The 121,896-nt window shown below is 38.4% G+C and overlaps 9 protein-coding genes across 13 annotated transcripts; 6 read left to right on the top strand and 3 right to left on the bottom strand.

Annotated features, from left to right (window-relative positions):
* The first annotated feature begins 2,442 nt into the window (after nucleotides 1-2,442).
* LOC134823128 (uncharacterized) lies at nucleotides 2,443-5,467 on the top strand. 2 transcript variants are annotated; one of them, XM_063834474.1, is made up of 6 exons: nucleotides 2,667-2,873; nucleotides 3,068-3,183; nucleotides 3,339-3,496; nucleotides 4,269-4,445; nucleotides 4,659-4,820; nucleotides 5,072-5,467. In XM_063834474.1, the coding sequence occupies exons 3-5, from the start codon at nucleotides 3,355-3,357 to the stop codon at nucleotides 4,814-4,816; spliced, it is 477 nt and encodes a 158-aa protein (XP_063690544.1). In that variant the 5' UTR covers nucleotides 2,667-2,873; nucleotides 3,068-3,183; nucleotides 3,339-3,354; the 3' UTR covers nucleotides 4,817-4,820; nucleotides 5,072-5,467. The 2 variants fall into 2 exon arrangements, with proteins under 2 accessions (XP_063690545.1, XP_063690544.1); XM_063834475.1 differs by adding an exon at nucleotides 2,443-2,513 and having other exon boundaries at nucleotides 2,669-3,496.
* A 1,048-nt stretch (nucleotides 5,468-6,515) lies between these two features.
* On the top strand, nucleotides 6,516-10,996 carry LOC134823346 (uncharacterized). Its single transcript, XM_063834772.1, has 6 exons — nucleotides 6,516-6,668; nucleotides 6,776-6,858; nucleotides 7,134-7,211; nucleotides 8,639-8,696; nucleotides 9,800-9,925; nucleotides 10,573-10,996. Exons 1-6 carry the CDS (start codon nucleotides 6,549-6,551, stop codon nucleotides 10,642-10,644), a joined length of 537 nt encoding a protein of 178 aa, XP_063690842.1. The 5' UTR covers nucleotides 6,516-6,548; the 3' UTR covers nucleotides 10,645-10,996.
* On the bottom strand, nucleotides 7,234-8,598 carry LOC134823062 (GATA zinc finger domain-containing protein 14-like). Its single transcript, XM_063834412.1, has 3 exons — nucleotides 8,544-8,598; nucleotides 7,564-8,409; nucleotides 7,234-7,322 (listed from the first exon to the last, which is right to left on the bottom strand). Exons 1-3 carry the CDS (start codon nucleotides 8,596-8,598, stop codon nucleotides 7,234-7,236), a joined length of 990 nt encoding a protein of 329 aa, XP_063690482.1.
* Nucleotides 10,997-11,557: 561 nt separating the features above from the next.
* LOC134823345 (uncharacterized) lies at nucleotides 11,558-14,169 on the top strand. Its single transcript, XM_063834771.1, has 2 exons — nucleotides 11,558-11,940; nucleotides 12,147-14,169. Exons 1-2 carry the CDS (start codon nucleotides 11,748-11,750, stop codon nucleotides 13,715-13,717), a joined length of 1,764 nt encoding a protein of 587 aa, XP_063690841.1. The 5' UTR covers nucleotides 11,558-11,747; the 3' UTR covers nucleotides 13,718-14,169.
* Nucleotides 14,170-23,966: 9,797 nt separating this feature from the next.
* On the top strand, nucleotides 23,967-27,216 carry LOC134823770 (uncharacterized). The gene is made up of 6 exons (XM_063835325.1): nucleotides 23,967-24,048; nucleotides 24,244-24,384; nucleotides 24,555-24,764; nucleotides 24,925-25,071; nucleotides 25,256-25,515; nucleotides 27,129-27,216. The coding sequence occupies exons 1-6, from the start codon at nucleotides 23,967-23,969 to the stop codon at nucleotides 27,153-27,155; spliced, it is 867 nt and encodes a 288-aa protein (XP_063691395.1). The 3' UTR covers nucleotides 27,156-27,216.
* Nucleotides 27,217-28,627: 1,411 nt separating this feature from the next.
* LOC134823290 (uncharacterized) lies at nucleotides 28,628-55,901 on the bottom strand. The gene is made up of 9 exons (XM_063834702.1): nucleotides 54,871-55,901; nucleotides 54,010-54,170; nucleotides 42,952-43,031; nucleotides 30,963-31,049; nucleotides 30,466-30,600; nucleotides 30,121-30,215; nucleotides 29,830-29,985; nucleotides 29,319-29,413; nucleotides 28,628-29,113 (listed from the first exon to the last, which is right to left on the bottom strand). Exons 1-9 carry the CDS (start codon nucleotides 55,835-55,837, stop codon nucleotides 28,955-28,957), a joined length of 1,935 nt encoding a protein of 644 aa, XP_063690772.1. The 5' UTR covers nucleotides 55,838-55,901; the 3' UTR covers nucleotides 28,628-28,954.
* Nucleotides 55,902-62,119: 6,218 nt separating this feature from the next.
* LOC134822715 (cubilin-like) lies at nucleotides 62,120-65,764 on the top strand. Its single transcript, XM_063833915.1, has 2 exons — nucleotides 62,120-65,202; nucleotides 65,452-65,764. Exons 1-2 carry the CDS (start codon nucleotides 62,283-62,285, stop codon nucleotides 65,544-65,546), a joined length of 3,015 nt encoding a protein of 1,004 aa, XP_063689985.1. The 5' UTR covers nucleotides 62,120-62,282; the 3' UTR covers nucleotides 65,547-65,764.
* Nucleotides 65,765-68,002: 2,238 nt separating this feature from the next.
* Nucleotides 68,003-112,640, bottom strand: LOC134823284 (fibrillin-1-like). Of its 4 annotated transcripts, XM_063834694.1 has the most exons (22): nucleotides 112,489-112,638; nucleotides 111,495-111,536; nucleotides 110,961-111,128; nucleotides 110,599-110,722; nucleotides 110,293-110,449; nucleotides 107,586-107,757; nucleotides 104,115-104,267; nucleotides 97,191-97,280; nucleotides 96,543-96,645; nucleotides 96,279-96,308; nucleotides 93,258-93,422; nucleotides 93,026-93,082; nucleotides 84,302-84,422; nucleotides 83,321-83,405; nucleotides 72,506-72,590; nucleotides 70,809-70,992; nucleotides 70,476-70,671; nucleotides 70,209-70,359; nucleotides 69,989-70,109; nucleotides 69,740-69,862; nucleotides 69,212-69,326; nucleotides 68,117-68,325 (listed from the first exon to the last, which is right to left on the bottom strand). In XM_063834694.1, the coding sequence occupies exons 1-22, from the start codon at nucleotides 112,610-112,612 to the stop codon at nucleotides 68,213-68,215; spliced, it is 2,679 nt and encodes an 892-aa protein (XP_063690764.1). In that variant the 5' UTR covers nucleotides 112,613-112,638; the 3' UTR covers nucleotides 68,117-68,212. The 4 variants fall into 4 exon arrangements, with proteins under 4 accessions (XP_063690766.1, XP_063690765.1, XP_063690767.1 ...); XM_063834696.1 differs by lacking the exon at nucleotides 111,495-111,536 and having other exon boundaries at nucleotides 68,003-68,325; nucleotides 112,489-112,640; XM_063834695.1 differs by lacking the exon at nucleotides 96,279-96,308 and having other exon boundaries at nucleotides 68,003-68,325.
* A 2,173-nt stretch (nucleotides 112,641-114,813) lies between these two features.
* LOC134823752 (U1 small nuclear ribonucleoprotein C-like) lies at nucleotides 114,814-121,287 on the top strand. Its single transcript, XM_063835294.1, has 4 exons — nucleotides 114,814-114,823; nucleotides 119,905-120,027; nucleotides 120,384-120,604; nucleotides 120,731-121,287. The coding sequence occupies exons 2-4, from the start codon at nucleotides 119,936-119,938 to the stop codon at nucleotides 120,850-120,852; spliced, it is 435 nt and encodes a 144-aa protein (XP_063691364.1). The 5' UTR covers nucleotides 114,814-114,823; nucleotides 119,905-119,935; the 3' UTR covers nucleotides 120,853-121,287.
* The last annotated feature ends 609 nt before the right edge of the window (nucleotides 121,288-121,896 follow it).

The raw sequence follows: 121,896 nt of genomic DNA, 5'->3' as shown, positions 1-121,896 counted from the left end.
CAGAAAATAAGGGTATTTTTCATCATTTTTGTGACAGTAAGCAGTAAGGAAATTTCTGAAATTCGGTAAAATCAAACTTAGTCTGTATTAAGACTGTAAGACTTTCATGTTAGCACATACATGTGTTTTAATGCAAATTTAAACTGTATTGCTTGACATTCAATTCGTCATTGGTGTGGTGATAATTTGTCCCAAGATGCTAGAATTTATTTATTTATTTTACTTGATTTACTTTTTAGAAACAAAATAAAGCAGTGAAGGCACAGTCATTGAAATAAGCTAAAAGATAATGCGACGGATTCTATTACGACGACCGAAATTTTGGCGGTCCGAAAATATGGCGAAATTTTCGGAAAACCGCCACATTTCGTACGTTATAAATATGTCTTGTAAGGTAGCTACAGTGACATTTGGATTGTAGTGACTTTATTTCTTATTATTCAACTATACCAATATTTGTATCCTAAAAACATAATATTTTGTATCAAATTTCGTAGTAAGAAGATAATTGATAATGCGCCATGGAAATTTCACGTATAGTAGCTACAGTGAGTTAATTAATTCTAATACAAGAACGGTGAGACAAAGATGGGTAAGAAAATGTTATTCGCCAATTTACAAAAAATATACCAATTTTAGGTATTTGCTGTTTTACCAAGGTCCAATGTTAGCATCTACGCCAATACACGCAACATCTTGATCGTGAATGATGTATCGCCTGCATCGTTTCAAAAATCAAAATTTACATGAACAGTAAAATCGCTATTATTTACTTAGGTTCCAGACAGAAGGCATCCCAAACGAATGGATGAGCTCGAATAATTTCCGCTAAAACGATATTCCGCAACTTCGAAAATCGAATGGAATTATAAACTCTTAGTCATTACAAGCGCCAAGAGGCATTTTTTACTTTTTGTGCTTCACAGAGGAATTATTTTATTCGATTTTTTAGAAAATTTTTGATACCAAATTTATCAAAATTTGAGATAAAAATTCGGTGCAAACTCTTGCCTCTTGGTAAGGGACTGTTATATTTTTCAATCTAATGCTCGAAATATGCTATCTATTTACTTGAATCATAATATTTGAATTGCGGATGACTAAGTTTATGTTATATCAATGCAACTAAGAACTTCAATTTCCCTTTGTTTTTAGGTGTATTAACGGCCCCAACGTTAACACCCTACGCGCGTGGGGTGGACTCCTGGGGTGGACTTTTATTCAGCGCGTATTTTGTAGCCTGTTCAACTTGACGTTTTGATTCGTTACTATCTCAATGTCACAGATACACAGAATGTGAGGTGATCATCTTAAAGAGAAACGTCTCAGCTTTCACCTGGTGTAAAGTTTATCTTTGTACTCAAAATATAGCTCGCTCAGTGTGCAATAGAAGTTGACAATACAATAACCACGTCTGCGACCGGTCGTCAGATACCGGAGTGTTGCACAAAATTGGGTCCCTAAATTAAAATTCTATGACACAGTTACCATGCAGAAATGTCTAGGGAAACATTTGGTGAAAGTTTCAACTCTCTACTATAAAAATAGCGATAGTTATTGAAGATAAACCGTGAGAAACTCCCTCTTGTCGAGATCAACGCTCTAGGAACCTCTCTTCTGTACCACGTGACAACGATTTGAGCGTCACGTGGCCGTCACGTGACAAAAGTGCGCGCATCGGATGGAGCAGTCTCGTGGGAAATCCTGATTGCCTGATCGATCTCGTGGGAAATCCTGATTGCTACGGAAAGGGCTGACAACCACAGTTATTTCCCTTCCTCAATTTTCCAGTTCACTTGCTCAGTGCTGTCAGTTGTTTTTTGTTTGCCCTGCTATATAAACTTCACTCCGTCATAATCCCCTACTCTCCTATCCAATGAACTGTTTCTGTTACAGCTGCCATTCTGTTGACTGGACCCTAACTTAGTCTTATCATTTTCACTTGATAACTTTATCCGTGTGCACTTTCTCGAAACTCAACTTATCTTTGTCAAGACTCAGCTAATCTCAGAACTAAATGTTGCCTTAACAGACTTACTTGTCACTGCACTGGGCCCTCCTTTAAATGCAAATATCATATGAGCAGCTGATCGATTTATTGCTTGAACTGTGCATCCTTTTTAAAATAAATAAGGTCAATTTTACTATCGTGAAACTTAGTCACTGAAGACAACGCAATCTGGCTGTGCCGGTTCCCCTCTGCCTAGATCACTTAGAATATCCATAGTTAGCAATACTTTTATCGTTTAATGCAGCGATATAGCCAGTTATCAATGCTACATAGTAGATTTTAGCCTGTTCCAATCATCCTTATATCGCGTTAATGGAATTTATGAAATTGCCTACCGTTCAAATCGCTCTCTGTTGTTAGCACCACACTGATTAACTACGATGTTCCAATTTTTTAGAATTATGTCCGACATAATTCTAATTTTTGCTGTTACAGCAGATAGTTATGGTGTAATGGCACGCAGGAATAAGTCATCCCTGTCCTCCAAAAAGCCCATGAAAAGGTATTTGGTAAGCTATGTCTTTTCCAATATCAAATCCAATGTATCACAATCTGTGGACTTTCTACTCAAAAACTAGATTGATTAATTGATAATTCATTGCTGATTGTTCACGCGCCCTGTATGGAAGTATATAAATGGTAATCCGCATACTCCAGGAAGAATTGAAGCAATCTCAAAAGAAAAGAAGGGAATCTGGATCCTTCGTCGGATCGTCAAAGAGCTTAGAGGGGAGCTCTACGCTTCACTGGCCATGCAAAGCAGGGAGAGTGACGGAGGCGGAGGCACTGCTGGCTGCTGGAACGGACATTAACAAGCTGGACAGAACGCAGTTTAACCCTTTCATGGACGCGATCAACTCAGGTAAATCATTCGACCGCCTTAACAATATGGGTTTATTGGTAATAGTAGCAAGAGGTTTTAGTCATGCGTTTGATTACAGCACAGTGTGAAACCCTGAAGCATACGTCGAGCTCTAAACTCTGTTTTGTCTAATAATCAATTATTTGAATATTGAAGGATTAAATTTGGTAACTTGATGATCACACAATTAACAGGACAGGTCGACTGTGCTAGATGGCTGCTGAGGCAAGACGGTTTAAAGCTTCAGACCGAGATATGGTCGTTTTGTAGGGAGAGGGTGCTAGAGTCATTGCTAACAGCTTAACAGAAGGTAAAATCCTGAACTTTTGTTCATTGATTAAAAATCACCATTCAGACATACAATCGTTCAGATGTAAAAATTATTTATTCACTATTTTGGATTACATTTAGTTACAGGACTAACATGCGACATCCGTCGTTGACCTTTGTCTTTAATTCAACAAGGTAGGGAGAGCGATCCATGGCTGTCCCGATAGACCCACTCAGACTCCTGCCGGAAGATACTCCTCCGGTTGATCCAGATGAGACAGTTCTAGCAGATGATCAGTTACAGACTGAAGAACATATCCCACAGATCAATGCGTCAACATCTGCAAATGAAGGTACTTCAATCTGCTCTTCTTGTATATGTCTTTGTGCCTGCGTCTGTGATTGTACTGAAGTGTACTCTGTGTGTTTGTGTCTGTGTCTGTCTTTGTATCGTGTGTGTGTCTCTGATTGTACTGCGTGTGTCTGTAATTGTAATGTAGTGCACTGAAGTGAACTATGTGTGTTTATGTGTGTGTGTCTGTGTGTGTCTGTGTGTGTCTGTGTGTACTGTGTCTGTCTGTGTGTCCGTCTGTGTCTGTGTGTGTCTGTGTTTATGCCTGTGTCTGTGTGTCTATGTCTGTATGTGTTTGTGGGTGTGTGTCTGCGTGTCCTTGTCTGTGCGTTACTGTGTCTGTCTGTGTGTCTGTCTGTGTGTCCGTCTGTGTCTGTGTTTATGCCTGTATGCCTGTATGTCTGTGTCTCTGTGTGTGTGTGTCTATGTCTGTATGTGTTTGTGGGTGTGTGTATCTGTGTGTGTGTGTGTGTGTGTGTGTGTGTGTGTGTGTGTGTGTGTGTGTGTGTGTGTGTGTGTGTGTGTGTGTGTGTGTGTGTGTGTGTGTGTGTGTGTGTGTGTGTGTGTGTGTGTGTGTGTGTGTGTGTGTGTGTGTGTGTGTGTGTGTGTGTGTGTGTGTGTGTGTGTGTGTGTGTGTGTGTGTGTGTGTGTGTGTGTGTGTGTGTGTGTGTGTGTGTGTGTGTGTGTGTGTGTGTGTGTTCTTTCATAGAAGTTGTTATTTCCAAGATACGAAGTTCGAAAAGCTAGCATTTAGTAATAGACGAATTTTGCAGCTGATATCAGAATCGACATGATGATGGTACTACACGAGATGCTCATGGAAAAGGTCTCCGTTTGCTTTCCTCCTCCCACGAGCAGTACAAAGTGTGGGTTCAACTTTAATCTGATAGAAGATATCGTATGCGGAACCCAAGCCCGGCCATGTCTGTACATAATAACGAAAGAAACCGGTAAGTTTCTAATCATGTAAATGTTCGGCCGAACGTTTGCATTCATTTTAGACTAGTGACGAAAATCAACAATCGTTTGCCAGTTTGGTTTGCAAAATCGACAAAAAATAGTCCATTCCCCATGGCCATGATATTAGAATTCTGCCCGTTGAAATCGGCCACTCTGATTTTTATCATTGAACTTCACATTGATGACATGTTCATTCTCTACAGGTTATGCTGCGAGGGCGTTTACCTCGATAGATGTTGAAAATGCCCACAGCATTATAAATCATTTGGACCGCCGAGGGGTCCAAAACTCCTCAATCGAAGAGCTTAGTAGACATGCCAGCAACCTACAGAGACTTCAAATTCTCAGGAAACCTCTCTAGGACGGTAATACATTAACTTGTTTAGTTAATAAATTTAATAAGTAGATTTTGAGTGATGATTACTGAATACAGATATCGAGCCTCGAGGTACCATAAAAAGGGTATATAAACTTATCACTTATGCTTATATGCTTATACTATCAATGAATATCAAATCGCCTTCTCTAGTTATCAAACCCAACATAAGTTAAATCTCTGCCTACAAGGACTATTTGATATTTACAACAGACCGAGTGAATGTCTCAATCTTTTCAGGAAGCTTTATACTCCGACATCCACAATTTACCACGCCCCTGAGATCGACAAAGGTCTTTCTGATAGATTGACTTCCAGCCAATTCGATCTATCGAAGCCGAGTGGGAAGAACAAAGAACTGAAACCCCATGGTCGCAACGATGCTCCTCGCGGACAAGGGAGAGTTAGGGCCATCGGTGGTCACAAGACTGGATAATATTTATTTTTTAAGCGTTGAGGTTGTCACGAAAGCGTACTGTAACGGGACTATCAGATTTGAGTGATTTGATTTTGTGATTTGCAGTTCACGTGATTTTATTGTGATTTTAGACTGTAAAAACTATAAAGGTTCAAGTTGAACTATCGTCGCCATGATTATGTATTTTGGAACTGTTCACGTTGAAATTGCTTCGTTAATCAGCAGTCTTCCTTGGTTACTTTCTACTGTGTAATGCAGCTACGATCAACGATACTTAGCTAGTACATTCATAGTAACACTAACTGCACTGAGAAGAGTAAAAAATTTGAGCTTTGACGGAATAACATTTCCTTGTTTTTAGATACGGTTACTACTCTAGTGAGGGGTTCATAGCTGATCATTAAGGTCTTACTCACAATAATTTGTGCTCTGATATTGGCCGTACTGACGGCTGTTGAAAAAGCCACTCCGTCAGATGCGCGCCGCAAGAGTCCACCCCTGTAGACCCCACTACGTACAAAATTTGAAATTTTCCCAAAAACTTCTGATTAAGCTAGTTTGTTTTCAATAACTTTTGCAATATTTACAGTAGACCCTTCAAATTTTCACCAAATGTTACTCCAGACATTTCTGCATGGTAACTGTGTCATAGAATTTTAATTTAGGGACCCAATTTTGTGCAACACTCCGGTATCTGACGACCGGTCGCAGACGTGGTTATTGTATTGTCAACTTCTATTGCACACTGAGCGAGCTATATTTTGAGTACAAAGATAAACTTTACACCAGGTGAAAGCTGAGACGTTTCTCTTTAAGATGATCACCTCACATTCTGTGTATCTGTGACATTGAGATAGTAACGAATCAAAACGTCAAGTTGAACAGGCTACAAAATACGCGCTGAATAAAAGTCCACCCCAGGAGTCCACCCCACGCGCGTAGGGTGGTTAATGTGGCTCTTGCTATGTGTTGGTTCAGCCGAATTAATTATTATGTAATCAAGTTTATTTTTCTCTTTTAGTTAGTTGTCATCCGGCCAAACATTAAGCAACTTTTATTGCAGTACCTTTTATCAATTAGTTTATCAAAATATGTCATTGTAATTTTGCATGGCTGAAATGTAACGTTTGATTTATATTATATATAATAATTAATTGAATTTTCAAATTAAAAAAAATACACAATATACATATAAAAACATAAGTAGTTAAATCCATATTATATATAATTCGATTGTTTATAGGGCTAATTACCAAAACTCAATTACATAGGTTCTAAGACCAGGTCACCTTGCAAAGGATGGACCCTGGAAATATCGAAGATGAAAATGGGCACTGGTGTCCACAGCATCGCAGTAAAAAATACCGACCCTCTCAGCTTGCCAAACTCAATCCAATTGAAAAGAGCCGTTATCTTTACGTGAGTAAAATCATTCATTTAACTCTCAGAGGAAAATAAGACTGCTGATGGTTGGCGTTTTAATTGGTTTATTGAGCATAACATTATTACATAACATGATTCATCAGTACGAGAAACCATCAAAAGAGATGGTAATAGCTAAGGAGGCAGCGTTAAAAAGAGTTAGGCTTGAAGTTCGACAACGTGATGCGTATGTGTTATTTAAAATTTAAATATTTTGCTTATTTCTGATAATTGTTATTTCTGCATGAACATAACCACTTAGATATTTTAGGTGTCCAAATGTAGTCGTCGTACTTTGTACTTTAAAATGTTCTTCTATAATTAGTCATCTGCACAGTAAACATACATAATATGTAAGCATTTAACATATAGACACGTGACAGTGGTTCTAGGGTTTATATTGGTCAATAGTCGAAGCTGAGTGTTAAAATCACTGGACTGAACAATTCTTTGTTTCTGTAGCGAAGCAGAGAACACGCGGATGAAGGAGGTCGAAAAGCAGCAGCAAGAGAAGCACAATGAACTTATAGGACAGCTCAAGTAAGATTCGCGATATGAATATTTATGTGATTATCGGTATGATTATCGGTATGATTATCGGTATTATTATCGGTATTATTATCGGTATGATTATCGGTATGATTATCGGTACTATTATCGGTATTATTATTGGTATGATTATCGGTATGATTATCGGTATGATTATCGGTATTATTATCGGTATTATTATCGGTATTATTATCGGTATGATTATCGGTATGATTATCGGTATTATTATCGGTATGATTATCGGTATTATTATCGGTACTATTATCGGTATTATTATCGGTATTATTATCGGTATGATTATCGGTATTATTATCGGTATGATTATCGGTATGATTATCGGTACTATTATCGGTATTATTATTGGTATGATTATCGGTATGATTATCGGTATGATTATCGGTATTATTATCGGTACTATTATCGGTATTAATATCGGTATTATTTTCGGTATTAATATCGGTATTATTATCGGTATGATTATCGGTATGATTATCGGTATGATTATCGGTATGATTATCGGTATTATTATCGGTATTATTATCGGTATTATTATCGGTATGATTATCGGTATTATTATCGGTATGATTATCGGTATTATTATCGGTATTAATATCGGTATTATTATCGGTATGATTATCGGTATTAATATCGGTATTATTATCGGTATGATTATCGGTATGATTATCGGTATTATTATCGGTATTATTATCGGTATTATTATCGGTATTATTATCGGTATGATTATCGGTATGATTATCGGTATGATTATCGGTATTGTTATTGGTATTATTATCGGTATTAATATCGGTATTATTATCGGTATTATTATCGGTATTATTATCGGTATTATTATCGGTATGATTATCGGTATGATTATCGGTATGATTATCGGTATGATTATCGGTATGATTATCGGTATTATTATCGGTATTATTATCGGTATTATTATCGGTATTATTATCGGTATTAATATCGGTATGATTATCGGTATGATTATCGGTATGATTATCGGTATGATTATCGGTATGATTATCGGTATGATTATCGGTATTATTATCGGTATTATTATCGGTATGATTATCGGTATTATTATCGGTATTATTATCGGTATTATTATCGGTATTATTATCGGTATTATTATCGGTATGATTATCGGTATGATTATCGGTATGATTATCGGTATGATTGACTTGATTACAGTTGGGAAAAACGCGAATTTTAAAAGGGTAGTATTAATCATTTGCGAATTATATAGCAAAAGGTATTCTTATGAAGTATAACGGCAATTATTTTCATAAATATTCTAACAAGTATTTACGTCACCTCGCTCCCCACCAGTAGTCAATTCTATTGAATCAAAATAACTGTAGTGTACCATTCTGCATTAAATAAGTAAGTACGTGATATCTCACTTTTAGGGCAGCTGAGGCAAGAAACAGAATACGACTCCTACGAATCAGATACAACAATGTCAGGGTAATAAACTAACAAATGTTTTCATTCTAGATCTTCTAGAAGCATCTGGAACTGTGTCTGCAACTCTGTATTGTTATACTGTGCAATGTGCATGTTAGTATGGATAGGTACATTACAGTTCCAGTTTACATTCATTAGAAAATTGTCATCACTGAGTCTATTCAGGAAAAAATAATATATTTTCTTGAAAGAATAATTCTCATGTGATGGCACTACTCATCAAAACATTTAGTTGCCCAGGCTATCATTCTCAGGAACTGAGAATTGTAAAGTTTAATTAATTCTCATGAGATGGAACTACTCAACAAAAAAGTTAGACTTACAGTTCTGAAGTTCTGACTCTGCCGAGCAACGAAATGTACCCCGTAAAAGTAGTGAAGGACCAGGGAAACAAAGATCAATTTTTGTATTATCTGTTCAAGATCGATTTTGGTGCTTGTTAGCATGCCACAGTTAACAAAATTGAAGCAAAAATCTTGCAGTGTCACTGAGTGTTTTAATTTAAAAGAAAATTTGTGATTTGTCGTGGGAAGAAAGTATTGAATGCACTTCCTTAGCAGACTCTGGCCTAATTGTAATTGTACCTTCAGCTTATGTTATTGATCGGTTGCAATGTACAATCATATGGATGTTTGGATAAACCAAAGTAAGATAAGTATCTAGATTCGGAAAAATGCTAGTTATATAATTTGAGTAACTAAAAAATCCTGATCCCGATCTTAGTCTTGGTCTCGGCACTTTTAACCAGTCCCAGCCCCAGTCCCGGCCAAAAAACGGTCCCGATTGATCCGTGAGTGCAGGTGGCATGAGGATAGTGGATCGACAAGGACGGATATGAGCTGGTGAATAATGCACTGTTATTGTTTTGTTACTCACTCAGGGGTCGTTCACAATTCACATGTTACCTAATCAAATTTTGGCCAATTTTTAATAGTCTGGTTATAGTTCGAGATTACTACACAACAATAATTGTAAACTGAAATTGTAACAAATCATCTATGCCGTGAGTGCATACTATTGTATAGCATGATTTGACGACCAATTCAATATGAATATGTTGTCTTTTCTTTCCAATCACCATTATCACACGATCTCTCATTCAGAACGGAGAGTTGGAACAGATGATAGCTTACCAGCCTACCTCTATCCGAGCAGTGCGACTGCAGGCACTCGTGCCACAGAAAAATAACTTCCTACTCAGCAAAACCGATAATATGTTGAAAAACGACGTGAGTGCCACTTCAATTAATTGATTAATTGATTAATTCAAGTTCAATTAGTGACTATCCCTATTGTGGGTCAGCAATTAAATTTTCGAAACCACTTCTATCATTTCTATTGATTAAATTTAAAATTCTGTAGAATGTAAGTTTCTTGATATTTTATGAACTTACTTACTAATGAATGCATGACTTATTATGAGATTCATTTATTCAACTTTTAATGTAAAGCAAGCATAACTTACTTGCCTGTAAAATTTTATCAGTGAAAAGTACTTTTCTCTGCCATAACTTTTACAGAACAGTTCAACGTGTTCACTTTACAAATCAATGAGCGCTTCATTTCAAGTTAAGTAATTTGAGATGCAATGAGCAGCACATCTTTACTCATTTTAGTCATGGCATTCTGTTACAACACATTCAACCATGATCCATGGGTTGATTTTGAAATGTTGTCGATAAGTTAATTGTAGATATTTTGGTCCAATATCTCGTTGTACAAAGTGTATGTTTAGACTGAAAATCGCAGGCTGATAAAACCTTTAGCAACTTTTAAATAGAGCTAAAATACTACTGTGATCAGAAAATACACACTGATGAAAAAATGTGTTATTCAGAAACCTGGATCGTGTTATTATCTTTATTTTTATTTTCAGAGACACAGAATTGAAGAGATTATCGATGATGAGGAAATGGCGACTACTAAACGTGACCTCACTTGTATCTAAGATCGTCGTTTAAAGGGAAAATGAATGTTGAAACTGTTGAACGTTGATAAGTCATAAGACTGTAAAATTTATATCGGTTAGAGATTCAAAACCCATTTATCAAAATAACCGATTATTTGAATATCGTATGAGTTAAAATCTATTAAACAAAGCATTGAGATTAATCGCCTATATATCGCCTAAAAATCTATACGTTTAAATGTTTTATTGTTTAAAAATCTTTGTGGCTGAACTATCGGATTTCATACATAATGTATTTGTTACAGTGGACAAATTTAGTTTTTACATAAAGAAGGTTGATCTTTAATCTGTTCATTGTATTTAATTGTCTTAATTAATTATCAGCCAAATATTTGTGACTGTCTCAATTTTCCAATTATCGTTTAATGTCTGTTACTGCAGCCGAAGCAAACCACGAACTTAGTATCTGATCGAAGGATAATTAGGGTTGGTATCCATGGAAAGTATGTGCTAACACCGGTCACAGTCTAAGTCCTACAATAATGTACGCCGCAAAGTTTGAATTATGTGCAAATATTGTATTGCTCTTATCCAGTGTGACCGGCGCGGTCGATCAGATTTTGAGCCGCGCGCACATGTACTGATCGATCGAGCCTGGCCTGATTAGAACAACCGTGAATCGATCACTGGCGCATGGCCGTGTAGACTGTAGTGTATGGTTAGGTCAACAAAAACCCTAGTAGGCACTAGGCAGAATTATTTCAAAACTAAGTCAACTCCTAGTGTCAAAACTGTCCAAAGAGGCACCCGTTAGTCATGAGCCTGCGAATTGTGACGGTCATTGAAAATATGTGTTAGAATTTTGAATAGCTTGGAGACTTTTTCAATATGCTTGTCATCATCATTAAAGTACAAGAGGTATAAAAGCTGTACATTACGTTGATACCAACTTAAACATTCAATTGCTGTCAAGTGTAATAACTGTTAATGACACTTTCCATATTTTTTAGTCTTTGTTCCGGTCATAATCAGTTTGGCATATTTTATATGGCATGATTCTGCAGTCATATGTCTAAAACAACTCCGAATTGTTACCTTTTTTTCACCAACATGTAGCCAACTAACAACTTGCAGTGTTAATAATGGCCAAAGTTGGCGACATATTTGTGTCAGTTATGAATGTTTATTGTTTAAATAACTCAGTTGGGTTTTTCACCTATCAATCCATAAATCGTAGGGACAGTATAGTAAGAAGAATTGGAGGAAGTCGCTCTGATCTAGTCATGGCGTTTGGACGACTATGTCTCCTGACAGTGCTTACTTTCGCAGTCTTTGGTAAGTTTCATAAAATGTTCGTTCTCCCTTGTGTATTTTGCACATTTATTTCAAGAATTAGGGAAGTCGGAACAGCCAAAAGGCCTGTCTTAATAAATTTCGAAGACATATGGAAGTTTAACAACTTAACCCTGAACATCTAACAGGCCATCAACCCCATACTCTAATAGCACGACTGCCATATTAAAACTTTACCCATTTTACAGGGGCCACATCAAAACAAGATCACAAGAAAGTTATCGTCGTGTGCAGAGAAGGAAAATGCAAAAACGCTCGGGATATTTCATCAATTAATCTAAACTCGGATAACGTGTACACACGAAACCAAGAAGGACAGATGCAACGCGCCAACACACTGAAGATCGTCTCCAAGAACTTCATCAAGAACTGCAAGTACCAGGCTGGAAAATACCACTGCGACACAACCGCAATAAAGGGTTCCACCTCGTGCAAGAAAACAAAGAAGGGGGTGGTATGTGTTCAGGGATCTGAGGACCACAACACAGTTAAGGTGAAGTGCTGGAAGGTATCAGGTGAGCGCGTGACTTGTTTACAAGACCGAGTGTGTGCTTACTCTCAGAAACTCAACCGCGCTCTGTGCTTCAACAAGGACCAGGTACAAGGAGACACTTGCGTGGGTCAGGGAGATGAGAGAGTTTGTTATCAGCTAGACGATCTGTCGCAGATAAAACACTCAGTTGTCTGTCAGACGAAGGATGTTGCCACCTGCAAACTCATCATCAGGGAGTTTTGTCTTAGAAACGGGAAATGTTACTCCAACCGGTCTGGAAAAGCGGAGCTGAATAAGCGTCGTGATAAACTATGTGCTCGTTTGGTGTTGACTCAAGCGATTGCAGCGAGAGTTGTAGTCCACTGTACGAAGCACCATGATGATGCAAGATGCAGGGTAAAATCCCAAGCAAACCTACTGGGTCGACAGGCCGAACAAGCTATCGAGGCTAAATGTTCAGTCCCAAAGAACCTTCACCAATGCAAAGTAACAGCGATGGGTGTTTCAAAGTGCCGAGTGGAGGTAGACACGTGCAACTCTCTAAAAGATCCCGCTGAACAGAGAAAATGCTTCCGGGAAATCTACGGCGAGTGTATCACGAAACTTCACTTCACCAAACACTTCTGCCAGGGTAAGAGTATGAACCCAGTGATATCCCAGTCTTGTTTAGCTGTAGAACGGGGAGAAATCAAATGTTACGTCATGTTCCAGCACTGCAAACGTGCCCAGACCAAGGAAGAGAAAGCCACCTGTGAAAAGGAGGTGGAGTTGAAATGTGCCTATCTCAGTATGCAGTATGTGGAGTGTTTCTATCACAAACATGGAGGTAAGGTTGAGGGTGGTCAGTCTCAGAAACCTGCTGTAGTTGGAGATGTAGGTATGTGTGGAGTGCTGAGCTCTGCTCGGTCGTATTGTCACCAGAGTCTGATGTCTTGCAATGAACTGGAGGGTGATGCCCGGAGTCTCTGTTTTGAAGATATCAGGATGCCTTGTACCACGGTTGTCAAGCTGTACCAACAAGGTAAGTACAACTGTGCTCAGAGCAAGCCGGAGAAGACCGAGACACTGAGCAGATCTGGACGAAAAAGTGGAAATAATGCGGTCTGTAAAACACTTCTTATCGGTACTGTGAGTTGCCTGGATCAGATCGAAAAGTGCCGAAGGGTGAAGGACAAGAAGGGAAAGGAGTATTGCTCCAAAAGGTCAGAGAGCTGTAAGGGAATTGTTAACCGATACAAGCAGAACCAGAAAAAGTGTTTCAGCTGATAAATTTAGAAAATACGAGTAACGGGGGGAAAACTGTTATCACTCAAGAGTTCTCAGTGTTCTAGAAAACGGACATTCGCTTATCCGAACCAGATTTACCATTGATCCTACTACAGTGACTAATTAATTGACAAAGTCCACCACGACGTTGTATGAATGTACACTGCTTGGAGACTTTTATGCTTTCTAGTTTTATCAAGGACATGACAGCGGCTGCCTATACCATAATGTTTGTTTGCCAATGTACTAACTAATTGGTGATTTTCGTTTAACTTTGATTGATTTCTAAACTGTTTAGTAAGTTTCTGAATCATCAGGGGTTCATTGTCAAAGCTGCGTTTTACTCAAGTATCCACTCGTTTTATAAGAATTTCTAAAAGAGTATTGAATTTGACAGCTGGTAAAATGTAGTACAGCTCCTATACGATGCAGCTAACATGGTAGCATGGACAAAAGTCTACTCATTTTTATTTCTAATAATCCTCGGTTATGGTAAGATTATATTATTTACCTATTTATCAGCAGTTATGCTGTTATAACTTATATCCGACCAATTTCGAAACTTAATTTAAAAAGAAACTATCAAAGCCGTAAACCGATTTAATCTTGAATGTAGATTTAAGTTAAATTTTAAGTTGTTATTCAGTTGGCCTCTGACCTGCACCAGCCTATCGAAGGAGGAGTATAATACATTCCTTCTTCGAGAAACCGAGGCGACTCAGACTTCAGTGGCTGACAAAAAGACTAGTCACAAAAACATTTCAGATCAGGTGACAGGATTACACAGCAAGGCTGTTCTGGTTTGCCAACATGGTATCTGTCGTGGAGTTCTTGTCCATGACATCTCAACAATCAACCTCAACTCTCAAGATCTCAAGATCTACGCCAGAGACAGATCAGGGCGACTCAGACGTGTTCCAAGCTTCAGGATTGTATCCAGACACCATGTTCAGCGTTGTACATTTGTGAAGCTAAGAGGAAGATATTTCTGTCGGATTACTCCTAAATGGAAGAAAAGAGAATGTTACTCGACGAGAGTTATAAAGACTTCTTGTTACCACGGTATCCCGTGCAAGAAGTACGCGGTCGTGAAAAGGAGGTGCCCTCTGAAAAGGAGAGTCAGATTGAAATGTCCAAACTCCAGGACATTCAACCGGTTGAAATACTATCGTTCCAAATGTATGAGGTTGGTGAACAGATGCAGATTTTCCAAATCAAACACGTGTAAGCGAGTCCGTCGCTCTTGTCGGAAGGTCTCCAACATCCTGAAGCACTGTTCTCGTTCCACCAAAACGGATGTCAAACACTACAAACCATGTGCCGCGAAGTATCACATTTGCAGGGGTCGGGGGTACAGTATAACAACTTGTCTAGCGCGCTATTCTACGTGCAGAAAATTACTAAAATGTTCTCAACTCTACACTCGCTGCGATAGAACGAGAAGCAGACTTCATTGCAGAATCAAACACAGACACTGTAAAAAACAAGCAACTGTGACTTATTTATTACCCAATAAAAGTTTGATTAGAAGGCAGAAACTCTGCAGAAGGTTGCACCGGAGGTGCTGCAGGCACTATGATCTGAGAACCTGTAAGAGGGTTAGTTTGAGATGCTGGAGAAGGGTCAGATCTAATTCAAAAGCTTACACCAGAGAAAATACGAGACTCACTCCTGCTAAGTGTAACAGACTGGAGAGAAACACCCTTAAATGTAGATTTGTTGTCTCCGACTGCAGTATAGGAAGCAACTGCAAAAGGTCGCTCGTGGTTCTCTGCAAAAGAGTCCTCAGGATAGCCAGGCTCTGTCACATGATTCAGAGGAAAAGGAAATGTCAGCACTTAATGCTGTATCAGAGTCGCTGTCTACAAGTTCTGGTTCTTTGTAGGAAGCCTGGTTATACCTGTAGTACAAGATACGTGAGCGTCTGTCAGAAACTAGTCCGAGTTGTTGATCAGTGCCAGAAATCCTCCTCATCATCGACTCCTATAAATAACCACACCATTTCAAATAGTCGGTTTATCAAAGTCTGTAGAAGGATGATGGTTTACCGTCAAAAGTGTGTCAAACTGATTCGGTTCTGTAAGTCCGATTATCACTCAAGCCGGAAAGTGTGCAGTGTGAGATATTTTATGGTCTGCAAGAAAGCTCTCCAAGTTATGGAATCCTGTACTGAAGGCAAAACCAAAACAAACGACCAGAACCGTTTCCGGCATCGACGAACACAATTTAGGAAAGTACAATTTTGCCAAAAAATGTTTCGTTATCGTGCTAAATGCATACAATTGAATCAATATTGTAAGCGAGGACAATATGACTTAAGAAAATTACGACTTTGCTCTAAAAGCCATTTGGCAACTTGCCAAAAAGTACTACGCCTCACTCGCAGAAACTACCATTGTGGGTTTCATCGCAAGCCACATCAGACACATAAAAAGGTAACATACCCAAAATGTGGTAATACAACACTGCGCTGCTCCAGCACTAGAAAATACTCTGCTCAGTGCAACGGAAGAATAAGGAGCTGTCTTGGTAAAGGTACTACTGATATAAAGCAGTGTCTGGGGGTTTATACTGGGATATGTGTCAAACTGATCAGGCATCAAAGACACTGTTGTAAGCGTTCGAAACATTTTCATGATCAGGGTAGGTTCTCTCATCGTAAACAACTACACCACCATTTACTCGAGAAGCATAGACATAAAAAACATAATGCAAAACCTAGTGATAAACCCAATGCCAAAACCAAAGACAACCCTAGTGATAGACCCAAAGCCAAAGCCAAAACCAAAGCCAAAACCAAAGCCAAAGCCAAAGCCAAAACCAAAACCAAAGCAAAAACCAAACCCAAACCCAAACCCAAACCCAATCCCGAAGACAAAGACAAACCCAAACCCAAACCCAAATCCAAAACCAAAGCCAAAGCCAAACCCAAACCCGAAGCCAAAGCCAAAGCCAAAGACATAGCCAAACCCAAAACCAAAGCCAAAACTAAACCTAAACCAAAAGCCGAAGCCAAAGCCAAAGCCGAAACCAAAACCAAAACCAAAACCAAAACCAAAACCAAAACCAAAACCAAAACCAAAACCAAAGCCAAATCCAAAGCCAAAGCCAAAGCCAAAGCCAAAGCCGAAGCCAAACCCAAACTCAAACCCGAAGCCAAAGCCAAAGCCAAAGTCAAAGCCAAAGCCAAAGCCAAAGCCAAAGCCAAAGCCAAAGCCAAAGACAAAGCCAAAACCAAAGCCAAATCCAAAGCCAAATCCAAACTCAAGCCCAAACTTAGAATTAAAATAGAACCCAAAGCCAAACCTAAGCTCAAATTTGAGCCAAAACCCAAACCCAAACCCAAACTCAACCCTAAGTTAAAATCCATAGGCATAACCAAACTCAAAGTTAAGCCAAACGTTAAAGTCAAAACCGAACCCAAACCCGAACCCAAACCAAAACCCAAACCGAAACCCAAAGCAAAAGGAAAAGGAAAACCCAACACCATATCTCAACCGAAAGTTGAACCTAAGCCTGAAACTCAACTGCCAAAAACAGCTTCAACTTCCAGCTCGAAGATAAAAGCAAAAACTAAACTTGTACCATCCGGGAGACACAAAAACGAAAAACCGTCAATATCATTTGGCGAAAAGTTGAGCCCTGCAACTCATCACAAACCTTCAATAAGATTAACCAGGGTAAAAAATTCGACTGGAGTAGTGGTCAAAATCACCCCAACAAACAAGGAACTCTTCATCCAATACCAGAAATGTACCAAGAATATCAGAGTGTCGTGTGAGGACAAAAAATGTCGGGACAGACAGATGGTTTTACAAAGTATTTGCTTCTTTAGGTTTTACTCCGGAATCATGTGTGTAAGAATAAAAAAATCTATAAAAGAGTGTGGAGGCAGTTCATCCTCAACGTGTCAACAACTCATATCATCTGAAGCAAAGCACTGTGAGAAAAAGGTAAAGCAAGTGAACAAGTCACCTTGCGGAAAAGCGCAGAAGGTATTCTCTGTTTGTTACCAAGCCCACATCAGAAAATGTCATCTCAGAAAGAAGTACGAATGTCACATAAGAGCAGTGCGAAGATGTAAGATCGAGCACAAAGGTGATTTAGTTCAGTGCAGGAGTTGGGCACAGAATGAAAGGAGGAAACGGTGTGCAACTTTGGAGAGGAGTGTTAGGTTTTGCAGCCACATTAGCTGTCACAGACGCAACAACTCATATTGTCAGTTAAAGGAACTGAAATGCAAATATACTGTAAAACTCCACCAGTTTTCGTGCACTAAAAGAGTGTCAATTAAAGCTAAACAAAGGAAGAAGCGGAGATTGAGGATGGAAACCAATTGGGAAGTCTCAAAAGGAAAGCAGGAAAAGAGTCAGAAAAATGGAATTATGATAGTGCAGAAACGAAAACAAGAAAAAATATTAACGCTGAAAACTCGTCCACCAGTCTTAAACGAAAAAGAGGCACCGAAAAGAGAACATAAACAACATCGTAAAGAAAATCTAGCAAATACACAGAAAAATAATCATAAGAAAGAGGAAAGACAAGGACATACACTCAAGCTGGCCAACCCGAAAATCCAACCTGAGAAGAAGTATGAGAAACCACAAAAATTACAAAAAAAGGATGAGAGAAAACAGAAATCCAAGTTGCCAACTAATCTTACAGTCATTGCAGAAATTCCCGGGGGAAAACGTACACGAGAGCGGAAGAAGCAACAGAAAAAGAAACGGGAAAGGAAACAAAATAACGGACAGAAAATGAAAGGAACTTCAAAAGATCAAATGCTTTCAACTCGCTCCGATTCTTTGAAGGATGATAGGAATAATGAAATAATAAAACTAAATGAACATTCGAATTCGAAAACAAAGAAAAAGATGCAGGATGTTTATATGAAAGATAAACAGGAAGTCATAACAGAAATTGAAGGCAGTAAGAGACAGAAAAAGGAGCGGCAAATGCAGCTGCTGAAAAACATCAAAGTTACAAATGATGGGCAGATTGTGTCACCAGAGAAGCTGTCAAAGACAAAAGAAAAGACGAAAGAAAAGAGAAAAGGTCTTGACGAGGAGAAATACTTAAAACAGAATGGGGACAGCCACGGTAAAATAAAAGATCCCGAAGAAGATCAGATAAGCCTGCAGGCAGAAAAATCCAACAATTTAATTTCAGTTCATTCAGCCGCTGGACCAGTAACTAAACCTCGCACTAAAAGTGGAACTAAACGTAAACTAGAAATAGATGATGTAGGAAGAAACTTGACAATTTCTAAAGGTAACTCAGACTTTAACGAAGCTTCAGAGGATGAGATTATTGACGGAAGAGGCACTCAAAGGGGACAGAAAATTGTGAGGAGTAAAAAGCGGAAGAAAAAGAGACCAACTCCATTTACAGCATCGGGGTTTGTTTGATTAAAAATTAAAATTATTCAATAATCGTTTAAAACAGTAACATTGCCACTATTTGAAATTCCCAAATCAAAACTCCAAATAGAATACATTGAATTCGATGCAATTTGAGGATTGGTCATTCTTGTGTTTTGTCCGCTAGCAAGTTGTATATTTATTTTAATTCCCCTTGTCTCATTATGAGAAAGAAGACAATTACAGTCAATTTTATTTTATTAGATCTCTTTTTAAATATTTACAATTTATTATTTATGTCAAATATGATTTTTCAAAAGAGTTACAATACAAATTTATAATAATCTTTCAGATTCTTTAGTGGACTGTTTGCAAAGCTCATGGGGAAGAAAGGGAAGACATCCTGAAGAGGATATGTTTGGAATGTAATACTAATACTAATCGTTGAATAATGAATTGTATGTGTAGCATTTTTACATATTATAGTTATACAAAGTAATGCTCAAAAAAATTTTCCATTTGATTGAGTTGATGTTCGAAGTGAAGGCGAACTTTTGTTTTATTTTTATGCTTATATTTCTTGTTTCAACACGGATTATTGATAAACAGAGGTTACAATTACATTAGGGTGCGGAACCACATAATTTCTTGTCTACTTTTTAAATTTGAATGTGTTATTTAGAATTTAAAATCAGAAACCTCTGTTGATAAACAACCGAATTTATTATTGTTGAAATTTAAAAAGCAAGTAGCAATAGTTAATGGTTAAGATTTATTTCGCAATAGTATTACGACCAGCAGCTTGACCCCACCTTAAATCCAAACCATTGTCATGACCATTTAAATATATAAAAGATGGTAGCACGCGGAGAGTTTGATAACAATAACTGTATGCGCAGGTGTGGGTCTCCTATTGTCATCACTGATCGTTTGTTCATTAGTCATTACCACGGAGACGCTTCAATACTTCGAATTATCGGAGAGCCAAAGAAGATAATCATTGAAAAAAAATCTATTTCCATTGGAAAACGCTTTAAAAACATCGATTCTGCAACTTTTTTTCTTATCGATAATGTTCAGTACCGGACGTCTGGTCCTGCCATAACAAATGGCGCATGTTTACTATTTCTATTTTGGACGACAGATCACGTTTGGAACCTTTATATCCAGGACAGATAGTCCGTAAATGGACAATTACCGGTGTCACGTGGGATGAACTATGACATAAAGGGCTCGTTTTGAAGGCCGATAAAAGCACGGTTGAATAAATTACATCGATTATCATCCAACAGAACTTCACTTTTCGATCTTTGCACGTGCGACACACCCATTCTAGTTCTACTTATTTAGTCATTCATAACTCATTTATTTACTGTTCCGTTTTTAGAGGTCCGTGTGAATTATAGTTAAAGTTCTAACATTCCGAATCATTCATTTTCATCGTAAACTTTTTTAAGAGGCTGGACCACAAAAGGATAGCACGAACTCGAAGATGATTTGCCTACCTCTGGGGTGTGGCAACCCTCCAGGAGGAGGATGCCGGGGGAATCTTTATCTATGTGAAGATGATGGAGGTGAAGTGGCAAGTGGAATGAAGGGGAATTAGTGAATGCCCGAATGCCAAAAGGATGATAACCAGTCTGCCGCTTAACCAGTGATAATGAGATAAACAGCACGAGAATATACATTAGGTCACTCCGGGTTGGTCCAGTTCCTTGGGCACAACAACCGGTGCTTATTGCGAGTTGCGAAGTTGACAATAGTAGTAATTAAGTAATATGCTGGTTGTTAATGATGTCGTTGATGGAGAGGTAATAACTATCCTGAAAGTATTGCCCTCGCAGTTGTGCAATAGCTGGACATACCTTACTCGGGAATATTATAGCGGGTTAATTTATGACTGGGAAAATTAATGACCGGGAAAGATATGGCGGAATTTTCCAAAACCCACCAAGCATCAAAATGTATTACTATTAGTACATATAACCTTAATGAGGTCTGATCGTCATCTTCGTACAGCGGTCGATGTCTGTGTGAAGGTAAAATGGTGATCTCCTCTGGATCAGGCAGAGGTCGAGTGTTATCGGGATTATTTCTGTAGTAGTGGAACAGCAATACTAAGGTAATGGGACTACTGCGGACCCTCTACCGGCCAAACCTTGTTAACAAAGCCGCAGTCAAGGTTCGGTGAACGGTAGTTAAAAGCGCTTAAGGGACATAAGTCAAATTGGTAGAGCAACATCATGTAGTTGCTCTACCAATTTGACTTATGTCCCTTAAGCGCTTTTAACTACCGTTCACCGAACCTTGACTGCGGCTTTGTTAACAAGATTTGGCCGGTAGAGGGTCCGCAGTAGTCCCATTACCTTAGTATTGCTGTTCCACTACTACAGATTAGTTAACCTTACTCGGGAACATTATAGCGGGTTAATTTAAGGGATGATGATTAATCACTTTACACTCGACTGTCACGTGACTTTTTCAACCCGTTCTCTAGCTGGTTCTGAACGACTTTTCGAAACCCTAACCCTCTAATATGATCCCAACCCTAACCCTAACCCAATCCTTAACAAAAACATATGCTGAAACCCTAACCCTAACGATAAATTAGACTAACTTCCTTATACGGTCATATCACGTGATCGAGACAGTTTTTCGCCAATATCTCTTCAGGTGAGCATTTTAACCCTATGTCATGGGGGGTGATTCGGAATCAGCGTCCGAAAATACATCGTTTGAAGTTGGTTACAACCGTCGGGGGCCCTTTTAGAACAATCTCTGTAGAGTGATTTAGCACGCTCGTAATTTAAGACTGGGAAAATTAATGACCGGGAAAAATATGGCGGAATTTTCCAAAACCCACCACTTTATCCCAGTCATAATATTCCCGAGTAAGATAACTTAGATTTTGTTTCGATATACTTTGTCATAGCTGATCATCAAAAATGGCGTCTATATAATTTGTAATTCATTAGACATAGAAATGTAGGAAACTTTAGTTCGGAGTGATCGGACCGCAATGGACGTCTGCACTAGACAGTATGGCAGATGACAAACAATGCAGCTCAGGTGTTACTATCCATGTTCTGCCAATGTTCTGAATTAGTTAATGGTTTACAAAACAGAGCATAAACAATGGTGATAGTCCCATGTGGGATAGGTTAATGTAGATCTGACACGTTTTGTTGTTTATTTTCTTCTTTAATAAGTTTAATAAAAGTTGTGACTGTTTATCAAGGGTTCGTGTCGAATACCTTTCTTTAGCAGCTCTAAAATTTCAAAACCTTTAGCTTAAAGTATATGTGAGGCGAGAAATATCATAACAGTTTGAGTAAAATTCGGACAACTATCTGCTCACTCGGGTTAAAAACTGTGTTTATCAGCACACCCAGTTTCTACACTGAAAGTAATTATTTAAAGTAATTCTCATCATCACATTTAACGTGGACTGGTGATCACTGACGAGTGATTGCTAGGGGGTCTTGGCACATTAAACCGGTACAGGTGTTAAACCCCCGAAACCGGTGTGCCAAGTCATCTGCTGATGATGTTCACATAACATTATTTCCTCTCTCCTTTATTCCTTCCGTCTTTTCTTATACTTACAGTTCAGTTGCTTTATTTCACCAGGTCTACATAAGGATCAATTATTCTATGGTGGGGTTTCACTTCTGGTATTGGCTTCATTCCCGTTCCTTTTCCTTATTCTTTATACTTATTTTTTGTATAGTTTAATGAGATCTCAATGCGGTCAGATGGAGTTGAATAAAGAAGTAGGTCCCGGTGGCCGGTGCTTTTATCATGATCTGTGATCAATCACGTCATCAAAACACGTGTCTACAAATTCTCCGCTGGGAGAGCCGTATCTATAATTGTAGTGCAATAGAATTTATTGTGAAGGGCTAGGCTTACATCCTACTATCAGCCTTTCAGAGTTTAAAGTGATAATCAAACTTGTACTTCACTGATAATTCATATTCGTTGTTACTATTCTGTAAGGGAGTTTGTGTCGACGTTGGAATTTTTGCGATGTTAAACTTTCAGCCAAATTCTTTGTCTCGGTCTCAGTAGACCTGTCGTCATTGTCACCATCGCACCATTGGCGACAAGTGTCACGATAGCAACATTCCTGCTTCAACCATGAACCACCTATATTTTTTATAATACCGAATGGTCCGTACCCAACGAGTACATCTTCAATGGAGTCATACTCATATATATATAATAGTAAACCGCCAAAAGGGAGTATACTTATAGGACACTGCAACGCCACAGTGTCATCGTATTTCCATGCCTTAACGTCTCTGTATTCGCAACAAATAATAAAACAACCGAAGTTCATACTACTGACGTTCATTTTGAATGGCGTCAATGCCATAATTGATTGGCCAGAATGGCAATATCGTACGTATGATTGACCACCTGCTTAACAACTTAACGTCCACATGACACATGAAATTGTTGACTGCTGGGCTGCACTCCACTAATAATATGTAGTTAACCACTAGGCCACGAGCGCCAATGAGGGGCCATGTCCTAGGTTTAGACCCATATATAAATCCTCTAATTTAATTCAGTAACAAATTTAAGGGTTGGCTGTTGGCAGCTGCCACTCTGACGAAATTCACATTCTCATTAAATATTTTCCTGTCTTTCTTCGTCATTTTTTACTTCAAGTTAATGATCATGATCTTCTTTCCACTAGATTCGGTCGTTGATTTTTCAGTTCCACTGATAGTAATTAACAATATTTCTGTAATTGTAATGTTGTGTTCGCAGTTCGCATCTCTGCACTCTGGCTGTGTTTTTTCCCCTTCCAAATCCAATTCTATGATTCCTATATTACATTAAATAGACATTGACAATGTGACAACTATTTAAAAAGTACGATGTTGGGCCGAGCACTTGTCAGCTTGTTATTTCTGCAACTCTCACTCACATATGGATGGGACGAAGATAGAAAAGCGCCAGGTATTTTACAAATTAGTGTTAGGAATTAGGATCCAGTTTTCAAATATTAATAATGAAAAATAAATAAAAAACATTTTTGAATAAAATAATTCATTTTTATCCAGTTCAACTGAGTATAAAAACTTTAATTTAGAATTCCAATTTATAAGCGCATTTGCATTTAAAATGTAGTATTGACTGTGATCATATTTGCAGGACCAACAGACTGCACTGGCAATCAGAACCATACTTTTTGCGGAGTTACGTTTCACTGCAAGTGCATCTGGAAAATGCCTACTTTAATGGAGGCAAAGAAGGGCTGCGGAGTTGTTGTAAATGTTACTCAGCCGACTGATGGTAATGAAATAAGATAAGATTACTAATCATAACATACTAATATACATACTAATCCCATACTAATCCTAATATGTTATTGCCATGACCGGTTTTCTCGAACCGTTTTACGTATAACTATAATAATGTATAAACCTGCAAGAAAAATTAAATATCATTACTATTACTATTAGATGAACCTGATCACGAGGTTGAGGTGAAACCTGACGACGAATTGGATGAACTTGTTGAGGTGTATCCAATTTTGTTCCCGCCAAGAAGGAGTAACTCACTCAAGTTGATGAATTCGGTGGAAGATAACCGTGAGGATGATTTATGGGATGAAATTGGTGAGGACGAGAACGAAGGAGATGACATGGAGGATGATGAAGATGACAGACCCGGTAAGCTGCTTATTGAAAGTCAACTGCACTATATTAATATACTTGAGTATTAGTATTACATTTTTTTGGGATTTAAATAGTTTATCCGTCGGGGCCCTCAAAAAGATGCGTATCCATTTATTTACATTCAATAAAGTTACTTAACATTCCCGAAACCTAGATACCGAAGGGTGTGGGGTAGGTCGTCATATAACTCGAAATAACGAAACATTTAAAATGGAATCTCTGAGGCCAGCTACAATAAAGAACAAAAGATTTTACCTGCCAGGACAAATAAAGACCATCTTGGAGATCGTTCATCAGACAAGTAGGTTTAACGTTAATATTAATATGATGAAGCTATTTTAATGAAGAGAGTTGTCATAAAATAAAATATGAAATCATTTTTATCGACTCATCGAAGTTTATTCAAAATTTAGTTTAGAAATAGCCAAATTTAGAGCATCTCTTTTATCCACAATTTCCCACATTTAAGAAGCATCTTGTTTCAGCTGGAGGGAAGTGCCGCATCAAACAAAGATCAAGAAAGAACAAGCCGAAGAAATGCAAAAAAAAGAACCTAAAAGAATATGAAAACTTGAGCTTAAAAGAGTTTGAGGAGCAGGAACACATTCCCTATGTGTTTAGAGTAGGACTCGGTAAAAGCGGCATGAAGGAGGCGGCTAAACTTACTAAAGATGCTGTTAATCAGGTCTACCTTGATAAATACAATTGTCCGGAGGAGGATCTACCTTGCTTCCTCGCTCCACAGGTAAACTAATTGTGAGGTATCAGCCGGAATGTAAATAAATGATGCCAGATGATGAATATATCTGTTCGAAGTGTTTCTGTTTACTCAGCTCAGACAAATAACTGCCATATTTTTTTTATCTAAAACTTTTCAAACAATACATAATTATACAGAATTGAATGCATCTAAATAAACCCAGTTATAAAAGGAAAAAACCGATATAGCCCTAATTTTCACTATCCCAGAATATCGAAACCCAAATTATGTATTGAGAGAGGGGTAACCAAAACACGGTAGTGTGCAGTAAATACCACACCCGCAATAACATTGGGCCCTAGCAACAATTAATTAATTCAATGAATCAAAACATATAATATTGTACTTATAGAAAATATAAAACTCTCAAGGCTCCTTCTCCGAGCTAATGACTCTAAAGTTCCTGATTACGTGAACTTTGTCCGGCTCTGCTGTCCTTTTATTGAGTAGCTGGACGACAACTTTCTTGTAGGCTATTCTGTCTGCAGCTGATCTATCAGGAGTTATGTAAACAGAAGTAAACCCGTCTACATGTCTTAATAACTTAGTCTTGCTCAAGATGGTACGAGCTTGATCTGAGCTTGACAAAGTGAATTTAACTGGTCTGACTCGTACACTTGTGTCCTTTCCAACTCTATTACATCTCAAAATTTTTGGTTTTTCGTTGAGATGGTCCAACAAAATACCAGATACCTTAGCATCCAGGTTCTCCTCAGTCTCTGGAATCCCAAAGATAATCAGACTTTTACTTCGATCTTCTTCTAGGGCAACCCTTTTCACTGCAGCTTGGATTTTCTTCGGTGCAAAGGCGTTTTTGCACGTGTTTTTCAACAGAGACGAAAAGGTCTTAATCTCTTTCTGAGCTGCACTTTTCACAGTTCCAATCTCGTCATCCTTCTTCAAAGCTAACTTCTCCTGCAGATCACTGATTTTTGTCATATCTTCTTCTTGTTTAGAGAGTAACTTCTCTTGCAGTTCTATGATCTTATTCGCATCTTCTATTTTTTCTTTCCTGAACACCCTGTTGTCGGTAGCTGTTTCTGTGGCAGATTGTAACAATGGACCACAATAATCGTTCAGCAAACAGCACACTGTCTCTAGCCATTCTGATAACCTCTCTCTAGGCACACTTCTCTGGTTCAGTTTGTCAAATTGCACATCATCGTTGTGTTCGGCACCGATTTTACTTCTAATCTCCTTTAAAATACTGTTAGTTGCCATGTGTATCTGATTCACATACTCCGTAAGGAACTGGCCATTCATAACCATAGCATCATCTAGCATATCCAAGTGTTCATTCTGTAGCGGCAAAGGCATCGTACACGTTGTACAGAAAATGTACAAACAATGTATACAAATCTACAAAGCCAGAGAGATAATTCAACGCGCACACAAAACTGCTGATAAGAGAGCTACAATTTAGCAACGAATGTAAAAGTGTAATATCGGACCAATATAATCATTTATTATATTTATATACCATGTCTACGAAAAGCGTGCCTTTATTTTACTCTATAAATTAAAACCTATCATATTTATAAGAAATGAAACTTGTGCCAACGAAACATGTCTTAAAACATAACAAAGAGTCTTTTCAGGAGAAAGAAATTCTCTGCACCCTTTAGTGAATGACGAGTTAGTTGGAAATGTGACAAGGTTGGCAATGGACTGAGAGTGGACACTAACATCAAGTGAACAATTACGAGTAATGATTTTAGTAACTTGACTTAAGACCTTTTAAATTTAAGTTAAGACATTTTAAAATCTGTTATTCTATTACATGTATAATATTTTTGCATTCACCGTAAGATGTGGTTGTTTCGAATATTTATTCTAAGAAGACTTTAAAAGTTTAATAAAATGGTTCTTTTATCAACCGATCACAATTAACTCCTTACTGATTACTGAATATCTCTGGGGCCCCTTTGATTTTCTTACTTCCCATGCTAATTTTCCAGCAGAGATGTACACCAGAATGTGATATCTTACAATTTGGCCATCCTTTTTTAATGAGAATTTGGGGACTTCTGGACCTTTTGTTTTGCTGGCCCTACGTTTTTTGTTCAAGACCAAACTGGAAAACTCTGGGCCGATAACGGTCTAGTCACTACAGCAGTACTAAGGTCTAAGATTAATATCTTTACGAGACATCAGCTCATCGGCAGGTCGGCTGACAAAGCACTGATTAAATCTGATGTTGATAAGTTATCAGATCGGAAAGTCGATATGGTCATAATTTTATTTAACTCTTGTCAGTGTCACGCCACTTATTTTGCAAAGAGGTTATATGAGGCGCTGCTTTGCGATTATTAAAACAAAGAACAATTAAAACAAAATTTGTTAATTTAAAGTCTAGAACCAATTACAAGGAGGGATCATTGCAGTTAATGTTATAGTACAAGAATTCAGTCTCCGTATAAACTCGTATAAAACACACGCACATTCGAATTTTAATTACCAATTGAGTCATGGCTATTGTTCTTAAAACCTACATTCTTCGCTTTAACCAACTAAAAGAGTCACTATCAGTGTTGGCTGACCTGTTATAAGGTTTCACGTTGCTTACAAAAGTCAATTTAAATAACGTATCAAAGATGAAATTAGCTAGGGATCTGAGACGTATTCTAGTTGCTTTTTTTGTTAACACTCAGATGAGTGTTGAAAATATCAAATTGTCGGAAAAATATCGAAATTATCAATTTTTTGACAAAATATGGAATTTTTAAGATCTACGCCCGAATGGTTTGCTTTTGCACTTTTAAGTCGAAATTTTAACGATCAGGACATGATCAGGGTGTTTTTATTCTCGAGTATTTGTAGTTTTTTTGACCATCAAAACATGGCTCGGTAAAAATGCCAATTATGTACAAAATTATGAGTCAGGTCGAAAATTGTCTTTAAATGTAAAAAAGAATGTAAAATGTCTGCATGTAGAATGCCGAGGATCCCCTTAACTAATTAACTTATCCGTTAACTCCTATAACTATGAGCAAGTGGTGGAGCTCATTAAAAAGAGGTCAAGACAACGTTTTTCGGAACGACTTTCAGTGCTCTAAATTAATAGTATCCATGTCAAATAAAAGAATAAAATTATGCATTCAACACTGAACTTTCTCTTTTCAAATCGTCCTTTTCATCAAGGTTTCACAAACAATTAGATATTATTATTAGTTAGCAATATAAAAACGTCATGCAAGTAATACATTATACATCCCAATTCTTTGTCTCTTGTCAAAACACAAGCTTTCAAGTAAGAATGTTTTTTACAAAGTCAAGTCATCATATTATGCTATCTTCTTTAAACTGTTTCAAACATTTTCAAATCATCTTTAGTCTTTTGTCCTGTGCAGGTCTTGGCAACTTTCATAAAAACTTTAGCCAAATTTACCGATATAAATTTCCGATTGATACTCAGTTAACAGAGTCAGAGCAAGGTGTCAATGCTGCAACGTTTAGTTGCTGCGGAGTGTCTATTAGCTAGTTTCGGGAGGGAAGGGCGAGTGGCTGAGGATCGAGCTGGCTTCTTCGGACTTTCAAACGAGACGGTCAGGATATTCTGGAACAGGCTGTGTCCAGTGATACACTGAAATTGGTATGTTAGAAATATAAATTCAGACAGCTATGACGCTATGTAGATTGTACGGTCTTCAACTTACTGTATGATTATCTGTATTATCCTCTTCAAGCCGAATGAGTACTTCTAAGTTGTAACTCTATTTCTATTTTTCTAATAACTTCCGGTAATTATTAAGGGTAAAACGCCCAATAATTAGCTCGCAAAACTGTACCTGTATAGTAGCCCTATAGTTGCTCTCAAAGTTATTGTTGATGGTGAATGCTGCGGAGAAGTGTACCTGAACTTTCTTGAGCTGACGACACGTGCCTGGTAAAATTAGTTAGATAATTATTACTTATAATTATAGATCATTATTAATTCTGATTATATTTAATGTCTTGAATATATTTATTATCTTGATCATTCTTGGCAGAGCTTGTTTTCCAGACTTAGCTAATATTTTGCAGTGTGTAAAGCTAAACAAATTGATTTATTAAGTCTCTGACGTTGTCCAAATATCTGAATATTCATTGTCGGTCCTGCTCATCATGAGATCAAGCAGGAAACCTCACCAGTCGGCCAATAAAGAGCCAGCTCCCAGCAACACATGATAAATCAACAAATCTCTCAACATTTTGCCCAGAAATACATACAAAATAAGAACAGTAAACACTTAGAAATCAGGAGCGAAAACTTACAAATCAAGAAGGATAAAAACTTATAAAATAGGAGTAAATACTTACAAAGTAAGAACAGCAGTGCTCGAGGAGTTATGTAAGTATCGGTAAGTTTCAAGGTGAAAAGCTGGTCTGCACTGCAGAAAACGGTCTTGGCGTGAAGACTGTGGAGACTTGTTCCGTTTTTAATGTGAAGGTTCCTAAGGTTGGGGAACCACTCCACTGAAATGGTAAAATTAGCATGACATTTTTATTTCTTACCGGATCCTAACTTTGAATCCGACTTAATTTGTGAGGATTCAAAAAAGTACGTCTTCGCAAATTGGAATCCACAAAAAATTGCACTTATTTTATTACCTATACTGGCAATTTCGTCTACTCGCAGTGCAGCTGCGTTAAATGTGAGACACTTTACTGATTCAATCTCGTAGAACTGGGTGGGATTCAAGCCTCTGAAATGGATATTTATACATGAGATTTATATATGAGAGACTTAACACTTGTCGAGATGAAATGTATTTGTGCTGTACTTATAGGTATACCTTTTAAGTAAGCACAAGTCTTGTGAGCACTACACAAATAATTTAAAACTTTTGACAAAACCCGTGTAATGACGATAAGGGTAGGCTGCGTATCGATAGGAACCTGTTGAATAGCAAGGAACGTTCACATACCGTCATGGGGTATGAAACTAAAACTAACCTCGTGTTTCCCATGTTGAAGCAGGTCAGCTGAGTCTGGTTAGAGGAGATTGTGTCCAGTTGTGGATCCGTGATTTTGCCATCGAAATGTAATCTCGTAACACTCATGCAGCCGTTTATTGCTTCGTCCAGCAAACTGAAGAGGCCATGGTAGATTGGCTGTTGGAAATATTACCAAATTTTCAAAGACAAGGTAGCGTAAAATGATAAAAAGACAACTTGATACCAATATCTCTTTAAGCATAATTATGTTAAATATTATTTTATAACCCAGTTTTTCAACAGCTGCCCATCCATTCAAGAACTGACATTGTAATTTCATAAATTAACTAAAGCAAACCCTAACCATCAAAGTCTTACATCTCTTCGGCGGCTAACACAAAATTTGAACGATAGCATTTACCGACAAATTTGATCCGCTTTTCCCGAACTAAAGAACTAAACATGACATTGATTAACATGGCATGTATTTATCAAAGTAGTTAAGATGAAACTCACATATTTCCGTCCGAATTGTTAGTCAGGTACAACGCTTTCAGGGACACACTCATCGAGTTGAACAGGTTCTTTACCTCGTCTCTGTTACTGAAAAGTGGCACGTTAGACTCGGCTTCAAAATGCACATTATTGTAACATAAAGGTAACTTTACATTTACAAACTAGATGTCCAACCGCTAATAGTATGTAAAAACTTCAAACTTTACATGTATCACAACGTTTTAACTCCAGGAAGTGTGTTTTTTATCAGCTGGATGATATGAGCGCGCGACGCGCGCGTCTGTTATAGTGAGTGCTTTCTCGCTGTATTTTAACTTTTCGTGAATCACAAAAACTAGTTATGTTCTTTGCGCTTTTCATTCAAAATGCCAGTGTTCCTCTGGCCCCCGGGGCTCAACAATCATGATGAGTGAATGGCTAGATTTATGGCTATAATTCAAAAGTTTGCGGAACAATTCCATAAATGCACCAGTACGCCTTAACGAGTTTAACCATTGAGTTTGTTCAACGTAAATTTAAACTAATTCGTAGCATCTGGGCATTAATTTCACCATCTTCAGTTCGAATCAAACATTGGGCGTCTAATTAACATTAGAATTAGCCTTGGAATTAGCAAAATTACATGATGTCAAAGTGAACATGGTATTGAGAAGTGAGAAAGTGTTCTTTTCTACCGGATTTAATTCAAATAAGTTGGAATTTTTACAACTTCCGCGACTCGTGAGCGTATTTTAACAGTGAAATAAAGTTTAAATTATCACACCTCCCTTTCCGCAAAATTAAATGGTAATCTCGAACGAAGTTGCGTAATTTACCACTTTACTCGTTCCGTATTACAATTCAAGTTAACACGGTAACATCACACACACCCAAACACACTCTTCAATCGTAACTTGATACGACATTTTACACACTTTCAGCTCACGCACCCACACCGTACTTTGTAATCATATAAATTATGCAAAGACCAAAAATAGAAGCAGCAATCATGGTTGCTATAACGAACCAACGCACAATGGGCGCAACATTTTGTACTGGACATAATATCCAAAACATGGAATGGGGTTAATTAGTAGCAGGGATGATTTAAGTGCCCACATGTATGCTAAGGTATGAAAACCGATTAAAGTATTAGGTCACAACAACTCGTCAACACTCGACAGACTAACAAATTCTGGAGTATGGAATCTTTTTCGTAGCGATATGACATGCTGTTCGATGTTCATGATATGAGGGAGCTGCATGGGTGTGGCGCTCGGTGGAGACTCATTTCCTTTCGATTGTCGGCTCATACAAGACGTTGTCAAGTAGTATTGTACTGTCACAAGATATGAAAATATGCCGCGACATATTATCATGACACAATTGTGCTAAACTGTCATATGGGACTCAAGAATTCCTGGAATGTTACCGAGGAACTCCGGGCTTTTTGCTGGGAATGTCAGCGTTGTTTTCTACATCTGGTAACAGTTGTTAACAAATTGGCTTAATGGACAAGTGTCACCCACCGTCGCAGTTTTGGTATTTGCGTTGGAATGCAAAATTAAGGTGTCGGCGATATAGCTCTGTTATGTACTTATTAAAAAATGATGACTGAAAAGATCGCGGGGCTAAACTTAAGACGAGAGATGTTATATACTAAGTTTCAATCGGTAAATTTATTGTTAATACCGCAACTATTCAAGGAATTCGCGGATACCAGGCATCCTAATCTAATGAATAATTAATCCTCTCTAATCATTAGAATATTCTGAATCCAACAACACGCACCTATTACAGTCCTGCATTCCTTTACAACAGAACATTACCTACCATCTCATGAAAGGGCGGCAACACAACGAGATTTTACATTTCACTGCAACACACTTCAGCGTGATTTCACATTTCACTGCAACACACTTTCGCTGAATTTCACATTTCGAACAGTGACTAAAGACAAAGTGGCGGATGATAAATGGTGGTTCTACATGTTTAGACATTTGACCCGAAAATTTCACTTCAGACAAAGACCTAGAATAGATCATGTGATCACAAACCAAAATTTCACGGCCACACTCTTCCTGTCTTCCGCTATACTTCACATATTCTCGCTCTCCCAAATTACGGCCTAATTTGACTGCTAAGGGTGGGGCAGCATCCTAAACATTACCCTCTCAAAACACTGCATATCCCATTTCATCCCGGTTAAGTTATCGGCAGCCGAATGTAAGCATGCACAACGTAACCTCTCGCTAATTACATTATGTTTATCAGTATGGCATGTGGGAGTGGATGGGGTATTCGTGAAATTTAGCATGTTTTATGTTGTCACGTGACCGGTGACCCAGAGTTACAAACGTCAGGTATTTAAGGGGATGTGTAGCAGAAATGGAGGCTGGGATGTTGAGTAGGGTGAGTGCCAAATACCGACGTTGCTTACACTGCATGGCGGGCAGGCGAAACATTTTGTTTTGACACGTGAGATTCTGTAACTATGCGTGGTATGACAAGCTACGGTCACGTGGCAAAACAAATTGTTATTGCCTCTTCTCGAGAAGCGACATTTTCACACTCCTGTTCGAGAGGCGTGTTTCTGAGAATTCTCGTTATTTTTCCTTCTTCGAATGAAGTTACTGTATATGGAAGCAAGTCTCGCAACAAGTTTAGATAGCATGGAAACTAACATAATAATTCCACTAGTCTGAGCTAATACGAGAGAAGGGTTTAACATTAGATTAAGTCCGTGATAATAATATGATGACCCAGAAGTACCTTACATCTAACAATAATATCTCACAGCACATTATTAAATACTTGTCTTAATGATTAATATGGTTGGTAACCCAATCCCGCTTCCTCCACTGTAAGATCTCTCCTTCTCTCTATAGCTTACAACAACCCTTTAAATGTACTTGTGTGTGATTGATACTCACAGAATTTAAAAGGAACTTTTAAAAGCTGTACCAATTGCAAGACTTCATCGTTGCTCTATATTTAAAGATTTAAGGTCATTAAAGACAATATATTTGGGAGGTGAGCCACTCTAATAGGTTTTTAATGCAAGTAATTTTCCGATATCTACCGGTACACATATTATATGTGTTTGTCCAACTGGACATGGGTTAGCCTGGTCCTAGGAGTGATTTAGTCTCGCCGATACTTTCTATCACTTACCATCCTGTATCAGAAAGTTAATGCAAAATTGACCGTATGTGTTATTTGGGGTAATGACGTTTCCTGGGTGCGGACTGCAATAATTGTGCCGCATTTGTCGGCTGAAAATAGCTTCAATAGAGCGATAGGGTCTGTCCGATCCATGACAATGGTAGGTTATAGAGAGGCACATAATAAAGATTCCTGGCTCGGAAATTAATGTGATAGATAAACATTTGCTGTTACTGTAGATCGGGCAGTATTTCACTTTTATTTCACCGCATTTCACTATTCTAATCCGATCTTCATCAATATGCGCGACATAAATCTGATTTTAATGAAATTTGTGATTATCTAATGCGATCTGAAAGGTCATTGGTGAAAGTATGAATCAGGGTGGAAAGAGCATTACAGCTCGGTGAGTGAGTGAGTGTGTGTGTGTATAACACGAGTGTCAGGTATCACGTGACTTGTACAACTCGACCACACCACCCGACCCGGAGTCTCGAGAATAATAGTGTTACATTATTATTATAGAGAGTGAAGCCTTAACACTATAGCCTTACATTAGATTCAGTGAGCACTACATTATATATATGTGTGTGTGTGTGTCTACTCCGCGTGTACAAGTCACGTGATTGCCCTGACTCACACTCATTAGTGACCAAGGAGCGCGAATTCCGGGGAATTTTAACCGTCATATCCGGGTTAAAAATCTGAAATACAAGCCGTGGAATGTGTGGGGAACAGTCCCGGAATGTGGTGAGAACAGATCCGAGAGTTTACAATATAATATAAGATGACCACCGTGTGTTATAAATTCGCCTTATATTTTATATTTATAGCTTAGAATACACTGGGATGGGTAGCTCGCTACACAGCTACTCTATAATGAAATCATATAAGTGGAGGGGTAGCCGGGAATCTTGGCCAAAATAGCTAAATGTTGCCAAAGCATTCCTGGTCCGATATTATAGTAGAAGAGGAAATTTATACACCTTTCTCCAGAGAAGAGTATTTTGTCATGAGTTGAGAATTATAATTGGAAGGGTAGAGAAAAGACATGGGTAAAGGTAGTACTGGGGCCCGGTTCACGTCAATGCCTAACTCCACGGGGTCGCAGCAGGAAGCTTGTTCCAGGAAAACTCGTTTAGATAATGGCAATTTATAGGTTTATTAACCGCTAAATTGTCCTACGATTAGGGTATCGAATGTTTGAATCTGAGTTGTTGTCATGTCGTAAAATTCATTGATTAATTTATTTAAAGAAGTCCTAATTTAAGGTTAAAAATTATTCGGGTGTTAATTCGCGAATGTGCTTGTATTTCGGTAATAGAATGGACGATAAATTTCGTGAATTTTTTAAATTTTCAGATTAGGCGTTGTCACATATTTCATAGTTTTTATGACTTAAGTGTAACAGTAATCTTTACCCTTAGATGTGGGTAGTATTCGAACTATGCAGGCTTGAGACTCACATACCCGCATTTGAGTATTTAAAAACAGCGGCATAAGATAAAGAAACATTCTCACAATCAGACAATCTCACGTACCTGACGTTAACACAAAAAACAATACAGGTTTTGTCTCATAATCTTACATTATATTATATAATATATATCAACCAGATGTGATCGTATTAGTTCCCTTAGCGAAAACCTGATTACTGCCCTGAATAATTAGGAATGGAGAGATACGAGATATTGGAATTTAGACTCTAACATTATATTGACAGTACAGTGGAAAGATGAAGCCGCTGGAATGTGAGGACCCGAGCGCCTGAGCACGGAGGCCGTCAGGGCCAGGCTCATATATTGGTGGTGGTACCGCCTGCAGACCGCGCCGCGGTACTCTATCTGCCCTTCATTGGAACAATGTCTGCAGTAGAACGGAACGTGGGCTTTGTCTGCACTCTACAAAGACGATGTTAAACGGCAGGAAATGTGAGAAAATCTCGGTATTGTCGTAATCTCTTACCTGTCTTACTGTCAACCCAGTTCCTGTCTACTCTTTGTCGGAATTTGAAATATTCTGGACGGAAGGTTTTCGATGATCTTGGGATTTGAATGTTGAAGATTCTGAATCTTTAGTGGAGTAGCTGGAGGAAGCAGGCCAAATATTGATATCTCAAAAATACCATTCAAATCATAACTCCATGTCTAATTGATAGAGCTAGCACTGCCGACTGCCGCATGGCACGGCACTAATAGCTCCCTGGTACAGAAGGAAGAGGTACACATCTATAATCCACCCCTTGTACCATTCCTATGGTACTTACTAGCGATATTGTCCTGATTGACTGTACTAAAACTTGGCTTCAACACAATAACCATCTGCTCTCTGGCTGGAAAAGTTGTGATTTTGGCAAGTGGCCGGATGAGACGGTTGCATGGGCTGAACAGGAGGCTATGTCGCTAACAATCTCCATGACATGTTGTTCTCGGGATAGTTGTCATCGGTCAGGTTACTGAACACATTATATATCAGCTCACAACAAACATGTTATCACGAGTATACAAGTAGGAGGGGAGTAGTAGGTTGTGAGTAGGGACCAGGTCACGTGACAGTATACAAACTGTAGCATGGCAGTGAGTTTAATTTACGACTTCTCAACCCGATATATGGGCCTGACAGTTGAAATAAATTAATGAGTTGGGATGTTCTTGGGATGTTGTGGAGATCACATGATAACACCCCCCCCGGCCCCCCCCCCCCCCCCCCCCCGTCAACCCCCTCCAACCCATCACATATTGTCAGATTCTTGCCGGGCAAGTGTCGATGTTGTTCGGGATGGGCCACGCCTCTTTAGTTGCATTTTTGTGCGGTCTCGAATACCTTAACACTTTGCGTTATTCTCGCAATACAGACATTCCAAGCCCCGGTTTATTCCAGACAGATAGTTATAAGGAATGTTTGGTGAAGGAGCATTGAAGGAGCCATCACGTGATCGACAGTATCCCCGTCTCACCATCTTTCTAACTCTTCCGCGTGTCTCCCGACAACCCGGAATTAAACCCAAAATCCCATCATTTTTCATCAGATATTCTCACGTGATGATATATCTGTTCTGCTGAGCTGGTGTTATAGTATCATGATAATAATTTCAACATGACGCCGTGATGAAACAGTGGAGCGGAGCTCATGAGAGAAAGAGGAAGCCGTGACCGTACTAAACTGCACTGGCTACCCCAAAGGTGTGAATGTCATATGATGAAGGAGAACTGTAGTGTAGATAGCATGCTGGGGAGTTACTCCCGTAAAATAACTGTTAGTTAGTTTTTAGGAAATGTAGTAGTAGCGTTTGAAGGAGTGTAAGTTGTGGTAATTATTATTGGTAGTAGTATAGTTATTGGTAGTGGTAAAGTTGTTTATCTGACTGACGCTTGTTGTGGGGAGACACACACACGGAATACAAGTATTGAGAAGTATCATGTACTATGTACTGGAAATTTCCATTATCGGACTAATTCGGGTTGATATCTAACGGATTGATTGATCTATATTGAAACCTTATCTGTGAAGGAGAGGGAGGCAAGTGTCAAGGTTGGTTCAAATTTTACTTTCATAGATGAATTCAAATAAGTCGATTCATATACCCATTACCCAATACAAGGACAAGTCGAGGCTTGTACTAAAATATACTAACTCATAATTGTACATTTTCATCATCAGCGTAGATTATGAATATTGTTTAGCAATTTGTCACTCATGTCGATAACAAGCAGAATGGATCCTTATGTACCGCCTCCAAATTTCATATATTTACAGGAAGAACATTCTTCTTTGACGTAAATGATAAATGATTACATCCTATTGCCAAGCTGGGACAATATTTGGCCAGTTTTAGCCAATTTTATCTCAGATTCCATCTAGTGTCAAGTTTCTGCAGAAAGATATTATCATAATCTCCACGTAGATAATGATAATGGATAGACATTAGACAATATGCATAATGGATAGACAATATACATAACACCATATTTTGTGTTACACTTAAACCCCAATATAAGACCAGGAGCCATCTAATCTGACTTGAACCCAAGCGAGAGGACTGGTAAGAATACAAGTCAGTCCTTGTATTATTTAGACGAGTGCTTGGTACAGAAGCCCCTCACTCGTACAGAAAACTACTGATGATAAAATTCTAGTGTGTCTTGATGCTCAATCAGTACACTTATCAAGGTATATCTGGAGACAGGGCTGGAGATGATAACATGTTCTCTAAGTGTAAACAAGCAGGTCATATTATTATTACCTAGAAATGGACTACATAGTTAGCTGGTGTGTTTCGTATCAGGGCAGTTATTTGAGATTTTAGTTTACGTAATTTAGTGTCAGTAAAATCAAACCAGTTACATGATACACGACAAAGCGTTGTCATGATAATAATAACGTGTGCCAGTTGCCATGTTATAATAATCCGATATTTACTATTTAGTGTGAGTAGAGGTATTTCTTAGGTCTGACTCATCTGAGCAGTATCTAGCAGACGATTAAACTATGCCAAGAGAGAGAGAGAGAGAGAGAGAGAGAGAGAGAGAGAGAGAGAGAGAGAGAGAGAGAGAGAGAGAGAGAGAGAGAGAGAGAGAGAGAGAGAGAGAGAGAGAGAGAGAGAGAGAGAGAGAGAGAGAGAGAGAGAGAGAGAGAGAGAGAGAGAGAGAGAGAGAGAGAGAGAGAGAGAGAGAGAGAGAGAGAGAGAGAGAGAGAGAGAGAGAGAGAGAGAGAGAGAGAGAGAGAGAGAGAGAGAGAGAGAGAGAGAGAGAGAGAGAGAGAGGCGTCACTTGTCTGCACTGTAGATCATTGGAAACCAACCACTTCACAGTTACTTCCAGCGACCACATTAGCAGATCATATTTGGCGTGTTGTCCTCTATTTGTACAACAACAGTGTTGAACTATCATAAAGATTAGTTAGTCTGTGTGTACACGTGCAGGGGAGGTTAGTTAACGTATATTAACTAATATAGTCAACATAAATTAACTAATACAGTTAACGTAAATTAACTAATATAGTTAACGTATTATATTAACTAATATAGTTAACGTACATTATATTAACTAATATAGTTAACGTATATTAACTAATATAGTTAACGTATATTAACTATTATAGTTAACGTATATTAACTAATATAGTCAACATAAATTAACTAATACAGTTAACGTAAATTAACCAATATAGTTAACGTATTATATTAACTAATATAGTTAACGTACATTATATTAACTAATATAGTTAACGTATATTAACTAATATAGTTAACGTATATTAACTATTATAGTTAACGTATATGTTAACTAATAAAGTCAACTTACATTAACTAATATAGTTAACGTATATTAACTAATATAGTTAACGTATATTAACTATTATAGTTAACGTATATGTTAACTAATATAGTTAACGTATATTAACTATTATAGTTAACGTATATGTTAACTAATAAAGTCAACTTACATTAAATAATATAGTTAACGTATATTAACTAATATAGTTAACGTATATGTTAACTAATAAAGTCAACTTACATTAACTAATATAGTTAACGTATATTAACTAATATAGTTAACGTATATTAACTATTATAGTTAACGTATATGTTAACTAATAAAGTCAACTTACATTAACTAATATAGTTAACGTATATTAACCAATATAGTTAACGTATTATATTAACTAATATAGTTAACGTACATTATATTAACTAATATAGTTAACGTATATTAACTAATATAGTTAACGTATATTAACTATTATAGTTAACGTATATGTTAACTAATAAAGTCAACTTACATTAACTAATATAGTTAACGTATATTAACTATTATAGTTAACGTATATGTTAACTAATAAAGTCAACTTACATTAACTAATATAGTTAACGTATATTAACTAATATAGTTAACGTATATGTTAACTAATATAGTTAACGTATATTAACTAATATAGTTAACGTATATTAACTATTATAGTTAACGTATATGTTAACTAATAAAGTCAACTTACATTAACTAATATAGTTAACGTATATTAACTAATATAGTTAACGTACATTATATTAACTAATATAGTTAACGTACATTAACCAATATAGTTAACTTACATTAACTAATATAGTTAACGTATATTAACTAATATAGTTAACGTATATATTAACTAATACAGTTAACATATTATTATTATATTGATGATATTGCTCCTAGCGGGGCTCAGAGTAACGTGTCATCTGATACGGAGCCGGGTCTGGCGAAGGACACGGCTCATACCTACACGGCTGTTGTGACAACAACACACAGTTCATGTTACCATATACACAGTTCATGCAATGTTACTGTGTATAAAGACAGTCCATATTTAAACCATTCACACAGTTCATGATACTATCTACTCACAGTTCATGTTACCATTGCATCTCTACACGTGTATGTTTAATATTAACAATCCTTATAATGAGTGTTAAACCTTTAAACAGGGGACCACAGTGTTTGGTTAGATTGTTGCTACACCGTGTAGTAGTAACCAGAGGGTTCCTTGTGAGGGGCTGGAGGAGTTATTAACCAGCTGTTAAATAATCGCAGTAAAAGTGAACCCTTTGTGGAAACTTACTTTTACATACTTTTACATAATATTATATAATGAGGCGTGCTACATACACTAGATAATATTATAGTGGATCAAGTGTGTTTTCTCAATCTCTAAACAGTAAACTGAGACAGAAATATACAGTTTATTGATGTTTAGCAAGAGGCGACGAGCCTCCTCATTTCTGGCTGTTTCTCCGCTTGTTACGCCCGAAGATGTTGAAATCTCTGATTTGGCTCATGGCACTCGCGGCTGCAGGTGCCTAGATTTCTTTCTCTACAATAATTATGGCATTCTCTTAGTTCAGAAATATCGATTCAGTCATCCACTGTATGATTTGTTGCCATAGCTTTCGGACAAATGTTGCTATCATTAAATTACATTAACTGACTTTTAGATTTATCATATATTTTCATCTCATCTCATAAGGTTTATTCCAAGTTATGACAAAACCAAGTAAATGTATCTTCAGTTCAGCTTGAGAAAATACTCGAAAAGCAATCCGAAGATTCAAAAACTTTTGGAGTTGCACCAGAACAACCAAAAATTGTACTAGAAATCGGGGAAGCAATGAGTTTTATTGGCACAAAGTATAGCTGAGTCATCGGCTGGGGTTAAAGCACGTACCAGGCCTTTGTTGTGGAGCAAGTTTAATTTAAAATTATGTGATGCTGTCTGGTAAAATGACTTGTTGAACTATTTTCTTAAGTTTAACCAACTATCAGGGTGGCATTGGATTGAATTAACTAAATTTCATCACGTCTCGGCTGTTTATTACAGTAAATAGTTACTACAGTGCATTTAGTAGGGTAAATTAATCAGTTTCTCTACTCTCAACCTTTTGTAGTTTTAGGACCATCTTGAAGAAAGTCACATTGCTCCATTTCTAGATATTTATAGTTCAAGGCCACCCTGAAGAGTGGCTACTACTACTACCACTACTGAAGGAAGCCAGGTAAAATGTTATTCTTTATTCCGTAATTTCTAGATATCCATACTCTGTGCTGCTCATAAAGGGACGGAAGATCTCTTCTCTTATTGGGCTAAAGGATATGATATCAGATATGATAGATACAGGGGTGACAAATCTTTAGAACTTGGTAAATTGTTCCGCTGGTAAACTTACAAGGAGATATATACCATAGGGACCGAGACAGCTGGATAACAGTGGCAAGGAGGAAGTGAGGAGGAAGCTTGGGGACCAGGATGTAGGTGGAATGCACCGTGTACGTGGGTACTGGGATGATGCTTTAGTGCATCACTTCAGAGTTCAGAGTTCAGACCTTAAGTATGTAAATGTGGGAAATAAGGCGCAAATGGTCGGTGACCATTTCAGTTTTGTGTCTTGAAGTATTTATCTACGTGGACAGGAATGACGAAAGATTTGGTATTCTGCCAACAATTAAAGGGAACGAACCTTCTCATGGCATACTACATTTCTTAATAATTTAATAAACTATCTGCATAACGTATTATTAATAATATATCGTTCTCTTCAGATTCAATTGTTAAATATTTAATATTAAGTAGGATCGTGAGATGAACTACCAGTTGTAATCACATGCTTGCTTGTTAAATTATCACAGTGCACGATATTACAGACAATATTGTATTTATTGGAATTGAGATTTGGGCGTATTTAAGGAAAATTTGATTCGAGGACATGGAAATTCCTTTGGATATATTTTAAATACATTTTAACGTAAATTCTTTATTTATAATTTGATCGCGATTGAATGATCAATACCTACATAACTCATACTGTGTATAATAAGACACGACATTTTCGTCCATGAAAGAATTTGAGCCCGCATCGAAGAATGAGCAGCAAAATGAGTCTAGTGTAGCCTGTAGCGGTTAGCCGTTATAGGAAGAATACTAGAAGACACATACACATTATATTATCATTACAAGGATGGGACCTCGCGATTTTACATACATTCTTACACACATTCATAATCATAAACACATAAACAGTAAACACATAGACATAATATTATGCACATACACATTAAACATACATGTATACAAATAAACACACACAAACACACACACATAGACAAACTGTACTAAACTCACACAGAATAGAACACACCACACTAAATGTCATGTTCTTCTTGGGTGGAGAGATGACTCATCTCAGATGAGTGGTAATGTAAACAAATAACATGAGTACATGTTGAGCAATTGTTTGTGTACATCTAGAACAGAACAAGTAAACAATAACATATCACTTGATCTGCCCTATTACTTACACTCGTTGGTTAGTAAATACCTTTCAGTGTCCTCAATTGTACAGTTTTCAATCCTGAGTTGTTGGGTAGAGATACAGGATACCGCCAGATTGTGGAGAGCCTGAAATTAAAATAATGGTTAGCAACAGCTTGCGACAACTAGCGACAACTAGCGACAGCTTGCGACAATACACAACATATGTGAAAATTAGTGACAACCAACGACAGCAGAAGACATAGAGAATGGTGACAATTGGCACAGTCACATGACAACTAGTGAGCAGTGACCTAACTAATGGTAACTACCGTTATATAGGATGACTAATATCTAATAATAGCTGCATTATGCAGTATATAATGAAAAAGTAGTCAGGTTAAATTATCCAGCATAACTATGGAGCTCGAGATGATCAGATCATACGCTCGCATACCTAACACGTGACTAGTTTTTACTGTCCCAGCTGGTTCAGCTCTCGTAGCGTGGCTGTAAGATTTACTCTTTCTTATTTAATACATCCACTAAAAATGAAAACAACTTTTATTCGAACTATTTCTGCCGACTGACACGATGGTTTTTAATCCACCCAAGTTATTTTCACATTTAACACATGTTGAATGTGAAAATAGTCTAATAAGTTCAGATACTCATAATTTGACGCAATACTTCAGATACTAGACGTGGTTTTGACGGTCCTTAGTTTATCAGTAAATTACGTACGGTTGCCGCTCTGAATTTTCAAGATAGCGAACTCTACTGTTACAATACCCTTAAAAAATAACAGTGAAGTGGAAGTGAACCATGTTTGTTTTGACATGTGACAATTATCTACGGAAGCTGATAGGTCGCTTTTGGAATCTGATTGGTTAATCAATATCCCGTACTCGTCACTATTAACAAATCCCCTTCATCCCATTGTTGTGAGCAATACAACTAGCAAGTCGTGCCCAACACGACACATCCTACTAAGAAACATACATGAAATACGGTAGCACCGGGACAGCTGCATTGTCATTTTTCTCTTTATAAACAAGTAACCAAGGTAGGAGGAGGAGGAGGAGGAGGAGGAGGAGGAGGAGGAGGAGGAGGAGGAGGAGGAGGAGGAGGAGGAGGAGGAGGAGAAGGAGGAGGAGGAGGAGGAGGAGGAGGAGGAGGAGGAGGAGGAGGAGGAGGAGGAGGAGGAGGAGGAGGAGGAGGAGGAGGAGGAGGAGGAGGAGGAGGAGGAGGAGGAGGAGGAGGAGGAGGAGGAGGAGGAGGAGGAGGAGGAGGAGGAGGAGGAGGTTACACTCTTTCTCTCTTTGTGTATGCGAGGTATGCCGACACTGACTAAGGATAATTATTAATCCGCACGTCTGACTCATTAATAGTATACACTATACAGGGTGAGATGGTAGAAGAGAAGTTCAATTATTGGGAACCTTTTTTCTTGCTCAATACGGTGAGATTCCTTAAAGTTGTAACATTGAAAGTGTTATCTTCGTCAGCTTGTTTAAAGGCCGTCTAAAGGGGTGGTAACGGAAAATTCTTGATGTAGTGCACCTTATCTTTATCTAACTTGAAAATTCCAAAACATTCCTAATTACGGCTTCCAAGAATTTGGCTCATGTTTCAAGAATTTGGTATGTAGGTGACACACAAAAATAACACCGTTACCCCAAAATTTGAACTTAAGCCCGGTCATTGACGTAAAGTCGCTTTTATCAAGCTGGTTAGGTATGCTGTAAATCTTCCGACTGAAGAGAAAGGGGCAACATTGACCTTATAAGGTATCTTTAGATCACGGATCTCCGCATGCAATCGGCTGAAATTATTGTCAAAGTTTATACTACCTAGGAAAGTTAATTTCCTAGGAAAGTTAATTTTCTCACTTACTATTTTACCGACTAACCACATTCCCTGAATGCCATCATTTCATCGTGAGCAATGCATCACTAACCAATTATGTCAAGTTTTAAACTCGTTAATTTGGCACCTACTCAATAAAGCAACAAGCACGACACATGTATCTGTGGAGAAGGCCCCACCTCGGTCCACCACTGAAACACATATTTCCGCGTAGTTATAACCCGTAAATTGTGAACACATGGACCGTTTACTCTTTTAGACACCAAATATGAATGCAAGTCTATACGGCATAAACATTCCATTCCATGCTAATTGACAACGTGAAGGGGGTCTAGAAGGAATAGTTACAATTGCCTGACTAAAGGCCACAAGTAAAACCCATCAGCTATTAGCTAGGTCTTCTCGGGCAGCTTTAACTGAAAATTAGCACCAACTGTCATTTAATCAGCTCCAATTTTGATTCCACAAACTTTGTCTAAGAAATAATTATACTATTCCCCTTCCAAATGTTTATGGTATCGGTTTATAATCGGCATAGCTTTATTCTCATGCGACTGATGTAGTCGAAACAATCATCATGATTTGTGCATGTTTTACCGCACGCGTTTTACCGCACACGTACTCACTACATAGTTAGCACATAGTTAGCACATACTTGGAATTTGCTTTTTGTCGACAACAATCACGTGAAAACGACCAACGCCTCCAGGAACATTTATAAAATTCATTTTTATCACGATTCGAACACGACGTCTGATAAAATTTAAAGTCATGACCTAGTATTATTTGTTAACCACTAGATTTTCTTATATAATTAGTAACACCACGACAAGAAATTCGACGTCATCCAATTTCACTGTTGAAGCTGTAAATATCGTGCTTCAAGATTTTAATATTTATGAGTTAAATGCAAGAAAACATCATTGGCTCACTTACATTAATATCATGAGTAAAATCGTTTTAGAAAATAATTAAAAAGTGAGTTCATCTCATGAAAAATCAAGTTTTCACTGATTAGACCTCTACAATTTTCTGTTCCAGTTTGCTATCCCAAACCCTGTTGAACTCTCCTGACACGACCCAAGTACAGGATCCCCTCTGCCAGGTTTGAGTGAACGGAACTCTCACTTGCATCTTCACCATCTCAGCTGTACACTGCACCTTCTTACCTGCAGGAGCTCTACAGCCGAACCAGGAGCTCTGGATGTTATCTCTCTGGAGTGGGACGGAGTATTGGAACTGCAGAGAGGTAGCAGCATCAATCACAGCAGCCGAGTTAGCCACTTCAACCGGATTAGCTGCAAAGGATACACCAGAGGCCAAGACACCGCCGGTTTTGGAGAACGTGATAGAGTCGTGCGCGGTGGCAGAAGCAAAGTACTCCGTCTCAATATCCTGTGGACTGGTTGTAGCGTCCATAGTGTGAGTATCTACCACTGTGGGTGAGAGCGGGCTGATTGTAGCAGCACCCAGGTTGAAGTCTGTCCGGGCCAAGCTCCAGTACCCCTGCCTGATGGGCAGATCCAGGGCACAGTCATTCTCACACCATTTATCCTGGGTGACACCCTCGCTGGAGTCCCGAGATAACCACTGCCCTCTTTTGTTGTAGATGTAATGCCACCCACTGGAGGAACTGCCTATCTGTACCCTGTGGATCAGCAGCATGTCCTCACCGCCCGTGTGGAACTCAACACACATTATATCTCCGACATCCTCGTTCCTGTAGAACTGGTAGTAGTCCGTGTCTCCCCGGGTGAAGTCGTCCAGGGACAGGTCACACAGGTACCACGAGGTAGAGCCCCTCATTCCGTGGATTCTTACATAGATATCACTGTCCGTGCCGGCGTGTGTCGTGTCCCAGGTTGTAGCGTACATGTAGTAGTTGGCACCGGCTGAGCAGGTCGAGAAGAGAGCTGCTAGGAATACAGAGAATTTCATCATCTTTAAACTGAGCGTAGAAAGTTTGAAAGATTTATGGCTGACAGTGTGGCAGGTTAGACAAAGTTTCAAGTTTTATAGCTCTTGTTTCTTTACCATGTCAATCCGTTTAACTCCTCTTAGCACTTCTAACATACAAATGTTTGTCTATTTGATCTCTTAGTATAAAAGTTTGCGCCACTCCTGACATCAGCAGACAGACAATCAACCAGCTGCTGGTTGTTTTATTTTCTTACTTTGATGTTTTATTTTCAGAAAAAGATTAAAGTGGGCGGTGTTTTTTACCATCCAATGTTGAGAACTTTTATTTAATTCTCTACCTTTACCTTAAACATGTCAATTAATTTTGCAGTTAGTCATGGCTCATTCTACTTTATTAATCAACTCATTTCCTTAAACAATAGTAGAATTTACCGTTCTGACAGAAGCAGTCAGCGAGTTAAAGGCAGTCACATACGTGCACGTGTTGTTTATAAACATTTATTGCTCGATTTATTGTTGATCACTGATTCGTATCTATTATATTAATACGAGTTTATAATCAAAACACACTGCAAACTTTCTGATGCCCTGATCACATTATACTGGTTCAATCTTTGATCAAGAGATCGAGTAGCCAGCGGAGAAATTAATTCAGACAATACAATTCTATAGATTTCTAAAGTCTGAAGAATAACAGTAGTGATATGCACAGACCACTCCTCCAGCGGACATAGGGCGCTCCTTCTGAGGTCGGTAGTCCCCCTCTAACAGTCTGCTGTCGTGCACTTTCACCAGTTTTTACTATCTGTAGCCCCTCCAATATCAGGTCCTTGCAAACTCTCTCTCGCTCTTTTTGGGCCAATGACTGTTCTCTAAACCAAATATTACTTGACAACCTTCTTGACGACTTGCTGTGAGTCAGTGTGGTATGATATCCAGGAGACGTTCGCGTTGTACTGCAGGCATGTCCAGGCATGTTTTGTGGTAAGTGGTTACTGACGTTTAGAACCACAAATCAGTGACCAGTCTCCGTCGGATAAACGTGACTGATTCTGGAGAAACTGGTGGGAAATTAGAACTTTTTAATTTGGTACTAGTACAGTTTAAATATTTGGTATGTAAACGTGTGATATGTTATAAACCGATATAAAGATGTTCGCCCACATGTGATCGATATATTCATTCCTCAAACACTATCAAACTTGAGACACGATTGGAATTTGCTCGACTTTCAGACAGTCTGGTTAGCTCTTGGATAGCCTGAAAGTTCCTTGAAAAGTCTGGATATGTTTGCTGAAAAGTCTGGAAGTTGAGAGAAAAGTCGGGCTGATTACGGTAGGAGGGGCTTCCTGTCAGATGAGAACGAGACAGTTAGATCTGGTGAGCGTCTCTCACGGAGTGCAATAATAGGAAACATGGCACATTAATCCACATTAAGCATCTTCAAGTATGGGGATTATCTGGGGTTTAGTGAATACTTTTTGTGACATTTCTAATCTAGACTTTGAGAATCTTTCCTTTCGCTCGTGTCGCTGTTAGGCTTCCTTGGCTAAAAGGATTCAATGATGGACCTAATTTATGAATTTCTGATTGTTCATTATTCTATGTGATGGAAATTTGGTGGCAAGGTCACACACACAGCTGCAATTACATGAGGCATTAAGCGAAATATTTTTAGCTCTTGTCAAGAAATAAATACAGCGATTCTCAAGTTACAATGTAGGTATTACACGCTGTAAAGATAACTGATGTACGCAATACAGCTTTTACTCAAATTTCAACAAGACTTCCTCTTAAGATGTTTAAATGTATGGCGAGATCAGAGATGCGGAATAGGTAGTTTACTACCGTAGTCACTATAAATAAAATTTAATTTTACTCAATTCCACTTAGCACCATAAGCTTAAGTACTTTAAACTACCCACTGTGTAATTCAAGTTATACAGTTCACTAGCCGACTTGGCCACAAGATATTCTGGCAATCTTCCAATTCTCCTCTAGCACTGTGGCCGACACTCGGGCGCCGGGTCTTAAACCACGGCACATGTCATCACAAAGATGGTAATTAATGAGGTCTAATGGCCATGAAGGAGTAGTTATTCACATAACTCGCATAAATTAGCAGTGCAGAATCTTGCAGCGAGCTGCAGCACAGATCATGAAGCTCACATTAATCAGCAGAAGTGGCTTTACAATACAATTAGTGTATATTGTACAGTGGACAGCCTCAGATCGGGGACAAGACAAATCACAACACGACAACAGACCCTGTGAACTACTCACTTTATTTTACTACAATTATCCTTGTAAATCTAGTCTCGTGCAACTCACAAATACAAGTTTGAGGGACGAGAATAGAGCCCCATTGCCACAAAGCTAATGAAGCTTATGAACACTCTAATATCATGAAAGGTCCCCAAAGGGCCACTCCCCATCACTATAATTACTCAGGATATTGTGTAAATTGAGGGAGGTGACACATGGTATTTGGTAATAATAACGAATTTGAGATCTGTATAATTAATTATCAGTGATTCCCACAGTACAGCTGATTTTTGTGCACCATATATTATAACCCATGGCTTATATCCTCCTCCTCCGCATGCAACCCATCACAGACTATAACATAGTCTAACAATAGACTACAGCCTAACCAGCTGCCCAATGCCCATCAATGGACCTTACAAATACTAACACTATATTAGATGTGCTAAATGCTCTCACTCGTGCCGTATCTCCTGCCAGAGAGACATATCTAGCTGAGTATCAGATACTAAGATATATCAGATTGTAGACAAATTAACGGACAGTGATCACACTATCCTTACCTCTGGGTGCTTGTCACACCTGTGATCTTCACACCAAGTGTTGTAACACTATTGTAGTAGGTACTTAATGCTTGATTAACAGATAACGGAGTGTCACGTGACTCCTGTAATTGTCACGTGACTCCTGTAATTGTCACGCGACTTGTTAGAGACCGGGTTAGAGCTTTAGAGGGAACTGGCACCTTCATTCTTTCTCATAGTTACAGTTTATCGGAACAGTGATCTCGTGATAAACTATGATATTGTTATCAAGTTCCACAAACAAAAGTATCCACAATTAATTCCATAGCAACGAGAAGAGGCGGGGGCACATAATGTAACACCACGTACACGTGTCACGTTATAAGTCATTCTATCATATTATATCACATTGTCCTGACACTTAGTGATCTAGAGACAACAGCAACACTTTGTAACGACTACCCCAGGGCCTTCTGCAGAATAAATAAGGCCTGTAAAACTTTAAAACTGGGAGACGAGCGTTAAATCCTAACTTCTGCTTCTGTCACGTACATGGTGTAAAAATAATGTTATACATACACATAGCAGTATATTGAGAAGGTATTTGCACGTTGAAGAGCGATAAAGTGGTTTATATTAGCACGGGATAGCCACCAAGTGCAGAAATCAAGACAGAGAATACGCCAGAATATATTTACAGTAACTAGGATATATTTACAGTTAGTTATTCTGTAACAACCCCGCCACCTCTCTCACCTCTCTCTTCCCCGACTGACACTGCACCAACTACGCCTTAACTACGCCTTAACTACGCCTTAACTACGCCTTAACTACGCTTTGTAACACTGTTGGAACGATGAAAAATTATCTTATAGACTTTCAAATTAAAGATAATTGAGAGTTAGCCGAATTCCAGGTGACTTGACACTGGCAATGTGTGAAAGTACGTAGAAAGTACGTAGAAAGTTCGAGTTTTATAATCGCTGATAGCGACACATCGCCCCTATAACATACTTAGTTATACTGCATTTGTTGCTTCAAATTAAACCTTGGCTACGGACCTGTCACCTACTGATAAATTTACCCGCTTAATGGTACAATTTGAGGGTAAATTCCTTGAGTAAATTCAAGATTCATCGTCCATAAAAGGGAAAAGAGCGCAGTTAGGCTGAATTGCTGGTGACATCATTACCTAAATCATTTGTGTCTAATTATTAAACAACTTGTCCACACAGCACATTAGCTCTTCACAATCTTAACTCTCTAATCTCTGACAATTATTGTCGGCCATAAGATTCATTGTCAGCCATTATAAAATTCATTCAAGCCTGCATAAATGATAAGGAAAATAGTTATGAGAGAGGCATGTGGTACAGTACACGGTGCCTTTGTTTCCTCTAACAATGTAATCAGTGTAACTCGTTATCCAAACGGAGAAGCATTCTGTATTTGCAGTGTTTGTTTCCTCTTTTACTGAGACAATTTAGGTGAACAAGACAACATGGGGGGTACAGAATGCACGCTCATATCACGTGATACATTGTGTGTCACGTGATACATTGTGTGTCACGTGATACATTGTGTGTCACGTGATCCTTTATTGTTCTTTTCTACCTGAGCTACTACTTGAGCCGCGGCATGTTCACAATTGTGATGAAGTTAGCTGGTGCGTGAGACGTGTGAGCCAACTTTCTCAGAATTCAATGATACTTAGATGTGTATGTAATATCAACTTAATAACACCAGAATGTGTGTGTGTATGTGTGTCTGTCTGTCTGTCTGTCTGTGTGTAATTTCCGAACGGTTATACAAAAAAAACGGTAATAGTTACGGGACTGGTTTTTTCGGTATAGTGCCGACAAAACTCTGATGAAGCCCATAGGAAATTTTTTTTTAAATCGGCCGGTGGTAAGTGGTTTAATTGATGGTTTTGTACCACAAATGTTACATAAAATTGCTTGAGCAGAACGGCAAGAGTTACGGGGCTTGCTCTCTCTCTCATTACTGTGTAATGTGTTATAGCTGCATTTAAGTAGTGTCATAATTGGATTAGCCCGGAAGATTCGCTGTAATGTTATACCTTAAGCTTATTAGGGGAGGGGGGACTGTTAGTGTTTGGGGTCTGTTTGGACTACAGAGAGAGAGAGAGAGAGAGAGAGAGAGTTCATACGACAATGTTATGCGTGTTTTCAAATATAATATGCGGGTGTGGTGCGGAGTTAACAAGGGTTAATTTCTATAACGATTTAAATAAAAATAGAAAGCGGTTCAAGACGGGAGTGATGAGGTGTAATACTCGGTGTTCAGACCTTATGATCATGGAGTGTGGTGCCTCATGGCTAATAATGACTTAATTATCCACAAGAAATAACTGATTATGAGATTATTGTTTAAGAAACTATTGGGTCACCTAATGCGGGTTTTGACTCAGCGGGTAATTACTCCTACCCTTTTTAACTGCGGCAGTGAAATCCCGGCCGTAGGCCGGGTTACACTAGTAACGTAATAATGTGTAGTCTAAGTGATATCATATCAAGAGAGTATCACTTTCACATCAGGGGAGGTACTAGATTGTACCTCCTGAATGATTTTCATCACATTATATCAGGGAACTTGCTGATTGGAGGTTCCAATTATCACTGTCTTATTCTAAATTGCAACGAAGTGGTTACCGTCATTATCACTCAATCCTTCTGATCGATAAAAATGTGAGTACGTCAAAGAGATCCATGAGAACTTTTGCTTTGATCTTTCAGTTCGGATATTTTATTCTCAATCTTAGCCACCATTCAGAATATACGGGAACAGTGAAGCCGGACATGGTCAGAATTGAACGAAATCGTTTTTTGATAAGGATGTATTTAAAAACAAGTGCTATATAACGCCCCAGTGATCTGCAGAATATTTTCAGAAGTAAGGCTATTTTTAGGATTCTCACGTGAAAAGTATGACAGTTCCACCTTAACAAACTGAGGTGGGTCCCTCTCCTTCACCCTGACTACCACCCTGAAACACTGATTCAAACTGACGTCCACACTCCATACAATACATGTACAAGTGCACGTTACAAGTAACGAGATTTGAGCTTTTAAAATACTTTCTCAAAAGATTACGTTATATGTAAACGCTTTGAAGCTAGTGAGAGAGATATAAGTGATCTAACTATTGTGGAGAGGTGTGACGTGAAGACACACTTCTTCACCTCGTCATTATTAATATTGTACGTAGTTACGTAGTTACTGACTGAAACACACAGATCTAGAAAATATGATAAACATGTCAAGCATTCTATCTTTACGATATTATATAGGTTTATATATACAGTGTTTTTGACAGAACAGATTGAATGTGTTGGTGACAATGGGTCATTACAAGGTACGCTTCCTGATCGGTAACATAATGTTTCTCATAACATACTACAGAGCGGATAACCTCACTTCGGAACGGACAGACCGCACGTAATTAGGACCCTGTTTTCTGATATGAGGGAAATTCTCCGGAACAAATGGCGGGAGAAAATAAAGTTTCTTGGATTGGGATGGGTTGGACCTGGTATTATATTATCGTGCCCAACAATTGTTATTACATCGTACGATAAACTATCAACAGGTCTCAAATATCCAACCTGTAAGTTTAACAACAACAAAAGTTCAAAGCTGAAATAGGCACCAGATGTATTATACCTGTTCTATTATAACTATGGTCAAAATATAAGCTTCTCCTCTTAGCTTCTATCATAACTACTAGAAAAGTAGTTAAAACTCAAAGCTGAACTTATATTGCACCCTAACTACAGTTAGCCTGAAATCCTATAATAAATATTCCATTGCATACCGTTAACATTACGTACATATCTTCGTAACACACCCCTACCAATATGACAACCCCTCCTTCAGGGCCAATAAACGACAGTGAATTGACATTTATTAATCTATCAACGATCTAACAATGACTTCATGTATTTCAATTAGGGACCATCTACTTAGGACGTCCGGTAAATAGGGAGGGGGGGGGGTGGTTTTGGAATTTCGGACAAATCTGGACAGGGGGAAGGGGGGGGGGTGGTTTCTGAAAATCCGGACGTCCGGAAATCTTGGCAGAATTAACGAAAAAGTCCCATTTATTTCAACTCTTTGGCACTAATTACTCTGTAAGTTTAGATCCTTGTATTTTGAACGAGAAGTCCATTCCCAGAGCAGCTCATGAGAGCCGAGACACAACTCTCATATCCTCCTACTGCGTTAAAACTTATTCCATTGGATGGCTATAAGTACTTAATGTAACTGTAAACTGTGCTAAACTTGTTCGACACTAAATGTATTATTGTCTATTTTAAGTAACTACACATTATATTAACAATGAATTTGAGTTGGTTTTATTTGTACTCTTAAAAGTAGCTGAAAATCCAGACGTCCGGGGGAGGGGGGTTTTGAAAATTCGGACACACCCGGACATGGGGAGGGGGGGTCTGAAAATCTGAGATTTTGGCGGACGTCCTAAGTAGATGGCCCCTTAATCAATCAATTAATCAATCAATAGATATTGACCTGAGGTGAGAGTTTCTTGTTGTTGACGGTGATGTTTCTCCATACAGCAGGATGCTGAGAGGCACAGTGCCAGGTCCTGCAGACTTTACCTGCCTCGTATACACTGGTCAGGTCCAAATAGGAGAACACGGAGATCAGGATGTAAACCACGCTGCTGCCATCTGAAGTGAGGTTGCAGTGAGCTGGTGTTATCCCAGTGTTTATAAGTATCAGTTTTGAGGTTCACACTTCAGGTATTATGGGAGTGTGTACTGTGTATATACAGTTTGGTTTAACCTAATGATGGTAAAGTCCGTTTGTTTTTTCTACCTGGCATTTAACCCGATACTTAGCCGGCCTGTAAAATAATTTGATTCATTCCGCCGCAAATTTGATTTAAAGAAGGGAGTTGTGAGACCTGTGGTAATAGTTGCCACCAAAAATGTTATTCCAGAAATTTTATCCCTCGAAATTTAATGAACATGAACAGTGCAAACTTTGACTGCGGGAATTCAGCCTGTTTAAATAATTCTTACAGGAATTACTGTTTTTAAAACAGTTGTTATCATAATATTTCACAGCAATGGCCGGACCCTTTCTGAGATGAAAATATAATTGTACGACAATTTGCTTGCACTTGGAAATAGAGTGACCATAAGTTGAGTTGGATGATCTAATATGATGCACTAGTTATCACTCTCTCAATATCTAAATATGTAACTTTTAAATTCCATAGAACTGATTTGATCAGTCAGAGACAATTTTAATGGTCTATTTTGAGCATGAAAACTGTTGTGGATTTAGAGCAAACTTGCCATCTGCGACAAATGTATGCTGCATAATTAGTCGTTGTGCAATCAATTAGCAAAGTTATCAACAAACCTGTTTCAGACATTGAATCGCGAATAGTTGAGGGGATCCTGCGTCTATCAATCGATTTCTGATCACAGCAACCTTTATCAAGACTATCAGACCACATTTCTTTAACCTTGAATTCTCTGAGTTCCCCCTGAATGGTTTGGAGCTCCAAGATGGTGTCATTACTATCAGACCACATTTCGTTAACCTTGTTGGACTCTCTGAGCTCGCCCTGGATGGTTTGGAGCTCCAAGATGGTGTCATCAAGCATCTGAAAGTCAAAGTTGAATTCAGTCACATCGGTTATTTTTTCTGCTTTCGTGTTCTCTGCATATGTTTGAATTCGCTCATCAGTGGTTAAAGGGGTACTAGCTTTTATTTGGTTACAATCTTCCTCCAGAATTGATGAATTTAGGATGTCAAGGGGTGTCAGAGCGTTATCTCTTCCAGAGCAGAGATTCTCCTCTTGTTCACCAAGAATATTGCTATCATAGGACTGGTGTTCCTGTAACTTGTAAATGATCTCTTTTGCCTCGTCAAGGTATTGTTTACACTGGCAGGAGTACCTGTGCATGACAGCATTTTTGCTGATGTCAGAGGAATGGCGAACTTCAACTTTCTTTGTTGAGAGAGCAAAGCAATCTGAATTTATCAGCCTTGGATCACTTCTATCATTATAAGATTTATTCATCTTATCCCTGGCAGTAATAGTGCTTCGGCGCTTCATGTTAGTTTTATTCCATTTTCCCTTCCGTTGATTTACAGGAGAAAGAGGTATAGGACCTTTGTCAGCTTCAATAACTTTGTTTGCCATAGCCTGGGTATTTTCATTACCCAAATTGTTGTTAGGACTACCAGAGTATGTCTTAGTGCGACGTAACCTGGACCCTTTCCATGTTTTCGTTCTATCAGGAGACTTCAAATTGTCATACAGGTCTGGTAGGGGATCTTGGGAATCATCATGGATGTCTATACTGAGTTTATCAGTCATCACATACCATGTGTGCTAAGAATACATGCATGTTGGTTAGTTTTATATCTAAGATATCTCTTAATAGAGCTAGAAAATATTATATACAACTAGAAAACCCGTGGTCACAGGGAGAAACCTAATAGTATTGTTTGGAAGTCAGTTTTAATCGTGTATTCATCCCCACCGATGATACAGCCAAATAAAATGTTGCTCGTACTAAACACAGCGTAATATCAACAAAACCGATTAAAATGACGTTAAAACAATCATTGCACGTGCACGTGCGTGTAACAATCCTCGTTACTATGGTTACTACGCAACTTCCTATTTCTGGTCTGATTTGCACGTGGGCGGTCGTACAGACAAAAAAATTCTTAGTAGAATTATAATAATAATAAATAAATACAACATTTATAAACCGCCTTATAGCTAAATCATATAACTCGATATAATTTAATCCTGGAGATAAACTCCAGTGCTTTCTAAAGCGGCTCTTACATTAACTGAGCTTAGTTTAATTGAAAATTAGACATGACAAGTTCATTTTACCTATGTAAATGCAAAATCAATCAAATGCTAGAGAAAAGAAGTATGTTTTATGTTTGGTCTTGAAAGATGTAACTGACTCAGCTGATCTTATGTCGTATGGCAAGGAATTAAATACTTTAACTGCACAGTGACTAAAAGCTTTCTCTGTGTTTACATTTGTTAGGAGAGGGCGGAAAACTAAGGTAAAAATAATCATTATCAAGACGTACATTTTTAAAACTTTGCTGCCTAGGAGATATCAACTCTTTTAAGTAAGGAGGAGCTATATTATTTAAACACTTGTAGGCAAGTAGGGCAATCTTAAAATCTATTCTAAATCTAACTGGTAGAAAATGAACTTTCTTAAGTAGTGGAGTAGTGTGTGCCTTTCTTCCTCTCCCGAAAATAAATCTTACAGCAGAATTTTGCACCTTCTGTAAACGACTTAAATCATAAGAGCTCAGTCCAAAATATACGCTATTGCAATAATCAATTCTAGAGAGTACTAGAGCATGAACAAGCTGAATCTTAAGGTTAAAAGACAGTTTTGATGCAATAAACCACAAATTTCTGATCTGAATATTACATGCTTGAACCACTGACGTAATCTGATCACTCATTGAAAGATAACTGTCCAAATACAGCCCAAGACTCTTCACAGTTCCACTAACAACATGTGGCTCTTGATCCTTAACAATCTGTAGAGAGGCTGGAATATTTGTTGAGTCAAATTTAGAGGATATAACGATGACTTCAGTCTTAGAAGAATTCAGTTGAAGGAAATTGTTTGTCATCCATTTCTTGATATCAGACATACAGTGTTCCATATTGTGCTCTAGCTGTGATGGGTCATCAGAATCAAGAGTGAAATACAGCTGGGTGTCATCAGCATACAAATGAATACAGCACCCATGCATACTTGCAATGTTCTCAAGATCTTTGGTGTACAATATGAATAGCAGGGGGCCAAGGATTGAACCTTGTGGCACACCTATCTCAAGAACAGTTGCTGAGGAAGACGAATCCTTGACTTTGACACAAAATGAACGGTTAGCCAAGTAGGACCTGATCCATGTAAGAGCAATGCCTGTAATGCCATAAGCAGATCTTAGCTTCTTGATTAATCTTGGGTGATTGACAGTATCAAAGGCAGCACTCAAATCTAGAAGTAAAAGAACAACTTTAGTTTTCTTGTCAATAGTTATCAAGATGTCGTTATGGATTCTGGTTGTTGCAGTTTCACAGCTATGAAACTTCCTATAGCCGGACTGAACTTTAGAAAGCAAGTTGTTATCCTCAAGATAACTGGTGAGCTGTATAGATACACACTTCTCAATGATTTTTGACAAGAATGAGAGATTGCTAATAGGCCTATAGTTAGATAGAGATTCACCGTCAAGGCCACGTTTCTTCAAACTTGGACGAATGAGAGCCTCCTTAAGTTTTATAGGAAACTCACCTTTAACTAATGATTCATTGACTATAAATGAGATCAGAGGAAGGAGTTCTGGGAGACACTTGATGAGAATCTTTGTAGGTATGGGGTCAAGATCACAGAATTTGTTAGACATATTCTTTATGATGCTTACTAGTTCTTCATCAGACACATGACGGAATTGTACTATCTTTGGGCTATTAGAAAGAGGAACAAATTCATCTGAGTTAGGAGAATCTTGGGATTGTTGTTCTAAATAAATGTTGTTGTATATGTTGTCGACCTTTGATTTAAAGAACTGTGCAAAGTTGTTAGTAGAGATTAACAAGCCATAATTAATTCTGACCAAATTAGAAAAATTTAATTTGGAGTTGACATGTAGTTGATTATTTTGAAATTTAAAGCGCCAAGTAGAAAGTACAGAGCTAGAGTACAGGAATTTTATATCTACACTATACTACCTTAGGTCCCAAATATTAGTGCGCCAAAACTTTGGGCTTGATTTATCAAAATCTTGGATAGTATCAAAATTATAAAAGTATCATGCTGAAAACAAAGAAATAGACATAGACATAGATATATAGTGTCGAAGGCAGTCAAGCAACAGACATTGAAGGCAGTGGATGACCAGCTTATTAATTTTAGGCATATTGTGAATATATTTTACCCGTACAAATTATTATGAAAGCAGGGCTGGCTACTCGTTGATCCCATCTGGCTTCCAGTTAAGATTCCATATCAAACCCCGGCCCCATCCACACTATTGGTCCAATATGCTAATCAGCATGTACAGTTTGAGAAAATCCTTCTTCTCTGTACTATTTAGTCTGTTCGATAAACCCAGATGTATTTCAGCTCAACAAGCATCAATGGTCTTGCTTAAAAGTAAGCAAGACCATTGATGTTTAACCCCCACGGTTGTTTCACTATAGAGTTTCTACGATACAAGGGGAGCCGTGCACTCGTGCGCGGCGGGTCATACAACATATGACAATGAATATAGTTAAAAGTGTACCTAAATCACATTATTTGCACAAATTGGTCAATTACAGGCTAATTGAGTAAAATGAGGGGAAAGAGAAGGCTCAGTGTCGATTATGTTGAGGCACACAGTATTAGAGATGCATGGCATATAGAGAAGTATGAATTGGTTTTATATTATGTTGTATTTGATAATATTTAATAAAATTGTATTCGATAAATTGTTAATGTTGGTATGGATATATTATATCAATATTTTTTGAAAACTGGCCACGGGCCTAAACTGTCCAAAATATCTAAGAAAGTATTCTCTAGCCAAAGGCCTCAATATTTAAGTCTAAATCTTCAATATTGTCTAGTTTATATCGCAACTTGGGCCCTCTGTCCCCCCTTATCGAAATAACTGTTGTCTTTAATACCTCAAAGCGCAATTTCTTTTTATGATATTATATCTATATTGTATATATTTTTCAGTTTTCGCATACACTCCGTTTATTTTATAAAGACGCAATGATCTGAATAATAAAAATGCACCGTGTAGTGCAGCACGATTATTTTTTGATTCACGATGTCAATCCTTCGCATCTCGCCGATCTGCATGTGGTTGCGAGAAGATGCGCGGCGCGGCCTAGTAGTGCATCGCGCTACAAGATTATCAATTATGTCGAGCTGTATTTACTCATACTGGGCCGCGCTCAGCCTGTCATTCCGCCGAATCTCTATGTTTATGAACATAATAGCCTGAGGTCCCCAGGTAAGCGTAGACACATGGCTATGTGAAGCTACTAACTGCTACTAACTGCTACTAACTGCTACTAACTGCTACTAACTGCTACTAACTGCTACTAACTGCTACTAAAAGGGGGTGCACCATAAAAATAAACTTGCTCGGATTTTAAGAATTTTTGTACCATTGTCATGTTTTCTAGAGACTGTGAGAATTTTCACAATACCAAATTTGTCATATCTTTTTGGAAAGATCAGTGAGTTTCGCCTAGGTGCCATATTTGATGGTGCGCGGCTTTCGGAGCAAAATTAGCTGTAAAAGTTGACCATTGTTAATGATCTGGCCCGGCGCGCGCTACTTCATAGCACTTGCCATCGGGCCAACATTTCGAGAAGAAAGCGGCGCGCGCTACTTCGAAGAAATTTAGACGAGTAACATCCGTCAACTGTAAAAGTCGCGTAATTTGACCAAATTTGACCAAATTCGTTGATTTTTGTCGTATTATTTGGATATATCTTCGACTTCAGTTCCTTGAATGAGATCATTCTGAAAATTAGCGACGACCTTCCAATAGGGCTTTCACAACTGTCCGAAAAATTTGCTGGATATCGGAGTTGATATAGTGATAAAAATGGGGCGAAATACGCTGCTTTTAGCTGTAACATAATGTCTGATGGTTGGATATGCTTTAAACTTTTCGGACACTTTCCTTGTAAGTCTATGAGTAAGCTTACCAATTTTTGTTGCAATCAGTGGTCGGGTTGTCATACGTTGTATGACCCGCCGCGCACGAAGTGCGCGGCTCCCCCTGTATCGTCAGGAAACGACCGTGGGGGTCGCAACGTGATACGAAGGTCGGGAAGGATACTTAATATCTTCACCTAGCCATGTGCCTACGCGTACTGCGCGCTACTGCAAGCGAGAGGGCTCTGGTTAGAGCAACTTAATATCTATTTGTTTGAAGAAAATTGTGCTGGCCGAAATTAGCGCTAAAAAACCATCCTACAGTCGGCACGCGCGGCTCACTGTCGATGGCGCACTACCTACTACTAACTGCTACTAACTGCTACTAACTGCTACTCACTGCTGCATTCGCGTGCGCGCCGTTTGCCTTTGTGTGTTTGCAGCAGTTTGTAGCAGTAAGTTCTAGTTTGTAGCAGTTTGTACATTGTAGCAGTAAACCAACTGCCACATTAACTGTTACTGGGCCGCGCGATCAGCCTATCATTCCACCTATTCTCATGTTAATGAACATTGAACATGATCAATGATAGCCTGAGGTCCCCAGGTAATCCTCATCACCAGGGACAAAAGGAAATCGCGACATGTATGATGTACGGAATCGCGATTTTTCCCATTATTTGCAACAAATTTTATGTATAGTTTAATGTATAGTCTGTTAAAATTCGCGTTATCGCGATTTTTGGCCAAAATAATCGCAAAATCCTTTTGTCCCTGCTCATCACACACACATGCTCATTAACGTAGAATTTGTAGGTTTATATTAAGCTACCAGGACGCGCGCCGAGTTGGACTTGACACACGCTGTATAATAACCCCGGCGGCCGGCTTCGCGTGCACGAGAGGTATACAACGTGTAGCAAAGTTGGACTCGTCGACGGTCCTAATATATATATGGATCAGATATTTTACGAGTGTCACCCGTTATAACGTTGAATACTTGTTACAGAACACGTTTGGTAATAATATTTGTGTGTTTTGTAACGGTTGTCTTACGTCAAATCATAAAGTTATAATTCGAAAATGATTTTGAATAAAATAAGTCCATTTCTTCATTCTTGTTATTTTCACCAATTCACAACTAAACTGCCTATACTGCTTTATAGTGATGAAGTAATAAATATTACCGTCTTCTTAAATGTTTACAGGAAACAAGTAAGAGTCTGGCATGATCATGAGTGGCCGGTCACTCAAACTCAAAGTATAAGCTTATAGTTATAAGTAAAAGTTATACCCGTACCTTGAGGGTACACAGTCACACATACACTTACAGGTCGGGAACCAGTCCCAGTCTGTCGTCATTGTCCAGTTCCACTTCCAACTCTCAGTTCCAATTTCGTCAAAAATCTGAAATTAACATTACACATTACAGGAATATGATTTGGGTGCATTGCGGACTAACACTAACAGTAGTTTGAATTTTTAGTTGTATTCAGCATCTCACTTGTTTTACGGCCCATATCTTGCCCAACCTTACTGGCAATTTCCTTGCTTCTCTGCAGTCTGCATGTGAGTGCAGAAAATCTTAACATAGAAATGAGATTTCCAGACAGAACCGGTTAGGTAAGAAACACGCATAGTTATGATTTAGGTTTAACCCGCTACATACTATGCTGATCATTATATATAATATATATAATATTCGGAGAGGTCACTTTTGTTGATATTTACTCTAAATCTAATATTCGTCACTCTGATCTCACCCAACTATTCTATAATTAATAATCTTCATCATGCTCCTTAAAATAGGCAATTCGTAATATTCGTCAACATGATTTCAACTGCTCAAAGAGGACGTGATTTTGACTCAAATTAGAGTAAGGAAACTAGATGCCCTCCAAATAGTAATTCAATCGTGCCCTGGGTCAGGTTTCCTGTGATAAAATCTGCATTTCTAATTTCACCATTTGTTGCCGTTTGCAACTCGCATTATTGGCTAACGAGCAAAAGAAGACTGTCCCTTCCAACTAGCTGATAACAATTCAATTATTATCCGGGGTCGGGTTCCACCCGGTAAAATTCGTGCTTCATTTTTCTCTTCGCACTTTGGCATGTTTACGTTTGTTATAATATGTTGTTTGTTGGTGCAATTAAAGGCCCTAGAAGTAGATTTCAAGTCAGACTTCAGGACGAGGGCTGCTTTTCTTCAACAGTTCGGCTATCTGGGTACTTCTGATACTGTTCCAGTGGGCATAAATATTCTGCCCGAATTTGCTGCAGCTCGATCCATGTCTGGTGATGACGAACTTGCTGGCATGAATGAGATCCCGGTAGAAGTGGTAAAGAAACTACAGCTTTATGCAGGGGTAGAGCAGTCAGGGGTGTTTGACGATGACACTATCGGGATGATGATGACACCTCGCTGTCAAAACCCCGACATCATAGATACGAGCAGTAGTTTGACGAGATTCTTTCTTGGCCAAGAGGTTTCCAGACGGAAAAGAAACGCTGGTTGGTCAACACCGAAGTGGAATAAACACGATTTAACTTTTGCTCTTGAAAACACAACTCCCCAAAATGATCAAGCTAAGTTAGTGATCAGTGCCGCCTTTACAGCCTGGGCAGAGTGTTCAACACTATCCTTCAGACTGGTCGACATAGCGCAGTCTCCAGATATCGAAGTGAAGTTCGCTAGCTGGCGCCACGACCCCCCTAAAGATTGTTCCTTTGATGGCCCTGGTGGAGTCAAGGCCCATGCATTTTACCCTCCCCTTGGAAAAGCACATTTCGACGAGGATGAGGATTGGTCTAACAATTGTGAGCTCTATTCGGTAGCTCTGCACGAGATAGGCCATCTGCTGGGTCTCGGACATTCCTTCCACAAGACCTCTATCATGTTCGCATACTTCAACACAGATTTCGTCAAAGAACGCTGTGAAGGAGGAAATAGCCGACCACTTTCTTCCCATGATATCGACAACATCCGGTCCCTATACGGGTCGGAGAGTTGCGACAAAGCTGAGGATCCGAAAGTAGTGACAGCCTCGACTTCAGAGGGTCCCGGTGGTATCGACGAATTCACCACAACTCCAACATCTGCAACTACATCAGCTGCAGATGAAGAGGAAATAACAACCTCAGAAACACCTTCTCAAAAGCAAACAACTAACACTTTCTCAGGATCTGTTCTTGCAACCTTTGCCACGGACGGTCCCAACAATTGGCAGTTAAAATGCGGTGAGATAACGGAAAATATTCTGAGCAGCCCGTACTATCCAGAGATTTATCCGAATGGGATGAATTGCACCTGGACGATCAGTATTCCTCCAGGAATGAGAGCGGTCACTATGCACTTTATTAAGTTTGAACTGGAGGATGGGGGAGAAGAGTGCGCGTTTGATTACCTCCAAATTATAGAACAGGATGGCATTTTATTGTCACATAAACTGTGTGGGCCGCAAACTCAGTCCCTTACATTTGAGTCTAAAGTTCTGACTATCAATTTTATCTCTGATTCCTTAAAACAAGCAGCTGGATTCAAAATTCTGCTTATCTATGAAGCTGAGCAACCAAAGCCCCCATGCAGAACTGTTCTAGAAGACTCTGAGGGTTTGGTGACACAAGACCATCCAGTCCTAGATGATCATGAAGAATGCGTCTATGTAATAAACTCGACTGATCCTAACAAAGAAATCCTAATCATAGTTGACCACATAGGAGACCATTGTTCAAGGTATGAACTGCTTGAATCTGAGGAGGATGGCGAAGAAAGTTTGATCGGAAGCTGCTCTGAGGATGGAACAGGGGTCACCTACTTCACCTCTAGTACATTCTTCATCAAGTTCAAGCCCCAAGAGTCCGGAAGTTTCTCAGTGAAGTACTACACTATATCATCTGAGGGATATCAGGGCTGTTCTGTCTATGGGACACGTGACTACAACAGACAATTCCTGGAAAGTGGAATTTGGCAGCCATTCACCGACACCGCTAATCTGTACTTCCCAAACACGGACTGCATTCTTTACATTCCACGGAACGACCAGGGAAGGGAGCTGATTGTGAAAATCGATAGCATGAACATCGAGTATGACAAAAACTGCAAATATGACTTTGTAGAGGTGTACACGGCGGAGAATGGAACTGCTCAAAGATACTGTGGGCAAGGGGCGTTAGAGTTCCGCACCCTTGGAGACACCCTTGTTTACTTCCACAGTGACGGGTCAGTTGAGGAAAGTGGTCTGGTGTTGGAGTACGAGGTCTTTGAATGCGTACACCAACTGAATTCCTCACAGTATTTAACAATGAATGGTATCTCACTGGAAGGAGACTGTTCCTACAATTACGGGATGGAAACGAAGTCATTTGCTTGCTTCGATTTCAGTTCTCCTGTCGATGGTTACGGAAGGTGTGAGGGAAATGTTGAGGTTGTGGATGCCGGAAGCAGGGACGGAGCTGGAGTGAAATACTGTGACAACTTTTCCACCATTTTAGACGGAGGAGAAGTTATTAAAGCAAGTCAGAGTAAAGACGGAGCTGAGAATCACGGTCTGGGTTATGTTGAGATAGATGCTGGTAGCCATTGCTACAAGAAAATTAGTGTAACAAGCACAAGGGACAGGAGCTTCTCCTTCAGAACCGCGCCAAAGGGCAAACAGTGCATCGTCCACTTAGTCGCACAACCTGGATATCGCCTTGTTCTTTCTCCCTATTCAGTAAATTTGAAGCGAACGTGTCAGTCAAGGGAGCACATACGGATCTTCCAGTCGAACGAAGGCTGTGGCGGTGAGATTAAAGTATGCCAATCAATGAGAAATATCGTTATCAATAGCAATGAAGCATTTGTGATCTTTTCATTGATAGACAGGAAATCAAAGTTCAGTCTAAAGGTAAGACAGGAGTATGGAACAGTGAAATCAAGTGCTTGTCTTGGAACCTGTGATGTGAACTTCACAGAACGTCCCACAGTGAGTGCTAGCGTGTTCACGGCTACAACATCAAGTCCCGAGGACGTTGGAAATCATGACAATAATGGTTAGTTGGCGTTTTACTTTTTTGGCATACAAATTCACTGTACTTAAGGTATTATTCACATATCGTCGAAATAACAGGATTCTGATCCAGGCTCTTGTCAGGGCATAGATTATATGATTGAGGAGTGTAATTTGAACTGGGGCTGTACCGAGTACCGACGATTCTAGATTATGATAATTTTAGTTTCACTTCCCTTCCATATTCTCATATTCCAACTTAACAGATATAATATCAATTATAATTTTGCAGAATACATCCGAGACCGGGACGAAATAGAGGGGTCAAGATTTGGAGGGCTACCTGGTGGTGGTGGTGGAGGTAGAGCACCTGGAGGACGAGGCTAATCATTCGGCAGCGGAGATTGGGTATAGAGACTGAAGACTCATAGTCATTGAAGGGATTGTATTATAGCTAATAAATGCTATTAATTTGAATTAACTTTGAATTTATCAATATGGCAAGTATTTTTGTCGTGAAATCTTTGCCGTTGGACTGGAAGGGAATGTATATTGGATGTTTTCTTGGGTAATTTCTTTTATATAATGAATTTTAAAAGATTCTAGATATTTGTTCACTTGTTCAAAAAATTAAGTCATGATCGAAAAATTAAAGTCATCGAACAGTTATTATTTGTATAGTAAGCAGTGCTAGTAGTTATAGAAACTGAGAAACCGCGACTTTAAGATTAAAACTAAGTGAGCTTCTTTGAGACGGCTATATATTGGCAGGTGGTGAGGGATGAGGATGACTTTCCAGCGCTGTTCCCTCAAGACATGCTCAGCTGAGAGATCATTTTAGTGTGGTCAGACGAAGTTAAAAGGAAGTGATTTTGGTGGAGTTGACGGTGGGTGACGAGAGCAACTTCAGTGACCAAGTGGTTCGTAAGGAATCACGCTAAAGCAGAGAGTTTATATCTTGTACCTGGGGCGGAGTCCCTAACCCACCTGGGGTCATACCTCACCACCCACATAATATAATTCATCAACTGAGCAGAGCGTTGCGCTACATCCGAAGTTGCAAGTGTCGGGCACAGAGATGGAAGCTAGTCGGATGTGACTTTTGGTAGTAATTGTAGCATTTTCTCAGGGAACAATTTGAACTGTTCCTACAAAACTTTACCTGGGGACCCCAGGCTATTATGTTCATAAATAAAGATTCGGCGGAATGACAGGCTGAGCGCCGCCCAGTAAATAAAACTGAGAGTTGGGACTCGACTAAAACAAGGATATGAATGTGATCAATAAGATTTAGAACATATCGAACAGTGTCGGCTTGGTTATCACAATATTCGGTCACCAAGACGACAAACTTGTTATTAAAACATAACAAATTAGAATATCAATATATAAACAAGTCGTTGATAAGATCGAGACAAATCCACAATAAGCTCTTCAAATTCAAAACGCGTCGGGATTTAGCATCGTTTAAATGGCCATTACAAAAACTTAATCAGTATGGTTTGTAATGAAGGCCACCAAATTAGAGTATATTTCAAGTATGGCTCATTTCATGCACGGGTGATCTAAAACGATGCTGTGAACCCTCGAACATTATCTTTCACACTTACGTCAACAACAATCTAGGTCAACTCTGATTAAGTAAATTCTCATTATCAACAAATTATCAAACGTTATAGCATAGGACGTGATGAACATTTTAATAGTTCAAGTAATGCGGGTCAAGTGAGTCGGAATTCAAAATCTGTATGTTAAACCATCCAAACGGTTTGCATCGGACCAGAAAACATGGTCTAAAGGAAATCTAAAGGAAAAGTATGGTTGTCTCGTTTCTTTCATAATCAAAATTTCATAAAATAAATTTAATTCACATCATACTATACTCAATAAATAGAAATAAAAACTTAGTGAATTCAGCGAATTATCACTTCATAAAGGTAAGCTAGTCATGATTGATCATGACTACCTTGCTTACACTAAGTATAACTGATCTTCTGTTTTAAAGCACCAGTACACAGAAACTTTCTAAGAAGTTTCAACATTTCCTCTGTGCATTTTAAGGTATTAGGATAAAATGAACGCAGAGCTAGTGCATGATTAATGATGCACCTACTCAAGACTCACAGATGTAATTGCACGTGCAGCGGTGCTTTAATAGATGACCCGATCTCGATAAACAAAACAAACAAAACAAAACGGTAAACAGGATCAGGGGGATGTAATTATATGATTACAATTATATAAATATATAATTTTAACTATATGTGATTATAGTTATAATTATATATGCTCTGTCGAATATCTAACAAACAGTCCAAACCGTGAATCGGAAACATCGTGTGCACTGTGCAAAGAAAGTAGTAGAAAGTTTGATTTATGAAAATTTATACGAAACATAAATGTGAACATATCAAAATCTGCGTGAACAATTTAATTAAATCCTAGTGTGTATCTAAATAATAGGGTGTTCTAAATATAGGGCCCAGATTCAGGCCCAGTTTCTAAGACTAAAACAAGTGGAATGTGGTGGTACACGTGTGCTAGTCACGTGCCAAAATTTACAGAGAACACGTGCAAAACCACGTGGACCACCGCATTCCGCTTGTATGACACTTCTAAACTCTCTAATCCGAATAAGTCGACCATTCACCATACTGTATTATATCAATAGTTCCGGGAAATCTTTCTGATTATAGCGTAAAATATACTGTGTAAATGAAGTTTTAAGTAAAATTGTAATGAGATTAAATCGAACTCAATTTCATTTTTAACGAATAAACTTAAAGGAAACTCTCTTTCCCCTGATAGTCAATACATAGCTATAATGTTTTAAAGAATATAGAGTTTTTCATGGAGGATAAATTTAAGTCAATGGTAAACAATCATCATAACTGAGAAAATTTTCAAACATCAAGAAATGTACAATAAAAATAGCAGCGCGCTGGAGTCAAGCCAATTAATTTATTAGCTGATTGTCAGTATGGACTCGCAGTTCTTCATTTCAAGTGTCTGCGGTCAAACTATATGTACAGGGAACTTTCTTCTTTCGTGAGTTACGACACCTCTCTTTGCTGTCTAGGCGTTTCTATGGCTACCACACTGCATCGTGACGTTGTGAACCCCTGTTGGGAGGGCATACCAAGAGGATCACACGTACTCAGGCGTACTGAAAATGGAGCGCGGTTTTAGTGAGGCGTATTAAAAATAGAGGGGTCGTTTATTAGAAACGTATTGAACAGATTTTCATATACTGGACGCTGGTAACTGGTTAAATTTGTATAAGGTGGCCCAAACTTTACGCCAGGTCACAACAGTTGGTACCCTCTTTACTCTTTACTTAGTGTACTCATCTTGACCTGCCCAGAACTTCATGCCCTATATTTCTATTACCAGTGACGATGTGCCCCACAGCGTTCAGCCGCAAAACCTCACATCCCAATAACTTTCCTAGAACCGCTAGCTCTAACAACTTCCTGCGCTAAGTATCGGGCCAATGCAGCGGCAAATTCTTATTCAAAGGTACTTAAAGCTCTGCTTACAAGTACAGTGAACATAAAACCGGAGGTATCTTTATAACATACTGCCGCTCGAGTTGCTTCTTCAAAGGAATTTTAGACGAGTATCACTATCACATTAGACTATTACAGAGTTTGTGGCCTATTGACGTCACAACCAACGACCACTTACTGGGTACCTTGCATTGACGTTGTCGTTAGTGTTAAATCTATGGTCTTATAGATCAATGATCAAGGAGCGATGAATGATCAATGAGACATCAATGATCCACGATCCATTCAGAAAGTCGATGGGCCACAGCCCACAATCTTTGGGGCCAGAGGTCATGGGACATGAACTTAAGATAATCTCGATATTCTGTTCGGTTGTAACCTAGGCTCGAATTATCCGGGACCCACCGTAGATGGGGCACTAAATGCTGGGATAAGACGTCCTGGGTCTAGACAACGGTTACCGTAAAATTTAACAAACAGCCCACTCGTTACCATGAGAAATGTTCATAGTTTCGCTTAAGGAAGATGTGTGGATGTACTCACATGACAGGGGGAGGGACAGGGGGAGGAAGGATATGAGAGGGGGAGGAGGTCCTGGGGTTACCGCGTACGAATATGGCTCTCCGTCGTCATTGTACTCCAGTACATTGTTTATCCCCTGAAACACAGCAGAGGTTAAATAATGAAAGTTTTTTATTGTTGGGAGAGAAGAACAATAGCTTTGTACCGATTTCAGAGTTATTAAAGATAAATGTCTTGTAAAGATTGCAAAGTAGAGAAGTAATACGGTTGCTCATCTATACTGAAATTGCAGCAAAATAGTTTTGAAATCAAAACAAACCCAGGTCCAGGAGCAGCAGAACGAAAAAGAATTTCAGTAATCAGTAGCACAACTCGCAAGATTCAGCAAAATAAGTGCAAGGCTACAAACTTTTTGCAAACCCAAACACTCGCGCAAACTTAACCAAGCTACATGAACTCTAGATGCAAACTTGGCAAAGCTACGCAGCACTCCGGCGCAAACTTGCAAAGCTAAACGCAACAGCGAATTCTCTGCAAAGCTACGCGTACCTGATCGTAACTGTTGCTGGCAAACTTCTTGCGACGGTGGCCCAATTTGTCGAGCTCTTCGTACTCGTGCTCGCCAGATTCCCGTGCTGTGTATGAACTAGCATGGTATATCGGGTTATCCAGCTGAAAAGGAACATCAGTTAAATACTGGGGTAATTACTGAGATTTGGTGTTGGTGGTGCTCATTACGGTTCTTGGTTTCTGGAACATGAAATTGTTGATACTTAAACAAAAGAAAGAGTTATGTACCAGGCTGGATCGGTTCATTGGAAGATTGTTGGGGAGAGATGGGACGACTGGGTAACCAGCTATGTTCGTGTAACCATTAGGACGGGGCTTCTTTTTCTTGAATCTCCTCTTCCTGATTATCCTGGAAGATGAAATTATTAAGTTTTATTCATTGTTTCAGAAAAACCAATTTAAATTCGAAGAAAAAGTTTTAAAAACTTGAAGTAGATATTATACTTACAGTATTATGATGGTTATAATGATGAACCAAGCCACCACTACAGCAACAGTGATGATAATGATGTTCTTAACACTATCGTTACCCCCGCTCTGGTTCTTCGAAACTGGAGCTTCACCATCAATTGGGATACATATTCTGTCGTCTGGCCTCTCTGAAAAAACGTTAAGGATGAAATGACTGAGACAGCTCCTTCAAAGTCAAGACTAACAATTGTTCTGACTAGGTTGTTGATACGGGAAAATAACAAATTATTTTAAAGATTTTAACCTTCACAAGTGTGTCCAGCTGGACAAGGGTTCTCATCGCAGTGCTCTTTAACACATTCCATCTTTCCGTAATCATCGTTCCCCTGGTAAAAGCCAAGTTTACACTGACAGAAGGTTTCGTTTTTATCTCTTCGTATACAGTCAGCATTCTTCACGTCCAAACATTCGCCCGCCAAGCAAGGATCAAACTTAGACCACTGAAGTAGTAGATCGTTTATACATTTTTTGGACAGTGGAAGATGGAACTTCGATTTGAGTACTACGTTGAATAATTTCAACGTAGTTTTGAATTCACTCTTGTAAATATTCTAATAAATTTCAGCACTCAACCTACCGGAATGACACAAAGACTAGCATCTCGTCGGAGGGGTACGTAACCGCTTTTACAGCTGCAGTGAAAGCTGCCTTCAGTGTTAACACAAAGTTGCTCACAGCCCCCACATCCACTATCGTCGTCACATGCGCACTCATCGATATCGTTGCAGGTGTAGCTGTCCTTGTCCAACACATAACCGGGCCTGGGAGGGTCCGCAGTTAGTAATACATTGGTTACTGGAATAGTTTGGCAAATTGGAGATAAGGTTACTCGGCACTCAGCAGAAGAGACAGGTGCATGCAGTTGGCAGGATGCCCAATAATTGTTGACAGTTTTAATGCGCGCGCATCATTCTCTTTCCCGTCACGGTAGCTGCTTGTAATGCGCGCAATCAACTTTATCAGTTAAATATATGTCGCGTGCTTTCAATAATTCTAAACGGGACAAATACTGTCCCATAAACATAAACTTTTGTCATTGCTGCTTGCTGAGCAATGTTCGACATCTTCTGTGACATCAAATGTAGAAAGAATTGTTAACCTCTACCCGGCTTGAGCGCAATTATCAAGGAACTCTTCGGTGAAATGAAACAGATTGCGCAGAGATAAGTACACCATCTTACTTGATTTGTTAGTTATAAAGCTAAAGAGCTAAGCATTCGTTTCAACTTATAATGGCCTATAGGCACATTTTAAATCTTACTCGGAAGTACATACAGATAAAAGGTCTGACATTGGATGAGTAGGATTCGACAGCATCTATTACTTAAATTATGATCTACCTTACTTATCGAACAGACTCCGCGCTTCAAATGAGGATTTAATGGCCTTCACAAAATGATAATCTTTATGGAAGAGCAAACCCACGACTAATCTGGGATTCTAAAGGAACCAAAACGTGTTCACATTACATATATCTCGAGGTGACCACATCATTATTCTCAGGGCTTGTTGTTTTATATTATCACATTCAATAAATACCAATCCGTGCATGAGCTAACGTCATCTTCCCGCCAGTGAACATTACACAGGTGCACACAAATTCATGATTAGATTATGGAGCCCGAGAATGACCTCCCTCTCTCACACTGAATAGTGTGCCTGCAGCCCTCCAGCCAGCGATAAATCACATTACCTCAGCCCCTTTCCTGCGTGTGTGCAAATGATGAGAGAAACCTTACCGTATTTACCTTTATCGCTAAATCTAATCATGCTCACACTCCTCGCTTATCGAATGACAGATTTTAGAATTTCCGTTAAACCGAGGGCCGCTGAAATGACATCACCACGTACAAGACAGTGTGTGTAAGAGGCGCATAAACCAGGTTTAAACAGGCTACAAGATTGTAACCCAGGTAAAAAGGCCACAATTAGCTGGCACTGAGGGTGAAACAGAGGGTAGGATACAGCAACTGACGTAAATAGGTGCCGGTTTGATGATCCCTTGACGTAAGGACCCCAAATTGTAAGTTAAGATGCTAGCAATTATGAGTCTGAGTTGGTCTCCAAGTGGTTTTGTGTGGTCTAAATATATAACAGATGATACAGTTACAGTGGCTTATTGAAAACATGCAGGGCTGCAGGAAGGTTTGGGTTTCTGGAGCAAACTGGGATATCATATAAGATAAGCCTGTCCAATGTTAGACTTTTTGTATGAATCAGACAAAGTAAGATACAAATGCAAAGAAAAATTTCCGCAGAAACCATTAGACTTACTTGCAATGGCATTCATATCCTGCCTCTACATTGGTGCATTCCTGTTGGCATTTGTTCGTTTTGTCGCTTAGACACTCGTTGATATCTGAAAAGAAAGATTAGTGATATTCTACCATCAAAATCTAGATCCCTTAACTGAAAAGTAAAATACCATTAAAATTATCTTTCCACTAATGTTATGGAGTAGATGTTTCTTCGCTCGTAATTCCAGACTTCAACGAACTCTAGTTTAGGATATACTATTCCGAAGTGGTATTACTGGTACTTTATTCTAGTTTTACTACTCTACGTAATCCTAAAAAATACATCCTTAATCAAAAACTCTCGCTTATTATAGTTTATTAACAACGGTCCAGAGGGAAGTTACTGAAACTAGTCCGACATTATCAGATATATACTGCCTGTGGAGAATATAAGTGTGCGCGTGGGAGATGTCAGCTAAAGAGGAATGATTGACGGATATGGCCCTATTAGCAAGGTATCGCTACCCCACTATTAGCAAGGTATCGCTACCCCACTTGTAACAACACTAATTTGTCAAGCTTACCACCGGACACGCTACACCCCTTACATTCTATAGAATATCTATAAACAAACGCTGGTACACTGGTACACTGGTAGTTGGTACACTGCAGGGACAAAAGGATTTCGCGGCATGTACGAAATCGCGAAATTTCCCATTCTCCGCGACAAATTTTATGTATAGTTTAATGTATAGCCTGTTAAATTTCGCGGTACCGCGATTTTTGGCCAAAATAATCGCGAAATCCTTTTGTCCCTGGTACACTGGTACACTGGTACACTGGTACACTGGTACACTGGTACACTGGTACTGGTACTGGTACTGGTACTGGTACTGGTACTGGTACTGGTACTGGTACTGGTACTGGTACTGGTACTGTCCTGGAGCATTGTCATTTAAGTATGTGATATTTAGTAACGGGAGGCCGACAAAGGGGGGCCCTCCATTATTAGAGGTCAGATCATATGACGTATAATTAGTGGTGTGACGTATAATTAGTGATGTGATCCATCCATGTGATCCATCAGTAGACCCAGAAATGAGCTAGATATAGGGTAGAGTTCACATGTCAATTCTGTAAATCATAGCTGTACATTAAGAAGTAAACATGATCTGACTGCTCGACTCGTAGATCACACAAGGGACGGGAGCTCTTGCTTAAGGGGGGGTTCTCGTATCAAGGGATGTGAGACGTACGTGCCAAAGGCATGCAAGGAGAGTGAGCCGATCAAGTGTTCTTAGGTATATATACTGAAAGATGAAAGACAATAGTATCGCATTCTTACATTCTATCAACATGCCTACCTTCTCCAAATTCATCTCTGGTCGGACAGGATCTCAACAGCTACTTGACTCTGATGGATTCACTTACTGTCGGAAGAAGAACAAGGATTCAGCCCTCACATCTTCCTGGCGGTGCTGCAAGCACAAACTCCCTACGAAGTGTCCGTGTCTCTGCTATCTATCCCTCTCAGACGATTCTCTCAGATTGAGTACGAAAACCCACATCCACGAAGCAGACCTCGCAGCCCCAGAACGAAGAGAAGTCCTAGACAACAAATGTGTGCCTTTAGTTTATATTTTAAGTGGTGACAAGAAAGGGGACACTTATGAATTTGTTTTAGATGTTATTAAGCACTATTTTGACCAGCATTGTCCGGTGGACACTGGTACCATTTTAGTAGATTTCGAGAAAGCTGTTATGAATGATTTAAATCCCGAGTGCATCGCCCAAAGCCCTCTGTTCAAGAGTATGTGAGAGCAATCAAAGAGCAGCAAGTCATCACTGACTTTCGCATCGATAGGTTGAGTGTTGGCAAGACACCCGCTAAGAGGCGAAGGAATTGCCATACCCAACTCCACGATATCTGTTCATTTTACTCCACATACTCTAGCAAGATCGAGTATTTGTTTTCTGTAGCCTCAGTTTTTGGGCACGATATGTAGTAAATTATAATTAATGTGTTCAGTATTCAGTATTCAGTATTCAGTATTCAGTATTCAGTATTCAGTATTCAGTATTCAGTATTCAGTATTCAGTATTCAGTATTCAGTATTCAGTAAATTTGATTAATTATCCTACGAAAAAATATCTATTGACTTGTTAATTTAAATCAAAAGTACGGTTCTCAGCGCTGACCAGCCTAGAGCTAGTCGACAAGCTAGATGAAGATCAGATAATGAGGGAGAGCAACCTTATTTTGAATCCTGAATTTATCAAGAATCTGCCACGTAAAACTCGTAGTAAAAAGGACATTGACGAAGCTCGTGTGGCCCTAAGAGCGCATTTCCAACAATTTATTGGCGAAGAACAAGATTCTTTATTTAACTTGTTATCTAATTGCGTTGATAATTTAACTGAAATCATTACGAGGCACACGGAGGACGCTAGTAAGCAGTTGAAAGGACTTCAAAAAGACATTGGCCAAACTCTCAGTTCAACAACTACCACAGCTATTCAACCACCCTGCAGCCCTCAGCAGACGCCTATCCCCCCACCGCCCAGCCAACGACTACACAGCCCAGGACTACACGGTAACTCGACAAACTCAGGTACACTACCGTTTGAGACACTTGATGGTGCGCATTTTGACACATTTACGAGTTCTGCGCTGAACGATGACGTAACTTATGACCGTACTTTTCCTAATAGACGTGTTGCCTACTATGGTCAGTTCTCATATCGCTATTCCGGCGGTTCCCATCATGCTAGAGACATTTCAAAATCGTCATATTTGAGTGAAATTGCTAATGTTCTTAAGACCGAATATCCAGATCTTAATTTCAACTCAGCCATGGTCACCTCATACGATTCTCCCCGCTCCTGCATTCCACCCCACTCAGACAACGAACCCAGTATCAGTAGGGATAGTAACATCATCACTCTGTCACTCGGCTGTCCTAGAGAAGTGGTATTTCGGAGGAAGATCCCTGGTGAGTACAAGAAGGAGACATTCACAGCTACTCATGGTTCTCTCTATACCATGTCCAGACAAAGCCAGGATGAATGGGATCACTCCGTTCCAGGAATTCCTGAAGAGAAATTTGAGGGGCCCCGATTGAGCATTACCTTCAGACTGCTAGAGGACCCCGGTACAGTCAAGAAGAGCAGACGTCCCCAACGAGGCTCCTTGTCGTCAGGCCTATCATCACCACTCAAGGACCACCCAACACCGAAACGACTTCGGCGAGTTCTTATACTGTCTGACTCCAAGAACCGTACATTCGACTGCTCTCTCCTCAAAGAGCCGATCATTGCGTTCAGAGAAGATCTCTTCCATCTGAGAGACTTAGCACAACACCAAGCCTCAATTGAACAATCTGATCTAGTCCTCATCAGTGCTGGAGTGAACGACCTCAGATTCGGTCATGCTGATCCTATGACCCTGCATGACCACCTAAAACATTTCACAAGTCACTCTGGCACTCAATTCATCTTCGACGCCATATCACCAGTCAACTTGAATGCAGACCCTTACCATGAGCTGAACGACAGTATTAACAACCTGAACGAGCTGCTTGTTCATCTCTCACTACGCTCGCCCAACTTTCTTTTGTTTGACAATTTGAATTTCGGTTTGCCCCACCTTGCACGGGACGGCCTACATTTAAATAACACTGGCAAATCCGTTCTCACGACATGCTGGATAAATTTGATTTTACTGAGCTTAGGATTTCGTAAAGGATCACTACCTCTAAGACGTCCATTTTTAGATATATGCAACAACTATATGAATAGTTGCGGTTTCGGCTGAGAGTTAAACACATACAACTTCTATGATCAATTTGTAAAAGGACTGATCTGCAATCATATTTCAAATTAAGCCAACGTAGCATAACAATTTCAAAACACGTCGAATACTAATATTATCGCAACTCACTTAGACCTGTCACAACATTTCACCTTATCAGTAATCTCGGCTTTACACTTATCAGTCATTCTAATTACAGTCCCTTAATCGCATCGTTTAATACTCCATTTATAAAACAAAATACGAGGCCTACTGTATATTATTACATCTTATTACATTGTACACATGATACAGAAAACGACAAATCACATCGACAATCTACCCAACTACCGACTTCTGACAGACTATGACTGATCCACAGTCCGTGCGCCCCTCGCATTAGTCAATCTTTTCTGTTATTTATTATCAAATTCTTTAAGAGAACTAGTTGCAGAGCCTGTTGATTTTGAGCAGACAATAATCTGTAGTTTTTAAGTAGTAAATAGGCCCAACCGTCACGATCTTGTCTTGCACACAGAACTGAAAGTTCTTGCAAACGGATTTGACCAGCCTACTGTCTACACCCACCAGATTATATATTAATATCAATTTTTCTTTATTCAGTTTTTATTTCATTTATCTAATCTGTTTTCAACTCTTACTTTATTCTGTCACTGAAAGTGGAGGGAAGTAATCATAGGCAACACGGCTCACAGCCCAATTGCGACAAATGCTATGTTCGTATCCCTAAAAGTTCTCCTGACCTAATTTGTGACCTATGTGCTGAACGTAAACATTTAAAATGCCAGAAACTATCAAAAAACGATGCCCGGCACATTATAAATTCTGGGAACCCATGGTTCTGCTATGAATGCATAAGCTCAATTCTCCCAATCAATGCATCTGATGTCCCGACGAATAAAAAAAGTAGTGTTAACAAGACTAATTTTAAAACAAAGTGCATGGCCTGTAACGGGTTTTGTTATTCTAGATTAAACATTAGGTTTTGTCCATGGTGCGATGAGTACATTCATAAAAAGTGCTTTAGAGATAATTTAGGCTGCATAAAGTGCTGTGAGTCGTTAATCCCAGGTTATTATGTGACATCTTATGATCTTTTTATGGACTGTAGCAGCCGAATCACTGCTCTTTTCAATCCATACGACCGCTCACATGGTTTAGATTTGATTGGTAACGCTTTAGATCAGGATAACGATGAAAGTTACCAATACTGGAACGAAATCAGCGATATATTAACCAATTGTAAGTATCAGCAACCATCGAACATTAAAAGTTCCTCCCGTGATGAACTGAAAGTGTTTTCTCTTAATGTGCGATCATTAGTAAAGAACATCACATACTTCCGTGAAGAAATCGACAGTTATACTAAGTATGACGTTTTGTGTCTTAACGAAACCAATTTGAAGTTAGATAAATTACCAAATGGAATCTCCGACATTATAATTGAAGGGTTTTACGAGCCTATTGTTCAGGAACCATTACGCAAATCAGGAAAAGGTGGTGGCCTTGTAATTTACATTAATAAGAGGGTTTGTGATCCCGAAAATATAGAAAATCTTAAGGCAACCACAGATCCCGAAGACACGTGCGCTGAATTTCAATTAGTTAAGGTGCATAATTGCAAAGGCACAAACCAAACAAAAGTATTGATAAACTTTTACAGGTCCCCATCTAAAGGTACTCAGAACTTCTTAAATTCTTTGGAAAAGGTGCTACGAGGTCTAGACAGACATTCTCGCAAGCATATTATGTTTTTTGGGGACGCGAACATTGATCTTATAAAATTCAAAACTGATATTTCTGGACAGAACCTCATAGACCTCCTTGCCAAGTATGGATTTGTTCAGACGGTTTCAAGGCCGACACGAGTCACCGATCATAGTGCTACCTTAATTGATCATGTCTACACAAATAATATAAGTAACACAATAAGCAGTAACGTTGTAACGGTGGATTTATCGGATCATCTTGCTATCGTTACCACTTTTAAACTAAGTAACTCTTCGCAACAACATCTCAGGCTACCCACTAACACACAACCTAAACTTAGTTATGAAACACGTGTCATAAATGAGGCCAACAATGCTGCTTTTAGGGAACTCATCGATGGGGAAACGTGGGACGAGATATTAAGTACAGACGACGCTAGTCTGCAATACGGAAAACTTGCAGATATATACACCAAGCACTATAACACTGCCTATCCACTAAAAATCAATCATATTCGCCGTGAGCATGAGCGTTCTAATACTAAACCCTGGATACTACCCTGGCTTGAAGAAGCATGTGCGCGGAAACAAGAAAGTTATCATAGTAAAGTACTTGAACCTACAATGAATAACATAGAGGCCTATAAAAAGCTAAAACTTTTCTGTAAAAAACATGTCAACATTGCCAAACAACGATACTATAAAAAACAATTCGAAAAATACCAGGACTGCTCCAAAAAACAATGGCAAATAATCAACGGTTTACTTGGTAGAAGCAGGAAAACTGAGCAGTTAAGACTCAAAGGTTCGGACGGGTCGATTTTGAGTTCTGAAGATACCGTGGCTGAAAGGTTTAATGACTATTTCTCGAACATTGCTACGAACATCAAAACTCAGATAAGTGCCCGTCAGACCTTTGACCCTGGGGGGTTCCAAGAATATCTGCCCACATCCTGTTCTCAATCAATCTATCTACAGCCTGCCGAAACGATCGAAATTCAAAGAATTATTATTGGTTTGAAGAACAAAGCGACCCTTGACACAAAAATTGAACCACTAAAAGTAGCCAGTTCCAGCGATAGTTTCCTTGCTATATTAGCAAAAGTTATCAACGAATCCTTAAGTACAGGCATATTTCCACAGGCCCTTAAAATTGCCAAAGTAACTCCCATCCATAAAGGAGGCTCTAAACTTGACGTTGAAAATTATAGACCCATCTCTCTCTTAGGTTCCTTCTCAAAAATCTACGAAAAACTGATGCACCGACGTGTCTTAGAATTTCTTAACAAAAATAGTTCTTTATTCGAAAATCAGTATGGTTTCCGTCCAGGAAGGTCCTGTGAACATGCTCTTCTTAATGCACAAAGTACAATTTTACACTCTCTTAGCAAAAACCAAATTTCACTACTACTATTATTAGATTACAGTAAAGCGTTTGACGTCCTGGATCATGCTACACTGCTAAATAAATTACAGCACTACGGCATCCGGGGAATAGCTCTAAAGTGGTTTGAGTCGTACCTAAGTGATAGAAGCCAATATGTAGCAATAAACAATTCACATTCGTCCCACAAGCCTATTGTGCATGGTGTTCCACAAGGGAGCATACTAGGTCCCTTACTTTTCGTCATATACATCAACGATCTTCCCGGTATTTCTAACATGATGGTAAAATTCATACTTTATGCAGATGATGCAAATATCATTATTAACGGTTCCAATGTCCAAGAACTAATGCTAAGGGTCAACCAATTAACGGAAACATTATCACGGTGGGTTAATAGCAACGGATTAGCACTAAATCTAAAAAAGACGTGTTATATGATTTTCTCTAAAAAGCGCATAGAACCATCATTGATTAAAGTACAAATAGAAAATACAGTATTAGAACGTAAAACTGAAGCCCGGTTTCTTGGTGTAATTGTAGATGAAAAGCTTAACTGGAGTAACCACATAAAAGCACTGAGGAGCAAGATGTCAAGATTTATTGGGGTGATGTACAGGATAAAACATAAATTGCCAATGAAGGCCCGTTTACAGATTTTCCAAAGTTTTGTTCAGTCCCATTTAAACTTCTGCTCACTTGTATGGGGATTTGCTTCAAAATCTCTTATAGAATCTCTTTTTGCTAAACAAAAACAAGGCATGAGGGCAGTTATGGCCGGAAATGTGAACTACTACTACAAGGACGGAAAACTGCCAGAGCACACAAAACTAGCATTTAAAGAACACGAGGTCTTAACCGTTCAAGGGGTTATCGTTAAAAACGCACTTATTTTACTGCACAAAGTTCGAAATATGTCTAGTTTGTTACCTAAATCGATTTCAGAACTTTTCCCTCCTAACACACCCAAACAAGGAACGACACACGAACAAAACTTAGACTGGTTATCAATTTACTCACAGACTGACCTGAGATCTAGCATCTTTTATAAAGGCCCAATGCTCGCTATTTCAGAGCATAACACTCGCATTACATGCCCATCCAGTATATTTTCTATCAACATATATAAGAATTCGTCAAAAAAAGTACTACTAGACTTGCAAAGTGCTGGCTGCAACGACGAATGGCCACCATTTTTACTCCACAACCTACCCGGATTACGTAAATCACAAAGAACATAGTCAATAATCACTCAAAACCAAACTCATACAGCTCAAATTAAACAATCTGAATCAGGACAACATTTCAAACCACCTGCCATTCTAACAGCACATTCCTTATTTCACTGCCACATAGCGCATATCTACACTGATAACACACCTAATTGCGGTGAGGCAGCATCATAAAGTTACTATAAATATCAAATATGTTTGCAGATCAGGGCCAGTCGACTCGACCAATAAAAAAAAATTTTAATTGAATAGTTTTAATAGATAACATCACAATTATAATCTGCGTGCCCCTCGGGGATGAATATTTAACTTATTTCAATTATATATTACTTTTGAGTAAACATTGGCTGGTACTACGGACCAGTCCCCCAATCAATCAATCAAATGGGCTAGATATAGGGTAGAGTTCACATGTTCTGTAAATCATAGCTGGTGGATCACATCACTAATTATACGTCACATCACTAATTATACGTCATATGATCTGACCCCTAATAATGGAGGGCCCCCCTTTGTCGTGCAGCCTTTAGTAACACAGACACTTCCCTTGAGAATAACAGTATGGGGACACCAGTGCTTTAAAAGATAACATTATATTTAACTTTAAATGATAACTTATTTCAAGATTGACACAACATCAACAATAAAAAATATTTATGTGGTAGATGTTAATTTTATTCACTAAACATCAGTTCCTGCCTCCGATTTCTCTGTTGCATTACATAATATAACAGTTCACACCAGTAATCACTTACTTGCTTCTAAGTAAGGATATTAACATTTAAAATTCAGGTTCTATAAATAGGTTTATTGAGTATGTTTCTTTAAAGATCTCATTTTAACTTTTTAACTGTTGAACCCTCCTATTAAGTTAAAAGTGTATTTATAAATATTACAAGTAAGCGATTTAAATAAGATTGGTGTGTTCTTTTTTAATGTTTCATTAAATCATGCTGGCATACAGTATGTTGGAAAAAATATTTTTACCACATACAATTCTAGAATTAAAACATGTACTGATTACATTAAGTTTAGTACCATCATTCTGATTCCTGGGAATTCTTTTTAAAAATGTTCTGACCATGGTTATTAAATCTCCAATTATTACGATAATTGCAAGATAATCTTAAAACCCTAAGTTCTTCTTAATGACCTAGTTTAAAAACGTACCTTATCAAACAGTTACCACCAAGACGGAAGAAATGGTGATATGATACATAATCATGTCTATTGTCTATGATCTATTCTATCAGATCATGCAAGATAATGTTGGCCCCCGCGGGTACAACACAACCGTTACTGAAACCAGCCCCAGTTAGAAAACGGGTAACACGACATCTGTCCGAAAGCGACATCTGTCCGAATCAGAAAATATGTTATTTGGACAATAGTTTATGTCGGATCCTACCGTACGATTTTCTTAAAACTTTCCATAAAGTATGGTGGTTATAGGACGAATAATATGTGTAAGTTTGAAGAATTTTCAAGAAAATCGTATCGTTGGATCTCCAGATATATGCTTTGGAACCACTGAGTACCACCGAATTGGATATATTTTTTGCGGTTAAGGTAATATCTTAAACTTGGCTCATAGAAACTCGCTCAAACTTACACATATTATTCGTCATATAACCACCATACTTTATGGAAAGTTTTAAGAAAATCGTACGGTAGGATCCGACATAAACTATTGTCCAAATAACATATTTTCTGATTCGGACAGATGTCGCTTTCGGACAGATGTCGCCCAATCTAGAAAACGTGACCACGGTATCCATGGTTACCTCATATGTTAAGTTTGAGCAATCTTTCACAATCTAGGTGCTACGATGACAGCAATCTAAGACAATGGTTGAATTGGAATTGCAGCAACTAGCATTGGAATGGAATATTAGGGGAGATTGGTTATTAAATATGAACCATTAGTAATACTTCACATTTATCTGACTTATGGGTAGTGCCCAGAGATAGTTATTGGTTCTCAACCCTCTGCTAGACTGTAGGGATACAGGTGGGAGCGAGTGCCCTACCGAATCTGAATTGTCGTTAACTTGTCACTCACACGACACATGACTTCCGCCACCTAAACAATACAAATACAGGGCCCCCATTGGTTGTTGGGATTCCTCGCTGGTCTCTGATTGGCTGAGAGTTGTGTCACGTGACACCACGTGACCCGTTAGGGAGAATTCATTAAAATCGGTGGTATTGTGGGCCTGATGTAAGTATTGTGAGCGTGCGCTTGAGTACACAGAACTTGCAGCGGACCTCGCGGTAACAGCTACACTTCATATTTTATAGAGTCCTACAATTAATACAAGAAAATTAGATATATGTAGATTGTACACTGTACAGTAATGTGAGCTAAAATAGATCTAGTCTAGTTTATGAAAACATTATTTTTAACTTAAATTTCCACAAATTCTGATTTTAATTCCAACTCCACAATAAAAAATGTTTATGACGGCCTGTTTTTTTCTTCTTCAGCGAACTCAGAATTGTCAGATAAGACACAATATCATTGCACGAGAAAAGACGCACAACCACAGTCTAGACTACTTCTTCTAGATTATTCGATATATTCATTGTATTACGAGCCAATGTTTTTAATCCATCCTATCAAACCGACTTTTTCTGTTTTCTTATCCATTGTCTTGAGCCTATGTTTTCATTAAACTGTTTCAATTGCAAATTATCAATTAAAAATGAGACTGACCGACGCAAGTTCTTCTGTCTTCCAGGAGTTCGTACCCGTCTGTACAGCCACACTGGTAGTCTCTCTCTCCTACTCTCTGACAAAGCTGAGGAGGAGAGAAGGGTTAATACTTTTAACACAAATAGCTACAAGTAACTCTGCAAAATGATGTAATGATCGTGTTTTAGTGGAGCTCACTTTGTGGAGCTCACTTTGTGGAGCTCACTTTGTGGAGCTCACTTTGTGGAGCTCACTTTGTGGAGCTCACTTTGTGGAGTTCACTTTGTGGAGCTCACTTTGTGGAGCTCACTTTGTGGACCTCACTTTGTGGACCTCACTTTGTGGACCTCACTTTGTGGACCTCACTTTGTGGACCTCACTTTGTGGACCTCACTTTGTGGACCTCACTTTGTGGAGCAACGAGATAAAGCACCTAACATCTCAGACGTGATGGGGAGGCACACGACGTTTCATTTACAGAAGAATTTATTTAACTTAAAAGAAGCGTTGATAGTTGTGTTTTAAACACCATTTATTTAAATTAATTTGTATTATTACTATCATAAATGCAATGACTAATGATTCATCTCTCCCCAGTCCCCGAACAACAGCGTTTAGAAAATTCATTTTAAAAGATCTAATAAACAGTTTCCAATAAATTAAGTTCACAAATGAAATGAAATGAAATGAAATGAGGTATTTATATCCCGCTCATATGATTAACCAACAACACAAGGAAGGTGGTTAACCATGTCAGAGCGGCTGACTGTGAGTGATGTGAGCAAATGTGTAAAAGTGAACATAAGTATAACTCATCACAAGGCAAAGACAAAATTAAAACATCTTTTATTGTAAACCACACTAAACTTAATAGAGGCAGAAACCATACAATACATGTAGGTATAATAAAGGTAAGAACAGTTACACAATCAATCAAGAAAGAAACAGATCCTAGAGAGGTAGAAATCAAGACATCAATCTCATATTAAATAGTAAACTCGCCTGATCGCAGTTGTTGTGAGATTTCAGACAGGGATCAATGGGCACACAGGTGCTCCCATCCCCGTCAAGCTCAAACTTATCAATACAGCTACATCTATAGCTTCCCTCGCGGTTGTTGCACCTGGAATGGCATCTCGGTCAGTGGAATGTGGTGGAATGTGGGGTTATATATTTAATTGGAGTTACAGTTAAGTTGGGTCACAGTTGCGTTCAGGTATGTGTCGCACGAGTAGACTGGTATAAAACGGATAGATTGATGTAGTTGAATGATTTAATGCATAAATTATATGCCGTTAGTTTTTTATTATAATATTATAATTTATGGCAGTCAAAAGTTTTGTGAATTGAAGTTAAAAGCTTGATTATTTTATTTTGAATTCAATATCAACGCATCACATCCACAGGATTACACAGGACTCAACACCCATGTAAATATCTGCATAAGCACAGTATAATTTGAACATCCCCAATTCCCCTGATTTGACCACCTCCTCGCACTCCACATCGTGTTCTAAATCCTTCTAAACCTGATTTAACTTAAAAGACCGGAACTGAGTCAGATCAGATGATTACCCGGGCGTGATAAGGAGAATTAGGAGGTGTAATAAGAAGATGTTACGGATGATATTTAGTGAGGCCGCTATATTTAACACATCTGGAGCTCTTAGAAAGAGAGCCTGAATGTTGTGAATGTTGGGGGATATTTTGAGATTTTAGCGGACAGCAAGTGCTGTGACAGGAAACGTTTAGATTTTAGTTCAGCCAGCGTTTGGTTACATTAAACTTTCTGGGGAAATATTACGCTCTAGAAACTATGGTATAACTGTTCATATATGAATTATGAACGGAGGATAAAAACACAATCTTATCTATTTCAAGAACTCTGGGTTTTAGGCACAATAAAATCTCTATGCGCAATACAAGGCCCTTAGAGCCTTAGATAGTGTTCATTTGATAACAGTTTTAACGAATTCCATAATCTATTATTATTAACGACTATTAATATGATATTCGGTATTAAAGCTAGAGTCTAGACAAGACATATAAGTGATACGAAAAGTTTGTTTAGCAGGAGCTTTCAAAATACATGAGTCATGACGTGTAAAACAGACATGACAATATGGATAAGCAGTAATCTGTCAATTTTAAATATGCGGTTTAATTTAGCTAGAAGCGTCATTATATAAGTTTATCAGGTTTATCAAGTTTATTGAACCAATTTAACTTAAATTGTGTTGAAACTGTCGCGACGAGTATACAGGGAGATTCAGGTTACAGTCTGAGTTTTAGTTTTATTCTCTATTTATTTAATTATGAATTATATTATAGCAGGATATCAGTAAACAGTAAACCCTCTCCCTGTCTACTCGTCGCGACAGTTTCAACACATGGTATATTGTCATGCACACGTTTTAAATTTACTGGTTAACACCACGTGCACCAATTGGTCGTGCACCTCCGATAATACCATTGTTACTGGTTCTCCACCAATAAGGAGACAATGTAGGAACCAGGTATCCAATCAGGCGTTAGGATCAACGTCACGTGGTTTGCGTTTCAAGAGTTTTATTGCTATTATTATTATTTGCAGATATATAACAGAAGGCTCACGCCTGTCTATTGTCCAGCGGTTCAGTATCAATACAATTTGAGACAGTGTAGGTTTGGAAGGGCAAAATTATAAAAATAAAATTTGAGGCAATTTGAGATTAATGAAAATTTAAAATCTACAACTAACACATGGTCATGAACAGATTAATTTAACATTGAATTTTAACGTTTCTCCATCTCTAGAAAGTCCCCGTGGTTTCCTCAGTTTTACCTTTCATTGTCACGGTTACTTATTATAAATTAATATTTGCAGCACCACACTTTGAACCAGCTCATAACAAGACAAACATTACCGAACACACATATTTATGAGAATATGAGGTCCCGTATTTTGCTGAATAAGCATCTCCTGAAAGTTAATGAAACTCATAAAATGCTCGTAAACCGCTCACCAATCTACAGTTTATGAACCCGCCAAGTTCTAGGATTGGATTGCAAGTTAGTGGTTATATATAATATACACATATGTATTATATACTAGATATATATTATCTATAGCTATATATATATTATATAGATCGATATTACAAAGTGCTTATTTACAGTCCGAGAAAATGAAGTTGGTAGTACGAGCTCGTTAAACACACTTTTTTTTTTATTTTTTTTTTTAGAGAGGCTGGGCCTGGTTGGCCCACGAGAGGATAGCATATGAATGCTTTGCCTACCTCTGGGGTATGGCAGTCCTGTGGGAGGATGCCAGTGAATGTGTACACACTGTACACATTCACTGTACTAATATATAGAACACAGTCATTTGTGGAGTAGATCTGTGCTCAGGGTTCTCTTAACCAGTGTTAACAGTAGGAAATAGGATATTTAACTACTCGGGCTAGACACTCATTTTAGGTTAGGATCACAAGGATCGGTTCATGGATCATTGCTCTGAATGTGAACAAGGAAGATAAGGAAGCCAGGGTTGTCATAGAAACGATGGAATATTTTAGATCTCCCAGCAGAGGTCTGTTTGTGGTTATCAGGTTGACAGCTTCCCGTAACCATGACAACATATCTGACGTGTCACGTGATTTAACCCTGAGAACATTCCATAATTTTTACTCCACACAGGTTACCAACCAACTCTGGTACACTCTAATAATGTTTCGACGATCCTCATTTGAGCAGGGATTTTCTTCTCCCACTGAATAGTTAATCCCGGGTGGACTCTGACTCCCTAAACGGCCAGGCTAACTCCACCAGACCTCTCCTGCCACTGTTCACGTCACATGATTGGTTCTCTGTCTAACTCACCCGGAGAGCGTGTCTGACTCTCAGAATTACTACTCCGTCAATTACCACCGGGGTCCCACAAGGCCCTGAACTTGGCCCACCCTGGTTCATATCAGGAAATTGTTAGATTGAGTTGAAGAACCACGAGATCTAACCTGTGCAGTAAAACCGTCACTATTTATACAATATGTAATTATGTTGCGCGCACTATGATAGCTGGTGGTAGAGGTGAACTCTACAGCGCACACTATGATAGCTGGTGCCTCTCGGCCGTCCATTTAGAAGACACTTAACCACAAATAAAGCATCTTCCGGGAGCGATTATTCAATAATCGTAAGTAACAAGGCTAAACGAGCGGCCATTGTGGAGAAAGGAGGGATTGTTACTTATGTGGACTTAGCTACTTTGTGCTGAGCAGTGATTTGCAATCTGACAAAGGGAGAGTGCTCCAGTTAACATCTAACTACAGTGAAGCGTACCTGGTCCTTTCTGTTAAATTGGTCGGAAGTTTGCATAAAATTGCCGGGATGCACTGGGTAAGTTGATCTGTATCTTGGTAATTGTGGAGGGTTGAATGAAATGTGCTTAGCATGACAATAGCTGGAAATGTCGTTATGTGTCAGCAGCTCCCTGCAACACACTACAAGTACTATATATCTAGAATAGTCCTCTTGGGCTTTTCCAACTGGTGTTGGGGTAATTAGAATGAGGTAATTAGCTTTATTGTGTGCACGTGGAAAATGGGGCCAGGTTTAGGGCCAAGGTCAACTTCACATCCATGGTATGTATCTATCGGGACGTGTGCTCACAAGTCTTTAGTGAATAGTTAGAGAGAATGAAGTTGAGGATGAGGTTGACTTGCCATTGTGAAAATGAAAGGAATGAAGTTGATGATGGAGTTGACTACACTAAGGAGTAAAGTGTCTTACCTGGTAATATAAGAGGGGAAGCGACCGTGAACTACTTAGTTAAATGTAAATGAAAGTAAATCAATCAGCGGTTTACCCTGTCTGATGAAACACGCACAGAATGGCTGATGCGGCTGAATAGTTCTCGATACAGACATGACTGCAGATCATAGTAGATAAGTAGTCGGGAAGTCCCGTTGTAATCATATTTCCTCCCAAAATACCGTGCAGTCGGCGTATGCTTTAGTGTTCTGGGAAACGGCCTGGACCGCATACTATTTCCTTCGACCTAGACGATCCACTTGACTGCCCTGAGCCCTCCAAGTCCCCAAATCCCAATTTTCGGACTTTTCATCGCTGAGCTATTATGAGGATAAACTCCGATTTACTGTGCCCGATATCTATCCAATATCCAACAGGAGATCGAGATACAATCTAATTGCTTTGTTTAAAATGCCGGCTCAAGTAATCAGGTACCATCTTAATAAGTTAATAACCCAGTTTACCAATTAGCCTGAACAATGTACTTCCCGAGGGTCCCCCATTTTCCATTTAACTGCACAGAAATCGATTAAAGTCCGAAAATCAGGTGAACGTTAAACCATTGTGCACCACTCATTACATGGCCGTGTTGCCGGGGAAACGCAGGGTGACCCCACGTGACCACGTACTGGCAAGCAATCAAGTGGACGGGGTAAACAGGTATTAGCTTTTCCCAAGGACAGGATTAACACCACGTAATACCCAGATACTCACAGTTCAGATGAATTAACTTACTCTCTCTCTCTCTCGCTCGATGGTGTGTGCCCCCGGTACAAAGGTTGTTGCAGACCTACCTGGATCTAAATAGTAGACCGTCATCATCGGAGAGTTGGACTGGACCCAAACTTAATTCCACACAACCACATGTCAGTTCGTTAGAAGTCTGAGTTTTGTTGAGAGCAACATGAAACAACTGTGTCGGAGACAAAACGTCAAATGAAACACGACTATTACCAGCTATAAACACGACTAATGAAAAGAAGTTTAAGGCTCAAAAGTTGACATTTGAATAAATATGTTTCACGGAACAAGTTTTATAAATACTGAAGAGAGATCGAGTGTAGATGATCTGGGGAGGTACCACAATGGCAAACCATGATTCGATTAATTGAGAGGTATTCGTATATTAATTCAGATCGTTGTTTCATAGTTTATTAGATCGGACTTCCGCGATTGGACATGCCCGAGCATGCCCGAAAGACACCTTTCAAAAAAAATTTGCCCCGGGTACCTTTTGGTACCCAGGGCCAGGGGCCATAAGTCACTGTCAGATTTCTATTGACATGCAATTGCGCTCTCCAAATTATTAAATAAGTGTTCGGGTTCCCTTTATAAACTGAAGGAGCGAGCCGCACATTTGATGAATATGAATGTTCATGAAATTCCAGTGAGCCGCTTTTCCCACAAATCCGTGATCAACGCACTGGTTCTTGGCCATCAACAAGGACTGATAAAATGTTCATGGTATTTTTCACATCATGGGTTAGACTGCCTTCCTAGACGAATTCCTAGAATCTTAAGATAAGAGCCTTTATCATTAACAGATTCCCCGTTAATTGCAGATAAGACACGGCAACATTTTCCAGCAGAACACCTGTTTTAATAACGCCTAGACTTGCCAATTATTTAGAGAACACCATCTGTTTTAATTAAATCATGAACATAATACCCTATCAACGCCTCATACTTAAATGACAGACGAAACAAATGATGAAGTACATTTTGTTATCATTAAGAGTTCCTGCAGTAATTCTAACTGGCAGACAGCTGGAACAACAACAAATCATGTATAAGATCACTGCACTGGAGTGATTTTGCAGACTGCTCTAAACACGCATGTTTTCTTTCTTTTTTCTTTCAACCACACGGATCACGTCATGACAGCCGGAACACAATTTATTACTCTCTTTCTTTTGGGAACTCACCAACATAGCATGCTTCACAGCCAGAAAACAAGATCAGTGATCCTGGATCACCAAATTTTTGTGGGAGCCTGGAATTTGGCTGAAACCAACACTGATACTCTCAAACCAAATAAGTTACACGGTGTGCATGATATCTTATTAGCTGAGGTTGGAGCCCGCTAACATGCTTGGTCTCTCATACATCCAGGAAGTAAGCAGCAAGATATCCTGATGAGTGTGGGAGTGATTGGAGCGCGGCGTGGCAAAGGGGCGAATATTATCGGGGATTTAGTGTGTACGTGTGTGTGTGTGTGTGTGTGTGTGTGTGTGTATGTCGTTCACAACATTGAGCTTACCAGTGAGTTAGTCGACTGAGATCATTAGACTTCTAGGAGCATGCGTATATGTGTGTGTGAGAGTGGGTGTGAGTTCACCAAAGTAATCACCTCTTCGTTCTACACATGACATGTAACATGTAATACATACCTTTTACTGGGAGCCTTTTTACCCTAATTGTTTATATTACCAGATTAATGACGGTGTCCTGTATTGATTGTCTACATGTTTACATTATTAATGAGGCCCTGGCTGATATCCAATCTTTAATGATAATATGTCAGATGTCTACACCGTATTAATGGTTTTCTTACACACTCAGTAAATTATTTTTCTGTGTGTACTGGGTAAGAATGTACACACAACTTTGCTTGTAAAAACCACAACACCCCTGTCATTGTTTACTTTGATAACCATAATGAATCAAACACCCACCGCAGACGGTTGCCATGGGAACGACACTTGTTACTCCACGTGCAAAAAAATACATGATGAACAATTCATTTTGAGCAATGTTTGCTTTTTATACGGATCTTTGAGGTTATGACACAACGAGAAAACCTTTCAGCTATGTACACACGATGTACACACAAAAAGTTATGTATTTTTTTCCAGAGAACAATGACATATTTATTATGCAGCTCTTAACCATGAAGAATTTTAATAACATCTGAATATATTGCATAGAATTTCTGCTATGAATAATAAACACTTGCATGACAGTTTTCAGCATTCATTAGTAAGATATCCATTGAGCCGTGCCCATTAGTATTGATTGGAACTTGACACAGCGCTTCAAGAGCGCTTTTAAAGTCATTTTCGATAAATAGAAATGTGTCAATTCATGTAATGATTTCGTAACATTCACAACGTTTTCAAGCGCTTCTCTACAGGAAAACGCGGGGCGCTGTCAAGTTGTTTCCAATTTCAAGAGAAGGGTGGTGTCAAAGTTAAAAGTTGAGGTAACATCCAGACAGATGACAAGTGTTAAATTGTTCGTAATTAAGAGTGTTAATTGGCCAGCGAGTAGAGCCCCGCTTTGCTTGACTTGAACAGAGCAATGAGTATTAGATTAGGATACCTAAAAAGTTGGTAAATTATTTAAAATTACATAGTTAAATGCTTTAAATTCTTGCAAATATGCAGTAAACGGGCAGTCCCACACCACCGACGGTTTTGCTGCAATTTATCTCAGAAGCGCATTTACAAATATGGGTTCATAATTCACGAATCATTGAACAAGTCCATATAATGCCCCAGAATCATTTAGTAAGTCAGAAGAAAAGTCAGACATGAAGTTGAGAGACATGATCTGAACACATGTTATATAGTCAGATTATTACGAGGCCTACTGGTTACAACTCATATTATCATTACGAGCTATTAAGTAGTTCGGTTAGAAGTTTAATATGAAAACCCAAGACTAGACCCGTATCTAATGATATTAGCAATCAGCTTTAAATAGAACACCAACCTTATAACTAGACTTTGTTAGAAGACTAAAGGTCCTGATAATCTACTTACAGCTGATACAGTCTAGAATTTGGTTTAAGTTAATTACTAATATTACGAGACATAAATCATGTGCACTCCCCCATTACAATCCAGTCTGTTCTGTTATTATAACTACAGAACGGTCACTGTACGATTTTAGAAAATATCCCCAGTGAAATTGACATTTCTATGTAACCAACCAATAGAGGATTATATGAATATTCCTGACACCAATCAAATTTGGAAATGTACCTACATGGTGTTTCAAGACTCGTGTCCAAATTTTGACTTTAAAATCTAAAAAATAGGTCAAACAGTATGTGCCGGGTGCCCCCCCCCCCCCCCCTTGTGCCCTCCTATGTGTGCCCCGGCCCCCACTGATCACAAGCTGTGCCCTTAGATCTCACACATCTGGTTCTCACGTCAAAATCAACCTTTTAACCATAAGCTTGTAAGCTGCCATTTATATTTATAAAAGCGAATAATATATATTTATATTTGTCCGTAACTTAAGGGGGCAGGGGGGGTCTTTATGAAATTTCTCTCGAAATTGATTTTATAGCTGTTTTTTACTTTATTTTGAAAATCTTCGACCTGGAAAAATCGTCAAAAAAAAGAGGTCCAAGATTTTCAAAATGAAATAAAAAATTTTTAAAGGCCTATCTCAAAATTCTAAAAAGAGTAAAAGTTTCTAAATGGTCCTTAGAACATATCCTGAAAGTTTCAAGGTGATTGCTCAAAAAATGTAGGAGGAGATAGATTTTTAGACTCGATTTTCAGGGCGCGCGATTGAAAATCGCTCGCGCAATACAATTACACATGAGCGCTGACCTTTGACCGGCAATAATTTCGGCTAGGGACAATATTTTTCCATGGGACCAAAAGTAGCAGATAGATATCACTCCCCTCTATTAGAAACAGCTATAAAATCAATTTCGAGAGAAATTTCATAAAGACCCCCCCCCTCACACCAAAGAAAGTGTCACAAGATACTACAGATAAGCATTTAACTCGTGATTTTAAGTGCTCCAAAGACGTATATATAATATCTTTAGCCCCTTAACATCAGGAACTGAATATGAGACTGCAATATAATGAAATTTGACTGACAAGTCAGTGAAACGATTTGACAAATTTTGATTGTGATATCGCTTAAAAATGTGAAGAACTTCAACAATCGTCAAAAAATGAAAACACTTACACTTGGTCACATTTTCTTGGGATAAGCTCGCACTCGTCTATGTCAATACACTTGTTCCTGAAATGTTGACAGTTATTTAAAAAAACAGTCAGACATAAAAATAGAATAAGGAAATCAAAAGATCTGCAGGAAACTTATAATCAATAATCGTAAACTTGCCAAGACATTAAAAATAACTGCTCAAGTTAAAAAACAGAGCTAAGGTAACATAAAATAGACATGACAGCCTCACCTTGGACTTCCTATTTCGTAGCCTTCATAGCAACTACACTCGTGGCCTCCCTCGAAGTTGTGACAGTTCTGATCACAGCTGGACTCGTCATAACACTCGTCCACATCACTACAGGACCGGTCATCAGGGTCCAGTTCATATCCGGTATCACAATCACAGTGGTAACTGGGGGGAGGGCGTTTATTTAATAATACTTAAAACTTCAAGTCACTGTGATAGAGATTAGAGATGTTAATAGTTAAGATAATATGGGTCACAGCGGTGGTTTTGTAGAGTATTCGTTATTGAAGCTATAAATACATTAAAAGGAGAAGAAGAAGCGATCACATATAGCCGCGTTTTCACATTTATCGTGAGGTTTTGATGGCTGACCCAGTTAACTTGGTCAGAACGTGAGGCAGATGATTGACTCAGCTAGGATCAGAAAAGAGAGTGATTGATAAGATCTTAATTGTTAGCAGCAGTTGCAGCTCTGTTTTGTACGTGATTTGTAAATGTACGTGGTCATGTCTGAGCTGTGTTTATAGTCCTAATCTTATCATATTATCATGTATTTCATTATATTATGTGAACATTGAACATAAAGCAACTTGATCAAAGCAGCCCTTGAGCTCAATACGATAACTATTAATAATGGTCACATCATAATGTTACATACATAATATAATATTCAATGTGCCATATTTAATTATCAAAACCAAAGTTGTGTTTTAAAACTATTTAAAACCATATTAATATATTCATCACATGCCAGGCTCTAGGGCTAGGACATTGTTTGTCCTCGCCATATCACAGGATCAATTAAAAGGTCTACTAAGTACTAATAGCACTAATAGTCTACGAATAGCACCCAAAAGGAGAGTAAGTCTGTGAAAATCATCTTGTTGTCTACCACACAACCCAAACCCATCGCCGAAAGACACTTCACACACATTGCATATATTGTGCTAAGCATACATAATCTCCGCTCCATGATAACAAAGGTTATGCAGGCCCCTCTGATGAAGTGTGACGGCCCCACGTGGCAGACTGACGGGACCACTATCAGGTCTAATTTGGAAGGGATTTATTGAGATGAGTGTGGAGTTGAAGACCTTCTCACCTTCTGGATCCTGCCTTAGTTATGTGACCTATGTCATGTTGAATACATTTAACATTACTGGTGGTCACTTATATCAGGGGCCATATGGCTGGCCAATTAAGACATTTGCAGCGCCATATATTTGAGATGCTGGCTCTTCCTCGACTGCGGTTCGTCGTTTAGCAGGCAGGGTGATTAATTAAATCAATAACTTATCATTACACTTAATTGGGTGCTTGCTGCAACAAATCTCGACAGACTGTATAAAATGTGGAGTGTTATTGGTGATAACCTAATACCGTCTTTAACATCTCTCCTACTTACAGGTTACTCTTAATATGTTCCAGCCGATGTTGGCTACGGATCACCAACTCTCTTTACTAATCTAGTTTATTGGGGAATTACTTTTTGCTTCACTGGATTTGCAACGAAACCCGAGACGATTACCAAAAAAAGGGAGTTTTAACAAATTTGGTACACCCTGTGTAGATTATCTTGAACCTTAATTCAATCAGTTACCATGGAAACGCTCTTTGTAGATCATACATGGGTACAGAGTGTCAAATTAAATTTGAAAGAGTAATCACATATGGCTCTAAGACGGTAGGATACCAGATTCAGGGTTTTGAATTGCAGAGTGTGTTTATATTAGTGTAAGTGGTACACAAAGTGTGCTGATTTTTATTATGCAGAGAAAAACACTTTGAGAGCTCAGACGAATCATTAATTCAATAATAAATCATTGTGAGTCTGACATGGTAATTTTGGCGGGGTTTTTAGAGATAGATCTAAGGAGTGTGACACAGAAAGTGCTCGTAAAATTATCACCAAATTAGTGAACATCCTGAGTGCTAGAAATGGCTGAGTATTGGTGAATTGGGTCGTGACATGACGTGCTACCAGAGATCATGATTATATTATCATGAAATGTAAACATCCAGCCAGGATGTAAGAGTATCATCATGGGAAAGTAGGTGATATCATCGGTAATAACATCATGTATTTAAAGAAATCTTATATAATTGCTAATTTCCAATGTTTATTTAAGGTTCTCTGTGCACAAGTTAAAAGTTTAACTGTCCCGATAATGATATTGTTGATAAGATGCTAGATTCAATAAAAGCTCATCTACACAAAAACTCCAAATAGTAACCAAATTAATTTCACGTTACAGTGTGCAAGTAAAGAAAACATTGAATTACAATCTTTACACACACACACACACACACTGCAATGTGTGTGTTTCTGAAGGTGTGAAAGAAGCATCCTATCACTCCAGCGTGGCCGGGTAAACATCATCCAGGGGTGTTTGAAGTTGCATATTTTATAAGGGCCCCGCATCTAATTCTCAACTGCATGTTGGCGGTAAAACTTGTCCGGGGGTCAAATCGTTCAAAATAGAATAATAAAATAAATATTGATACTTTTCCCCCAGTAAAACGAAAGCGTACCATGGCTACAAGGCAAACATGAGTGGTCACTACTCTCTCTCTACCTCGTCTTTTGGCCGGCTTGTTTGGCAACCCACCATGTCCCGCACAGATCACAGTAGACGGAAACTGCCCCGCCACTTTACACGTATCTCTAGCAACATGGCAACAAAACGTATCACCGTGACAGGGTATGTTCTCCAGAAATGAGCTCTGCATGAAGTACACATCTTTGTGGCGGAAACTAGAGGCTTCAACAACAAAAAAATCATTTTAAAACCCCTTGAAAAAAAAAATCATTTTAACACCCCTTGATCGAGCTTGACTTAATACGTCAAGGAACCATCCATCTCAAGTCTTCTAACACGCTAATTCCCTTGATTTCTTCTGACATTGGTTCAAGTCTCATTATTTTGAGTAGAAGCAGCGATAAAAGATGTAAGCATGTTAATCAGAAAGCTAAATGAAAGACACAAGCTGAGCTTAACGTACACAAGCTCCCGGACTTACCCCCACGTTGTGTTGTTCCCCCTTTTTATTCTGAAACACTTACGGGTAACTTACGGGTAACTTACATGAGACTTACAGGTAACTTACGGGTAACTTACGGGTAACTTACGGGTAACTTACGGGTAACTTACGGGTTACTTACATGTATTCCCGAGGTCACTGTCACACGAAAAATATGTTAACTTTGTCACAGATGTTAACTGTGTTTTAAGACGTTCTCGTTAATGCTAACACTATGTTTAAACGCATAAAAGCGGGACTGACCTGCCCCTGTCGTTGACGCAGCGATGTTCACATTCTCCGGCCACATCTGGATCTGAACACTCGTCAATGTCCTGACATCTCGTATCATCAATCAATTCGTATCCTGAATGTTACAGAGTTTATATTATATTGTGGGCGTTGGGAGATTTGGAGGAACAGGGTGTCTTGTTCGTGAGGATTTGTTTAAATATTTTCCATTATTTTTGTCAGTCGAATGAGACCTTAAATCAATTCAATGTATCAAAGCACGCAGTGAAATTAATTGGATTCGGCTTATTTTCTTTAGCTTATTAAGTTAATGATAAAAACATTATGTTCCGAGTCACGACTCACGAGTGTCAATTCAGTTACAGAAAAAAAATCTTTTATTTACCGCACATTATCAAAGCAGTTATGCTTGGTATAAAGGCCCCGAGGCCCTGTAAATCGAGGTCTAACTGTATTAAATATACTATTTTAATGAAAATTGAAAATATTTTTACTGTCACCGAGAAGGCGTTATTCAATTTCAAGTCCGACCATAAACATTTTCAACTTTTAACCATCGTTAAAAAAACCAACACCAATTTTCGGTAAATATTTTCCAATTAAGTTGAACAAAATGATTATCATTTAATTGATTACTAATTAGATTACTAATTAACTAACCTGGATTACACCGGCACTCATGTTTCCCAGCCTCTAAATCAATACAAACGTGGTCACAACCTCCGTTATTCTCTTCACAGTTCTTTATTTCTGAAGAAAAATAGGGTAAAAATGTTGTAGGTACGATTATGGGAAGATAGGTGAGAAAGTAGCGGAAAAGGTTAAAAATAAGTCGTAATGTTCAGTATGGAGCATCACGGATCTCTGTTAAAAGCCTTGATGATCCCTACTGAACAATGTTTAAAAGTCACGCTCGGCCTTACGAGATCTATAAAAATAAGTTGAAAAAGGGGCAGGAATTTCTGTAGTTCTGAGATTTGTTTACAGTAGTCACAGTTGTTACACAACTGATCGTCCGGCCTACTCATTAGGAAGTGAAATTATTTTCCCACGCTCAACTCTGTTGGAACGTTAAGTTAATGGTGTACAGTTGCACCGACTGCACACTAAATTTAGGTGCAACGATTCAATTTTACTCTTATCCGAACATCACCAAAGTCATCAGATCTGTGGTCAGCTAAAAATAAATGAGCAAATGAGCTAAAAATAAATGAGCACAATCTTATCTGAGTTTGAGTTTGTGATAAGAGATGAAGACTACTGAAATGCAAATTATAATATGCAGGTAAAGCATGAAGATGTCGTTGGTAGAAGGTGTCTTTGGTTGAAGGTGTTCTTGCTCGGTCACCTTTTTATTGGAACAAGCTGTTTGTAACTACTAGAGTCCACTTTGATGAAATTATAAGATATAATTCTGTATTTATGGCATATATAATAATCATACGTAATGGGGAACCATCAGAGCGGTATAATTTTTCCGAATTGTATTTATTTTCCACAAAATCCCGGCCAACTTGACTTTAAATGCAATAAGTTAGCGGTTAAATTCCTTCAGCCGTTCTTTACAGTGGCAAAGGCAGAAAATCCAATTCACAGCAGAACAACATCCTTTAGCATTATGACAGATTTCGGTTATAGTATTCTCAAGTTATCATATCAAAGGCTTAATTATTATGATAACTTGAGGTGACATTATATATTCTTTCGAAGTGAAATGACCTAAATCCGATCACGTGATCACACTACAACGTCAAGCACTTTAGTCAATATCATAGGTTTTAAGGTTTTGATATTTAACCTCACTAATGATAATATATTAATATACCATTTAAACATCAATAAGCCTTTCAAATCTGGTCGAATTAAAACCCTCCCGATCTCACTAAACCATGAAACTATAAAGCAGTTTCACCTGTCGGCGGTAATATACGTTGTTTCGTTTTCAAAACCAGGGTCACCCTCCAAAAATGAGCACGAATGTACGCTCACTAGTACATAATACTGTATCCGTTGCTGCCCCCTTCACCTCAGGGCTCAATTATGTGGTGGACCAATTTTCCTAACAACCCACACGTGCTACTGCGCATCGTCATAACTATCTTAGATTTTCAAATTAGTTACGGGGCAGGCGGACGTTATGGGTATCGATTACGTTAATAGAGGGGAACTATGCTGGTGAAACTTGATACATACTTAAAATTGTTGGGAAGAATGTTTAAAATGCAGGGATTATTGTTAGTACTCTAAACGTGACCTGCTTAATTTGGTAACTGAACTTGTGAGCTAGCCGGCTAAGCCGGCTTAGCCAGCCGATTGAAATTGCCAGCTTAGCCAGCCGATTGCCATCGGCTAGCCGATCGGCTAACACATTTTCAGCAGTTATCACTTATCTCTACTTCAGGCCGGGAATCTAGACGGCATGTAACAAATTATACCATGATCGACTTTAGATATAAATTTCATAAATTTCAGAACCGTCAGACGGATCGTCTTAAAGACGAAATTAAAGTATATGAGGCCTTGCAATTGCAGTGCCCTAAAAACTTTCTGTCCAAGATGGACACTCTTAGATTTTGGAAATGTCGTAGTGATACATTGCCCCTTCTTTCAAAATTAGCATGCGCTATATTTTAGGTTCCTGCATCCGCTGCTGATGTGGAAAGAACATGGTCAGCAGCAGGGCTGACTGTAAACAAGAGGAGATCAAAGATCTCATCAGACAATTTAAAAGCCATTATGCTTATTAATCGACAATCGTAACAGAGATCTTTTGTTAAGTTTCATAAGTAAATTAGAGATTGACTCTGACCAGTGAGAATTTCCTAACTTATTATTGACTAACTTATTATTATTGAAGTTATGAAATTGTATCACTTGTTACCTTCCATTTCAAGTTTTGCCCTTAAAGTCGACATAAAGTATAAAGAAACATAAAGTATAAGCCAATAAATTTTAATACAAAATAGTAATATAAGCAAAATAAAAATTTTTGGTACAATATCTGATATTAGGATCTGGTAATCCCATTCCCAGTTTTAGCCGGCTTAGCCGGCTAGCCAGCCGATTTTTTCTCTTAGCCAGCCGATTGCCGTCGGCTAGCCGGCTCACGGCGCTAACTGAACTCCCAAGATGGGCTAGCTACTTTTAGTCTATACTACTTGTAGTGCTATAGTATAGAACTATACAGAATTTAATGATCTCGTAAAGAGGATGTTTCCCGGGATTAGCGTTATGACCAGAGCAAAATGGTGTGCGAATGCAGAGAATTTATAGTTCACCAATTATAGTCCCTCCTTATAGAACAAATTGAATGAATATTCGGAAATATATTCATAGTGAACCATAATGTAACTGAAAATTATTCCTGGGCTTGCGGTTTTTAGAAATTACGATCAAAATTACAACCATTTTAATATTCGTTATTTTGAGATGCACTGACCTTCAATACCGATTAAGAACATAATATGATCCAATTAACTGATTAGCATTAACCGTTAACTCTCCCTCTCTCAGTTTGTACCTAATACACCACTACTGGCTTAACCTCTCATCTCATAATAAACGAGACCTAAAATAGATAAATAGTAATCTAATGTTATTCTCTGGAGACCACAATGCAGATTGCCGACACAACAATCACGTGACCGGCACCTTAACCAATAGCGGCCTCCCCAATCACAGCACGTGACCACAGCAGATATATTTGCTGAGTTGTCCGGAAATGAAGGAAAAATTAAATGAGTACTCCGGGGAAAGATCTGCATTATAGTTTGCAGTTATATTGTAATGGATTGCAGCAATATAATGATCGGCGGTGATTATTAAACGGGGGACAATGCCCTGCTCCTTCATAAAGCGAACCAGGGGTGACGTGATTGACAAGAATATCCCAAGAATGCCAAGTTCCGATACCCAGTTGGAGGGAGAGAGAGTTAATAATTGTCTAGGCGGTAGCGGAAATCAGCTCCACAAAGGCGAAATGTCCCGATGTGAGCTGATAGGCTACATCCTGACTAGAACTGATAGTGATAGGGTGCACCGCCAGGCTGCTAGGGAGTGGGGTGTGCATTGTGCGCGGTGGATGTACTGATTATTGTACATGGTAGGGTGAACAATGCTCTAATATTCGCATGTATGAGTATTATTGGGTTGTATAATATATTGAGCATGGCACCAGGTTTCATCAGCAGCAGCCAGTGCAGGGTGGGATCTTGATGGCATCTAGTCAGTCAGTGTGTGGCTTATAGTTATAATGTTACAACTTCAGGACTATTACAGAACAACATTACTGGGGAGACAACACTCATACACAGCTGTTGTTGGTGTCCCTAATAAGTGGCAATAACTTTTAGAGAGACGAGGAGTTGGTTCAGGTCTCCTCTCCCTAGCAGTATCCGCCACATCTGATGTATTGACAATGCAATCAGTAACGTCTCATGATGATGATGATGATGATGATTAACAATACCTGTAAACTACACTTGGCTGCTGAGTGGTATAAGTAAATGTGATCGTTTTCGTTTATTCCTAACTGTTGTTCAGGGTGATTGGGCAGGGTTGAGCTCACCAAACCCTAAGTTCAGTGAGGCAATGCACATTACAGAACGGTGGGTAATATCACATACACGCTTATTAAGTACACACCTGTGTCTTCTCACACAAGTAGTAGAGTAACTACTAACAGCACTGCATGACTGATTCCCAAGATATCTAGTCCTCTGGTTCCCAACCCCTCCTAATCATTGCACTACAACTTATATCACATCGTGGTATTAGTTGTGGAGCAATCTTTAACCACAGCCCCTGTCATATCAATCGTAATTCCATGAATATTTGGCGTTCTTCCAAGATGGTCTAGCATCTCATGATACTCATAATTTCAAATTTTGTGCGGAACTGTTTTTAAAACACAGGGTTTATCTATTGTGAAGTCCTCAACTTTGTTGAAGGAACAGACGTCACTATTGCATTGGTTACCTCAACTTTGGGGTAATTTTACTCGAACGCACTTTAAGTTCTCCTGCGTAAGTAATCATCTAAAAGACTCGCTGCACGTGACGTGCGTAAACCGCTTAAATTCGGACTAGGGATTAAAACTGTTTTGATACGAGACAAATAATTTAGAATTCAGTAATTATAAACACGCTTATTAAAAGGTGGTACTAGGGTTTATAACTAATTTATAAAATAATAAATGCCTTATTTTTTAATTATAATTGTTATCTCTATCTGTAGTGAATGAAGCACATTTCATGATTTCGAAATCACGAAGTTTCTATTTAGCCTGTGATATACGTTATTGTAATTTGAACATTGACCCTTCAAAAGTCACATCAAAGGTAGTGCATAATGATGAAAAGGACATGTAACTTGTAAGTAACCAAATATCATATTCAGAAACGTTATTTGTGCTAAAATGATTAAATACTCACAAGTCAAAGATTCGAAGCAAGCTCGCTCAAAAGTCGAAAGTGTTATTTTCGGATCATTAGAGATTATAGAAAGCCAGTTATCACGAATATGGTTCAAGTATACTTATACTACTATACTAGATGTAGCTAATATGATTCAAATGTCACAAATTTAGTGTTAGGCCAAAAAAATTTTTCACAAAATCGTGTGCACCATTTTTTTAATCATATTTCAGCATTTAATCATATTTCAGCATTTAAATGTTATGTAACTCTGTACCTTTGTAACATAAAATAGTATTGTATTGATCAAATAGACCAGACTTCAAAATTTGAAAGCCAACAGATTAAAATTGTGCAAGTTATTCATACCTTTTAATGAACTTGTCCAAATGATCGAATTTCTTATTTTTAGTTTCACTTATGTCTTATATGGCAAGTTTTGTTAAATGCACTTACGGCATAAATATGCTGTTCACACTTCCTTAAAGCGAAAGCTTAGGTTAAGTTCTCGGGAATTTAAATGGTTTACGCACGAATTGAACTATTATTTAATTTGTCTGGTCAAGGAACTAAAATATTTCGGTACGAGACAGATGTTCAAGTATTCAGAAGCCAATATATATATATATAACTAGCACTTGACTGTGACGGCGCGCAGAGTTTTCAAGTTTCGCACGCCTTATATAATAAAAACGATTATCACGTACGCCAAACATAAACACCACTCTGGGATGCAATACTAGTAAAACAATTACATTGAAGGGAAATTTGATCGTGCGTGGTGTAACTGTGGCGAAATTCTTGTTTTAACTCAGAATCTTCATTTTTACTGAAATCGGCCAAGTTCAGATATAATATATGCTCCAAGAGGACTAAGCCTAGTAGACGGTGACATCCCGAAGGTAGAAATAATCTTTCGAATTATAATAGAGATGGGCGTTGGTTTTCGAATATAAAGTTGATGTCTTCTTTCAGTCTCAAATACATGGAATGCCTGTTTTAGTAAAACACAGACTCCTTGAACCTCGAGTCAGTGCTGGGTCAGTGAGGTGAGTCACTGCACAACAGTGAGTCTCTGACAAGTGCTGGGCTAACTGCGGTACTCTACCAGAAGTTCACGAGCCTTTTACCAGGTGTAAAACCCCCATTACGTGTAACAGAGGGCCAGTAAAAGTCCTCAAGCATGGCTACCGTCCTTTGTTGACCTAGGTCCTGATTTTAACGGTGCCATTGTCAGGAACTTAGTCTTATCAACCACGTGACTGAAACAACGGCCCCTGATTGGCTGTCCAGACTGACGAGGGGACTCAAGATTGGTGGAAACGAATGAGGTTTGTGAAAGAGCGGATGCTAACAGGCTATCGGGGTTTTAGTAAACATTAGCTATTGTTGAGAGGGCGGTGTATTGTATGGGGTCACTAGTCCGCCCTGATGTGTTGTTGTTGGAATAGTAAAACAATGTGCACTTTGACAGGGAGACATTGCACACTGCAAGACAATGTGTAATAGAGGTGATATTCAATCACATTTGCCGTGTGTGTGTGTGTCACCCACTCTCTTACATGACCCTGATCGATTAGCTCCAGTTTTAACGACTTCTGATTAGCCTAAAAAGTAGACATCATGACGGTGACACGCCGCATTTCTAGCTTGTCTATTATACATTCACCCTGTTTGAAGGTGGCTAACGATCAGGATGCCACTCTTCAAAAATATGAAATCTGACGAATAGAAGAGCTATCTTAGCTTTGTAACAAGTGTTACCAGCATGATGCCCACATCTATCTGTCCACTAAAATATCACGCACGTGCACGCGAAGTATTTGCACGCGTGCACGTGCCACGAAAAGTGAAATCTGAGAACCAACATTAAAGAGACATTTTAGGGCACGGGATTATGGGTGATGGTAAGTTAATTTCATAATTGATAAACATGAAGATTGAGGATTACACATTGTATCGCCCTTACTGTACGATACAGCTGTTAGTTGTGTGAGTGGGTTTACCGCCAAATAAATACAACTCACTTGTGAACCAACACTGTTCAAATTCATAATTTATAATATTAAGTATAAACTATTCGAAGGATATATAAAGGAAATAATAGAATAAACAGATAACAGGTACTATCTAAACATCAGGTGAAAGGTATTTTAAAATCAAATCTCACCTCGACAAGAGGGCAGCTCAGCATTCCACAGTTCCCGGCTCAAACACGTGATCCGATCGTAACCCTCCAGTTTGTAACCCTCGTCACAGGAGAAGTTCAAAGTGCTGCCCTCGTTAAACTTTTCTCCCCCAACCTGGCCATGTTCGGGGATACCTGCAAAATGTGCGTTGTATAATGTGGGTATTAGTTAAGTGGTACTGGTATATTATTTGCAAATTTAAATGGCCAGAATGAAATGGAAAATTCGGAGTGCATAAAGGTATTTAAGCAAGATTGATGGTAAAATTTAACTGAATACTTGGTGGTTAATAGTTATTATAGGTAATTAGTTGTTGTTAAACGGATCTTTTGCTCGCTAATTTCGATTGTTTCAATTGTGGCTAATAGTTATAATACATAACACTAATGGTTAACTGGTTAATCAGATCAGATCTAATTGGACAATTGTAATTATAATGAGGTGAATCCTACACAAACATTAATTATATAATATTCATATGTCGCTTATCGAGGGACAGTGAGCATTTTTTATCGCCGTATGACAAGTAATCCTAAAATTAGTTTTCAAGGAAACTTCTCCACCGTTTTGTTAAACGGTCTGCAAGAAATATGTGACTGAAAATGTTTATGAGTCTGGAAATGTGAGCTTTGATAACCATCATAATTTATACGTAAAGCAAGGTCCACAGTGTGCGTCGTTTGTCCGGCCACCAATACTTAGTCTTAGTGCTTAAATCGATAAACTCTTGTATTGGAGTTTAATGTTTACCATTTAAACTACTTAAAAATTTCAATAACAGCTTTGATGTCCGACGGTGCCTTTAGAATATCTATCGGACGATAGAGATAACAGCACTAAATTCTCGAACTGTACAAGAGGGACCAAATAGTTAAACATTGAACCAGGAAGTAATTTTACTGATCATACTAAATATTAAAATAGTATGATGAGTTATAATCAGCCGTATTTATGCAAATTAAATGTCGTTTTCGAGAATCGAGACCATATTAGTTAATATCGGGTGAGATATGCTTCGTAAGTTGCATATTCATGCATGAGGTGCTTTAAATATAATATATTGTGCTAAAACTGAAAATTAATATAATATTTTATTACCGATGATCAGTGATCACCGTTAACAGATGGAGAAAGGCGGAAAAGGAGACACGTTCCCCAATCCCAATGTTTGAAAACCAAACAACCATAATGCCCGTGTGAAGATGAATATGGCAAGAGAAGAAAGCTAGTTTCCCAGTCTGAAATGAGAACCCTAATCAGTCGTCACTACACATGGACATTGGACATGGGAGTACATATGATTATAGCTGGGTGTACTTATACTGTATATAGCTGGAAGTATAGCTGGAAGTATAGCTGGAAGTATATCTGGAAGTATAGCTGGAAGTATATCTGGAAGTATAGCTGGAAATTGTGAGCTCTCTACTAAGTGTGATTAACCCCGGAACATACCACTCCGAGTCCAGTTACAGAGGATGATTTAGAAGATAATTCGCATCAATCCATCAAGAAGTTACAAAGGGAGTTGTACTTAATCCCAGGTTAATGTAGCCCAGAACTACGTGGATTGGCCGGTCAAGGTAACCAGTGTAGTTGTCATGGTAACAAGGCGAGGCTCACAGTGTATGATTGATGGTTCTAGACTAATTGGTTTTGGGGATTAAGCGGAAGAGTTAAGAGGAGATTAAGAGGAGATTAAGAGGAGATTAAGAGGAGATTAAGAGGAGATTAAGAGGAGATTGAGAGGAGAGGAGTTACGGAACACGTTTACCATGATTCGGGTGTGCTCCAATTTGGTGTGTGAGTAAGCAACCAGGTTCACGTCAATAATAATGACTCAGGTGAATATCTGAGCAGCTTGTGACCATGCAAAGCTTTAATAATTAATAAGGTATGGTTCAAATGAATTGAAACTTAAGATTTCATTCCGTCTAAATTCTTTCGATTTGTGCTTTAAGGGCTCTAGTGCGACTCACATTTCAAATCTTGACTGTTTTCTCCGCACAATATCAATGCTCCCATATTGTCCCACAATATCCCTACAAAACCAACTTTATTTACTCAAACGTGTGAAAAATATTTCATCCTATTTATATCAGAGAAACTTAATCTTATAATAATATAACGCCATACACCGCGTTTAATGAAACGATATCCTATTTAAGCCCCACGAAGGTACGACCAATCAAGTTATGTAAACGTATAATCTTAAAATAGCATATTCATATTTTACATCATCAAATGTGTGTTTTCAACACACCATTTAACCAATCAAGTTATGTAAACGTATAATCTTAAAATAGCATATTCATATTTTACATCATCAAATTTGTGTTTTCAACACACCATTTAACTTCCTTGTCTTTAAATTTATCCCCTAACCAAATCAGTAATCTGCACTTCACGTCATCTGACTGAACTGCTGATCAAACACCCGTTTCAAACGGCTCACCTTACCTACTCCCCTTATCCCGGCATAAACCGTTTTAAAGCAGAGCCAAGAGAGAATCTGTAAATGAAATTCTCACGTCTTACATCATCCTACTGGAGATTAGATTATCAGTAGTCACTAGTCAGGAGGATTATAGCTGTTGACATTTGGGCAAGGTTAGAACTTTTGTCAACGATCTGAGCACCCTGTAATGATAGCGGCGACCGATAGACCATATATTATTATGATCCCTGATCCCATGTTGACGGACCATAATTCGATTCATACTTACCTCCAACCCCCTTCTGATCCCTTTACCACTACTTATTATAGTAAGGATTTTTTAATAGCTCAATGTATTTAAATAGTCAGGATATCTATTAACCAAATTACTATTAGAATCCATAACCAAATTTGGACCTATTATCGTGCAAACTACAAATTATGAAAAGTTATAAAACAAACATTTGGCGTCACACAGCTGGACAATTTCCAATAATTACATATCTTCTTCCCTCTAAAATATCACTGGACTACCCCCCCCCCCCCCCCCCATCCCCGGATGTTTGGAAAGTTACACTCACACACACTCTACACGTTGTATCTACTTCCATCACTCTTCCACAAAGAGCTCTACACGGTCCACTAAAACCACCTCTTTAAGGTCTAATTCTACACCTTTAGCAATTCACAACTCACACGATAACAACTTAGCACATTTTAAGTGAGCACACTGGATCAGACTGTGATCATTCATCGTTATGTTCCAGTGTTTACCAAGCACAAGCATAATAACACATAATTAGAAATCTCTGCAGCATAATGTTATATTTCGTGAAGGTATATATTATTATCTAGGAGGGATTGTAGGTTGAAACTTGAAATAGAATATGCAGTGTAACGATTTTGTGTATCATGATTTTCATGTATTTGTGTATAAAACATGAATTGAAAACTTATCTCTAGAATGAAACAAGATACTTATTGCTAGTATAAAAAATGTTTAAAATTTCCAACTGACCAGGGTCGCCGCAATAAGAGATCTTGGTGTAGTAACAGAACTCCAATTTCACATCTCCTAGGTCAGTGACCCCCTCTTGTGGGATTGTTCCGCCGAATTTCGGCTGACTCAGGTCTCTCTCGTCGTTGTCCCAAAGAATATACTCGGTTCGAACCTGCGTCCCTTCCACTTTCTGCGGTGTTATTTAAACTGTCATGATTTAATTTTATTTATTCCTCATGTCGATATAACGACATTTCGATTTAAGGTCTTGACGTTATTATATAAAAGAGGTGAAGTATTTTAATGGATATGTAATTATTCTGAGTGGTTATTACTCAATATGAAAGGTATGACATTAGCATCCCAATCATTCTCAACCCACAAAATATGGGATCTCTACTCTTGTAATCAGTAAAATGGTATGTCCTTACATTCCTGCCCGCGTAATGATAATGTATATGTTGTATGCAGATACTTACCGACTAGTCAATGACTCACCAACCAATCGCTTATCAGTCACACTGACCGGTCACTGGCTAATTCCGGCTCATTTCTGTGCGTTAAAAAGTTAGAATGTGTGGAGCCAAACATAAGCTATCTATACCAAGATCTCAACCTGTTACCACACTAGTCACAACGAATACCCTTACTCCTTAGGCCTTACTAACTCTCAGAGCTATATCGTCGCACAGTGACTGTAGGCGTAACATGTGACTGTAGGGCGTAACATGTGACTGTAGGGCGTAGGCGTAACAGAAGGACCAGTGTAACGGCTCTTGTAACGCTGTTAGTGCGGGTCATTACAGGGGGATATAGTCCGTTATCAAAACAGTTACACGTCATGTTTAAGTCCCTTGTGTAGATTTGCTGGACTATTAGAGAACACTTGAACTCAAGGTTTAAGAGGCTCAGTAGAAGTTGTTGGAGCTGTGAACTACTATTATAGAGTATAAATACTGATGGAGCTGTGAACTATTAATATTATTATTGAGTCTTAGCACTAGAGTCACAGCAGAAAACATGAGTAATTTTGAAGACTCGGTAAAATGGAGAATTTATTGGTTACTCTTTTTCTAAGAGAACTTGTCAACGACAAATGAAATGACTGCTAATATATAGGGAAATTTAGATAAATTTTTGTTGGCTCAATTTGTTGAAATTGGATTAGATTCATTCATCGGTGAATAATCGAATCTCAAATTTGAAATTTCCAACTTGAAATTCACATAATCCGCTGTATATTTGAAAAGAGTTAATAATTGAACTTACTATCGAATAAAATCATTCGCAATGCCTCATTAAATCACAAAAGCCGGATATATAATAATGTAACTAAATAATTTTTGTCACCTAAGAGATAGTCGTAATATTCTGAAGTACCGAAATGTGCACAGCAATGATCTCTAACCCACAAATGTAGGTTACATCCAATCACTATGACATCACACAGGGTCCTTTTCAGAATGGGGCTTATTACAGAGATTATAAAAATGCAGAACTAAAGGGAGCCAGACAGATATCATATAACATTTTAACAACCCAGTAACGGGTCCGTGACATCACTCGCTCCCGCCAGTTATCAACCACCTATATAGCTACACGACTCTCCCAACAGGTGCTTAACTCTTGTGACATTTCTTCTTCCAGGACGCGTTGTCTTTTGGGGAGAGCAGCACAGGGAAGTAAGGAAGTTTTAAAACTTCAATAATTTGCTTGTAAGGAAAAGTCAGGTCAGCGTTTCCTTCAAACACGAAAACGTGCTTGGTCAGATCACATGTCACAGCTTAATTTCATTGTGCTCTTTTTAAATTTTAACATATCCCCGTGGAAAGAGGACACACAGCTCAGTCTATATAATACTCTTATTATCAATCATGATTCCAACGCCACCACAACAATTAATTCACCAGAAAATTAATCAAGTCACCACTTCACTACTATTGTTTTTGGCAACATCCTGGCCGGTGGGAACAGGACAAAAGAACGCATGGTCAACACATGGTCTAATCATTGCACGGCTCACAATAGCCCACAGGCGCGGGTTAACTTCTAAAACGTCTCACACAATACATCCTCCATAATCAAATAACAATACATGCGAATACACACAGGTACACATCACTACACACTCTCCTGGTACGGGAGATATATATTCTGCTCAGGCTGGATGTTTGCAATGTCTCTCCATCGGTAGCATCCCGAACCACCCTACCATCCTGCCCTGAGTTCGTTTACCGATAGATAATGGCTGCTGTACTGTTTACAGTGCTGATAAAGGGCGATTCAGGTACTGTGCCCTGATTATAGCTTTACTGCTGGTTATTTCTTATCGATTACTTGGGCATTCTAAACCCTTCTAAGGGGAATATTTTACATTGACCTATAGATGATGTATTGGACAAAAGATGATTTCAAACAGGCTATGCTAAGTTGTAGGTAAGCAATACAATGTAAGGAAGGATAGTTATTGGGGCCAATTGTACATGTTATCAATACAACAGAACTATGAGGCCAGTTAGTGGGATTGTTTAGGCTTCACTGCATATACCACTCTAACCATTAGCTAAGAACCCTCTATTTGGCCAACAGGTTTTGAAACAAACGATAAAACATGTGTCTCAGTCTGGAAAAGGGAAAAGTCTGGCTACATGAAGGTTAGCAAAAAAAGACAATAATATTATTGTTTAATTATACCCAGATGACAATAACAATAAGGATCTCTTACCTGACAAGTGTCTCCGTATTTTAACAGGGCGAAATTCCTGCCTCTGGGCAGTTCCACAGGAATGTCTGGATCGCCGGTGGTTATGCAGCAGAAGTTCATCTTGGTTTGAGCTGGAAGATCGTACTGACCGGTAGGCATTACACCCCGCCACGAGTTTCTGAGATATTCAGCAATAAGAGTAGCTTATTATTATATTTATTGATAGATAAAACTATTTTAAACTGACGATAATAAAAGATGGGTGGATCTGTAAAATCCCTGCCTAACATCAGTAAAAACTCACAAACCAATCGGCGCGGAATGTACCTGTTTTGGTTCCTCTCGTCCTGCCATAGTATCCAACCATCTTCAAAACCATCCGGACAGCTGTCATCAACTTGGTAGAAACAATACTGGCCATTGGGCCATGGGCCTCCCGTCAGGTCTTTGTCTGAAATATTGGGCATATTAAGGGAGATTTGCTTGCATGGTCGGACAAGATTGAACAAAATTAAATACTTTAATTTTATCATGTAGGGGGGGGGAAAGAATTTGATGTTGGTCATGTGCATGTACAACATAAACTGATATTGGGCGAATGCCATTTATTTTACAAATCAAATAAAGATAGCCACGTAACGAACGGAAATGTGTAATGAAATATTAATGAAATATTACGGTTATCATACCCTTTAAGGTAACAGTTTTACTGCAAAAAGACAAATGAATATCCTTTTCAGAGTCCAGCCTGAGTTCCAGATGCATTGACACGGAGTGGGCGGAGACAGGCTTAGTATCTTCACAGTCAAACACTCGTGTTCCTATCTCGAATGCGAAGTCGCTCGACTCAGGACAACCTAAAATATACAAGTTAGAATCATGAAGAGCTCTATTTGTTGGAGTTCAGGTTAGTTTCAGGTGCAATATGTTGGGGTGGAATAGTTTGAGCATTTCAATAGGATGAAGACGGGTTTGTTTCATCAATTGGAACACATTGCAGTACAAATATAAATATTAGATTTCCTAGATTTTAAGATTGTCAACTGTCAAGTAAGGAAATAAGAATCATAGCACGCCGAAAAAGAGAAATATTTCTCCAGAAGACAACTTCAAACAGTAGTTATTGTGACTAAAAATCAAAATGAATCAATGTGACTTTTGTAAAGAGGCTTGAAGAATTTGGACTTCAAATTGAGGAGAAAGCCGAAGACCAAAATACTTACAATTCAGTCCACAGTCATCATCATTTGTTGTCGAGTTATTAACTGAATAACAAACAAAATTATCTACATTATCTAGACCTATTAATTTGAGCCTCAAATATGATAAAACAGTCTTCTAACTTTTATTATCTAACACGGCATTGCATAATCCAGGTAATATATGGAAGTAACTTTGAGGAGAGCAATGCTGGATATTTTATTTGCTGCCCACTGTGTACTAAGGTCAGTCACAAGGATTCACAGTATAATCAAGTACATTTCACGGCAACAAGGTTGCTATGTAACTCTAATTAATCCTTTCCTGCTGACTAATACTATCAATTTTAAAACATGACTCACCAAAGTTATTGTATATAGTGGTATTTTGGAGAGGCCATTTTTAAGAGTTAAGTTGGTTTAAAAGCTTATAATGCGCAGATATTAATAGATAAGAGGCGATCTGTATTTTAATTGCTCTACGTATAATAGTTTAATAAATGATATCAACAGCTGTTTCAAAGTGCTGTACTGTGTAAAAACATTGGCCCTGACCAGCAGGGACCAGTTTATAACTTGACACAAATTGCTGCAATTTGGGTGAATACGTTTTAATCATTGCAATGTAAACTTCTACAACAATCATGATCATAACACAGGACAACGTGATTACATTTTTTACAATTTTACACCAGGTTACTATGCCAAACAACCTGTCCACTCATGATCTGGATTTTCCTCATAAAATTCGTCAAAAGTCCGTTTGTCACTTGGGTCTGCGATTTATGTTAGCTTTCAAATTTAGAAATAACATCATATCAGCCTACTGTGCTAATAGCAGGACTACTGAACTTTTACAATCCCCACAATCTGGATCTCAGGGTAAGTTAAAGAATTATTCTTGAAAATTTTCAATTATTAGCTGTACTCTTGTCTTACCCCTGTATTAATAAATTAGTTTTCTTTTATACAAAACATGATATAAAGAAGCGATTATAATGTTACACTATTTAGTTACCTTGAGCTCGAGTTGAAGGAAGTGCAAATTTTCCTTCGGGCCATTTTGTCTGGGGCCAATAGCCAATTATAGAAGACCCCAATGTTAACAATAGCAGAAAGAAAGTGGCTCGTAGCAGTGTCATAAGAGCATAAGCTATAAATCTGAAAAAAAGTAATTAAAACTTACGTAAAATGAGCTGGATCATAATCAAAAGAAAGATGTTTGTACAATATACTGTTTGTACAATATACTGTTTGTACAATAAACTGTTTGAACAATAAACTGTTTGTACAATAAACTGTTTGCTAAAATTGGAATTGGAATTAGTTCTTGACTTAACTGAGGCAAATACATATTCCTAGTAAATGGTTGAAAGTGAGCAGGGCTGGGCTGGGACTTATATTGCATTCGGTAATGGGGGCACCTGCAATTCTAATACGGAGATAAGACAACCCATGCCCTTTTTGTAAAGTCTTGCCCTCAAATATTTGCAGTCAAATATTTAACAGAATAATAAATTGCTTCTCACAGTTAGCTAGTGTAATCTATGTGCCATGTAGTCTAAGTGTTAAGAGTTGGAATAGATTTTTTTCTCTCCAATTTTGATAAATTTGTTACCAAAATTTCCCTTGAAGTGTGAATATTACACATGTGTAAAAGGACCAAAAATTGTTAATTTCAGGGTTAAAATGCCTGTAATTATTTACAGGATCGTTATCATCTCGGCCAAACAAAAATCCAAATAGCAAAGAAAAAATTGCAATATTTGGAGAAACAACCTTTTTTCAAAAATTCATACTTGTGTTCTGGTTCTAACAATAGAACCAGAGCACAAGTATGAATTTTTTGAATTCAACAATATTTGAATTTTGATTAGAAATGGGACTAGTAAGCTATAATTATCTGCACCGCTTTGTTGGCCAGTATCAACCCCATTTTTGGGACTTTGGTCGCTAATACGGCCTAAGCGGTATACAAATAAAGCGTTATTATTATTATTATTAATGTTAGTACCAAAAATTATGTCTTGCCGAGCTGAGTAATTCCTTGTAAAAATTAAGATAACTGATACTATGAAACTTACAGACCAAGAACTACAAATTTTTCGCGACAATAGTGCATGCATCGACCAAACGCTGTGCATTGAATCAGAAAGTCCTTCCTGGTAAGCTCTGACGACTCCTTATAAGCTAGACAAAGCAAAGCAAAGGGGTCACAGACTCTGAGGTCTCGGGACTCGGCGTGTGCAATCCTCAAGAGAATTGTAAACAGAAGCTGAATTAGTGAAACAAATTTCACTCTTATGAGTTAGCAAAACAAATATCCAAGGCACTTTGAGATAAGTACAGGCCTGGTACTTACCACAAGCAATGCAGTCAACTGTGATTAAGCTTTACAGCCTGTTTAGCATTTTTTTACCATTCATGCTTCCCAGTAGAATTGTGTTAATTGACATTTTTAGACAACTTATGATATAACATTCATCAAATCAGGGAGAACAAGTTCTGTTCCAACTCTTGGTGCTTGTTACACAGACGAGTTGTTAAAGCTTCGATGATCAATAATCAGAAGGTTGCACAGTTGAGTCTCGATCACTCGGGTGAGCCCGAAAATGGTTAGGAAGCCATGAAAAAGCTAGGAGAACTTCGGCATTTATACCCATCATTACAAATACACTTGTATTGTAAATTAAACAGCATAATATATATATATATATAATATATGCAGCTTGAGGTCCCTCTCCTGCCTTCAATGATGCATTAGCCCTATATAATATAATTTAACCTTTCGTTATAACCTTTATCCGCCTACAAATATGGGAAATTTTGAAACAAATTTTCATTTCCCTATTATCTTTCACATGCTGTTCCTGGTGCAGTCTCGAGCATTATTTTAGATGCAAAAACAGCTAGTAACTTCAGTACTAGTCGCATCGAATACTTTACTATACTTTAACATTCATTGATCTGTAAACGAGGAAGATATGTCTGAATTGTTATTTTCTTGATTTATAAATTTGTTTACAAAATTCGCTTCAAAGTCAGATTACTATAACACTTAAATTCACTATTTGTTTGTGCAATAATTGGGCCTTTTGATTAACAATATGAATCCTTCCCAGCTCGCATAGCAGTGGCAAAGTAGTGCATTACTACAATAAACATTGTTATGGTCGAGAGAAATGTTGCGCGGTGCATTTACTATGTACTAGTAAAACAAATTTTTTTTAAAGATAAACAAATTTTATTTTATACTCACAATTAATTCATGTTTAGTTCAAGTATTTAAACATTGAAGTCAAAAAACCATTTCACAGAAGTGGTTTTATTACATATTATTATAAAATAATTTGTGATATGTGTACAAGTTTAACGGATGATACTCGTAAAATATTTGACCATTGTTAATGGTCTGGCCCGGCGCGCGCTACTTCCAACTTCTGACTTCGTAGCACTTGCCGTCGGGCCTAACATTTCTAAAAGAAAACGGCGCGCGCTACTTCGAAGAAATTCAGACGAGTAACATCCGTTAAGTAATATATTTGTTCCATATATTATGAACCGTCGATGAGTCCAACTCGGCGCGCGTCCTGGTAGGTTATAAACCTGATAAATTAATTTACACTAAAAATTGTACAAAAAATTTGTATCACGTGGTGACCCCCACGGTCGCTTCACTATACCCCTGTAAAGTTTCAACGATACAGGGGGAGCCGCACACTCGTGCGCGGCGGGTCATACAACGTACAACAAAAAATACACAATTTTTACTTTTCAACACTTAACTGGTTCGGCGCGTGGCTGATAAAAAAACGTTTAATTTACATTTATTAACTACAGTGTACATACAGGGTAAATACTCAGCCTGTCATTCCGCCGAATCTCTATGACCATAAATATAATAGCCTGAGGCCGTCCCCAGGTAAACTGATATCAGAGTCCAATCTAGCTGCAAACGTTAAATACCACAGTTCAGCCGCCGAGTACCGTTTAAGTGAACACTGAGACAAAAGGTTTAGGTGTCATTTTGTTGTAGGTTTATAACCTACCAGGACGCGCGCCGAGTTGGACTCGTCGACGGTTCAAATTGAACAAATTGGAACAAATATTTTACGAGTATCACCCGTTAATCATTTTGTAAATCACTTTATGGATGGTTGGTTTATAATTGTTGTACATTGTAGAAAATCACAGTCACTACCCCATATAGCGTTATGTCACGGCCACGGGTTTAACTTCTAAAAATCAAATATATTGAAATTATTTCATGGGATCGTAATTTGGAGGATGTAGCATGCAGGCAGCTGCTTCGACGCGCCGCGCAAACTATTATTTTTTGCGCCGCATCGACAAGCTCGTGAAAAGAGAAATCGAATAAATCGGCCAATGTTATCGCGGGTGCAGTATTCAATACTGCACATTTCCGTGTTTTGGTGACCCGTCTTCCAATACATAATTTGGATTTCGATATACTGGGCTACTGGTTATTTGGGCTATTTATTATATAATATTAGTTTTCTCCTTTTATATCTGGGTTTTTTAAAAAGAGCATTCATTTCTGAATAATTTTGTGTTGTTTGAAAAGATTTAGATTTTTAAAGGGTGATGCAACGACATTTTTTTTATAAAAAAGAAAAGTGTGGGATCTGGAATTTAATTTCTTGAGATTTGTGATCATCGCTCTTATAGATGAATAGAAAGAGGATCGAAGCGCAACGCTTGATTAAAAAGCTTGCACAAAAGATGGAATCTCCAACTAAACGGGTCAGCGTTATTCAGACTCAGTTACATATCTTAGAAAGCGCTTGCGCTTTGAGGTTTTAAAGACAACGGTTATTTCGATAAGGGGGGACAGAGGGCCCAAGTTGCGATATAAACCAGACAATATTGAAGATTTAGATTTAAATATTGAGCCCTTTGGCTAGAGAATACTTTCTTGAATATTTTTGATAGTTTTTAATATTGGTAATGTTAATGAATTGTAATTGATTGATATGTAATATTTAGGCCCGTGGCCAGTTTTCAAAAAATTGAAGAGCAAAGAGTAGTTTTTTAAAACATACTTGAACTTACAACCTGTTTATTTTATTCTTAATGGGTTTTTACTCGAACATGTATTCAGATTTTTACAATTTTAATTTATCGGTGAAATTACATTTATTTGGGTCTACGTTAACCTTATTATACATTTTTGTCCCTCTAGTCTTCACAACCTCTGGAGGTATGGGACCGCTATGCACTGTATTTGTAGATCGTGTCTCTGAGATGATAGCTGACCATAAAAAAGAAGCCAAGAGCCAAGTCAAAAAATCATATCAGAACGCGATTTAGATTTGATCTGTTAAGAAGTACACTCATTGCACTAAGAGGAATCAGAGGAAGATCAACGGCCCAGCATCTTGAACTGCATGACATCTCCTTCAACCTCATCCCCCAGAAGACGAGCTTTGAGGTCTCCTAGATTTGTTTATGTAAATTTTGAAATTTTGATATTTTACTATACTATTTTATGTTGTATATATAATTTTACGGACGAAATGATCCCAGGGGGGACTCCCAACCCACCGCTTCGGCGGGTAGTTGACGCACCTTTCACAAGCAAGAGCCACTTTGGTCTACTTGCTGTGAGGTGTCTCAGCTACACAGAGAAAAGCTTTTAGTCACTGTGCAGTTAAAGTATTTAATTCCTTGCCATACGACATAAGATCAGCTGAGTCAGTTACATCTTTCAAGACCAAACTTAAAACATACTTCTTTTCTCTAGCATTTGATTGATTTTGCATTTACATAAGTAAAATGAACTTGTCATGTCTAATTTTCAATTAAACTAAGCTCAGTTAATGTAAGAGCCGCTTTAGAAAGCACTGGAGTTTATCTCCAGGATTAAATTATATCGAGTTATATGATTTAGCTATAAGGCGGTTTATAAATGTTGTATTTATTATTACATGGGTTGGGGGTCCCCCCTTTTCTTTTTTTTTTTTTTTCTTTTTTTTTTTTTTTCTTTTTTTTAACCTTATTATACATTAAAGCTGTATTATATATTACGAAAGCTGAACAATTACCATTGCTGACTTAATCTTTATAAATTAAACTCAACCTTTGTTAACTGTATACTGAAAATGCCCTTTTAGGTAGGTAACCTAGAGGTTAGAGCTTCCGTCGCCTTATTCCCAATGTCATCTAATCTAAAGATCCGTCGGATATGTGAAATTACACCTGTATGCATTTTGCCTGGGGTATAAAATATCCGTTCTATGCTCAAAACCGAATCTTAAGGGGGGGGGGGGGTCCAACTACATTATTGTACATGGCAACCAGATTTTTGCCAAATGTACATGTACAAAAATGTACAAAATATGTTTTTTCTTGTTTGGCCACCAGATTTTTGCCAAATGTACATGTACTAAAATGTACCTTAATGTACAAAATTTGTTTTTTCCTGTTCCGTTTCCAGGGATTTCCGATTTTTTGTACATTTTTTAAGACCATTAATGTACATGGCCATCAGATTTTTGCCAAATATATGCTAAATTAGTGTACAAAAATGTAGTTGGACCCCCCCTCTTAATTCTATTTTATAATATTATACGGTTTTCAGTGTACTGCAGGGTACAATAAAAAGACTATAGATTTTTTAATAAGACCCTCTTCGAATTCCTGATCATTCGGCTAAGTCGACTGAAGTCCTTAGTGCAACCTTTTATAATCTAATTTATATTCTAGATATTTTATTTATTTTTCAACAGACGACAACTTCCTGTTTTTTTTCTTCTATATTAGTTACTCATATCTCTTGTACAGACTGTTTTACAAGGACATTGACAGATGATACTCACATTAGGCATTCATTATTACATCTAAATTATTTCACTTGCATTAGGTTTAGAAATTTATTCTCTGGTTAACAGATTCAAATGTATAATTAATTTGTAGTATGACAGTAAGGTATCGTATATAATAAGAAGTTATTTAATTTTGCTTGGGCTATTATATTGACTATTGAGGTTTAATGATGATATGGAATTTGAATATTATATAAATTTACACTATGTGGTTGGGGCATTTTGCATAGTAAATATGGTTACTACTCCTATATATCATATTATTTGATTGGTATTCGATTTCTGATTATTTTCCTAGGAATATGATTATTATATCTCAATTTGGCTTTAGGTAGGGTGCCCCGCTAAAAGAACTGGATTCTTCCAGGAAGCATCCTGTGCACAGAGCTTGGTCTACATATATATTAAATTATTAACCATTCATTCTGTATGTGCACGAAAATTTATTTCAATCAAAAACCTCTGGAACTGATAGCGGAAGCGGGTCTCAAACCCGATTCTGATTATAAATGTCTTCAAGTAACCACTGCACTACCCCAACAAGGCCACCAAGGAATCTCGTTGTTCTGCCCCATAAACTGGAGCCCCCATATTTTTAGTCCCAGATAGGGACTGATCAACAGTTACCCTATAAACCTATACTTATTTATATATTTTTTACAAACATTCATCTATCTGCAAACAGTGCATAAATAATTTAACCAAAGCTTACTTTCAGATATCATGTATTGTATGCAATGGCTTCTACCTCTCCTGTTCATTCCTAAACCGATTTCTCCTATCATGTTGCAGAACCATCTGACGTTATTGGCTTTGTACTTAACAGATTTCCTTCTTGTACAAAGACCCTGTGCGCTTTGTTCTATTGTTTTTATCATAGCTGTTGGACTCCTTTGCTATTCAGGAATTGGAAACTGTGTTGTCTGCTGAAAATGTTAGAACTGGAAATATCTGCTGTTTCCAGTTCTTGAATCTCTTAAAGCAAGCTGCACTTACAGGAGACAGAAAGCTGAAGGTTGTATGTAACAAATCCAGAATGAGCTGGACCCGGGCATGTCGACCTGGCTCGGTATTTGGATGGCTGTCTCATAGACAATATTGCCATGTGTACCTGTGTTTTGGACAGAAGAAAAGAGCTCTGACTGTTTTTAATCATGATAATATTATTATCTCAATGCCTGCTAAATGGCATATCCTAGTAATCTGGTTATAATTATATTGGCATGCTGAGCTGATACTTTGTGTGCTTTTGGATGCTTCTTTTGTTATTGTTTTAAATTTTATTACCATAATATGCTGTGCATGCTGTAGGGTTGCAATGCTTATTTAAACCTAGATTAAACTGTTAAACTCTGTAGATAAATTATGATTTTTCTTAGTAAATCAAATTTTCAATCAACTATTGTTTACAGAACTTTCTACTTGCATAAAGTAATATTTTTTCATTAAAATACCACAACAAACAGTTATTATTTTTATTGTAGACATAGCACTTGAACTTCTTCAATTTGTAGTCTATCTTGAAGTTCACAAACATGATAACATATATATATAATTTAAATAATTGTCTGTCATTATTACTTCTTCATAGCTCTATGCAATAGGAGGACTCAAGACAAAATGCCAAAGTACTACTGCGACTACTGTGACACATATCTTACTCATGACTCTCCATCTGTAAGAAAAACACACAATGGTGGACGAAAACACAAGTATGTATTGCATATAGATTCAATTGAAATATTTCCGAAAATGCTTTTGTTTATTACAATGTTTGGATGCCATGCTTCTCTGATTGTCCGAATAAAATTAGATATTCCCACTGATCAATTTTCAATATTTACGCTAAAATTGTTGTTAACAATACTCATTTCCTCAAATTTCTGTTTTCAGGCGTTCGAGGCCTAACATTGATTTCGAGGACTGTTTTGTAATGTTCATAAGTATGAAATGATATGATTTGTGTAACGTCACATAGCACACCGTTGACATAAATTACATGTTTGAATTCAGTGGGAGTAAAATGGCCTCATCTAAGTAACCCTTGCCTAATTTTAATCACTTCCAGGGAAAATGTGAGGATTTACTACACCAAGTGGATGGAGGACCAGGCTCAGTCCCTAATTGATCAGACAACAGCTCAGATGAAGATGAGCCAGCCACAGCCTCACTCGCAAGTCCTAATACACCAGCCCGTCAATGTGATGCCAGTGATGGTGGCACGAGGCCCGCCTGGTATGGGTATGATGGGCGGACCCATGCTCAGACCTGGACAAGTTCCTCTTAGAGGTATGATGGAGATAAATTATACACCAATATCATGTCACTTATATATTACATATCGAACTTTCAATCTATTATTTTCATTAAATTTTATATAAAATACTTAATTTTCTAATTCTATTTTTCATCCAGGTCCGATTGGTCCACCAAGAGGCTCACCCTATGGAAGACCACAGATGCAGATGGGGATGAGAGTTAGAGGTCCCATGCCACCGGGCATGATGGGTGGAATGATGCCTCACAATGGCTTGTGAGAAATGAACGATTGGGTCTAAAACCGGAAATTGCTCACCTGTCTTCGTGATCAGAAGTCAAATGAAAATATATTTCATATATAATATCAACGTTATTGTAAACAATCAATATCTGAAAATAGCTAACATGATTAACGAGATAAGTTTTGCTTTAAGCCGCGTCAAGATAATTTGTGGATTTATCTTTAAAATTTTACCTTCTTTACAATAGAGCGGTATGCTTATTGAGCTCTTTTTAAAATATGCTTTTGATGCTTTGCCATATTTAAATTAACAGAAGTTTAAAATCTATCCATTTGTGCAGTTTATCTGAGATTAGCTGTGTGGTCCATAATTTTAATTGGTGAATGGTGACTAAATATAAAACTATTATCTAAGCTTCAATCTTATTTTTATTCTTGATGTCAACTCGTTCCCGTCATTTGTGTTCCTTGATCCACAATAATTTTACTTTCTTAAATTTTTGAGTATCTCCAAGAATCGACGGAATCCCGGCTAAATCCCTGTCAAAGCGGCCCATATTTCGAATCGTCACTCATAATAAGCCTCTTCAATAGCACTCGCTGGCAAAGCTTCAAAATACAATAGCGTTGTTGTTCCTCTTTGTTTGAGAAGTTCAATCAATAATCTGTGGACCATGAGTGAACATCAACAAATTATCGATTTGTTTCTATAATTGCAGATCAGAGGCGACTTGAGTAATTGAGGGACATCAGACTAACACACGTGCTCCACGCCAGCTTATGGACAAATAATGAACTGACGAATTCCTGAAATTCCAACCAAACAGTTTTCAGCTTTAAGAACAAAGCTTTAAGAACAATAGACCTCCAGAGACCGTGCCCCATCGAAGATCGATCTCTCATTGCCAGTTAGCAATTCTTGATAATGTTTTCGATGTGCTAAATTATAAACGGGACGAGCACAGGTTAAGACATCTTCAGTTGGTATATTTCGTTGTTTCTACAGTGCTGGAGCTACACCTATTTGTCACGATGCTTTAAGTTACTAGCATGATATTTACTTGACAACGTATATATTGGT

The sequence above is a fragment of the Bolinopsis microptera genome, chromosome 11 (assembly GCF_026151205.1).
Source record: "Bolinopsis microptera isolate Bmic1 chromosome 11, MBARI_Bmic_1.0, whole genome shotgun sequence".
NCBI lineage: Eukaryota > Metazoa > Ctenophora > Tentaculata > Lobata > Bolinopsidae > Bolinopsis > Bolinopsis microptera.
Note: the sequence above shows the minus strand (reverse complement) of the source record. Positions and strands in the feature narration are given on the sequence as shown.

Bases quoted from the DNA above. Each gene is read 5' to 3' on its own strand.
- LOC134823128 (XM_063834475.1), top strand. From the start codon at position 3,355: ATGGCTGTCCCGATAGACCCACTCAGACTCCTGCCGGAAGATACTCCT. The intron at 3,497-4,268 runs GTACTTCAATCT...CGAATTTTGCAG, and splicing joins GTCAACATCTGCAAATGAAG to CTGATATCAGAATCGACATG. The intron at 4,446-4,658 runs GTAAGTTTCTAA...CATTCTCTACAG, and splicing joins CATAATAACGAAAGAAACCG to GTTATGCTGCGAGGGCGTTT.
- LOC134823346 (XM_063834772.1), top strand. From the start codon at position 6,549: ATGGACCCTGGAAATATCGAAGATGAAAATGGGCACTGGTGTCCACAG. The intron at 6,669-6,775 runs GTGAGTAAAATC...ATGATTCATCAG, and splicing joins AAAAGAGCCGTTATCTTTAC to TACGAGAAACCATCAAAAGA. The intron at 6,859-7,133 runs GTATGTGTTATT...TTGTTTCTGTAG, and splicing joins GAAGTTCGACAACGTGATGC to CGAAGCAGAGAACACGCGGA.
- LOC134823062 (XM_063834412.1), bottom strand. From the start codon at position 8,598: ATGGTACACTACAGTTATTTTGATTCAATAGAATTGACTACTGGTGGG. The intron at 8,410-8,543 runs GTGACGTAAATA...ACTGTAATCAAG, and splicing joins GACTACTGGTGGGGAGCGAG to TCAATCATACCGATAATCAT. The intron at 7,323-7,563 runs GTACCGATAATC...TACCGATAATAG, and splicing joins CAATAATAATACCGATAATA to TACCGATAATCATACCGATA.
- LOC134823345 (XM_063834771.1), top strand. From the start codon at position 11,748: ATGGCCAAAGTTGGCGACATATTTGTGTCAGTTATGAATGTTTATTGT. The intron at 11,941-12,146 runs GTAAGTTTCATA...CCCATTTTACAG, and splicing joins GCTTACTTTCGCAGTCTTTG to GGGCCACATCAAAACAAGAT.
- LOC134823770 (XM_063835325.1), top strand. From the start codon at position 23,967: ATGTTGGGCCGAGCACTTGTCAGCTTGTTATTTCTGCAACTCTCACTC. The intron at 24,385-24,554 runs GTAATGAAATAA...TATTACTATTAG, and splicing joins TGTTACTCAGCCGACTGATG to ATGAACCTGATCACGAGGTT. The intron at 24,765-24,924 runs GTAAGCTGCTTA...CCCGAAACCTAG, and splicing joins TGATGAAGATGACAGACCCG to ATACCGAAGGGTGTGGGGTA.
- LOC134823290 (XM_063834702.1), bottom strand. From the start codon at position 55,837: ATGACTGATAAACTCAGTATAGACATCCATGATGATTCCCAAGATCCC. The intron at 30,216-30,465 runs GTTAGTTTTAGT...TATCCATTTCAG, and splicing joins TTCAACATGGGAAACACGAG to AGGCTTGAATCCCACCCAGT. The intron at 29,414-29,829 runs GTAAGTATTTAC...TAATTTTACCAG, and splicing joins AGCACTGCTGTTCTTACTTT to GCACGTGTCGTCAGCTCAAG.
- LOC134822715 (XM_063833915.1), top strand. From the start codon at position 62,283: ATGTTTACGTTTGTTATAATATGTTGTTTGTTGGTGCAATTAAAGGCC. The intron at 65,203-65,451 runs GTTAGTTGGCGT...ATAATTTTGCAG, and splicing joins TGGAAATCATGACAATAATG to AATACATCCGAGACCGGGAC.
- LOC134823284 (XM_063834694.1), bottom strand. From the start codon at position 112,612: ATGACACTGCTACGAGCCACTTTCTTTCTGCTATTGTTAACATTGGGG. The intron at 70,672-70,808 runs GTAGGTTGAGTG...CTACTACTTCAG, and splicing joins CTAGTCTTTGTGTCATTCCG to TGGTCTAAGTTTGATCCTTG. The intron at 68,326-69,211 runs GTGAGTACATCC...CTCCATTTTCAG, and splicing joins CCTGTCCCTCCCCCTGTCAT to TACGCCTGAGTACGTGTGAT.
- LOC134823752 (XM_063835294.1), top strand. From the start codon at position 119,936: ATGCCAAAGTACTACTGCGACTACTGTGACACATATCTTACTCATGAC. The intron at 120,028-120,383 runs GTATGTATTGCA...AATCACTTCCAG, and splicing joins AATGGTGGACGAAAACACAA to GGAAAATGTGAGGATTTACT. The intron at 120,605-120,730 runs GTATGATGGAGA...TTTTTCATCCAG, and splicing joins TGGACAAGTTCCTCTTAGAG to GTCCGATTGGTCCACCAAGA.